The sequence below is a fragment of the Zingiber officinale genome, chromosome 1B (assembly GCF_018446385.1).
Source record: "Zingiber officinale cultivar Zhangliang chromosome 1B, Zo_v1.1, whole genome shotgun sequence".
NCBI classification, from domain to species: Eukaryota; Viridiplantae; Streptophyta; class Magnoliopsida; order Zingiberales; family Zingiberaceae; genus Zingiber; species Zingiber officinale.
Window position 1 is genome coordinate 59,978,832 of NC_055986.1, and position 144,179 is coordinate 60,123,010.

General features: G+C 37.1%; 2 protein-coding genes across 5 annotated transcripts; both read right to left on the reverse strand.

Moving 5' to 3' along the window:
• Positions 1 to 6,350: 6,350 nt before the first annotated feature.
• Positions 6,351 to 47,063, reverse strand: LOC121967442 (protein OSB3, chloroplastic/mitochondrial-like). Of its 3 annotated transcripts, XM_042517688.1 has the most exons (8): positions 46,611 to 47,063; positions 29,977 to 30,115; positions 11,508 to 11,571; positions 9,054 to 9,151; positions 8,834 to 8,975; positions 8,673 to 8,744; positions 6,811 to 6,872; positions 6,351 to 6,739 (listed from the first exon to the last, which is right to left on the reverse strand). In XM_042517688.1, the coding sequence occupies exons 1-8, from the start codon at positions 47,021 to 47,023 to the stop codon at positions 6,620 to 6,622; spliced, it is 1,110 nt and encodes a 369-aa protein (XP_042373622.1). In that variant the 5' UTR covers positions 47,024 to 47,063; the 3' UTR covers positions 6,351 to 6,619. The 3 variants fall into 3 exon arrangements, with proteins under 3 accessions (XP_042373622.1, XP_042373615.1, XP_042373633.1); XM_042517681.1 differs by having other exon boundaries at positions 8,834 to 9,151; XM_042517699.1 differs by having other exon boundaries at positions 6,811 to 6,886; positions 8,834 to 9,151.
• Positions 47,064 to 62,943: 15,880 nt separating this feature from the next.
• Positions 62,944 to 110,330, reverse strand: LOC121967455 (protein OSB2, chloroplastic-like). 2 transcript variants are annotated; one of them, XM_042517711.1, is made up of 11 exons: positions 109,848 to 110,330; positions 92,470 to 92,608; positions 79,427 to 79,490; positions 69,778 to 69,875; positions 69,558 to 69,699; positions 69,397 to 69,468; positions 66,398 to 66,495; positions 66,178 to 66,319; positions 66,017 to 66,088; positions 63,406 to 63,467; positions 62,944 to 63,303 (listed from the first exon to the last, which is right to left on the reverse strand). In XM_042517711.1, exons 1-11 carry the CDS (start codon positions 110,258 to 110,260, stop codon positions 63,274 to 63,276), a joined length of 1,332 nt encoding a protein of 443 aa, XP_042373645.1. In that variant the 5' UTR covers positions 110,261 to 110,330; the 3' UTR covers positions 62,944 to 63,273. The 2 variants fall into 2 exon arrangements, with proteins under 2 accessions (XP_042373645.1, XP_042373652.1); XM_042517718.1 differs by having other exon boundaries at positions 63,406 to 63,481.
• Positions 110,331 to 144,179: the final 33,849 nt, after the last annotated feature.

The window sequence follows — 144,179 nt, forward strand, 5'->3', positions numbered from 1 at the left end:
TACGAAATGAACGAATTAGCCATGAGTGCTATTCACACCCCCCCCTCTAGCACGTCATCAATCCTACATAACCCTCTAATCAAACTTAGTATATGATGGTTTTTTCTTCGCATGGATCTTCTGGAGAGGATCTAGTAAATTTTCTGCTGTGCTTTTCGCATGTTTAGCACGCTAGATCCCTACAAATATAGCTGCTAAAGAGTTCAGAAGTGGTTTTGGAATCTACTATTTTTTTTTATTAATTAAGGATCATGATGTACTACTAGGTATCACTTATTATCGATTCATAATTAATAGTTAATTATGCATGATCAATATAAACTGAAAACCTATGAGGTCACACGTACTATGAGTTTATCCAAAAGACTTCAAATGAGTTTGAAAATTGGATTCTCAAATCAAGAGAGATTGAGTCTAGTTGGACCAGATGACGAATAAATATGGAAGATATTTTATTAAAACTTAAGTGCGGATGGGCCACATCTGTTGAAGAGGAATTGAACCCTTTTTGGTTGAATTATAAACCAAATTGGTTTGGTTTTAATTAAAAGATGTATGGTTATTGAGCCAAGTGGTCTGGTTTTGAATCAATATGGTTTGGTTTAGAACCAAACTTATGGCTAATGGTTTGGACTTTGGGTTAATAGTAATGGGTTTGGATTCATTAATCAAACTCGATAGGAGATCTATATATTGATATAGATTGAAGAGAAAAATTAAGGAATTGAATCAAAACCTAAAGGTTAGATTTTTGTTCTCTCCCTCTTGTTGTCGACCACAAAGAATGGTTGTCGCCACCAAATGAGGTGGTGACACCACTATTCGATGTCGATACCGATCAGTGCCATCGTTATTTGGCGTTGATACTGATCATCACTATTATTCAACACCACCATCGATCGGCATCATCACCATTAGGCGCCGCCACCTCATTTGGTGCTGCCAGATTACCTTAAGCCGCCGGGCACCAAGTAGAGCCTTAGGTTCCCCTCTCGAATCACTTGTTTTCGTGCTTGGCTAGTACCGATCAGAAATGAAAAACTCATGACTTAGCGAAGTCGCTTTCAGGATAACTCGATATGGATACTAGTAGAGGTAAGTCTGATTAGGCTCGATAGTTGATTTTGATGAAGGCTAGCCTTGTGAGGCTAGAAACGCTCTATACTGTTAGTACCCAAGGTAGTTTTGGTGTGATCAACCAAGTGAGGTTAGGTCCTGTTGGTATTTAACCCCTGTGTCTAAGTATGCAGGAACTTAGGAGCATAGGAAGTCGAGCAAAATATGCAGCTAGCGAAAAGGATGGCACGGAAGAGAGTCGATAGGCTAGGTGCGTCCGAGGTACGAGGTGCTGCGAAAGAGTATGCAGGCAGATGAGAAGAAGTCGTGCGGCCTTCTCCAAGCGACAAGAAACCGAAGCGGAAGTTTGCTCGAGAAGGCCGGAATTTGGGTTCGGGTGTGCCCTATTCCGAATGGCCGAAATCACCCAAGCGAGTAGAATCAGAGCGGAAGATCCGGACAAATGAAAGTGGACTCGGAGCAAAAGACCCGGACCAAAAAGTCAACCAGGCTTTTAGTTCCGGGCACCTGGATCAATTGGACACCCCTAGGAGCCTCGCCCAGGGGAGCCTTATCTGCACGGTTCGGGCGCCTGGAACCCTTCCAAGTGCCTGAACTAGGAATTTCATCCAAACGTCAGGTGTCACGAGCCGTTGCGACAGGAATAAAAGTTTCCCCCTCCTGGCACCTAGAACCCTTCTAGGCGCACCGACTATGTCTATAAATACAGCCCTAGTCCCAAAAGGTAGAACAACACTTGTAATTGATTCCTTTTTAGTCTTGTTCTGTAATTGAGTGCTTCAACTACTGTAAGAGGCTTCTCTACCTGAAGGAGATTGTTTAGTGAGCTTTTTATCTTCCTTGGATTAACAACCTCCCCAGTTGTAACCAAGTAAAATCTCTAAGCCTCTTCCTTCTTTGATTAGTTTTTTATTTGTACAAGTGCTTATATTAATATAGCTATAAAGTCGAAAAAGGTTTATTTTTATTGTACAGGCTATTCACCCCCCCTAGTTTGTCACCAAGGGACCAACAGGTATCAGAGCCCAACAGCTTCAAGAGAACTAACTATCGAACAAAGCACAAGAGATGGCCGGACCGAGCATCAACCCATCGAAGTTTGAGGGGGAATTCGCGAGCTGAAAGAAAAAGATGGAAGTATTCTTTAAGATTGATTTCGATTTACTTTTAATAATAAAATTTGATTTTATAGCACTTGAGGGTAAAGAAGAATACCAATGGACGAAGGAGTAAGCCGACTTCGTGGCAAACGGCAAAGTAGAATTCCATCCGCTGAGCATCTTACTGCCACAAGAAGTTAACTAAATCGGAGCCTACGAGTCTGCCAAGGACCTCTGAGGCAAAACTCGCGAGACGGGATCTGCCACAAAAAGTTGTACACCTTCACTCAAGAATACAGGAACTCATCACCGGACTCTCTAATCTCGGAGAAAAGGTAAGCAACCAAGATTTGCTAAGGTACGCTCTTAACTCATTTCCTAGGAATACTGAATGGGCATCATTAGTAGATGCTTATTATATATCTAAGGATTTAGAATTAAGTAATTTAGAAGAATTATTTTCAACATTTGAAGTCCATGAAACAAGATGTGTAGATCTGAAGAAGGAGCCAAAGCACAACATTGCCTTAAAGGCAAAGACGGACGAACGAGATTCTGAATCTTCTCTCGATGATAACGAAATGACACTCATGGTAAGAATATTTAAAAAGTTATTTAAAACTAAAAATTTTAATCAAGTGCAGGGTACAAGAAGAAAATGAAAAATAAGATGCTACCACTGTAATGAAGAAGGGCGCATGAAAGACAACTGCCCTAAATTGAAGAGCAAGAACAAGAACAAGGATAAGGTCTAGTATCTCGCCATAGTCTAGAAGTGAATTACTGAAATAAATATTTAATTACTAACTATGAAACAATTAATTTTAAAAAAATGCTTTCAAAAAAATTGTTAGAAATTATTTAGAAGATAATTTTTTTAAAAATAAAATTTCATCACTTATTTTACTATTTTTTTTGTGAAAAATTATCATATTTTTGGAAAAGATTTTTTTTGTGAAAAATTTTATGTCTACTCAACCCTTAGTAAAAAAAATTTTAATTTGTTATAAGACTCGATTTTTTTAAGTTTTCATAGTTTTTTCCCTTAAACCTTGTTTTAGATTTTTTTTTAGAAACTCATTTTTAATGTGATCAAAAGGAGATAAGTGAAAATTAAGTTTAGGGGAGGGTATTTTTTGCTATTAATTTTCATAATTTTTTTGCACATTATTACTTTCAAAAATTTACTTTGTTACTATTGGTTTATGCTTTTTCCCTAACTTAACTTGGATTGTTCATATCAAAAAGGGGGATATTGTTAGTACCCCAATCTAATTTTGATGTGATCAACCAAGTGAGGTTAGATCTTGTTGGTATTTAACCCCTGTGTCTAAGTGTGCAGGAACTTAGGAACACAGGAAGTCGAGCGAAAGACGTAGTTAGTGAGAAGGATGGCATGGGAGAGAGCCAACGGGCTCGGTGCATTCGAGATACGAGGTGCTGCGAAAGAGTACGCAAGCGGACAAGAAGGAGGCGCACGGCGTTCTCCGAGGGGCGAAGAAGCCGAAGTAGAAGTTTGCTAGAGAAGGCCAGAAATTGGGTTCGAGTGAGCCCTATTCCGGATGGCCGAAATCACCCAAGCGAGTGGAATCGAAGTGGAAGATCAGGACCAATGTGAGCAGAACCGGAGCGAAAGACCCGGACCGTCTGAGCGCCCGATCTGTTGAGCGCCCTCTGGGCGCCTCACCCAGGAGGAGCCTTATTTGCACAGTCCGAACGCCAGGAACCCTTCCAGGTGCCCGAACCAAGAATTTCATCCAAGCACCAGGTGTCGCGAGCTGTTGCGACGGGGATAAAAGTTTATTCCCCTCCAAGCGCCCCTAGTAGGGCTATAAATACAACCCTGGTTCCAGAAGGTAGAACAATACTTGTAATTGATTCCTTTTCAGTCTTGTTCTGTAATTGAATATTTCAACTACTGTAAGAGGCTCTCCGCCTAAAGGAGATCGTTTAGTGAGTTTTTCATCTTCCTTGGATTAACAACCTCTCCAATTGTAATCAAGTAAAATCTCTGAGCCTCTTCCTTCTTTGATTAGTTTTTTATTTGTATAAGTGTTTATGTTAATATAGCTATAAATTCGAGAAGGGTTTGTTTTTATTGTGCAAGCTATTTACCCCCCTCTAGTCGGTCGCCAAGGGAACAACATCTACAAGGTTCGATAACGAACTCACAGGTATAATTTATTGTCGTAAAATTTTATATCGTGATTATGTCTGGCATATTGTATCATGTATGTTTGTGTTATAATAATTAGTTGAATTATTATTTGTCTTTCACTGCGCTTTTGGGAAATGTGTACAATGCACGCATCCATCAAGCTCTCCAACACGTGGGACATACTGTAACTAAGGCACGACCGAACTATGAGGCTAGCTGGGAGCAAGGCACGACTATGCCCCATGGGCATAGCTAAATCATGGCACAAGCTGTACTCCTCTTAAATACATGGTCATTCCTTTGAGACACAACCATAAGACATGGTCGTGTCATTGAGGCACGGCTATGTCTTGACTTCTTTCTTTTTAAACTCACCCAACATCCAATAAGCTTCATTTTTGCTTCAAAAAGTATCCTATCAATCAAAATACAAAAAGAGTATATCTCCGAACTAAAAGAGTACAAGTGCTAATATCATTATGAAATATGGTGCAATAATATGGATCATACTCATGAAATATAAATAAATATGCGATGAATAATGCTTAAAAATATGCATAATTTATGAACATCAATCTGTTGATGGGATGCAAAAGATAATTTGCTCACCCCAGTATATTCACTAGCCCGTTCAAGTAACATCAATCTGTTGATTGTGGCAAAAAAAAAGACGAATACGCTCGCCCCCAGCGCCCCCGTCAACTCGTCTCAGGACCAACACGGATGAGGTAAATCACGAGCGGCTACTAGCCTTTAGAATAGTGACTAACACATAAAGGAGGTATTTATCTTGACTTAACATCAATATATTGATGCTAATATGGGTGGTGATATGGATGGCAAAATGACTACTACTAGATTAGTCAAGGTTGTACTGCAACTAGTTGGTTTCAAAATTATAGAATATAGTTGTACTTTCAATTACCGAAATAGAGTGCGTTGCCTTAACAGAGGCTCATATAGAGAATGTTTGGTGTCTTTTCTAGAATACATATATTGACAAATATTGCAACAATTGAGACACTGACTCTATATGCAAATTCAGTTGGACTTCTCCACTGAATCTTAAGGTCATCTTCAACCGTGGATGGGTTATTTAGCTTTTTGTTGTGACCCCCACCAAAACTGAAAAGAGAGATTTAGAAGTGGGTTCTTAATTTTTGATGACATGTACGAAAGATATAAATGAACGAACAAGCTAGAAAAAGCCTCCATTGTGGATGTCGTTTATCCACTGAGTGCTAAGGAGTCATTGTCGATGAAAAGATTTAATCCAAATGGGAGATGTTAATATGCATGTGGACATCTCTCATTTGGGAGATGTTAATATGCATGTGGAGCTCTCGAGATTAGGATGCAATGATAAGATATCAAATTATCACTCAGATATCTATTGTTTAATTTTTAATTATGACATATTTATAAAAAAATTTCTCTAAATAAAAGGCACAACAAAAGGATGTTAGATTTTTAAATCGTCTACCGTGAACGCTTTCTAAATTACCTTCCTATGAAGTCGAATCAGTCGTCCCAAGTTTAATATTACCTGATTCAACATTTTGTCCCAATAATTTGATACAACGGAAGGACATCAAGTTATCATCAAAATATTCACAGTCCGATCCCTAACTATAATATATTTATAATAATTTTTAATCTCAATAAGATACGCAATCATATAAAATACTGAGCTTCTAAACAATCCACCATAAACTCTTTTTTATTTACCCTGATAATTAGACTAAATTGATGGTCCAAATTCGGTGCTGTCTGCATGAGTTGCCTAATTAATTTTTTATAAGAAAATGTATGTTGCGGCAGTAACTAAAAAAAAAAATCAGAGAAAAATTAATTTTGGATTTTGGATTCCAAGTATTTGACGTATTGTTTGTAACCATAATTCACTCAAAATTCTGTTTGCACGTGAAAGAAATAAATATGAACCATATACCTTCAAGGCTAATTGTAGAACTAAACTATTACGACCATACATATTTATCTAGGCACACAGAATATGATGATCCTCTCAACTAACATTTGCGTTTAATATATTATGTCAAAAGAAAGCTAATTTATTTGAGTTCATAGGCACAACTGACTACAACTCCAAAAACCATCTGACCTTGCAAACTTGGCACCTTTGAGTAGCTTCCAAAGATGATGTAACTTTCACTAAAGCTACTTTAAATAGTGGAACACAGAATTGGAAATAACAAATTATATGTGGGACGCTCTTTTAATAATTTAAAAAATAAAGAGACAAAACACTGAGAACCATTTCTGCCTACGATGTTGTCTCCACTGGGGGCAGCTTTGACAAAACCCAGTCAGGAGTGTTGAAAGAACTAAGCCACAAAGCTTCGCCAGTCTCCTTGTGCTTAAAATCAGGATATGTCTTCTTTGGCTACAAATATATATATATAATAAATAAAGGTTTAATGTGACAACAAATATCATATTAATTGATGGTTATACCTTCGTTGATCTGTTGTCCCACCAGTCCTTTGGATTATCGATTAGGTTCTTCCATGAAGTTTCTGTGGGTGAGAACTTAAAGTGAAAAGTTAAGAAAATAAACAAAAAACATAAGCTACAGACCCAACGGTTTATCAAAAGCTATGATTTGCTTCAACTATTTAGGGGATCTTCTCAATTTCAATATTTCATACTATTTAGGTTTGATTTGGTTTGGAATTTCTCTCCTTAAATAATAAATGAGCAATTTTCGAGAATAAGCACTATACAGAAAATATTACAATTATGAGACAGCCTTTATTTAGATTTAGATTTTGATTTTGATTTTTTTTTCAAACTGGAAGCTTATAACTACAAAGTTGACACAGCATGAAAGATGCTAAATAGCAAAAATGCTCAAGGGCTTATTTACATCCCAGAAATGGAAGGAAAGTAAATAGGGTAATGAAAAATAGTATCTTCTAATAAACTCTTCAAAATTTCTAGTTTGTATCCCAGTTTTTCCCCAGAAAACAAGCCCAATAGATCAATCAAAAGCATAGTAGTCGTAGATGCACAAGAAGTTCCTATAAGACAAAAATCTTAAACGTTGATAAAAAAAAAATGCAAATTTGATGAAATGATTCCTTATGAAGAATGCAAATATGATGAAATGATTCCTTATGTTGTAAAAAGGAAATACAAAATTTAGAGAGAGGTATCAGGATCATCGGTTGTTGCATATATTATGAGAACAAACTTGAGCTATTCCATTGAAGACAGAAGTGTTGAGGTATACATGTCATGTTACTAAGTAGAGAAGACATTAAATCACCTCTAAAAGTAAAAGAACATGAAAACAAAGTTACTATATTCTGTGTGAGAATCTTCAGGTGAATGTGCAGAGTCCAAGACACAATAGAAATAGATGGAAAGAATTCACAAAAAAAAAAAAAGGAAAAATAAGTCACGTATTATGGAAATGGGAAACCATGCAAAAAAGATTAGATATTGATTATTTACTATGAAAGAATAACAAGAGATTTCATCCCTCTTAATGTAACTAAGGATGCTTTGATACCACAAAGTAGAATAATGGATTGAGGGAGGGGATCCATGCACTTAAAGTTGTTTATTGTTACAATGTTGGTTCAAGAGCCAATAAGATAAAACAAATCAGATAATGGAATTAACCATTGTAGCATCAACCCCCGAGACAAGGTTGAGTTGGCTACTGCAGATAGAACTTCCTACAATGGGCATGGGTCAATTCTCGACAAAGCCGAACGAACAACCCTCCCCCGTAGTGGTCAACTATAATTTTTCGATTTACCTCCTCACATACAGTCGTCGTAAGGCAGACCGTGTGGGACCGCTCGGGTGGCAGATTCTACCTTTTTGCTAAAGGGTTGTGCTTGTAAGAGAGAATCTATATTGATCTAAATGCTAATTCAAAGAAAACCGTCAGAAATGTAAGGAAAAGAACTGCTTGTCTAATAAAGACCATGCTAGTATCAAGTTAATATGTAGCAAATCACGGAATGATATCATGGAAAATCATTAACATGTGGAAGAAGCAAAAAGAACATGTTTGCAATATCTCCATGATGTGGATGGTATCAAGGATATAAGGTTCAACTTTTTGGATAAGTGAATAGTCTATCAACTTTAATATGCAAAAAGTCCTATATTCAAAAGTTACTTTAAAAAGTGAAGTATGTGCACCCACACATCAGGTTGGAGTATCAAGGATATAAAAATATAGATTGTTCTCTTGCAACACTGACCATTATTTTTGAGGGTAAATCATTTATCCAATCAAATTTAACAAAAGGAAAAAAAAATGACTGACTAGCTGCGCAAAACTTAATTTCAATACCCACCATTATTTTTGATAGATGATGCAAAAGTGTATTCTTTTTGTTTAGATATACCAGCCTCTCCATGGTATTCACCTATGAACAGAAAAGAACAAATATAGAATTAGCACAAAGTAGTGAATTCACACTTTTAATAGCACAAAAATTCAACAGATCCACACTACTTTGCTGAGGGGGTAGTTTTTCTTTCTCTCTACTTGCAAACACTAATCCTTCCAGCCTCTCTGATACCCAACTTGGTGCACTGTTTACCCATAAACCTTGATAAGTCTTTCGGTTTTTAAAATCTGGATATTTTGGGTGTATCTGCACAGCAAGACAAGTGAATATGACAGACTTAGTAGGAAATGAAAAAGCATGAGGATGCGATATGAAAGTGAATACCAGTCCATTCAGCTTATCTTCTCGATTATCAAACCAGTCAAGTGGATTTAGAACAAGATCATCCCATAACTTCTGAGAGTACACCTTCGATGCATTGGCTAAAGAAAAAAAAATGTAGAATTAAGAAATTAATAAACAAAACATGGATGAAACCAGAGTAGGTTCAATCTTGCAAAATGGCTAATTATGGAAAACCAACTTACCTTCTCACAATCAAGATAAGCACGGGTTTTCAGTATATGCGAGACTGATGAACTATTCTTAAACATTGCAATTGCAAGAAAACATTTTCCTTGCCTTTCATTTCAAATGGAAAGTTCAAAGCTAATTCTGAACATCGTTGCAAATACCAGTAGGGTTATTACAAATAGAACCATTTAAAAAATACTTAGTACAAGTAAAACAATTAAACTAGAAACAAAAGGAAAGTGTTCCAGGGAAACAACCTCAGATGAAAAGTCACTTTGGTTTCCCCAACATAAAAAGTAATTAAATAACTTAAAGATAGTATAATGTAACAGTAAAACTCCAAGTACAGTATGTGACAATTTCAAACATGAAAACAGATGCTACATGCATTTTCATTATGATCTATGGCCACAATAGCACCAGCACAACTAGTGGGATCTGCTATACCAATCACACACAAGATGTTATACTCAGAAAATTTAGTTAAATCTGATTTGGCATAATTGGGTTTTAATAGGATTGAGGGTTTTACAGGTGAACAAAGTATTTTGAAAACTGATTTAGTGGTTCCGATTCCGTTGAGGATTAATTAATAGTTAAATTGGTTGTTTGAGATTGTGATTAAGCTGGAAACAATTTAATCTCTCTTTACGCTCAAACCGAATTTCAATTGGAGGTTTTATAGCTGAAACAGTCATAAACTAATTGAACCAATTCAGCAGACCAGGTTTAATAGAGTTAGGTTTTGGAGATTTTAAATGCCCCTTTATTTCTCTCTACTCCCTTTATTCTGATTGTATGAAGTCTCCTCTCCTTTCTCCTGTTCGGTGTGGCCCACTTGGAACTCACTAATCTCTCTTTAAGGCAACTCCACAGTCCCATCCTCGCAAATTAGTTGAAGCCCTTGCAACCACAAGCCCCTCTTAATTAATGTGATCTTCATCACTGTCCCATTCTTCACTATTGTTCAATCAAATACTACGTTGTTACTTTGGATCATCACCCATTGTCATTATTTGTCATGGGATGCCCTACAACACTTCAGTCATTACCATTGGATGTCATTAACATGAGCACGTGAAGCTTTGTTCCTCTTCGTTTGTAGATAGTTTAGCAAGGAAGTCTTAGCAGATCATGGAAGCCAGGCAGGAAAGTTCAGGTGGATCAAGGACTTGACACTTGGCAAATGGGCTCAATAGGTCTAGAGGACTTGATATCGAGGTGAAGTCCTAGTTATGTGTAAGACACAACATGCCCGAGCTACCTTCGATAGTCGTGCACTTGTTGGAGCATATGTGGGCACCACTCTCTATCATAGAAAGGGTGAGTGCAAGGCCTCACCCATTGGATACCAATTGCATGGCTCTGCAGGTAGTGATTGTGTGCTTTCTGGTTTTGCAAATTGTAGTTATTCATATTACAATTCTTTGCATGATATTACATGATATATTCTTTGTTGTTTATCTTATTTCAATTCATCACACTAATTCACCTGCTAAGTTTTCAAAGCTGATCTTGTTTCCTTAAGTTAGAGTTCTTTATATATCTTCCTGTGTTAACATTTATTTGTTGTAAGTAATGTACGACTTTAATGAGAGTTGGGACTTTTATGGCATTTTTTTAATTTCCTATTAGAACACCTATGTGTTCCTGGAATAGTTGATTGACTTAGCAAGTGTCTTGACAAACTGTACTTAGCAAGTGTCTTGACAAACTGTCTCGTCATTGCCATAGGGGAGGGGCATGCCATGCCTATCAGAGAGGAAACCCTCTAATAGCATGACACAAGATCTACAACACTAAATAAAAATTTTAAAAAAAAAAACAGATAATTGCAATCATGAATTTAATATAATTCTGCTTATCAAAATTGTTATATGAAGAACACCTACAACCATGCCATGTCAACCACGAAGAATAAATAAAAATATGGTTAAAGCTAAGTTTGAAGAGATAATCCATTAATCTGTGTTACAAAGTTACAAATCTATGAGAAAGTTAGGCATACTAATATTACAAGCCAAAAAAAAGACTGACTAGAAGCATAAATCAATGCATCATCTTATAATTACAATAAAAAGAAAAATTTTGCTTCATGCAAAATAGAACACAAAAAGGACACCAAAAATGGGAGCATAAAAATTTCAATTAAGAAAAAAAAAGGAAAAAAAAATGTTAATTAACCAACAGAAGCTAGTATGTATACAGAACAATAGGTAGGCATGAAGAAATCAGCATTTGGCCAATCTTTCTCAACCAGTTTACCTTTAAAACTGGGAGTCGATTGTGAATTCCCATCATGCACAAAACTTAACTTATCTGCTATAACCTACAAGATATATAACGTATATCAACCCTAACATTGTTGAAACCACAGCAAATAGAAAAAATGTGTTAGCAAATGAGAAATGATTGTTGAAACCTCAGCAAGTAGAAAAATATTTTAACAAATGAGAAATTGCTGGCAAATAAAAGCATATTACATATGACTACAGTACAAGTCAAATTTCAAACAAGGAATAGGGTGACCCAGATGAGGACATGAGAATGAACCAAGTAGAAGATAAATTTAAATAACCATTTAAATGTATAAAGAACCCATGACAACTAATCCCACTTGCTTTAATTTCAGTAAAAGGATCAGTCGGTGATAAAGAATCAGCAAAAGAATGTCTAAGAAATTTGGACCAAATGAATAACTAGTTGTAGATTAAAATTGTTGAAAAACATATTCAAAAATTAGAACCGAATTTAAAGACTACGCTCTAAGCCCTTCACTTAAATTTGAAGAATTTTGACCATTCACATAACTTATTTAACTGCATCTTGTGATAATTTAAAAAAAAAAGCATGCACAAAAATATTAGCACAAACAATGTTGTAAACTCACGTACCAATAACGTTGAACAATATTTTAATTGAATAATAGGCCTCCATTGAACAAAGTACAATTTGTCAATGATAAGCTCATTGGAACCACTAGAGAGTTTTGCAAATCGTCCAAAACCACACATCACATGATAGGCACAAAACCCATTACACTAGTATGAAATGAAACAAAAAATCAATGGGAAAATATGTTCTACCATATTTTAAGAGATGACTGTCAAATAAGGATATAAATAGAAAACAATTTTCCCAAGTGAATGAAACTGAGAGACATCCAAAACATTTACGTCACCTTCAATCAAAGAACTTTTGGTTAAAATTGATGAATTAGGCTCAAAAGCACTTCCTAATAACTCAACTTATGGAAAGTCCTTAGGATAAGTCCTAAGATGACAAATTGAAAAGCCCCGTAAGAACACCATAGATGAGCCCCTTAATGATATTTTAGAAGAATCTTCTATTGACCTCTTTAAACAAACAATCAACTTGACATTGCTTGGAACTTAGGCTCACAAATTATAATTTATTCATGTCGTTTAGAGAGAAGCCCGAGGAACCTAAACAACTAAACAACGAGGATCATGAACAAAGAGTGCAAGATAACACTTTAAGTTAATCAACTAAGATGTAATTGGTATCTGTTTTTTCATCTATCTACTGAGTTAGTTTCCTTTCACGTCATTTAGTTTAGAAATCTTCATGCTCAATTTATTTACTCACATTACAAGGAAAATTGAATTTGATGAATTCTTATTTAATTTGCTAGCTTAACTAAACACTAGTTATATTTTCAAGTTCGAAAATATGCTAATTTGCAGGGAGAAATTTTGAGCATTCATCTTTATATGTTTGACTTTGTTTGTGCTTCTACAGATTCATTCTTGACACTGCCACTTTTACGCCTTATTGCAATTGTGAATGTGTGGACATTACCATTGCCCTATTTCAAATTGAGATCATTCTTTATTTGTTGGAAATAGTGACTTACAAGGAAGAAAATAAAGTCAAAGTTCAGAAGAAAGAATAAGTATATTAATTTCTTATCCATTGGAAGGAATGTTCAAAGAATAAGATGATGGATAAGGATGTCTTAATTTCTTATCCATTGTTATTGTTACTTCCATGTTGAAAAGAATGCCTTAATTGAAGATGTCACGACTTGCCTTGAGTTAAGATAAGAATGATGCAAATTAGAAATTAATTTATCTTTTAAATTTTGAATTATAGATGATTTTGGTAATTGTCACATTTTAGGTGTGTGTGTGATATCTTTTTAACTTGCTTAGAGTCTACATGATGGGTGTCAAAAGTTTGATATCTATTCAATCTCTCTAGTTTCGTCAATTGAGGGAAAAGGTAAATTTTATTTCATTATGTTTTTGTTTTGGGTTGGCATATCTAGTGTAGGATGGAAAAAAAAAATTGTCATTTGATTGTAGTGTCTCATCTAGAAATTGAGATTATATCAACATCGTAGAATCAAAATTTGATCCACCGACTTAAAAATTTAGTTAATTTTTTGATTATTTTCATATTGTATTTGTAGATACAAATTCAAATGAAGCATGCTCATATGCACTCAGAGATTTTTGTTGTACATAGAGGTTGATAAATCTATCCTTTGATCTCTTTACATGTTGTTTTGTACATGAATAGAAATACAAAATGATTATTTATGAAGATTAACATAATAATTCAAATAGAAAAATGGGTTTTTTAAACAAAATAAGTTATTGGGTGTTAAATAATTAATATTTTATGTGCATATGAAGATTTTAAATGGGGATTATCATAGGAAGGGTTATTCTAAAAATTAAAATGGATATTATAAATTACTCTTTAATAAATACCTATTGTTAGATTTCTTTACCTTTTATAATTCCTATGAACTTAGATATTGTTACATGTACCCTTGTAATGTATACCTCATACTCATACTAATATATAATAAATTAACATAACCAATATTCGAAAATCACAAAATCAGAAAATGGAAAAAGAAGGCTATGCTAATTTATTTGGTATAATATTTGTTACCTTCACCCCATTAGTATCCATCACCTCCACCACAAAAGTAATACCTACCACCTCCAACCTATCAGTAACCATATCAACCTCTCCAAGAACAGAGTCTCAAAAGGTCCATCAAGACGTGTGTGCCCTGTGACTTGTGAGAAAGCACAACAAGTTGAAGGCTCAGTTATCCGAGGTATATTAATAGATATTAGTGGCTCACATTCCTTTATTTCTCAAGTTCATATATAATATTGGGAGATTTCCCAGATCTTGTGGATTAGCAATGTCGATACGATCACATGGAGTGTTGATGTGACAGGCGGTTAAGAGTTGTCCCTAGACTTCGATGGTCATGTCCTTGCATTGGATCTACAACAGGTGCTAGATAGCATACTACTGTTGATTGTCGAGTCGAAGTGGTGAATATTAGACCAGCAGCCACCATGGGAGCTCGTTGGAATTAAAGACTATGAGATATCTATTATCTCGACACTCTCAACAGTTATTAACTCGAGGAAATGGCGGGTATCTTCTATCCTTGGTGAGTCCCGATGTGGAAAGCTTAGTACATCTTTCAGATGTTCTCCAATATCAAAAGTCTCATATCGGATGGCACTTCGGAGAACTAAGGTCAAACTCCAAGAGTTGTTAGACAAGGGTTTAAAAGACCATCTTCCATACTCGATATAGATGTTATGAGTTTTTGGTAATTTCATTTAGGCTTACCAATGCTCCTTCAACCTTTATGAATTTAATAAGTTGGCATTTTTAGAGTACTTAGATTGTTTTTCTAATTGTTCTTATTAATAATATATTAACATATTCTTTGTCAAAGGGGGTATGAGGTTATATGGAAAGTCAATAAATGTGACTTTGGCTTACTTCTGTGGGATTTCTAGCACTGGAATTTCATTAGACCAATAGAAAATTAAAGTGGTTATGAAATGTGAATAGCCAACATCAATGTAGTAGATTCATAATTTCCTTGGTCAAACTAGCTATTATTAGAATTTTCTCACATCACTACACCCTTGACCTAGTTGATTAAGAAAGAGATCAAATTTACTCTTCCAAGAGCTCAAGGAGTGATTGCTCGTGTGTTATTCCTTCTAGAGAGGATGGATTCATTCTTTATATGGGGATACATCTATTCAAAGACTAGATACTTCATTAATGCAGCATGGTAGCTTATGCTTCTTGCCAAAAGAATTATCTTATTCATGATTTAAAGTTAGAAGCTATTATTTTTGCCTTAGGATATAGAAACCCTATCTCTATGGGATTAGCTTTAAAATATTAAGTGATCGTATGAGTTAAGTATCTATGCACATGAAAAGGATTGAATCTTAAGCAAAGGGGATGTAATTCCTAAAAGGCAACCACTTTATTATATTATCCGCTACCTAAAAAAGTTAATATAGTGGTAGATACATTGAGTAGGAAATCTAAAAGAGTATTGGCTTGTCACAGTTAGTGAGGTAATTTTTAGATTTAGATCTGGTTGGAGTGGAGCAGACTCAAAAAGTATGTTGGCATCCCTAACTAGTTGAGAATACTATGGAAAATAAAGACCAATATTGCAAATCAATGGCAAGTGAGCTCAATTTAGGCCCAAAACGAGAGTTTTTTTGTTATGTGGATGGATCTCTTCAATTTTGAGGTAAGTTATGCATTCCTGAGGCACATACAATATTAAAGATCTCCTTCGAGAAGCACATTGATTGAGATTTATAATTTATCCTAATGGTACCCAAATGTATTGAGATCTAAAGCGATCATATTTGTGGAAAGGTATGAAAAGAGATATTACAAACTTTATAGCTCAATATCTAGTTTTCCAACAAATTATGCAAGAATAGCAGGGATGATCAGTTGGGTTGCTTCAAAAGATAATGAAAGTGGGAGCATGTTAAGACTTTGTCACCAGGTTACAAAGACTTAGAAGGGACATGAATCGATTTGGGTGATCATTGATTGATTGATTGACAAAGTCGAGAGCTCATTTTGTTGCTTACTCATAGTTCATAGTAAAGCCTTACTCTGTAGCCTTCCCTTTAGTAACATGTCTAACCAAGATTCCTTTAGCACTGCTTTTCATACTAATGGGCAATTAGAGTGCATTATTAAGACCCTAGAGAATCTTTTGTGGATATGTGTATTGGATTTCAGTGGCAGCTAAAAGGACCAGTTACATTTGGTAGAGTTTGCCCAATTAGGATTCTACTATATGATAGCTCCTTTTGAGGCATTATATAATAGGGCATATAGATCTCCTACTTTATAGGATGAAGTTGGAAAGCATGAGCTCTTATGCCCACTACAAAGTATTCAGTAGGAAGTAGCTGATTTAATGCGGAGTGTCAAACAAAAACTACTACAACTCAAGTCAACAAAAAAGTTATATGGACTAGACAAAGGATCCTAGAGTTTGCAGTGGGTGATCAAAATTTTCTTATAGGAGGGTGAAGAGCTTTCATCTAAAAGAAAAGTTGGCTTCCAAATTTATAGAAGCTTTTCAAATTTTAGAAGAACGGATTGGTTGAATAGTTAATTGACTTGCTTTAACCCTGACCTTGACAGGAATGCATAACGTCTTCCATGTTTTTATGTTGTAGAAGTACGTCAAATTCGATACATCCTTGAGGATCTCACTAAACCACTCGTGTGTCTCACAAGGAATTCCTAATTCGTACTGTGGATTGTGAGGCGCATCAATTGTGAAATTAGTGTGTCCACATCAAAAAACTTGGGTAGCAACACCAGTTTAAATGTGTGCACAAGACACCCCCACTTATTCTTCTCAAATAATTAAATTTAACAACCAAATTTCTTTTACTGGAGAGGATGTTAAATACTAAACTTAAACTATAATTTTTCAAGTCTTAAAAAATTCAAAAAAATTTTAATGATAAAATAAATTAAACCGAACCGTCAAAATAAAATTTGAATGTCAAATTGAAGTTTAATTGGGATCAAATTTGATCAATTGGTGTGGTGATTAGGGTTACATGAGTCTAACCGAGGTCAATTAGGATTTATTTTGGTCAATTTATGACTGAACAAAAATTTTAAGTGGAGATGAACAAGTTTAGTCGATTGGAATTAGAGAATTTTTTGAAGAGTTATGAATAATTTTGTATCTCTTTTCTCTCTCTTGCATTTTATTTTTCTCTTCTCCTCACTATCACACGTGCAACTTCTTCCCCACATGACATTCAGATTCTTCCCTCACCGACACCATCTTCATCTTCTTGTTCTTCTAACCAACAATACCTCCTCCACCCGCCATCGCTCCCTTCTTCCCTATCAATGCCACATTTTACCCAACCAAAACTTCCCTTTCCCCCTTCCTGCTCTTTCTAGCCATCATACTAGCAACATGGTGCTGATCTTTGAAAATCAACACCACAGTAGTGTTGATCTTTGAAATCCAACACCGCAGTAGTGTTGCTCTTTGAATATAGCACCACAGTGTTGGGGATAAAATGGGAAACAAGTGCGTCCTTTGAAAAAGTTAGGTGTGTCTTTTGGGCATTCCGCAACTTAATTGTGCTCTTTGGTCAATTGCCATTTTAAAAATTAAAATATATACTTTGAATTATTCTTCAATTGATACTACCTATTATTACTCTGCCATTTATGACTATCATCAAATCTTCTTGACCTTTTATGATTTTGGTTAATTTAGATGTTGATACCTATACCTTTATGAGATATACAGCATACTTGAAGATAACATGCTAATGTACAATAAATTAGCAACTTATAGTAAAAGAAGGTTAATTTAAGTTAGTTGTTTATACTAATCAATATGTATTTATGCAAGGATGTTATATTGTTGTATATAATCGATGAGGGTTTTAGCCCATACGTCATATGATATTATTGCACTCAAAGACACTAGTTCTAGTGATTCTAGTTGATTCATTAGTATAGATTATTGGAGATGTATTATTGGCAATATTTTTTAGTTGGTGCTAAAATGATAAAAAATTAAAATTATATTAACTTGTGATTAAAAAATGACAATTTAAATCCATGCTAATCTTTCCCCGTCTATTCTAATCACCACTAAGTAAAATTTGTGTTTACTTTCTCATTTATTTTCTTTGGCCTCCATTTTGCAGGCAAAGGCACCCCTTTTAAGCTTATAATTGGTTCCATATAGAGTTGCTTGATATTCTTTTATTTTAACCATACTACATTGTACAGTTCCATTGTATTTTTAGAAAAATATATATATAAATATATTAAGTTTATTAAATTTATTAATTATCTTGAACTACTAATTTTCCTTTTACCATACCTCCTACTAAGTGGAAATTACACCCCAAGGGTGTGACAACCTAAAACTAAACCAGAGCAAAAATAAAGAAAACTTGATGACTAATTAAAGATAAAGGAGCTTTTACAGTATGACGAAAGGAACATTGACATTTGTGTAGATCTCCAGCTCAAAGCATAGTATTCTTACAGGGCTTTATTATACTATGGAAAGACCAGCGCATTTCCTGCATGCCACTGCCCACTCTTGCATTATTCTTTTCCCTCATCTCTTTGTCCAATTAGAAACAAATGGTTCAACAGTTCGAAGAAGTGATGTGACATCAAAAATCAAACAAAATTCTCACATAAAGAAAATATTAATCAAAAGATCTCTTAAAAGAGAGTTAGTTTTCTTAGCTAATTCGCCTAAAAACAACGTTAATTTACCAGAATAAATATAATCAACTATTTAGAAATTAAAATAACTTTTAAAAAAAAAATTAAAACTTGAATTAAATTTAACTCTAACTAAATTCTAATTCATCTATTACTCTCCCAACTAGGGAGAACTTGATTCCAATCTAGTTATCAATCAGTTGTTAAGCACACAGCAATTATTTCATCAAGTTTGTTAAGTATGTTTCTTCATTGTCTTTCCTTGGTTGATGTGGAAAATAGCAGTATTTCTTTCCCATTCTAATTTTTGAGGAATTGATCTTGACTTTGTTCTCCATATCGCTTGACCCTTTCAATGAGTAAGAAAACACATCTAAATGGGGAAATGCTCTCAATGGCTCTTATGTAAAAAGTTAATATGTAAAAGGCTCAAATGTCCTTAATAAATTAGTATATCCCATAGTTTGAAAGTTGAACTAATAGTTAAATAATTTAGTAAGTTAAATCAATAGGCATAAGAATTAATTTTTATTATAGTAAGAGATAGTGGATTGAAAGTAAATCTTTTCAAAAGAGACGCTTAGGCTAATGAATGTATGAAGTATGTTGAGATTAAATGATGAAAAATTTACCAATAAATGAGAAGAAAGACATAAGAAACAGAGAATAACATGCTTATTAAAGATAAAGATAGTTGGAAATGGTCTGAAATCATTGTAGGTCATTGGCTTTGAGTGAAAGGCAAGATGCAAAAGAGCAAAAGTTGCACGGGGAGGGAGATGGGTGAACAAAGAGTGTCAATGAGCTAAATAAGGGGAAATAGATTATTTTCTAATATTGAATGAACCAATAACTTGTAAAATATATTTTTTCTTGCAAGGCATTATTTGGGAATCTTTTAAAATCAAGTATGGAATCTTTTAAAATCAAGTAATTAGACAAAAATTTTAAATATGTAAGGGTTTAATTGATTGAATCCACTTTTTTTAGTTGGCACCAAGTATCCAGCTTACGCCGACTAATCCTCCCCATGCAAATTTTTCAATAGTCACCAAGGTAAATCAGGAAGGACTCGCAGCGGGCGGCCCATCAACCTAGTGTTCTTATGTCAACTGCCCATGAAGGAAAATTCATCCGTTAATTCACCAAAGGGACTTAATCCATAGATGTCTGAAAAACTAAGAAGGTGCCCCGGGGCCGATTGAATCTTCTTGGAGCAAAAGGTGATAACGCTCACCTCAGGCAGATACTGGCAGATACAGGCAAGTAAATCACACGGAGCATTTCTACCGTAACACAGCGACCCTTTGCATAGGGGAGGTCAGGCACCCAATGAAGCATTTTGCACATACAAAGAGTAATAATCATTAACATCATTCGAATCATTGGTCTAATTCCTATTGATTTCAAACTCATCTTCCATATAAAGGAAATTTAGGTTTTATGATTCTCACTTCTAAAATCTTTACGATCACATGTCATTTATGAAAGTTGGGGAATTTCCTCTTATCATGTCAATTGTAAAATATCATTAAGTGATGATTCTTATAAGAATCAATTTGAAAATTTAATGATAAAAACAACATCCAAGCATTTTTCCCATTAAGTAGCATAGGATATATAGATCCTCCTACGTCATTAGCTCTATCTCCTAATATATCTTCATCTACCTATACTTAAATGAATATAATCCTGTTTTATTATTGTTAACCAAGTCTTCTTTGTCTCCCTCTTTAGTGATTAATGTGTGTCATGGTCTCACATCACCTAACTAAGATATTTATTAGTTGTCTAACTACATGTCTATATCATTTTAATATTAACAATAAAAAATAATAACATAATGGTATTTTAGTGTTTTTTATAATGAATGATGATGTTCAAAATTTGTGCGAGAAACTAATTAAATGCACCAGAGCAACTAAATGAACAAAACACAATTTTCAAAGTGAATATGTTTTATGTTGGGATCATGTAAGTCAACTCCAATGTCAAAGTTGTCATCTAGTTTGTGTTATACTCAGTTGAGGAGATGAGTTACACTTCCAACTCGACACAAGAAACAAGGAATAACACACTTATTAAAGATAAAGATAGTTGGAAATGGTCCGAAATCATTGTAGGCTATTGGCTTTGAGTGAAAATCAAGATGTAAAAGAGCAAAAGTTGCACGGGAAGAGAGATGAGTGAACAAGGTGTGCCAATAGGTTAAATAAGGGGAAATTGATTATTTTCTAATATTGAATGATCCAATAACTTGTAAAATATATTTTTTCTTACAACTCATTATGGGAATCTAAGTAATTAGACAAAAAAAAAATTAAATATAATAGGGGTTAAATTAATTGAATCCTCTTTTTTTTAGTTAGCACCAGGTATTTAGCTTACACCAACTAATTCTGGGATGACCAGCCCGGCCAAGGTCATCAGGGTAAATCGGAAAGCACTCGCGGTGGACGACCCGTCAACCCAGCATTCTTAGGTCAACCGTCCCTTAAGAAAAATCCATCCGTCAAATCACTAAAGCGACTTGATCCTTAGATGTCTAGGAAACTAAAAAGGCGCTCTACCCCTGCACCATTGCCCCAGGGGCGATTGAATCCTCTTTTTAGAGCAAAAAGTGATAACGCACACCTCAGGTGACTAATATCGTTGGCTCCAGCTCGTTGGCCTCCAGCTAGATACATCCAAGTAAATCACGGGGGCATTTTTCCCCTAGCATAGCGGCCTTTGCATGGGGAGGTCAAGCATCCAACGAGACATTTCGCACCCACTGACCTTTAGGAATTGACCTCCCAGTAGCCCTGCCAACTTGTGGAGGCACAATTGAATTCTCTTTGTGGCAAAAGGCGATTTGCTCACCCCCAGCAGCCCTGCCAACCCATCCCTAGGCCAACACGGAGGAGGCAAATTACGAGTGGCTACTAGCCATTAGTACAAGTGGCCAAGGCATGGGGGAGGGCATGCTCGGACTCGCCGAGTTTTGACCCCAATACCTCATGTGGCAACACCCTATGCCTCAACTACCGCCCCGCCCTGAGGGGACACGATTGAATCATCTTTGAACATATGGTAAGGTGACTTGACAAGTTTGTGTTTATTTATAAATATGCACACACAAAGTAATAATCATTAACATCATTTAAATTGTAAGTTATGATTCTTATAAAGAAACAATGTGAAAAATTAACGATAAAAACAACATCCAAGCATTTATCTCATTAAGTAGTGTAGGATATATAAATCCTCCTACGTAATTGAGCTATATCTCCTAATATATCCTCATATATCTATACTTAAATAAATTTAATTATGTTTTATTATTGCTAACCAAGTGTTCTTTGTCTCCCTCTTTCGTGATTAATGTGTGTTGATCCTGTCCGAAAGCTGAATCAACGGACGCTGGGCATATGGCGCTCTCCAAGCGGCTGACGTAGATCTCCTGACTATTCGCACGGGCCTCCGGTGAACCTGCACAGAAGTCGGGCCGAGATGGAGTTCCCGGCGACGACCCTCCGACGCTCAAGTCAAGTAAGCGAACAAGAAAATGGCGTCGAATATGTGATCTCGCGTACCTCCGGTGAAGTGCGAGGCTCCTTATATAGAGCTGGGAAGGAGCTCATGCACACATACCGAGGCGAATACATGTCCCCAGCCCATACCTCAGTAAGGGCTTGTCAGAAGGCTTACCTGACACCATACTGCTACAGTCCAAGCATGTCTTCGATGGGACAGCAGAACTCCTTGTCGTAAGATTTGAAGTATGGCCGGATTATAGAGCATGCCCGCTGTCAGAAGATGTCTCTTGTCCTTTTCTCCTTACTCCCTGCCTGTCGTCCGGCCAGCCAGCACTCGCCTTACGTCCGGCCGGTCCTATATAGTGATCTACTTGGGAGATTCTCGGTAATGTGCTCTGTGGAGACTGTTAGCAGTATGCTACCTTATGTCTTCGGCCGAGCGTGCCATCCGCTCGGCCCTATGATCCTGTTCAACGAGCGTCGAAACCCCGACTCCTGCCGGGGCGCCTTTTGCCATCAGTTGGACACCGGTCGGCCGGCCGGGAGGTCGGCCAACCCTTCTCCGGTCGGCCTATTGATCCAACCTTTTCTCGGGTGTCCGGTCGGTTCATCCTTCTCCTATCGATCACCTGGCCCTTTGATTTCCATGTGGCGTTGACTCCCCAGAACAGGGGTCCCCTGTTCTTACGGCCGGATCACTTGCCTCCCCTTCAAGTCTAGTCGAAGGAGGCGATTAGTCCGACTGACTGGACTGCGAGTTTAGCCGGGCGGCTCCTTCGTGCCATTATCCTCCGCTCGGCCTCCCGCAGGGATGGCCGTAAGGTTAGTCAACAGCAACATTCCTCGAATCTCCTCGTAATTTGCGCCAATCTCCGACATTAAGGCTGAGCATACGCTCATTAAATGCATCGAATGGCTGACTGCCACGTGGCGCAATGTCGTCATCGTACGGCGGCGGCATGGTCGAGCGACTTGATCGAGGCGGTTTGAAATGAACGACTGGATGTGTGCTTTGGCTCCCGTGACCTGGATCCGACGGTGGAGGTCGCTCGGGCTCCGCCCTATAAGAGCTTCGCTTTCTCCTCCGCGGTCTCACTTATGCTCTCGCGTGCCCCCGGTTATTCCTCGCGGTCCAGAGTTCAGGTGATCGTGTTCTCCTGTTTCCGGCGATCTCCGGTGGTCCTCCTTCGATCCTCCTCTTCCCTATAAGGTTCTCTTTTCTCTCTGGTCTTTGTGCTTTCTCTGCATTTCTTTCCAAAGTTCCAATCCTTGGGGCCTCTCTTCGTTTGCTGTCTTCTTTCTTCTGCCTTTCTTGGCCTTTTTTATTCCTTCCGATCGGACCATAGCTAGTTCTTCTTATCCTGAAGACCAGTCACTCGGCCCATGGTACACTACCATGGAGTCACGATTCAATCATCGTGACTTTGATATTCTGACAGATAATTTTGAAATCCCCGGTGATTTTGAACTTCTTTTAGTCGGTCCCTCCGCTCGGCCACACAGGCCGCCGCGCGGAGCTTTCTGTGTCTTCCGCGACCAGTTTACTGCCGGTCTGCGTTTCCCTGTACATCCCTTCATTATAGATGTTTGTAACTTTTTTGGTGTTCCGCTCGACAGTCTAGTACCCAACACCTTTCGCCTTTTTTGTGGTGTTGTTGTTTTGTTCAAAATCCACAACATCCCCCTCCGACCGGAGGTCTTTTATTATTTTTATTACCCCAAGCAGTCCGAGCCGGGCACTTTCATGTTCCAAGCTCGGCCCGGCTTAGTCTTCTTTAATAAACTGCCTTCTTCCAATAAACATTGGAAGGAGTATTTTTTCTATATTCGTATGCCCGATCAGGTCAATTTTCGGACCAAGTGGCAGGTCGACCTACCCCCACTCCTGAGCTGAAGAAGTTCAAGACCCGACCGGACTACCTCCATGCTGTAAATATGCTAGCTGGTCTGCGGCTTGACATCAATAAGCTTCTGCACGAGGGAGTGATGTACATCTTCGGTCTGAGTCCAATACGGACTCCTCTTCCGAGCAGCTTCGGTAAGAATTTTACTTGGGCATATGCTTTGATTGCTAACTGATTTCTCTTCTTTCCTTTGCAGCGGACATCGTATGGAGTCGGTAATGGCCGGCATTTTGAAGAAAAAGGCGGCGGCGCTAGAAGCCGCGGCAGCCAAAGAAATGGAGACGCTCGGCATCCAGCCGGTCGGCTCGCATGAAGGGGAAAGCGAGACTCAGGAAGGGTCGGCCGCTCAGGCCTCTCATCAGAACGTGGCGAGCGGAGCCAACCCCAACGGAGGACCAACTGTCCAAGAGGAAGGTTCCGCTCGGAAGGAGGAGCAACCTCGACAAAAGAGGCGCCGAGTGGAGACTCCCCTGCGATCGGCTACCTCCGCAGTCCAACCATCCGAGCGGGTCCCTGCAACTGCTCGCGGCAAGGCTCCAGAGGTCGAAGCCATTTCGTCCGACCGGACGCCCTCTGAATGGGACGAGCCGGCAGCCCCAATTGAGGCTATTCCAGTCAGCACCCTTCCGCCCACTCGTCAACCAGTCCAGCGTTCAACCATTCACTCTCAGTTTTCGGCGCCGGCTTCTAATCCTCTTCCGACTGAAGAGCTGTTGCCAGAGGCCGACCGACCAACCGCGCCCGAGCATACCATCACTTTGAAGGGGCCCCTAGCTGAGATGTGGGCCGACGCTCGGGCGCGCGTCGCGCTGATCCCTCTCCGAAATTTGGCCAATAGCCATATGCAAGAGGCCACGGGGGTAAGTTTTTTTCTCCGAAGTTTTGTATGCCTTCCTTCCGATCGGCCACTAACAACTTTTAATTTTTGTCAGAGATGGGTGGAGGAGATTGCTGTCTCCAACCGCCTGGCCATGGTGGATGAAGAACTAAGGCAACTGAAGGCGGCAGTCGGTCCGTCCGGCTCTCGAGGCCCACCATACTCTGAGCTGCAAAAGGAGCTTAAGAAGGCTCAGGATTTGCTGGCGGCCGAGCATAAGAAGACAGCCGACCAGGCTCATCATTTAGCCGAGCTCGAGCGAGTGAAAAAATCTCTAGATCACAAGATAAACTTGGCGACCGAGCGGAAAAACACGGCTATCTCCGACTTGGAGAAAAAGAATGTGGAGGCTCGGGGTCTAGAGCAGAAAGTAAAGGAGATGATGGACCAGCTTGATGGCGAGAAGGCAGGCCGCTCGGCTGATGCAGTCAAGCATATAGACGAGCTGAAAACTCTGCAGGAGTCTCTCGCCGCATCCCAATTGGCCTTCAAAGAATACCAAGAGGCCGAGCCGGGCCGGGTCGCTGCTCTGAGACAAAATTACATCCGCTCGCCCGAATTTTCGGAAAAAGTTTGCGAGCGGATGTATACTGCCTTCGACCTTGCCATGGCCGCCGCCACCACCTACTTGAAGTCCAAGGGGCAACTCCCTGAGTCCCTCATCATCCCGGCTGCAGATCAAGTGGCGCTTCTTGACAATATCCCCAAGGATCTTTATGATTATTTAGAGTAGAAGATTAAATGTAATCTAGCCACTCGGCTACAAACTATCCCTTTTTTGTACTTTGGCTACTCGGCCTTATTTACTTTAATATAATCTCCTTTTACTTGCTGTTCCCTTGATATGATATCTTAAATAGAAATTTACCAGTGTGCTATCCGTTCGCCTTATCAAATACCGTTTTAGGGATTTTTACGAAGTATTTCGCATAACTTGTCCGCTCGGCTAAACATGTCCTGCTTTGACAGAATGTTCGCTTTGGATAGTTATTTGCAAATCTTTTTTATTGCCTTTTCCGCTCGTCTCTCGATTTTTAACGTCGGAGCTCGACGGTCTTCCGCTCGGAGGGTTTATAGACGCCGGCTCGTCTCTCGATTTTTAACGTCGGATCTCGACGGTCTTCCGCTCGGAGGGTTTATAGACGCCGGCTCGTCTCTCGATTTTTAACGTCGGAGCTCGACGGTCTTCCGCTCGGAGGGTTTATAGACGCCGGCTCGTCTCTCGATTTTTAACGTCGGAGCTCGACGGTCTTCCGCTCGGAGGGTTTATAGACGCAGGCTCGTCTCTCGATTTTTAACGTCGGAGCTCGACGGTCTTCCGGTCGGCTTACGATGCCCTATACTTGCGCTAATTTTCCGATTTTTTACTCCTGCATTTCAAATATACAGCCGAACGAAAAGTATACGGAATACATTATATTGGCGCACCTTTCACCCCGCCCGGTAAAGATGAAGGTGATTCCCCCTGAATGCCGACCGGATCTTTATCTCGGCCCCATGTTGAGATATTCTCCGGCCTGCTTGTTACTCCATCCGCTCGGCCTGCTGATGCTGACGTCGCTTGTTGCTCCATCCGCTCGGCTTGTGCCTTCTGTTTTTGTTCTACAAGCTTAGCTGCCCTCGACTCGATCAGAGCGTCGAGTTCCTCCGTGGAGAGCGTTACCGTACGCGGTCGTCCAGCTTCGTCCATTGCTTCCGATCGGATGCAGGAGCGTTCCCACAGACGGCGCCAAATTGATCCTGTCCGAAAGCTGAATCAACGGACGCTGGGCATGTGGCGCTCTCCAAACGGCTGACGTAGATCTCCTGACTATTCGCACGGGCCTCCGGTGAACCTGCACAAAAGTCGGGCCGGGATGGAGTTCCCAGCGACGACCCTCCGACGCTCAAGTCAGGTAAGCGAACAAGAAAATGGCGTAGAATATGTGATCTCGCGTACCTCCGGTGAAGTGCGAGGCTCCTTATATAGAGCTGGGAAGGAGCTCATGCACACATACCGAGGCGAATACGTGTCCCCAGCCCATACCTCAGTAAGGGCTTGTCAGAAGGCTTACCTGACACCATACTGCTACAGTCCAAGCATGTCTTCGATGGGACAGCGGAACTCCTTGTCGTAAGATTTGAAGTATGGTCGGATTATAGAGCATGCCCGCTGTCAGAAGATGTCTCTTGTCCTTTTCTCCTTACTCCCTGCCGGTCGTCCGGCCGGCCAGCACTCGCCTTACGTCCGGCCGGTCCAATATAGTGATCTACTTGGGAGATTCTCGGTAATGTGCTCTGTGGAGACTGTTAGCAGTATGCTACCTTATGTCTTCGGCCGAGCGTGTCATCCGCTCGGCCCTATGATCCTGTTCAACGAGCGCCGGAACCCCGTCTCCCGCCGGGGCGCCTTTTGCCATCAGTTGGACACCGGTCGGCCGGCCGGGCGGTCGGCCAACCCTTGTCCGGCCGGCCTATTGATCCCACCTTTTCTCGGGTGTCCGGTCGGTTCATCCTTCTCCTATCGACCACCTGGACCTTTGACTTCCACGTGGCGTTGACTCCCCAGAACGGGAGTCCCCTGTTCTTACCGCTGGATCATGTGTCATAGTCTCACATCAGCTAACTAAGATATTTATTAGTTGTCTAACTATATGTCTATACCATTTTAATATTAACAATAAAAAATAATCAGATAGCAATAAGAAATAGTAACATAATGGTATTTTAGTGTTTTTTAAAATGAATGATGTTCAAAATTTGTGTGAGAAACTAATTAAATGCACTTGAGAAACTAAATGAACAAAACACAATTTTCAAAGTGAATATGTTTTATGTTGGGATCATGTAAGTCAACTCCTATATCAAAGTTGCCATCTAGTTTGTGTTATACTTAGTTGATGAGATGAGTTGCACTTCCAACTCTCCCTCTAGCAATTTGTAAATGTCTTTTGCAATAAACATTGTAGTGAATCTTACCTTATATTAGTCCTCACATAAATGGTGGGGCCCTCAACTTGATTTCCTTTTTTATAAACAAAACTCAAGAATAAACTTTTTTAACTATCACTATTTTTCTTTTTTTTTAAAAAAGGTTGGATTTAACTGAATTGGATTTGGATTTCAAATTCAATTTCCACATACATACAAGAATACATTGCTTTGCCTAAACTCAACGGTTGAACAATGATGTTGCACATCGAGCAATAGATGTTGGTTCATGGCACTAAAGGGTGGGTGAGTCACTACTCAAGGAAGCAGCTCTCAGGACGATATAGGTGCCATATGGGAAGTCATGGCATCAGAGAGCAAAGTTGAGGAAAAAAACGCATTAGCATTATAAATTAAAGGTTAAACAATACAATTTAGCACAAAAAAATGAAACGTAGGCTAAAGATTAAGAGAAAGTGATGAACTTAGAAGCGACATTGAGAAAAGTGATGATGTTGAAATGCAACTATAGCATAGGAGGCATCACTGAGAGGGATGACAACACAAGAAGACACTGCTAGGAGCTTGTAAAACACAAGATGGCATTGTTGGAAGCAACAATGTGGTACGGTATCACCCAGTGCAATAACAAGGGACAACATGGCTAGGAGCATGACAACACAGGACAACATCACTAGGAGTGACAGGGACATGGGAAGGCAAAATTGGGAGTGGCAACAACGTCACCGAGATATGGTGCGGATGGTCAATTGATAAGGAGGCGACCTAGCATCAAGTAGAGACAAAGACAAAGATGTGAATAATGACAATAAATGATGAGTGGACATGGGCCACAAAGGGTGGGCATGTGAATAAGAGAAGAATGTGAGAGGAAGTAAAGAAGTGTGCCACCAAGCTTCATCTCTAATACCAATTGATACAACACCAATTTTTCATAATGAATTTCACCAAATAGAGAACTTTATTAAGTGAAAGAGAGAGAGAGAGAGATTGGATCTTTTTAACCATTGCACCACAACTAAGACCGAAAAATAAAATAAAGCAAAATGGATAACAAATACCAACATATGTAAAAGACTTGAACAAGTGCAATTTAAGAATACAAAATCTTACCAAAGGAGAAATTAACCCAATTACAAAAAACTCTCATTTGGAATGAGAGAATGCATAACTACTCACTAAACTCTAACCAAATTAAGAAACATTTCAAACCAAACTAAAAGATACCAAATTTTTAACACCTAACATGAGAATTACCAAAGTCAACTATCATTCAAAATTTAAAAGATAAATTAATTCCAAAGTTGCATAGGAAATATATATCTAATTAGATTGGTATTTAAGATAATTTAAATAAGCATATAATGAATTTTTTATTAATAACAAAATTTGTATAACACAACTGAAACTAAAGTAAAGAATGAGCAAACATATATTATAACGAATTGGGTCACCATGCTAATTAAGATGGCATGTTGTTATTTATGCTCTAAATCTGGAATACCAATTTCAGCATAAATTACTTCTAGGCATTTTCACTTGTCTGAAGATTGAGTTATTAATTATAGATGCACTGCAATCACAATTTATTTGGGCAAACTCTAGTAGAGGGAGATCCTACTTATTTGACTTCTTTATCCATATTAGACTTATTCATTACTACATAGTATGGAATCTCCATGGAAATTTCAAAAAAGACTAATCAAAGAGAAAAAGGAATAGACAGTAACAATTATGCCAAATAAGAAACAGATAAATCTAACTCTCTAATATTGTGCTTTTTCAGCTGTACTTTGTGGACATAGGCAATCATCAATTCAAAGGCTAGAGCAACTTCATTGTAACATCAATAGAAAATAATACATGATGGATAAGCATAAAGTTAAATCCATATAAGCAATATATATACATATATATAGGATGAGAATATCTTCTACCTGAATGTTAGTGCAAGAAACTTCTTGTGCAACAGATGGAGTATCTCCACTTAATTGACCGGTCACATAAATGAGATCATTTTCCTTCAAGTGACAGGCAGCAATTTGTGCCAAATCACCATGAAAAATTACTGAGATCCTGATAACACAAAGAAATATAAACAAGGATCAACAATGACATTGGTTCATTCTACATCAACATTAAAATTTTGATCATTTACGAAATTTTTTCCTTACTTTTGAAACAACCAAATCAAACATGTATATTTTTCAGTTCAGAATTTGTTGATAATCATCATTTTGTCTAAATTACCAAAGTGACACGGGGAATAGGAATCATATGTTCGTAAACAAGCTTGGTGGCTTGATAAAGCTTGTTTACGTTCATGCAAAAGAATATATTAAATAAACAAGCTTAAACACTGTAAACTTGATTCATTAAGTTTCATGAACAAAATTCATAAACAATTTATGAATACTTATTTGTTAAATTGTGTAATAATTTAATTGTAAATTTATTGTTTAAAGGTAAACTCGGCTCCTTTACACCCCAGTAGGGATTGATCTGTAATTGTGTAATATTTAATTGTAAATTTATTGTTTAAAGGTAAACTCGGCTCATTTACATCCCAATAGGGATTGATCAATCACAACTGTCACAAGAACTTGGTAGTTTGGTATTAGTCAAATTTGCATGATTTGACCTATCTAATTAAATTGGTCAAACAAAGAAATATAAAAATGACAAATATATTAAAAAAACTTAAATATAATTTTTAACCAAGTATAATTTGTATGATATGGTCCAGAATGAGATTTTAAACCTTGTTATGAAGCAATATTTTGCATATGGTCAAGAAATAAAGTGGTATTATCAAAGAGAGTGAGATGCAAGAGAACAAACTTGTGAAATATACTTTTATAGCCCCAATGGGTGATAAGATGTGAGAAAAAAGCCTCGAATGGTATGAACATGTTCAAAATTGACCAATAAGCTTGCAACAAATTGATCCATTGGTTTTTTTTCTCTCCAATTATATAGACTTTTTTGAAACTAGGAGTACTTTGATCTTACGAAACAATCTTGAAGCAGGGAAGAGGATTTCCATAGTTGCAAACTTTATTCTAGTTAAGTAAAAGCATCCAATTTCCAGGCATATCTCATGATGATCTTACCCAACAACATGAGGCATTATTAATCAAGCTAAGCTATATTTCACTGGAATCATGAACTTTCAACTTGCACTCATAGAGCTTGTAATAAGCTCTCTCCATCACTCCCTCACTGATTCAACTAGACCTTTCCTTTAATCCCATGAATTGATCAATATTCAAAGAAAGGAACAGGGAGAAGGGGAAAAATGAGTGATTATTTTAAGAGCGAAATGTGTACTCATAGTCAAATCAACAAGAAAGGTCACTCCCTGCCATACCCTATGCCTTTTATTGCAACCGCTTACTTCAAGAAGGAAAGGAGCCATAAGGACACCATTGCCTGTTACATTTAGCAATGACCTATAGTACGTCCAATTCAATTTGAACCTAATTCTCATTCTTGGGTTGACATTTATTCTTGATTATAAAAATCTGACTCTAGGAAGAATGAAGTAGAAATAGAGTAACAGTGGAATAGCGCACTTTAGTAGAATGAAAACGGATATGGAAATGTCAAGTGAAAGCAGCTTTCTCTTATCTAATATATAAGAGCTATTACTACTAAAACCCATGAGATCTCTTTCTTCTATAGTTAGATGAACATGTTGGAATTAAATGTACAAGGAACAGAGAGAGCCTAAACAATACTCTAATTAATTTAATAAAATATATGTTAATTGATCTAAATGTTATAATCCCCGACATAAAAACAAAAAAGATATAAAAAATGAATGAATTATAGAGTCATTAAACTAATGAATTGTAACATGAAATTTTAAAAAAGAGTGATAGAAAAAAGACTAAGGAGATCATAATGATCGAAAATTAATTTGGATTCACGTCTATAAGGTCAACAATAGAAGTTATCCATCTTCTTAGATAATTAATTGAAAAAGTATGGGAAAAGAGACAAGACTTACCTATGATATTCGTCGACCTTATTAAAAAGTTTTAAATATAAGAAAAATAAAAGAATTGAGAGCATAGAAGTAGAATGATTAAAATAGAGAACGTCAAGTATTCTTTATGATCATGGAGGAAATTGTACAAAACGCCAATTAGACAAGACTTGCTTAGGGAAGTATGAAGGATATTCGACTTTGAGAGCACACGGGGCATTGGACCCTGCCTCGTGGGGGAGTAGTTAGGAGACAAAGTGTGAGACTACTCAAAACCCCCATTTGTTTGAGTATCATATTCAGGTCATTAAAAATTAGTCCATGTATGCTCGTGTCTGGCCTCTATAATAGGTAAGTGGTCGGCGGTAATATCACCGGGTATCACGAATCCCCCCAGCCAAAGGAGCAAAGTCAAACGAAGTTAAACTTTCAGAGTCTCAATCGAGCTCAACAGGTGTTTGGACAGATTGGCATTTGATGCGATAAGGAGAAATAGATTGGGTCTAATTCTACTTCTTGGGCCTCGATCCGCCTTACTCGAATTTAAGACGCCTCAAATGATGATATTCCACGATTTCACATATATAGACCTAACCATGGTTCGGAACCGATTGTTCGATGGTTCAGAACCGTCGATTCGACGATTGTCGACCCTTAACCTTAATCACCCAAAATGGTTACGATTCACAGTTCGAAACCGCCGGTTCATGGTTCGGAACCGCTGGTTCACGATTCACCATGGTTCAAGATTATTATATTAAAAGAATTAAAAAATATTTTAAAAAAATGGTTGTACTTTTTTAAGTTGCCTACGTATCCCCTTAGGGTATGGGGAATCAAAGTCCACGTAGTTCTTTTACATTTTTACACTTTTACATTATCACTCACTTCCATTTCCCATTCCTGTTGTATTCATTCCTTCAGTATCAAAATTTTCAATTTCATCATCTGAAAGTTGCATTTCTTGGATTCTTTTCTTGGCTCTGGTTCAATCCTCCCGTAATGCTTAGGCTTCCAATGAGTCGGGAGACAAAATTGATCGTCGTCCATCTAATATGTTGCCGTCGACACTAAACGCCTGCTCCACAGCTAAAATTTTTTTGACGATCACGGAGAGGACGAAAAAACTTTGAGCTGTCTGTGACCACCACTTTAAGATATTGAAATTTTCACTATCTGCTTCATTAAAATCAAAAGAAGTCTAAAATAATTCTCAAGTTCCTGTGTGGAACTTGTGTATCCTCGTGGACGTTTCATCCGTTCTTTTAATAAAAGTTGTGCTTTTGTGAGTTTTAAATTACTACTAGTAGTTTGTTGCATTTCAAAAATATTAATTTGTTGTTCATATTTTGCATAATATTGATTATAAATATCATATAAATAAATTCTAACATTATATATAATATTAACTGGATCAGTAGAAGAAAAATCTTTAATTGAAATTAAAACATCATAATATAAAGTTAACATTTCTTTTAAAACTTCTAATTTAAATCTAAGATCTAGAGCAAATGCAATTAAATAAATTTCAAGAATAAAATAAAAATATTTTTCCCATTTAGTTTTCATAGCTAAGATGCAAGAAGATAAAGATTCATTATTAATATGTTCATTTAAAACTAATACTATATTAAAAAATTTCTAAAACTAATTGAGCAATCGGATAACAAACACTGGCAAGTTGTTCAATTGCATCATTAAATACTTTTAAAATTTCACAAATACTACTACAAATATTCCATTGTTGTGAAAATAAATATATATTAGTATAAGTATTTTGTGCAAAAAATAAACATAATAATTCTTAATATTAAAATGAATCTGGTAATAATTGGTATGTTGAATTCCAACGAATTGGTACATCACGTAGAAATTTTTTAGATCTCATTCCATTAGTTTTACAAAACATACTTAATTGTTTCATTATAAATAGATGAGACCATAAATAAAAAATTACAATTATAATTGGTTTAATATAATTTTTTAAAACTTTTAATCCATCTTGAACACAAATTTAAAACATGACATACATAACGAATAATCACCAATAATAGGTTGACAAACAAATTTTAGATCATCTATACAAGCGGTATTAAAACTAGCATTATCTAATGATATTAAAAATATTTTATGAGTTAATCCGTATTGTTCTAAAATTAAACATAATAATTGTGCAATATTATGAGTATTATGTGATTCATCAAAAACTCTATAAGTTAACAATCCTTTTTTGGAGATCCAAGAGTTATCGATCCAATGGCAAGTCACATCTATATACGAATGTATTTGCTAATGATCACTCCAAATATCGGAACATAAAAAAACTTTATTATCTAATTTACTAAATTCATCAATTAGATTTTTTTTCCTTATTTTACTAATTTTTTAATTGTATGAGTAAGTGTAGTCCTAGGAACACGTTTAGCACATGGATTAAAAGATTCTTTACAAAAATGTTCAAATGTGCATTTAGATCCAAAATTAAAAGAAAGATGTTTTACGGAAACAAATTTAGATAATGATTCTCTTAATTTATTATCCGAAAAAATAAACCGAAATCAGTACTACCGTTAGTTGAAGAAAATCTTAATAATTGTGTTTAAGAACGGTCGAGTGCTTCATTTCTACATGTCGTTTCAACGATCCATAGTCGCCACCGGCTTGGAATTTATAGAAAGCATTGCAGTGCTTACATTTTGCACACATTTCTCCCGACGAAAAAATGACCTCAAAATGTTTTGTGAAAATAAAACTTTAAAAGAGGAATTTCCCGAACCTAAGAAGTAATTGCATCGGTTCTTCCTTGTATTTCAGGTATCGGATTCAGAAGGTGCTCGATCTTGGATTGTATGTTGGGGTCCTCCCGTGAATTCACTATTTCCTTTCCCTTCCGAGCTCAAGATGATGCACCTCCAGGACCTTCTTCCATTGTAATTGAAAATTGAAAATAAAAGTGCATAGAAATAAAGACAAAAACGTATAGAGAATATAAAATTGAGATTAAGAGTAGAGAAGATGTGTGTGAAAATAATGAAATGAGTTTTTTATTTATAGAGTTTGGATAGTAACGAACACTAAATCATAGTCATTGATCAAAAAACGGTCCAATGATCCTAATCGTAACAAAAAATCCCCCACTCCTCTCTCAACGGCTAGGAACCGCCGGTTCGGTTCCAACGGCTAGGAACCGCCAATTCCAACAACTAGGAACCACCGATTCCAACGGCCAAGAACCACCGATTCCAACGGTAAAAAAAAACTGTTGAGCAAGCGAGCCAAACCGACGGCCCGCTGATTTTGCACTTAAGGAGTCGGAACCGGCCCGGCAAGTTACCGGGCTAGTTTCGGTTCAGCCCGACGAACCAGGTCAACGGCCAACCGGCCCGTTGACCAGGTTATGGGCCCGGGCCAGACCCAGCCCAGGGTCAGGTCTACACACATGTTGGGTTGTGACCTAGGCAATGGCGGATCGGCTTCTGCCACCAAAAACCCTTCGCACAATGCTAACTCCACGAGCACATCATCATGGTGGAATTAGGCATGTTTCCCAAATTAGATCCTACCCCCTTTTTAGTTAGCTATTATGTTGCTTCACTCGCACTAATTTTGTCTCTCTATTATAGCATGGCAACTTTATCTTCATCTGATTTTGCGAAGAATGCTCATATGCTCAGATTGGTAATGCTCAAGAGTAGGTATAAAGTCCAAGTTCTCGTTGCCTTTTTTTTATTATCCTTACACCCCCACCTACGTTTTCTCCTTTCTTCAACCGAACCGATAAGTCATCTCTCTCCTCTCTATCTCATGGCTTCTAAGAACTTGGTCTCTCTGACAAAGGTGGGGGTTTTCAATATGAGCACTTGTCGTCCTCCATACGACCAACTCATAACTTCATCTACCATAACGGAAACTATATCCTGAATGACACTCACTTAGCTTTCTTGAGCCCACGGATCGTCCCTATCTCACGCCCAACAATCCTCAATTTTCTTTGTGGGACATTTCAAGGGTGGTCTCCGGTTACATGCTCCCCCTTTTATAGTGACCTTTCCTCCTATCTTAACATCCCATCAAACTAATTTGCCCCCAACTCATTCTATATTCTATCTGAGACAACCATTGTGTACTGATACTTCAAGCTTCCTCTCTTCTACCGCCTTTTAAGCATGTGTATTATATTTCACCACTAGGCCAGATTATCAATTCCTAGACGGCATGTTATCTTTCTGGTAAAGGGTGGAAGAGCTTATTATTTTACCTTTGACCTTCTATTCCTTTTCAATTCCCCACAGCCTAGGTGGAAGAACTTCCACCCCTACCAAACTTAAAGATTGCCTAAGCCCTTTGTCCATTCCCTCTCATCATTGAGACCCTCCATGGAAGGGTGTTTGACGTAGCTCACCTTCTACACAATCACATGTTGCATCACTTCAAGTTAAGCCCCATGGAGATCGAAATGAACTGCCCCTACGTATCCTTTATCCATCCATTACTTAGGTTTTAATTTTCTCCCCCTAGAAGGGGTAACCTACTGTTATGTTCTCACCGATTTCACTTTACTCTCTTCCCTTTCTCTCCTCTCATGCAAATGATATGTTTGTCCGAGCACTCATAGTTAAGAACGTTTCCAAGCTGAAGAGGAGAGCATCAGGAGAGACGAGCGAGACACCCATTGTTTTTGCCTCACCGAGTCTTTGCAAGCTACCCCTTCATCCTAAGCAGGCCCCTTACCACTCTCCAAGAATCTCCCTACCCTCCTTTGCTTATAGCTTCGACCCAAGGTTGTCGGAACAACACCTAAGGTGGCCACCAACCCCCAAGTTGCTACGCCTTCCCCAGTCGAGCTCGAGCGCTCACCCAACTAGCCCTCATGAGGCAACTTTGCGCAACCCTTCCTCAAAGGAGATTGGTCATCCCTATATAGATAGTATTAACAATCCACTAGATATCCCTACAAGGAGCACCCCCAGCGAAGAGCCTTACGGAAGAGCACCAATCTGCCCAAGTGATTCCCGCAATATCCTTCATGTATCTCTCCATGACATATTTGACTTCAACCCAGGCATCGGAGTAGTGGTCAGGAGAAGGATCTCTTATAAACGATCCCATTAATGAGGGTGAAGCATTGAGCCCTCCCCTGAATGCGAGAAGCCCTTCTTGGGTCAATCAAGCAAGACTCCTCCTATAGATAAGATAACAACTTAGATCGCCAATTGATCCTTATGGGAAGTTCCACCTAGGAGATTAACTATTCATGGGTGGTGGTCCCTTTAGAAGACTAATTCCCCAAAACACTTGCCATCTTGGTCAAGTGTTTCGACCGAGCATTTTCCTCCCAAGGGATTTGTCATACCATAAGCTCCATAAGTCCTTTGCCCTCCTTGGCCTACTCATACACTTAGATGTACCTCTACATTCTCTCATCTCCGGCTAGAAAAAGTTTGTTGCCTTGGCTGATTACCAACTGAGAATCAATGTGGATTATGAAGCAGGTAACTCCTATGTTTTTGGCCGCTTACAACTCTATCAGGAGGGCTTCATACTCAGTCTTATTATTATAGATCGAGAAGGATAAGCAGACTATCAACTTTATCTCGTTCCTAAGTGGGGAGATTAGAATTACCCTACTCCACTACCTTCCATAATAGTGCAACCATCCAGAAATACCTTGCACTGTGCCTCTTCTTTTATAAAGAATGTCTCAACCAAGAAGGCAGCTTGGATCTTGGTCATTGTCGACAAATATTATATGTCATACTTGTTGAGCTTTATTATCCATTTCACTATTCGCCCAAAAGACTCTAGGTGGGTGAGGATCCTAGCCATGCAATTGTTGGTCAACACCATGATGGGATGCAATAAAAAATTAGGACATAACTGCCTTGTCATGATCACTAGTGCCAGAGTCAATTTTTTCAAATTGGTATATCTTATTTCGACACCCTTCAATAGGTGACTGATATAATATATAAGCTTTTGGGCCACCCCTTCTTGTCGGATGAGAACTAAGCTGAGTCTCCTTCAGTGGTTGTCACCCACAACCACTCCCCCGACAAAGGCTTTGGGAGGATCAAAAGGTTGGCTAAATTCTATTTCAGCTACTTGAAAGCTTCGCTTGCATCTCTCATCCCATTGGAATCTAGTAGCCTTCCGTAACGTTTTGAAGAAAGGTAGGTTGCAATTGACCAATTGAGAGATGAATTAGGATACAACGATTATCCGCACCATCAAGCGTTGGCTTTCCTTCGAAGTTCTAGGAGAGGACATGTCCTAAATGGTTCATATCTTCTCTGGGTTAGTCTCAATTCCCCTCTTTGTGGCCATATATCGCAAGAATCTGGCTCTCCAATTTATGAAAACACACTTGCAGAGATTCAACTTTAAGTCATGCTTTCGGAGGGTCAGAAAGGTCTCTTCCAAGTTCAACACTAGTCTATGTCATTTATGTATACCTCCATATTCCTCCTTATCACTCCGTTGAACACCTTGTTCATCGGTCTTTGATAAATATCCCCACATTCTTGAGACCAAAGGGTAGGAACTGTAGCAAAATATCTCATTCGATGCGATGAAAGTAACCTTATCTTGGTCCTCCTAAGCCAAGGGTATTTGGTGATATCCTTGATATGTATCCATTGTGCACCCCGCAATTAAATCTATCAGTTGATCATCCTTTAAGATAATAGATTTATTAGGGTATACATGGTTAAGGTCTCGAAAATCAATACACATCCTCCATTATCTCAAGGGTTTAGGGACCAATACGACACTAGATGGCAAGGAATTGTACCTCATGGATATGGCCGACCTTACATAACTTTTCCAATTTAATATGTATGATTTTATCAGGGTTGAAGTGTCGCTTCTATTTCACCAATCAAACTTCCAGTGAGTTGATGAGGTGGTGCTCCATTAGTTGTGGGGAGACTCCGATCAAGTCTCGGGTGTCCTAAGCGAAGATGTCTTGATTTCGAATAAGACATGAGGTCAACTCCTTCATGTTTGGGTCCAAGTCAGCGACTATATGGGTGGTTTTCCCTAAGTCATCTAGAGTTATTTTCACCAACTCAAGTCCGTCCTCTACAAATGTTCTCATAATAGGTACACTCGATCACCATCATATTGTATCGCCCGACTTCATCAACTTCTCTTGCACACTTTTGGCTGGCCCACACGATCTCCACATAATACTTCTAGGAGGTGGCTTCCCTAAACTTCTCCCACCTTCAACTCACAAGGAAAAATAATAAGTAGAGAACACCGCCACAAACGTGCCCAACATGGGGCATCCCAATATCACATTATAAGCTAAAAGAGCATCCACTATCACGAACAGAACTATGATCATTCTCCGTAGGGGCTGCTCCCCCATTAACAAGGACAAATAAATATTCCCGAATGATTGGACCATCCTAAAAGTTGAATAAGGCAATAGGTATGGGGAATAGTTATGCCTCCCCTAATTATATTTGATTGAAAGCTTGTTCGATTAGGACATTCACCGAGCTTTCGAAATCAACTAAGATCCTAACAATGTTGTAATTGGTTATGGTGGCCCAAATGACCATGACATTATTGCGAGGAGCCACCACACCCTTTAAATCGTTTGGACCGAACCTAAAAAACGAGCATGTCTACTCCCTTGGGCCTTGGAGAAGGCACTAATTAGTATTTCTGAAATGGTTGAAGGGAATTCCAACACTACCTTGGTAAAACACTAGATATATTCTCATAGGGTCTTCATATTAAATATATTTAGGATCATTTTTTGGTATCTATTGCAGTCGGTAAAATGTTACAAGGATACTGAGCATAAATCATCGATGTAACAGATGGTACCCACCTTTACGGTGTTAAACCAAGACTATGCCAACCCCACTAAACTTGCTAGAAAAACTTGGCACGTCACCACATTAGTGTACTGATGGAGTGTCACATTGTTAAATCAACATAAGTGGTCCATCGGGTCGGAGGATCCATTATATTCCCCTACCTAGGGGTGAAAGTGAGCCAAGAACCCGTCTGGGATATCGGACGAAAAAGGGGTAGGCTTTCAAGAAGTCCCCTTCCTAACCTTCTCCCTCCGCACACAACTTCATGAGCCACCCTAGGGTTCGAATGGGATGGCTTGTCAGGTAGTCAAGGCTTGCTTAGGGAAGTACAAAGGATATTCAGCTCTAGGAGTACTCAGGGCATTGAGCCCCTACCTCCCTGAGGGTGTAGCCAAGGAGGCTGATTATAGGACTACTTGATAATCCTACTTGTGAGTATCAAGTAGTTGGATTGCTAGATACTCATCCATATATGTTCGTGTCTAGACTATGTGGTTGCCATGTTGCTGGGGCAATACCCTTGGATATCAGAATGGCAACTAGAAAGTAGCAAATAGCAACGAGAATGCCCTTCTGCATTGAACATTGAAGGTTTTTCAAGAGTCAAAGATATCATCACTTGGATCTTGAGAATAATGTTACACCCCATATACTGGATCTTGAGAATGACATTATGCCCCGCATACAAGAAGGTGATGACTCCTAGCGCATTGAGAAAGTTAAAGAAAACTCCTAAATTAGTTGTAGCCTTATAGCTAAAGTCAACATCCGGAAATCGGTGTCTCCTATGTTTACTAACGTAATTCAAGCAATGGTTAACTGAGGGACATAACTACGACAACAAAGGAGATTAATGAGATGAAATTAAAGTTGGAAACTAAGCAAGCACAAATCAGAGGCAAAGTTCATGATAGAGTTTTTTTACCAAAAGAAATTTGCTTAATCTCAACTCTATGAACAATGTATACACGAACCAGGAACAAAATCCATTCTTTGCTAAAAGGATATGTTTCTAAAGAGGCGAACTACTAGTAATAATTCTTGCCATATGATGTGAACCCATATAAATGCCTTCAAATTTAATTTCCATCTGGTTTAACTCCATGCTATTGCAAATCATGTAAATTATCCATTTCAACAAGCTAAAGAAATAGAAAAGCTTCACCTTTGTCCCTCAATTATATTGTTCTTCCAATTATGTGCACTTAAAGTGCAAAGTGCACTTAAAGGGACTTGGAGCTTAAAGTGCAAAGTGCACTTAGCAAAGCGCGGGCTTTACGAAAAAAAATGTAATAAACAAAAGGACTATTATATATATTAAAAGTCTTTGAAAATGTCTTTGAAAATCCAAATAACCATAAACAAAATATTATTCAAAAAATTAAAAATAAATCAAAAGTCTTTAAAAATGTGATAGATGAAATATCAAATATCAAAATAATATTTTCTTCATCCTCATTGTCCAAATCTACGTCATCAGCTCCATCGCTTGATTTGAATCCATTAGTTTCTTTTTCTTCAGTTCTATCATCAAGGTTAATTTCTTCTTCATCTACAAGACTATGAGTTGAAAATTACTTTTTTTTTCGAAGTAGGTGATGATGCTTCTTTTGAAGAAGATGCATTTCGAGATCGAAAGTCATATACACTTTCACCAACCCTAGATGCTCGTGCTACATCACTCCAATGCAAATCTTCACCTTCATAGACAAAATCATTATCATCCAATTTTCCCAACAACCATTCATTACTATTATCTATCTCTGACAAAGTAATAGGATCAATCTTATTTCGTAAATCATATCTTCACATCAAAACTCTGTTGTACTTGATATATACTAAATCATTCAATCGTGTTGAGACAATCTATTTGTTTTCTTAGAATGCAACTACAAAAAAAATAAAAAGTAAAAAGTTAAGTCTATAATATAAATTTTAATATGTATTAAAAAAACTCCAACTTACATGTTCAGAAACACTCCAATTACATTCACAACCTAAAGAAGAGCATGTGAGGTTTAAAATCTTCATTGCAAATATTTTTAATTCAAGCATTGATGCACCACAAAAAGACCACCAATCAGCTTGAAATACAAAAACATATAAATTATAAGATTAACTTTATTATCATTCAATATTGATATTGCACAATATATTATTTACAAATTTATCTAGTGATTTTGAAGTTCTTTATCGAATAGTCATTGGCAAACCAAAAGGTCCTGATTTATTTTTTTTCCAATTGATTCTTGATCTTTTCTTATAAATTCTCATCTCTCACCAATCTAGATATGCACTTGTACAAACCCTGCATTACTTTTGTATCATTTTTTATGTCAGGTTTTGAGTAAAAACACTCTAGATTCAAGAAATATCCATAAAAGTCGATGGAGTTGAACATTCTATCTTTTGTCAATGAATTCAAAAATACTACGATATTTCTCTTCATTATTGTTAAATAACGTAGCAATAGCTTCTTTGACCCTATTGATTGACTCATAAATATAACTCATAGAAGACCTTTTTTTCACCATCTACGAACCGCAATACTTTCAGCAATGGGCTGTCAACTTTTAATGCAAAAATCATATGTTTCCAAAAAGAAAGCATCAATATTATTTCTGCTACACATTTTCCAGCTTCTTTAGAAAATCGACTATGTGCCCACTTTAAACATCTTTATCAAATTTGCTTGTTGTATATGAAACCGCTTTAAAGTAAAAAAAAATGATTGTGAAACGTGTCATTATCGTTCTTACAATGTCTCTCTGTCTAGTAAACTCTCCCATCATGTTGAATACTTGTGGTCTGTTGTAGATATAACCATTCACCATCAATGCTCGTTCATGCAATTTTCTGACATAAGGAATTTGAATATATCCTCGAACAATAAATCAAACAATGAGTCCAGTACAAGTGTGGAAATCGGTTTTCCAAAGGACAACTTGAAAAAACAAATAAATTTAATAAAAAAGAATTAAAAATATGATCCAATTATTAATTAAAGTAACAAAAATTTAAAATATTACCTGCTGTTCAACTATATTTTTGTCTCCAATGTGATACACAAATTTAGAAAATAACTCAAATATCTTGTCAGTTGTGTGAGAATAGCCTAAAGCATCAACTGATTCAACAAATATGCTTCCTCTAGGACTATTCACCAGAAAATTTAAGAGTCCTATCCTTTTTATCCGTCCATCCATCTGCCATGATCTTCTTCATAGGATGAGAAGAAAGTTCGTATTTGCCAACTCCTTCAAATACTTAACCCCCACTTCATGATATGACGGAGGTTTCATCCCCGATCCAAATTGTCCAATAACTTCAATAGAAGGCTCAAAAGAATCATATGTAATAGCATTGAAAGAAATTCCAACATCATACATTCATCTTGCAAATTTCTCTCAATTGAAATATCTCTTAACTTCTTTTCATTTTCATCAAATTGTCCTTTTTTTGTTTCACAACTTTATCGACATCTTTTATAAAACGAAGATTAATAGGTCCAATTTGTTTACCCTTTTTATATTGGACCGTAGGATGGATGCTTGGATTAGATATTGGACGTTTCCCTTTCACATTAGTTTAATGATCATCTTCATGTTCATCCAAATCATCAATATCATCAAAATGAGGAATTTGATCTATTTGATTCTTCAAAGTACTCTCTTTTTTTTGCATGAACTCTCTAATTTCCTCTTTAACATTCTCAGGACATTTCGGACAAGTTTTCACATTTCTATTGCCCCCAACTAAATATAGTTTATGTCGATAAATTCCACCATTTGTTATTTTACTATAAAAAAATACAACTGACAATATTTAAATTTTTAGGATCTGAACATGTTGTATAATTCCAAGCAATATCCTTTAGAATTGATGGAATTGTTGTATTTGACATAGTTAAGAATCAAAACCGCTAAAATCAATAATAATCAATCAATAAAAAAAATATAGAACAGGAAAAAAAATTAATTATAGAATATAAATTATATGAATTAATTGAATTTATTAGAATTTTTTATTTTAAATATTTTTGTATATATTTAAATCTGATTTACTAATTATATGAATTAATAAAATTTAATAGAATTTTTTATTTTAAATATATTTTTTATATATTTAAATTTGATTTACTGATTTATATGAATTAATAAAACTTATTAGATTTTTAAATTTTAAATATATTTTTATATATTGTCTGGGACAGTGTCCCTATGACAGTTTAAAATATCCGACGAGAAGAGCCTTACGGAAGAGCACCAATCTGCCCAAGTGATTCCCGCAATATCCTTCATGTATCTCTCCATGACATATTTGACTTCAACCCAGGCATCGGAGTAGTGGTCAGGAGAAGGATCTCTTATAAACGATCCCATTAATGAGGGTGAAGCATTGAGCCCTCACCCGAATACGAGAAGCCCTTCTTGGGTCAATCAAGCAAGACTCCTCCTATAGATAAGATAACAACTTAGATCGCCAATTGATCCTTATGGGAAGTTCCACCTAGGAGATTAACTATTCATGGGTGGTGGTCCCTTTAGAAGACTAATTCCCCAAAACACTTGCCATCTTGGTCAAGTGTTTCGACCGAGCATTTTCCTCCCAAGGGATTTGTCATACCATAAGCTCCATAAGTCCTTTGCCCTCCTTGGCCTACTCACACACTTAGATGTACCTCTACATTCTCTCATCTCCGGCTAGAAAAAGTTTGTTGCCTTGGCTGATTACCAACTGAGAATCAATGTGGATTATGAAGCAGGTAACTCCTATGTTTTTGGCCGCTTACAACTCTATCAGGAGGGCTTCATACTCAGTCTTATTATTATAGATCGAGAAGGATAAGCAGACTATCAACTTTATCTCGTTCCTAAGTGGGGAGATTAGAATTACCCTACTCCACTACCTTCCATAATAGTGCAACCATCCAGAAATACCTTGCACTGTGCCTCTTCTTTTATAAAGAATGTCTCAACCAAGAAGGCAGCTTAGATCTTGGTCATTGTCGGCAAATATTATATGTCATACTTGTTGAGCTTTATTATCCGTTTCACTATTCACCCAAAAGACTCTAGGTGGGTGAGGATCCTAGCCATGCAATTGTTGGTTAGCACCATGATGGGATGCAACAAAAAATTAGGACATAACTGCCTTGTCATGATCACTAGTGCCAGGGTCAATTTTTTCAAATTGGTATATCTTATTTCGACACCCTTCAATAGGTGGCTGATATAATATATAAGCTTTTGGGCCACCCCTTCTTGTCGGATGAGAACTAAGCTGAGTCTCCTTCAGTGGTTGTCACCCACAACCACTCCCCCGACAAAGGCTTTGGGAGGATCAAAAGGTTGGCTAATTTCTATTTCAGCTACTTGAAAGCTTCGCTTGCATTCGAAATAAAATTTATCAGATTTTTTTTGGTCCAAATCTAAGTAATAAAATTTATCAGATTTTTTTATTTTAAATATATTTTTTATGTATTTAAATTTTAAATCTGATTTACTAATTTATTTGAATTAATAAAAAAATAAATATATTTTTATATATTTAAATGTGATTTCATATAAATTAATCATATTTTTAATATTTAAAATATATTTTTTATAAATTTTAAATCTGATTTATATTAATTAATAAAATTTATTTGATTTTTTTATTTTAAATATATTTTTATATATTTTATTGGGATAATTTAATTTGGCTTTATAAAACCTATTCGAAATACCTCATTTAAGTTAGGAGTTGTTTGATTTAATTAAATCTTTTAAAAAAAATACGTGCATTGTCAGACAACTCCGACTGCGCAGGAAGCGTCCCGTGACGGCACGACGCATCCGGAGCCACCGAAAGCGTCACAGGATGCGGAGACATTGGAAAAATCCTAATAAACAAAAATTAAGAGATACGAAGCACTTACCTTGAAGAGGCGAACAAAGAAGCACGATTACTAGCCACGAGAGGCCGGCGAAGAGGCAACAGTTTGAAGCATATGAAAATTTAAAGAGGTTTAAGGCTTTAATCTTATAAAAAAACAAAAAATAAAAAAACTGAAGAAAAGAGGAAAGTTCTGTGCTTTGCGCAAAAGCGAAAGCTTCACTTTTGCGTGAAGCGCAACAAGGCGAATGCTTCCTGAACCTCTTGTGCTTTCGAGTTCTTAGAAGCATGAAGCTTGCATCTCGCGCTTAAGCAAGCAAAGCGAGCGCTTTTGACAACTATGAATACACCAAGAAAGTCCAAACCTCAAGCAACAATATTTGTACACAATTATAATGCTTTCTTTTCAAAATTACATCCTTACCCATGCAAATTGAAGGTCCTACTGTCAAATTTTTGCTCTTTCATCACTTGTAGTGAACAAGGAGACCATTTAAATTCATTTATAAGGGTATAATGGAAATCCACTACATCAAGTATCGAAAAGAAAACAATCTTCTGGGAGGTTTCTCCTTCAAATAAATTAGGATGAAGAGAAGTGGTTTGTGGCCTTGTAAAGTGGTTTTTAAAAATCATGCTGCTAGTATATGGTCATTTTTTTTCTAAAGCATACGTCATCACTAAGCGAATTTCTAGGATGAATTTCAATCACGATGAGTCTAACATAACTATTGATACAAATCTTTAGTTTCTAGTGTAGAAAACACTTGTTCATAGTATTTCAAAAATGGAATGGCTAGAGCCACACCAAAGTCAACAAGAGCAAAATTTTATCATCAAGTCAAGGCGTCAAGTTTAGAAGCAAGCGCACCGGAATGAAAGTAGCCCCTCGATCTTCTTAGAGGTAAGAACCGAGAAGGCGACACAGGATCCATTGTGTGACATCTGAAGCTGAACCGGCACACCGACGTAACCGACGAGGTGCACCTGGTTAAGAATCTGCGGTTGAAAGGGTATCTCCTTCGGGCGTGGCAGGTCCGACGACTTCTTGTAATTTTCCAGGGAGGGGGGAGCAGGCGCTTCGGTGCCAGGCGAAGACGACAACCCAGGAGAGGACGCCTCAGGCTTAGGCTCGGTGATTGTATTGGAAGTGCGCTTCAGCGTCGAGGAAGAGAGAGATGCAAGCTGCTGGGTTGTGAAGGAGGAACCGAGAGAGAAAAACCATTTGGTGGAATTGCGGGAGTGGCGAGATAGCACTCCGGTGATGGCCCGGGAGATATTCATGAGTAACAGTGCAGCAAGCGAAGACTAAAACCCTACAAGCCACTTTTGGCTGGTTTATACACGGCCCTTTGACCCATGGCGCCTTCTCATCTTCATGGGGCTGGCATAGATCCAGACGTCCATATTTCCTTTATCGGACGGTTCAAAATGCATATACTAAACCGTGAGAGAGAACTGATTAATAATATATTAAGCAATTGGTTGGACCATTAAAAATTCCAAGCCGTCCCAACAACAGGCCTGAGAGAATATTTGCTTTTATATTTTTCTTAAACCAAGTCTATCAAAGAATTTTTCATTAGTGTTATTTATCTTTGCTATGCCAGAATTTTTATCTAAACGATGAGGTAATAAATTTTTTCAATTTATTAATTTCATTCCAAATTTATGTCGATATAATCCGACTCAAAGCAAGGTTAATTAAACTTGAGTTAAATTTTGATATTTGATTAATATATTTAATGATTAAGTGAAATATTAAGTAAGTCGAGATGAATCAAATATATGATATTGAACAAGTTCAAATAATTTATAATTAACTAGACACTTGATAATTGAAAATTTAATAGAGAGTTGATAAGTAGGAATGATAATTTTCTATAAACATGACGGAAGATATAATATCTTATCCAAATGGAGAGAAGTATGGAGGGACTATCAATATCTGATATCCGTATATATATATACATATACATACACATTTACTCATGTCGCTGCGCTCGTACCTTTCTTTTTTGGTTGAAGTTTTGGTACGATCGGAATTCACTCTTATCATATTAGATTGAGATGTGTCTCCCAAGTCAGTTGAAGCTAATGAATTGGAGCAGAACAAAGAAGCATTATGATAATTATAACAGATCCCCTAACCTTCTGAGTTAAGATGAATAGATAAAGTGCTCAAGAAGCAGACGGAAAAGGCAACGCCTAAACGCCATTCATATATATTGTATTGATTATTCAATTTGTATTAATTATTCCATTACACCCGCCATATTCTAAATCATTCTTTATGCGTCCTACTCTGGGCATGAATAGAGTCAGAAGTCAACTTCCCTTCCTCTCGTTATATTCTAAATCATTCATTATGTCTGGGCATGAATAGAGTCAGAAGTCAACTTCCCTTCCTCTCGTTATATTCTAAATCATTCATTATGTCTGGGCATGAATAGAGTCAGAAGTCAACCCCCCTTCCTCCCATTATATGATAAGCCATTGATCGGAGAATTGGCTTGAAGACAAGACTGACGTAACTAAAATCAAACTTCTTAGAAGGGCAAGGGCGAATGAGAAGTCAAAGGGTATGACGCGCCAATGTATTCATAAGTGAGTGTAGTGGCCATCTTTCTTAGTCCAAGTCTCTGAGTGTGTGTGTGTGTATATATATATATATATAATTCTAATATATATTTTTTTAATAATGATAGTCGAATGGAAAAAAAATATTAGTATAGAAGATATCCAATCCTTTAATGAGTATAGGTATGAGAATGGATATTCGATCCTCGATGAATATGAGAATGGAGGATATGGAATCTAATTCAAATTTGACTCATTGTCATCCCTGCTAACAAGCGAGTGAAGTCTAAGTGGCTCATGGTAGACTAGACATTTTGAATGAGAGGGGAAGTCTTAATAGGTAATGGAGGACGGAATGTTGGATACATGGTTAAAGTCCTAACTGTAAGTATTCTGAGTTAGTTTTAATGTGATCAATAGAGTCAAGTTAGGTCCTATTGTGTTTAACCCTTATGTCAAAGTGTGTAGTAACTTAGAAACACAGGAAGTTAAGTGGAAAATACAGTGGACAAGAACGATGACACGGGAAGAGAGTCAACGAGCTAAGTGCATCCGAGGAACGAGAAACTATGGAATAGTACACTAGTGGACGAGAAGGGCATGTGCGACGTTCGAGGGATGAGAAATTGCGAGGAAACCTGCTCGAGAAGAAAATAGAGTTGGGTGCAGGTGAGCTCAATTCCAGATAGTCGAAATATCACCCAAGCAAGCATGGAGAAAAGACTGCGGATAAGCAGTGCTTGAGGCACCTCCAATGGCTTTGAAGGCGCCTCGAGCTTCAGCAACGAAGCTGCTATACACGGGACCCCGAGGCACCTCCAATGTACTTGAGGGCACCTCGGATGAATAGTACCAAAGGCACCTTCAAGCACATTAAAGGTTGTCCAAAGCGACAGAGCCATTAAGTGACTGTTGTTAAGTGGATAAAAGTTTATCCAATTGAGGGTACCTGAGATGTCCTTGAAGGAGCCTTGAACCACGTAAACCAATGCTAACATCATCTCAGGAGATTATAAAAAACCTCTTAGAACTAGGAATTAAAGAACAACTGAACAACAACTTTTGTAACTTATTTCTAGTTTTTTTTTCTGAGCTTTCAAAGAGTGTAAGAGGCTTCTCCACCTTCATCAAAGGAGATTTCTAGTGGGCCTATTTCAATGCATTGGATTAACAACTACCTAGGTGTTAGATTGTTACGCGCGTGAGAAGGGGTGAATCATGTGATTTTTTAAAAAACTTGTCTTTTTCGTTTTACAAAATAAGCATGCAGTGAAAAACTAAATACAAAAATAAAATAAGCCAGAACTCGATCTGTTACTTGGTTTGGAGCTTTTGGCAACTCCTACTTCAATATTCATGATCCTACGGACTGTATCGATGGACAATTCACTATAATCCTTTTCTAGAATCGCCAAAAGAGGAAAACAAGTACAATAGAAAAGATATGATATGATAAGTGTAACAAGCTATACTTTCCTTTTAAGCAATAATTAAGTACACAAAGAAAACTTTGTTACCCAACACTTATAGATGATCAGATCAGGTTCAAAGTGGGATCGCTCCTTAGCAATAGTCGGGCGTAGCAGCATCATAGCAAAGCAACAGTATGAAGTTGGTGTTAGAGTGTATACTAAAAGCCTAGCTTTTTGTGAACATTTATTTTGAAATAAAGAATCACAATGGTCAAATATCTACATTTATATGCTAAGTGTAGTTGTTCAATTAATTTATATTGTAGATAACATGATGTGTGGTGTCACACACAGAAGATCATGTTATCAGTTTCTTATAAATTATAAACAGTAGCTCACGACTAAGATGGATAGGAACAAAATTATACTAGTACACTCTGAGTGTATTGAGCAGGACCATTTAAGGTAAGTTCTTTTTATACTGACTGCATAAAAGAACAAGACCTTTGTTATTATGGAAGTGTGTGCTCTTAATCCTGATATAATAACAAGCGCATATATTTAGTATTTATTCCTTTAATTTATCAAAGGGTGTGATTTAGTTCGATAAATCAATAGGCCCGATAAGTTGGGAAATAATATTATTTATAGTGTGTGTTGTTGATTATAGAAGGAAATTGTGTCATAGGAATCTAGGTTGATGATGCCCCCAAGAGGAGCTCATAAGGATTATCATGTAAATCCTGCAGGTGGACTTAGTCCGACATGACGATAAGGTTGAGTGGTACTACTTTTAGAGCTAGATATTAATTAAGTGAGTTGTCAGTAACTCATTTAATTAGTGGGTATTCAATATCTTAAACACAGGGAGACTAACACACTCATGATAAGAAGGATCTCATATAATAATATGGGATTGATGCGGTAGTGCAATAATAACTCTTTAGTGGAATGAGATATTATTGATGAACTCGAGTTGGGTGTTCGGGGCGAACACGGGAAGCTCAAGTTCATCAGGAGACCAAAACCAATTCCTCCTCTCGGTCCCTGTCGTAGCCTCTTATTTATAAAGTTTTATACCCACCTAAACCCACCTTCTTACCCATCCATAGGTGGCTGGCCAAGCTAAGCTTGGAGCCTAAGCAAGGCTCGGCCAAGATAAGCCTTGGATGGATCAAGTGGTGGCCGGCCCTATCTTGGAGCCCAAGCTTAGGTGGCCGACCACAATAAAAATAAAAAGGATTTTATTTTAAAATCTTTCTAATGTGGAAGACATGATTTTAAAAGAGAGTTTTAAAATTAAATTTTACCTTTTATAGTTTCTACAAAAGATTAAGAGAAAGGTTTGATATCTTTTCTTATTTGTAGATTGAAATGAAGATTTTAATTTTGGAAAAAACTTTCCTTATTGTAATCATCCACATGTTTTAATAGAGAGATTTTAATTTATAAAAGTTTCCTTTTATAACCAACCATGAAGGAAATTTTTAAAAGAAAAATTTTTTATTTTAAAATTTTCCGAAAACAAATTAGGAAGTTTTAATTTTATGTTTAAAACTTTCCTAGTTTGGAGGACTTGTAGGGGCGGCCATTAAAAGAATAAAAGAAAATTTTAGTTAAATTTTCCTTTTGTTCATTGGCAAGGAAAAATAAGGAAGTTTTAATTATATTATTTACCAAGACCAAGGAATATAAAAGAGAGGGGTAGAGGTGCCTCACCTCACAACAACACATCTATTTCTCTCCTCTCCTTACCTTGGTGGTGGTCGGCCCTCTCCTCTCCTCTTTCTCTCTTCTCCTTTTTGTTGAGGCCGGCGGCACTTGGAGCTCTTATTTCATCTTGGTGGCCGGTTGCTTGTGGAGAAGAAGAAGAGAAAGAAAGCATCCCTTGGAGTTTGGTTAGTGGCCGAAGTTCTTCATCTCTAGAAGATTGTTGGTGGCCGAAACTTGCAAGGAAAAGAATGAGGCTTGGGTGGATTCTCATCTCGGTAGATCGTCACCCACACGACGTCCGAGATAAGAAGAGTAATACGATAGAAGATCGTGAGGTTTATTAGCTACAAAGAAAAGTATAACTAGGTGTCTTGTTCCGCATCATACTAATTTTCTTTGTATGGATTTTGAAATACCAAACACAAGAGGCTAACGATTCTAGGTTTCGAATATATGATTCGATTTTGTCTTTCTTATGTTTTTCGATCTTGTGATTCGATTATTCTTAATGGTTAAACCTAGGGTTACTATAAGGAGATTAAATATTGAATTTCGTTGAAAGACTTTGTCTAGGAAGTGATGGATGATTCCATACCCAAGAAGGCCTAGTGCCTCGCCATATTTAACCTGGAAGTCGATCTCTGAAATAAATATTTAATCGAATTTGTAACATGGGTGGATTTGGATTAATAATGTTAAGCATCGTTTGCGATCCAAGTCTAAACCTCTAAGAACAGATAAGTTGAATTTGGAATCAATAATGTTAAGTTCTGTTTGTGATTCCAAATTTAATTTCTAAATAACACAATAGGTTGTTAGGAATGGTTCAGGACTTGTACAAAATTTTTGTACAGGGGAACCAGTACAATATTCCGAGTAGCAACCAACAGTTGGAGCGATCGGAGCGTCGAATAGATGTGTAAAGGTTTATAGAAAAGTTGTATTGATTACACTGTTCGAAACTTTCATTTATAGAGTGTTGAAGGCTCCTTCCATAGCACTCAAGACATCTTCCACAGGTAAAATTTTATTCCAAGAAAATAGTGTCTTATCGTCACCAAGGTCTTCTGCGTTATCCGACTGAAGGCGCCTTCCATTGCCTAGCTCAAGATGGCTTCCTTCACATGGAAGGTGCCTTGGGTACTGCTCACCCGAGATATGTTGTGTTTCTTTTATCTTGTAAAATATGTTAGTCCAACAAAACAAAGTATACCCTATAAGACGAAGTTAGCACAATAAAAATAAGTAATTTAGTAATTAGATCCTGTCTCCCCGAGACTAGGATCTAGTCAGAGTCTTAATTTAGGTTTATGAAATAACCCTAAATTGGACCTACACCTAAAATCCTAAATTGGGACTCATCATCACTAGAACACTCTCCTCCAGTGACTTACCTTACTTACCCTGCAGAATTACTTGACTTTGTTAGTATTAGCCCTAGTACCAATGATGAGATGATTATAAAGGGTTCATTTTGTATTATATTTCATTATTAATAAAAGATAAAGTTGGTTATTATATTTATTTCAGTTCAGTGCCGATTGAATAAGTATAATAATGTCCTTGGGTAGTAGATTCTTATCTATAACATATCAATTGGTTGAATTAATAGTAAAATATTATAGATATACATGGAATACTACTCTTAACAATTTCTAGTCAAGCATTAATATACAAGGACAATATTAATGCATTGAGACTAGCATATAGGTCAACGGATGACTTGATCTCACAAGTCATGGATATGAGATATTAGGTTAACACATGAGTATATATTAGAGAATATATACTGAATGACCACCATGAGAATGTTTCATGGATCGTTATATGAGTGTCATAAATATTTTCATGTGACTATTGGTATGAATAGTCCTTACGGTTCCCTACATAAGGAGTTGTGTACTTTGGTATCGGTAAACGTCACCTGCAATAAGGTGGACAATAAAGTCGACCACTGGGTATGCAATGAATTATGCAGAGGGATATGAGTGATGTAGATGGGATCTATCCCTTCCATATGACGGAAGCGATATCTGTAGGCCTCTTGATTAGTAGGACACAAGAAAGCATGGTCATGCGCAAATGAGCCAATATGAGATATTGAGCTTATTTGATTGAGTGTGTCTACTTAGAGATCAAGAAACATAAAAAGGTTACTAAGAGGATGACATGGTTTATGCCTCATTGATCAATCTAGATATCAAGGATAGAGGGACCAAGTCATACAAGATAATAGCCACGGACATGTTAGGTCGGATCTCGACTTTCTAGTCACTTAGGTAGCAATGATGCCTTGTTAGATTCCACTCATTGCTTTTGTATCTAAATGTTGATTTGGATACATTGCCAATGTTACGAGAACCTATTGGGTCACACACAAAGAACAAGTAAATTTGGAGATGGGTTCATATGATGAATCATTGGATTAGGTCTAATCTGAATTAGACTTATTGAGTTAGACTCAATTGGATCTAATTATTGGATTGAGTCCGAATCAAACTAGACTCAAGAAGTCAATACGAATTAATAAAATAGTGATTCATTATATTTGAAATTGCATGAGATCAATTGAGTAAGACTCGATTGAATTGGACTTGAGTTAAACTCAAGTGGATTAGACTTGAGTTAGACTCAAGTGAATTCATTCACTAAGAGGATTAATGGAGATTAATTTATTGAATTTTGAAATTCAATGAATTATTCAATTTTTGAAATTGAATTCACAATGAAGAGATTCAAATGTGGTTCTTAATGGAGTATAAATATTCACTAATGTTCATTAATTGAATTAATGCTCATTAAGTATTTTCATTGGATGAAAAATACTTAAGCATTTTTCTCTCTCTCATTTTGGGTACTTCTTCATGCTCCTTCCTCTTCTCTTCTCCTCTAGTCTGAGACCTCCTATCAAGGTTGCTAGCACAACTTTAGGTGGTTGCCTTCTCCACTTTGTGAGTTTGTGAGACAAACGAACACTTGTTCGTGTGAATACCATAGAGGCGCGAACGTGTGATCGTGCTGAGATCCAAGCTGTCTGGAGTTCGTGTGCATGCATCAAAGGTATACTATCATGATATAAACTTAGTATAGATTGTAACATGTCTTTCCCTTCGCATAGATCTTCTGGAGGAACTAGAAGTTTTTTGCTGCGCTTAAGCGTGTTTAGCGCTCTAGTTCCTTACAGACTCTACCTCGGTCTGCCAAGTCTTCTCGCTAGTTGTCAGGTCTGCAACCTAATTGGACTTTGGCTAGCTGTCAGGTCCTGCGGACCTAGACAAACTTTCTGCTAGATATCAGGACACTCCTTGATCTATTTGGACTTCTACACCAACTATCAAGTCTTCCAGATCTAGCTGGATTTCAGCAAAGTGTTAAACCAGTCAAGTACTACACACTTAGTAAAAAGGTTAGATCATTACACATCTAACTTTAATTCACTTGTCATTTATCAAAACTAAGGTTTGACCATTGGTGCCAAATGCACCAATAATCTCCACATTTTTAATGTAATGACAATTTGTGTTAAATTTAGGAAACTATACAAAAAGAAATAACAATAAAAATGATTCAAGAGAAAAAAATTAAATAACTTCAATTTCTATTTTATTCTCTCGATCATTTTAGGATTAAGATTTTTAAAATTTTGAATTGTCTTTAGTTTTTCTTACTTAACCCTTACCCTCCCCCTTTATCATTCATAAAAAAACAACATGCAAATAAGTAAGTGGAAGCAAACAAGTAGGCATATTAAGCAACAAATTTTTCAAAGTTTTTTATATAATCTTGCAAGTCTATTTCAGGGAGGAGTTAATGATAAGAAAAATTTCTAAAGTATTTTGAAAGGAATTTTTAAAATTTATAAAAGGCTTTCAAAATTTTGAAAAGTAAATTTTGCAAAAATAACCATTTATAAAGCTAAATTTTATAAGAATTTTACAAACTATTTTTCAAGATAAATTTCAAAATATTTTTCAAAAATAATTTATGGTAAAGTAATTTTTAAAGTTTTAATTTTTCAAGGCAACTTTTGAAGAGAGTTTTTTTAATTATTTTTCTAAAATATTTTTAAATTAATTTTCAAACATTTTTAAGCTTATAAAGTAATTTTCAAAATATTTTTAAAAATGATTTCACAAAATATTTTCAAGGAAACTACTGAAGAATGTTTTTGCAAAATACTTTTCATTTTATTTTTCAAAACAGATATTTGAAAAAGTATAAGAGTATTTTCAAAGTAACTTTTAAAAGAAAGTTTTAAAAGTATTTTGCAAATTTAAAGTCAATTTTCAAGGCTATTAAGTTCAATATTTCAAAACAGAGTTTTTCACGACTTTTGAAAACATAAAATTTTGTAACATATTTTGAAAAGGCATTTGTCTCAAAAAAAATTCAAAGAAAAATAATAATTTTGAAATATCCTCCCCCTTAATATGATATTCATTTACAAATTATACTTAAATGTTTAATCTTCAGTTACTAACTAACTGTTAAAAGATTGTTATATTCACTTGGTTAGTCAAGTTAAGTATTAATGTCCAGTTAGAAATTTGCTGAAAAAGAATTACTTTACTTGATTAATGTACTATTATATTTTTCGCACAGACTTATGTTGATGCACTGATATAATCATCTGAAGTCCAAGCAAAATACCAATGCATCTCATACCATTCTAAGTTTTTGAATACACAATCAAGATAGACCTAGTGTTCTTGTGAGATGCACGTTGCCTACATCTATAGGATCATGCTTTCTAGGGATTCATCCTAGACTAAGGCTGAAACAAATTTTAAAATGAGTAATGATATGCAGAGGGAAAAAATCTCAAAGAAAAGTTTAGGGATAGACACATAAATTAATGGCCCACCATTTTCACTTTTGTGGGCCTCATCACTTTATGTGTCTATCCCTGAAATTTTTCCCTCTGCATATCATTTTTCTTTTGAAATATTAGCGATAGGAATAAATGTTTTCCCCCTCCAGGCACCTAGAACCCTTCCAGGTGCACCGACCAGGTCTATAAATACAACTCTTATCCCAAAAGGTAGAACAACACTTGTAATTGATTCCTTTTTAGTCTTGTTCTGTAATTGAGTGCTTCAACTACTGTAAGAGGCTTCTCTGCCTGAAGGAGATCATTTAGTAAGCTTTTCATCTTCCTTGGATTAACAACCTCCCCAGTTGTAACCAAGTAAAATCTCTAAGTCTTTTCCTTCTTTGATTAGTTTTTTATTTGTACAAGTGTTTATGTTAATATAGATATAAAGTCGAGAAGGGTTTGTTTTTATTGTACAGGCTATTCACCCCTTAGTCGATCACCAAGGGACCAACAAGTGGTATCAGAGCCTAACAGCTTTAAGAGAACTAACCGGCGAACGAAGCACAAAAGATGACCGGACCGAGCATCAACCCATCAAAGTTCGAGGGAGAATTCGCGAGCTGAAAGAAAAAGATGGAGGTATTCTTTAACACTGATTTCGATTTACTTTTAATAATAAAATTTGATTTTATAGCACTTGAGGGTAAAGAAGAATACTAATGGACGAAGGAGTAAGTCGACTTCATGTCAAACGACAAATCAGAACTCCATCTGCTGAGTGTCTTACTGCCACAAGAAGTTAACTGGATCGGAGCCTACGAGTCTGCCAAGGACCTCTGAGGCAAAACACACGAGACGGGATCTGTACAGGAACCATATCAGCAACATCAAATTAGAAGAAGGAGAAACTATTGTACACCTTCACTCAAGAATAAAGGAACTCATCACCGGTCTCTCGAATCTCGGAGAAAAGGTAAACAACCAAGATTTGCTAAAGTACGCGCTTAACACATTTCCTAGGACTACTGAATGGGCTTATTATATATCTAAGGATTTGGAATTAAGTAATTTAGAAGAATTATTTTCAACATTTGAAGTCCATGAAACAAGATGTGCAGATCTGAAGAAGGAGCCAAAGCACAACATTACTTTAAAGGCAAAGACGGGCGAACGAGATTCTGAATCTTCTCTCGATGATAACGAAACGACACTCATGGTAAGAATATTTAAAAATTTATTTAAAACTAAAAAATTTAATCAAGTGCAGGGTACAAGAAGAAAATGAAAAATAAGATGCTACCACCGCAATGAAGAAGGACACATGAAAGACAACTGCCCTAAATTGAAGAGCAAGAACAAGAACAAAGACAAAGAGAAGAACAAAGACAAGGCCTAGTGTCTCGCCATAGTCTAGAAGCGAATTACTGAAATAAATATTTAATTACTAACTGTGAAGCAATTAATTTTAAAAAAATGCTTTCAAAAAAATTGTTAGAAATTATTTAGAAGATAATTTTTTAAAAAATAAAATTTCATCACTTAGCTGTACAAAATTTTAAAATATTTTCTATTTTTTTGTGAAAAATTATCATATTTCTGGAAAAGATTTTTTTTTTGAAAAATTTTATGTCTACTCATGTTAGTTAGAGCCCTAGAGCCAATCATTTGATGATTGTATGGACTCATTGTATCATATTCTTGTATATTAATAAAGGCATTTGTTTGGTTATTATACTTATTTGTATTAGTGCCAAATAAACTAAGTATAATAGCGTCCTTGAGTAGAAGGTTCATACCTATATCAATCGATTAGTTGAATCGATAGTGAGATGATATAGGGAACACTACTCTAAATCATTCCTAGTCGATTATTAACATTCAGGGACAATGTTAATGCAATAAGACTAGCATGTAGGTCAGCTCGATGACTTGATCTCACAAGTCATGGATATAGAGATATCAAGCTGACACATGGGTATACGTATACATTGGAGAATGTATACTGAATGACCCGCCATGAGAAAGTATCATGGATCGTTATATGAGTGTCATATACTTTCTCATGTGACTATTAGTATGACTATTAGTCCTTAGACCTGAAGTCACCATGGATCCCTACATAAGGAGTTATGTACTTTGGTTTCGTCAAACGTCACCCGTAACTGGGTGGACTATAAAGGCGATTACTGGGTATATAACGAATTATGTAGAGGGATGTGAGTGATGTAGATGAGATCTATCCCTCCCATATGACGGGAGCGACATCAGTATTCTTGATAGAGTGAGACCACTAAGTGCATGGTCATGCCCAAATGAGTCAACATTAGATGTTGAGCTCATTTGATCGAGTGAGTCTACTTGGAGTTCAAGATTTAGATTGATTAGAGGATGACACGGTCTATGCCTCACATTGATCAATCTAGATGTCTAGGATAGAAGGAAAATGTCACATATTGTGAGGAGTCACAATTAGTAGTCACAAGGTGATGTTGGATCTCAACATTCTTGTAACTTGGATAGTAATGATGTGTTGCTAGATACCGCTCATTACTTATGCTCCTAAATGGGTTTAGGGCATTGTCAACGTTACAAGAACCTATAGGGTCACACACTAAGGACAATTCGATGGAGATTTGGTTCATACGATGAACCAAGAGGATTAGATTCATTTGATAAATCAAATTAGATTAAGAGTAATCCAAATTGGGCTACTTGAGTTAGACTCAAGTTGATTCATGTATTTAATGAGTCTAATTTAGATTATGACTCATTAGATCAATTTAATTTAATGAATTAGATTCATTATATTAAGTTGGCTTGAATCAAATGGTTAGATTAGATCAACCATGAGAGAGATTGAGTCAAGTTTGACTTGACTAGAGAGGAAGAGGAAGAGTCAAGTTTGACTTGACTCTTTGTCACATCATGAGTGAGGTGGCAAGATGTGGACCAATAGTGTTGCTCCACATCATCTTGCTTTGCCACCTCATGGAGGTTACAAGCCTCCATTGCTTTTAATGTGAGTTAGCCACATTAAATGAGTGGAGGTTACTCATTTGCCACATCATTGTGAAGTGGCAAGATGTGGACCAATGGTAATGGTCCACATCTTCATGATGTGCCACATCATAGGAGTTACAAAACACCTCTTAATGGCTTCACATTAATTGTGATTAATGTGGAATGGGAGTTACACTCCATGGAGTGGCCGGCCACACAAAAGTGGTGAATGAAATTTGATTTTATTCAAGGTATTATTCACTCCTTTCTTCTTCCTCAAGCTCTCCCTCTCCCTCTCCTCTTTGCTTGGCTGAATCTTACCAAGGTGCTAGCACACCTTTGTGTGAGGTATTCTCCACCTACGTGTCCGTGTGGATACTTCTAGAGGACCGACGCTTGACGGTCTAGAGATCCGGCAATTCCTTGGACGAGCGGGAACGCGAGCGGGAACGCGAACGGGCACGCTTCAAGGTATACTTCTTAACACATAGATCTAGGAGTAGATCTAGATATTTAAAAACTCGTACTCGTAATTTTCGTTCGGTTTTCCTTGCACGGATCTACGGCTTTGGGTGATTCGGGGTTTCCGCGACGCGAAAAGCGGTTTTCGCGGCCCGAAAAACCCAACAACTCAACCCTTAGTAAAAAAAAAATTTAATTCGTTATAAGACTCGATTGTTTTTAAGTTTTCATAGTTTTTCCCTTAGACCTTGTTTTATATTTTTTTTAGGAACTCATTTTTAATGTGATCAAAAAGGGGATAAGTGAAGATTAAATTTAGGGGGAGGGTATTTTTTGCTATTAATTTTCATAATTATTTTGCACATTATTACTTTCAAAAATTTACTTTGTTACTATTGGTTTATGTTTTTTCCCTAACTTAACTTGGATTGTTCATATCAAAAAGGGGATATTGTTAGTACCCCAATCTAGTTTTGATGTGATCAACCAAGTGAGGTTAGATCTTGTTGGTATTTAACCCCTATGTCTAAGTGTGCAGGAACTTAGGGACATAGGAAGTCGAGCGAAAGACGCAGTTAGCTAGAAGGATGGCACAAAAGAGAGCCAACGAGCTCGGTACATTCGAGATACGAGGTGCTGCGGAAGATTACGCAGGCGGACAAGAAGGAGGCGCGCGACGTTCTCCGAGGGACAAGAAGTCGAAGCGAAAGTTTGCTAGAGAAGGCTGGAAGTTGAGTTTGAGTGAGCCCTATTCCGGATGGCCGAAATCACCCAAGCGAGTGGAATCAAAGTGGAAGAACCAATGTGAGCGCAACCGGAGCGGAAGACCCGGACCGTCCGGGCACCCGATCTGTTGAGCGCCCTCTGGGCGCCTCACCTAGGGGGAGCCTTATCTGCACAGTCCAGGCACCAGGAACCCTTCCAGGTGCCCGAACCAAGAATTTCATCCAAACACTAGGTGTCGCGAGTCGTTGCGACGGGGATAAAAGTTTATCCCCCTCCAGGCAGCCCAATTAGGGCTATAAATACAACCCTGGTCCCAGAAGGTAGAACAATACTTATAATTGATTCCTTTTCAGTCTTGTTCTGTAATTGAATGTTTCAACTACTATAAAAGGCTTCTCCGCCTAAAGGAGATCGTTTAGTGAGTTTTTCATCTTCCTTGAATTAACAACCTCTCCAATTGTAACCAAGTAAAATCTCTGAGCCTCTTCCTTTGATTAATTTTTTATTTGTATAAGTGTTTATGTTAATATAGCTATAAAGTCGAGAAAAGTTTATTTTTATTGTACAGGCTATTCACCCCCCTCTAACCGGTCGCCAAGGGAACAATATCTACAAGGTTCGATAACGAACTCATAGGTATAATTTATTGTTGTAAAATGTTATATTATGATCATGTCTGACATATTGTATCATATATGTTTGTGTTATAATAATTAGTTGAATTATTATTTGTCTTTCACTGTGCTTTTGGGAAATGTGTACAATGCACGCATCCATCAGGCTCTCCAACACGTGGGGCGTACTGTAACTAAGGCACGACCGAACTATGAGGCTAGCTGGGAGCAAGGCACGACTATGCCCCATGGGCATAGTTAAATCGTGGCACAAGCTGTACTCCTCTGAAATACATGGTCATTCCTTTGAGACACGACCATGTCTCCTTTTGAGACACGACCATAAGACATGGTCGTGTCGTTGAGGCACGACTATATCTTGACTTCTTTCTTTTTAAACTCACCCAACATCCAATAAGCTTCATTTTTGTTCCAAAAAGTATCCTATCAATCAAAATATAAAAAGAACATATCTCCGAACTAAAAGAGTACAAGTGCTAATATCATTATGAAATATGGTGCAATAATATGGATCATACTCATGAAATACAAATAAATATGCGACGAATAATGCTTAAAAATATATATAATTTATGAACATCAATCTGTTGATGAGATGCAAAAGATAATTTGCTCGCCCCCAATATATTCGCCAGCCCGTTCAAGTAACATCAATCTGTTGATGCTAATATGGGTGGTGATGTGGATGGCAAAATGACTACTACTAGATTAGTCAAGGTTGTACTGCAACTAGTTGGGTTTCAAAATTATAGAATATAGTTGTACTTTCAATTACCGAAGTAGAGTGCGTTGCCTTAATAGAGGCTCATATAGAGAATGTTTGGTGTCTTTTCTAGAATACATATATTGACAAATATTGCAACAATTTAGACACTGACTCTATATGCAAATTCAGTTGGACTTCACTGAATCTTAAGGTCATCTTCAACGGTGGATGGGTTATTTAGCTTTTTGTTGTGACCCCCACCAAAAACTGAAAAGAGAGATCTAGAAGTGGGTTCTTAATTTTTGATGACATGTACGAAAGATATAAAATGAACAAGCTAGAAAAAGCCTCCATTGTGGATGTCGTTTCTCCACTGAGTGCTAAGAAGTCATTGTCGATGAAAAGATTTAATCCAAATGGGAGATGTTAATATGCATGTGGACATCTCTCATTTGGGAGATGTTAATATGCATGTGGAGCTCTCGAGATTAGGATGCAATGATAAGATATCAAATTATCACTCAGATATCTATTGTTTAATTTTTAATTATGACATATTTATAAAAAAATTTCTCTAAATAAAAGGCACAACAAAAGGATGTTAGATTTTTAAATCGTCTACCGTGAACGCTTTCTAAATTACCTTCCTATGAAGTCGAATCAGTCGTCCCAAGTTTAATATTACCTGATTCAACATTTTGTCCCAATAATTTGATACAACGGAAGGACATCAAGTTATCATCAAAATATCCACAGTCCGATCCCTAACTATAATATATTTATAATAATTTTTAATCTCAATAAGATACGCAATCATATAAAATACTGAGCTTCTAAACAATCCACCATAAACTCTTTTTTATTTACCCTGATAATTAGACTAAATTGATGGTCCAAATTCGGTGCTGTCTGCATGAGTTGCCTAATTAATTTTTTATAAGAAAATGTATGTTGCGGCAGTAACTAAAAAAAAAAATCAGAGAAAAATTAATTTTGGATTTTGGATTCCAAGTATTTGACGTATTGTTTGTAACCATAATTCACTCAAAATTCTGTTTGCACGTGAAAGAAATAAATATGAACCATATACCTTCAAGGCTAATTGTAGAACTAAACTATTACGACCATACATATTTATCTAGGCACACAGAATATGATGATCCTCTCAACTAACATTTGCGTTTAATATATTATGTCAAAAGAAAGCTAATTTATTTGAGTTCATAGGCACAACTGACTACAACTCCAAAAACCATCTGACCTTGCAAACTTGGCACCTTTGAGTAGCTTCCAAAGATGATGTAACTTTCACTAAAGCTACTTTAAATAGTGGAACACAGAATTGGAAATAACAAATTATATGTGGGACGCTCTTTTAATAATTTAAAAAATAAAGAGACAAAACACTGAGAACCATTTCTGCCTACGATGTTGTCTCCACTGGGGGCAGCTTTGACAAAACCCAGTCAGGAGTGTTGAAAGAACTAAGCCACAAAGCTATATGTCTTCTTTAGCTACAAATATATATATATATAATAAAGGTTTAATGTGACAATACCAGCCAATCCAGATTCAGGATGAACTAAAATAAATATCATATTAATTGATGGTTATACCTTCGTTGATCTGTTGTCCCACCGGTCCTTTGGATTATCGATTAGGTTCTTCCATGAAGTTTCTGTGGGTGAGAACCTAAAGTTAAAAGTTAAGAAAATAAACAAAAACATAAGCTACAGGCCCAACGGTTTATCAAAAGCTATGATTTGCTTCAACTATTTAGGGGATCTTCTCAATTTCAAGATTTCATACTATTTAGGTTTGATTTGGTTTGGAATTTCTCTCCTTAAATAATAAATGAGCAATTTTCGAGAATAAGCACTATACAGAAAATATTACAATTATGAGACAGCCTTTATTTAGATTTTGATTTTTTTTTCAAACTGGAAGCTTATAACTACAAAGTTGACACAGCATGAAAGATGCTAAATAGCAAAAATGCTCAAGGGCTTATTTACATCCCAGAAATGGAAGGAAAGTAAATAGGGTAATGAAAAATAGTATCTTCTAATAAACTCTTCAAAATTTCTAGTTTGTATCCCAGTTTTTCCCTAGAAAACAAACCCAATAGATCAATCAAAAGCATAGTAGTGGTAGATGCACAAGAAGTTCCTATAAGACAAAAATCTTAAACGTTGATAAAAAAAATGCAAATTTGATGAAATGATTCCTTATGAAGAATGCAAATATGATGAAATGATTCCTTATGTTGTAAAAAGGAAATACAAAATTTAGAGAGAGGTATCAGGATCATCGGTTGTTGCATATATTATGAGAACAAACTTGAGCTATTCCATTGAAGACAGAAGTGTTGAGGTATACATGTCATGTTACTAAGTAGAGAAGACATTAAATCACCTCTAAAAGTAAAAGAACATGAAAACAAAGTTACTATATTCCGTGTGAGAATCTTCAGACGAATGTGCAGAGTCCAAGACACAATAGAAATAGAAGGAAAGAATTCAAAAAAAAAAAAAAAAAGGAAAAATAAGTCACGTATTATGGAAATGGGAAACCATGCAAAAAAAAAGATTAGATATTGATTATTTACTGATCCGGCAGTAAGAATGGGGGACCCCTTTTTTCGGAGTCAACGCCACGTGGAGGTTGAAAGGTAAAAGGCCAACCAGAAGCTTGGCCGAGCGGACAAAGATGGTGGCGACCGGCAGAATGTTCCGAGCGGAAGCAAAGACACCCCGGCGGGAAGTCGGGGTCCCGACGCTCATGATGAACAAGGTTGGCAGGCCGAGCGGGTGGCCCGTTCGGCCAAGACATAAGGCAGCAATGCCATGCGCCGCCACAGCCGAGCACACGACCAGGAATACCCCGAGCGGACTTGTACCTTAGTCCGGTCGGACGTGATGGGACTGCCGAGCGGTCGGCCGCTCGGTGCGGAAACAGAAGAGCCAGAATGACAAGACAGAAGATTATACTATCCCATCAGAGAGGTGCTGTCCCATCAGAAGATTATGCTGTCCCATCAGAGAGGTGCTCGGACTGTAGCGGTATGGAGTCAGGCAAGCTCCTCTGGCAAGACCATACTGAGGTATAGTGGGAGGACACGTGTGTGCCTCAATATGTGTGCTTCAACCTCCTCATAGCCCTATATAAGGGCCCTCACCCTTCACCGGAGGTACGCGCTCTCTGATATTGAGAGCCGCATATTTGCTGTCTGCTTGCCTGACTTGAGCGTCGGAGGGTCGTCGCCGGGGACCCTTCCCCGGCCCGACTTCTGTGCAGGTTCGCCGGAGTTTGGGGCAGCTGGTTGGAGATAGAGGAGAGTGTCACGTGCCCAGCGTCCGTCGATTCAGCGACTCGGACAGGATCATTTACTATGAAAGAATAACAAGAGATTTCATCCCTCTTAATGTAACTAAGGATGCTTTGATACCACAAAGTAGAATAATGGATTGAGGGAGGGGATCCATGCACTTAAAGTTGTTTATTGTTACAATGCTGGTTCAAGAGCCAATAAGATAAAACAAATCAGATAATGAAATTAACCATTGTAGCATCAAACCCCGAGACAAGGTTGAGTTGGCTACTGCAGGTAGAACTTCCTACAATGGGCATGGGTCAATTCTCGGCAAAGCCGAACGAACAACCCTCCCCCGTAGTGGTCAACTACAGTTTTTCGGTTTACCTCCTCATATACAGTCGTAAGGCTGACCGTGTAGGACTGCTCGGGTGGCAAATTCTACCTTTTTGCTAAAGGGATGTGCGCTTGTAAGAGAGAATCTATATTGATCTAAATGCTAATTCAAAGAAAACAGTCAGAAATGTAAGGAAAAGAACTGCTTGTCTGATAAAGACCATGCTAGTATCAAGTTAATATGTAGCAAATCACGGAATGATATCATGGAAAATCATTAACATGTGGAAGAAGCAAAAAGAACATGTTTGCAATATCTCCATGATGTGGATGGTATCCAGGATATAAGTGAATAGTCTATCAACTTTAATATGCAAAAGGTCCTATATTCAAAAGTTACTTTAAAAAGTGAAGTATGTGCACCCACACATCAGGTTGGAGTATCAAGGATATAAAAATATAGATTGTTCTCTTGCAACACTGACAATTATTTTTGAGGGTAAATCATTATCCAATCAAATTCAACAAAAGGAAAAAAATGACTGACTAGCTGCGCAAAACTTGATTTAAATACCCACCATTATTTTTGATAGATGATGCAAAAGTGTATTCTTTTTGTTTAGATATACCAGCCTCTCCATGGTATTCACCTATGAACAGAAAAGAACAAATATAGAATTAGCACTAAGTAGTGAATTCACACTTTTAATAGCACAAAAATTCAACAGATCCACACTACTTTGCTGAGGGGGTAGTTTTTCTTTCTCTCTACTTGCAAACACTAATCCTTCCAGCCTCTCTGATACCCAACTTGGTGCCCTGTCTACCCATAAAACTTGACAAGTCTTTTGGTTTTTAAAATCTGGATAATTTGGGTGTCTCTGCAAAGCAAGACAAGTGAATAAGACAGACTTAGTAGGAAATGAAAAAGCATGAGGATGCAATATGAAAGTGAATACCAGTCCATTCAGCTTATCTTCTCGATTATCAAACCAGTCAAGTGGATTTAGAACAAGATCATCCCATAACTTCTGAGAGTACACCTTTGATGCATTGGCTAAAGAAAAAAAAAATGTAGATTTAAGAATTAATAAACAAAACATGGATGAAACCAGAGTAGGTTCAATCTTGCAAAATGGCTAATTATGGAAAACCAACTTACCTTCTCACAATCAAGATAAGCACGGGTTTTCAGTATATGCGAGACTGATGAACTATTCTTAAACATTGCAATTGCAAGAAAACATTTTCCTTGCCTTTCATTTCAAATGGAAAGTTCAAAGCTAATTCTGAACATCGTTGCAAATACCAGTAGGGTTATTACAAATAGAACCATTTAAAAAATACTTAGTCCAAGTAAGACAATTAAACTAGAAACAAAAGGATAGTGTTCCAGGGAAACAACCTCAGATGAAAAGTCACTTTGGTTTCCCCAACAAAAAAAGTAATTAAATAACTTAAAGATAGTATAATGTAACAGTAAAACTCCAAGTACAGTATGTGACAATTTCAAACATGAAAACAGATGCTACATGCATTTTCATTATGATCTATGGGGCCACAATAGCACCAGCACAACTAGTGGGATCTGCTATACCAATCACACACAAGATGTTATACTCAGAAAATTTAGTTAAATTTAAATTCTGATTTGGGATAATTGGGTTTTAATAGGATTGAGGGTTTTACATGTGAACAAAGTATTTTGAAAACTGATTTAGTGGTTCCGATTCCCTTGAGGATTAATTAATAGTTAAATTGGTTGTTTGAGATTGTGATTAAGCTGGAAACAATTTAATCTCTCTTTACGCTCAAACCAAATTTAAATTGGAGGTTTTATAGCTGAAACAGTCATAAACTAATTGAACCAATTCAGTAGACCAGGTTTAATAGAGTTAGGTTTTGGGGATTTTAAATGCCCCTTTATTCCTCTCTACTCCTTTTATTCTGATTGTATGAAGTCTCCTCTCCTTTCTCCTGTTCAGTGTGGCCCACTTGGAACTCACTAATCTCTCTTATTAAGGCAACTCCACAGTCCCATCCTCGCAAATTAGTTGAAGCCCTTGCAACCACAAGCCCCTCTTAATTAATGTGATCTTCATCACTGTCCCATTCTTCACTATTGTTCAATCAAATACTACCACCGCTGCTACTTTGGATCATCACCCATTGTCATTATTTGTCATGGGATGCCCTACAACACTTCAGTCATTACCATTGGATGTCATTAACATGAGCACGTGAAGCTTTGTTCCTCTTCGTTTGTAGATAGTTTAGAGTTGCATGACTTGTTCATGATGCAGGAAATGGTTTACATAGAACCAAATATATTCTTGATTTATAAAAGGGGTTAAGAACGATTGTCTTCAATTCAATAATATTATTTTTCAGCTTCATTCAGAGATAGTTGAGTTTAGGGTTGCACGACTTGTTCATGTTGCATAAAGTGGTAGCACGGCCAAAATTCTTGTTTCAGCTCATTTTGATCTTCCTATATGCTAGTTCTTGATTTAGTGCCTCTAATTTCCCCTATCTACGAACCACGACCATATAATTCATATTTTGGATTAATTGCCCGAGAACATCTTAGCTAATCATGCTCGTACCTCCGTAGTGTTATCGTAAGTCACCCACAACATTAACACAAACCATCAGCCTAGCTTCGTCTGCTGACACCCATGCCCAGTAGATTTGCTTCATTTATTTCCTTTAGTTGTTCACCTCAAGCGATCACCTCTCTACAATTAATCTTGCAAGCAACTACCAAAGACCCTAACATCAGCAGATTAGTCACGCACCCTTAGTTCAACAATACCAAAATGACACCCACAACCCAACTACTGCCATGCAAGTTCGAGACCTTTTCTTGGGATTAATTATTGGAGTAGCAATGGCTTGTGCATTAAATCACCTCTAAAAGTAAAAGAACATGAAAACAAAGTTACTATATTCCGTGTGAGAATCTTCAGGTGAATGTGCAGAGTCCAAGACGCAATAGAAATAGATGGAAAGAATTCAAAAAAAAAAGGAAAAATAAGTCACGTATTATGGAAATGGGAAACCATGCAAAAAAGATTAGATATTGATTATTTACTATGAAAGAATAACAAGAGATTTCATCCCTCTTAATGTAACTAAGGATGCTTTGATACCACAAAGTAGAATAATGGATTGAGGGAGGGGATCCATGCACTTAAAGTTGTTTATTGTTACAATGCTGGTTCAAGAGCCAATAAGATAAAACAAATCAGATAATGAAATTAACCATTGTAGCATCAACCCCCGAGACAAGGTTGAGTTGGCTACTGCAGGTAGAACTTCCTACAATGGGCATGGGTCAATTCTCGGCAAAGCCGAACGAACAACCCTCCCCCGTAGTGGTCAACTACAATTTTTCGATTTACCTCCTCACATACAGTCGTAAGGCCGACCGTGTAGGACTGCTCGGGTGGCAAATTCTACCTTTTTGCTAAAGGGATGTGCGCTTGTAAGAGAGAATCTATATTGATCTAAATGCTAATTCAAAGAAAACAGTCAGAAATGTAAGGAAAAGAACTGCTTGTCTGATAAAGACCATGCTAGTATCAAGTTAATATGTAGCAAATCACGGAATGATATCATGGAAAATCATTAACATGTGGAAGAAGCAAAAAGAACATGTTTGCAATATCTCCATGATGTGGATGGTATCAAGGATATAAGGTTCAACTTTTTGGATAAGTGAATAGTCTATCAACTTTAATATGCAAAAAGTCCTATATTCAAAAGTTACTTTAAAAAGTGAAGTATGTGCACCCACACATCAGGTTGGAGTATCAACTATCAAGGATATAAAAATATAGATTGTTCTCTTGCAACACTGACCATTATTTTTGAGGGTAAATCATTATCCAATCAAATTTAACAAAAGGAAAAAAAATGACTGACTAGCTGCGCAAAACTTAATTTCAATACCCACCCTTATTTTTGATAGATGATGCAAAAGTGTATTCTTTTTGTTTAGATATGCCAGCCTCTCCATGGTATTCACCTATGAACAGAAAAGAACAAATATAGAATTAGCACTAAGTAGTGAATTCACACTTTTAATAGCACAAAAATTCAACAGATCCACACTACTTTGCTGAGGGGGTAGTTTTTCTTTCTCTCTACTTGCAAACACTAATCCTTCCAGCCTCTCTGATACCCAACTTGGTGCCCTGTTTACCCATAAAACTTGATAAGTCTTTTGGTTTTTAAAATCTGGATAATTTGGGTGTATCTGCACAGCAAGACAAGTGAATAAGACAGACTTAGTAGGAAATGAAAAAGCATGAGGATGCGATATGAAAGTGAATACCAGTCCATTCAGCTTATCTTCTCGATTATCAAACCAGTCAAGTGGATTTAGAACAAGATCATCCCATAACTTCTGAGAGTACACCTTCGATGCATTGGCTAAAGAAAAAAAAATGTAGAATTAAGAATTAATAAACAAAACATGGATGAAACCAGAGTAGGTTCAATCTTGCAAAATGGCTAATTATGGAAAACCAACTTACCTTCTCACAATCAAGATAAGCACGGGTTTTCAGTATATGCGAGACTGATGAACTATTCTTAAACATTGCAATTGCAAGAAAACATTTTCCTTGCCTTTCATTTCAAATGGAAAGTTCAAAGCTAATTCTGAACATCATTGCAAATACCAGTAGGGTTATTACAAATAGAACCATTTAAAAAATACTTAGTCCAAGTAAGACAATTAAACTAGAAACAAAAGGAAAGTGTTCCAGGGAAACAACCTCAGATGAAAAGTCACTTTGGTTTCCCCAACATAAAAAGTAATTAAATAACTTAAAGATAGTATAATGTAACAGTAAAACTCCAAGTACAGTATGTGACAATTTCAAACATGAAAACAGATGCTATTATTATGATCTATGGCCACAATAGCACCAGCACAACTAGTGGGATCTGCTATACCAATCACACACAAGATGTTATACTCAGAAAATTTAGTTAAATTTAAATTCTGATTTGGGATAATTGGGTTTTAATAGGATTGAGGGTTTTACAGGTGAGCAAAGTATTTTGAAAACTGATTTAGTGGTTCCGATTCCGTTGAGGATTAATTAATAGTTAAATTGGTTGTTTGAGATTGTGATTAAGCTGGAAACAATTTAATCTCTCTTTACGCTCAAACCGAATTTCAATTGGAGGTTTTATAGCTGAAACAGTCATAAACTAATTGAACCAATTCAGTAGAACAGGTTTAATAGAGTTAGGTTTTGGAGATTTTAAATGCCCCTTTATTCCTCTCTACTCCCTTTATTCTGATTGTATGAAGTCTCCTCTCCTTTCTCCTGTTCGGTGTGGCCCACTTGGAACTCACTAATCTCTCTTATTAAGGCAACTCCACAGTCCCATCCTCGCAAATTAGTTGAAGCCCTTGCAACCACAAGCCCCTCTTAATTAATGTGATCTTCATCACTGTCCCATTCTTCACTATTGTTCAATCAAATACTACCGCTGCTACTTTGGATCATCACCCATTGTCATTATTTGTCATGGGATGGCCTACAACACTTCAGTCATTAACATGAGCACGTGAAGCTTTGTTCCTCTTCGTTTGTAGATAGTTTAGAGTTGCATGACTTGTTCATGCTGCAGGAAATGGTTTACATAGAACCAAATATATTCTTGATTTATAAAAGGGGTTAAGAACGATTGTCTTCAATTCAATAATATTATTTTTCGGCTTCATTCAGAGATAGTTGAGTTTAGGGTTGCACGACTTGTTCATGTTGCATAAAGTGGTAGCACGGCCAAAATTCTTGTTTCAGCTCATTTTGATCTTCCTATATGCTAGTTCTTGATTTAGTGCCTCTAATTTCTCCCATCTACGAACCACGATCCAAAGGGTAGTAGCCGCCCGTGATTTACCTCCTCCGTATTGGCCCTGGGACGGATTGGCGGGGGCGCTGGGGGCGAGCGTATTCGCCTTTTGCCACCATATTTTGGATTAATTGCCCGAGAACATCTTAGTTAATCATGCTCGTACCTCCGTAGTGTTATCGTAAGTCACCCACAACATCAACACAAACCATCAGCCTAGCTTCGTCTGCTGACACCCATGCCCAGTAGATTTGCTTCATTTATTTCCCTATCGAGACCTTTTCTTGGGATTAATTATTGGTGTAGCAATGGCTTGTGCATATTAGTCTTATTGACCTATAATATCTATATCTACCCTCTATTTTCTAGATGTACAACATTGGAATTTACTTGTTTTCAAGGACATTATCCCATATTGGAGCCATCTGCACTATAACTTCATGAATAGAACAAGGTCGCATCACCTTGATAAAACTATTCCTTATTTAAAAAATACTTTTATTAAATCTAGATGATAATCAAATTTTCTGCATTTACTATAGTTTAAGCTGTTTAACCTTCATTTACTTATCATACTTTTGTAGTATAATTTATTATAAGCTTTCATTTGCTTATCATACTTAGTTAAGTTTAATTAATCACTAAAAGAACTTACCGTAGTCCTTTATTTGTACCTAAAAAAAAGACAGCCCGGTGCATGAAGCTTCCGTCAAAACGGAATCCCGAGGAAGAGTCTATTGTACGCCATGTTAATACTTTGCAAGAAGCTGAGACTTGAACCCATGACCTCTAGGTCACATAGCAGCAATTTTATCATTGCACCGAAACTCCCATTCTGTACCTTTAGTTTAATAGTGATACAAATTTTATTACATATCAACTCTTATCAAGTATGCTAAACTCCTCAATGAAAAATGTAAAGAAAATGTGTGTGTGAGATTCTAAAAATTAGTTGTAGCAACTTAGAAGAAAAGCATAAAATCCTAAAACTTAAATAGTACAATAACAATAACAACCAAGCCTTAGGTGAGGCGGTTATATTGATCCTTTTACGTCATCCTTCCACATCATTAAGTTATATCCTCAGTTATATCATTATCTAAATTTAAATAAATTTTATCTTATTTTATTATTGTTAACCAAGTCTTTTTTGGTCTGCCTCTTCCTAGTTTGATGTGCATATTTGTCATAATTTCACAATGTCTAACTGACGCATTTATTGATCGTCTAAGTACGTGTTTGTATCATCAACGTGTCTCTCGTAGTTTTCCGTCAATAGATACAACCTGACTTGACTTTCTCTCTAATGCTCACATTTCTTATCCGAGTCATCCTCGTATGTCCACACATCCATCTCAGCATCCTTATCTCAACAACTCTCATCTTTTGCTCATGATTTCGATTCATAGCCCAACATTCAACTCCATATAACATAGCAAATCTAACCAGACTTCCCTAAAAACTCAAATAGTAGCGTAGAAAAATTTAGAGAACAAATTATTAAAAAAAAATAGGTAGGTAATATGGGTAAAGAAAGAAACTCTAACATATTATATCATTCAAATTTATATAAAAAAAATACATCCACACATTTCACCTAGACATAATTTGAACCATAACTCTCAACCCACCTCAACGAGGATGACTATTTCCTTGAACTTGGCCATAGGCATAGGGTTAAGGTTAAGTAAGAAGAAAGAGGAATGAATCAATAGATAATTTAAGGTGGATGACCCCAATTTTGACAATAGGTTAGAATGAGGATTATTTATTAATATGATATGAACTATATTGAACAAACCCACTTCTCCAAATTGGTACTAAAATAGCTTAAAATATTTTAGCAAAACATTCAAACTCCACGAGGTGGGATGATGTGTAAGATTCGAAATGTCGAGTCACATAGGTGTTTCGATCATGGAGTGAAATGTCATTCCGTGTGGGGTACAAACAATATTTACCGTTCCACCGCGCGGGCGAAACCGCTACCTCACACACCGAAGTTTTGCATGGCACGAGCGGCTGCGGGGGATCGCGAGGGGCGTCCGGCAACACCGAAAGCTTCCCGCGACGCTTATGACGCCGTTGGAAGCTTCCCGTGACACTTTCGGCGGTGCCGAAGGCCTTACGAGAAGCCCCCACAATCCCTCGCAACAATTCGGGATTGTTTGTAACCTAGTAAATTAAAATTTTAATTTAATTAATTTAAATAATTCCTAATGTATGTGTGATATTTGGAACAGATTTTTATAAATCCTAATTAAATTATCCAAATAAAATATATTTAAAATTAACATTTTTAAATTAATTTTATTAATTAATATTCTGAAAATTTATTTTTTAATGTTTTAAATTCCATTTAAAAATTCTAAAAAAATATAATAATTTAAATTTATATTCTATTAATTTTTATTATTTTAAATTTCATTTAAAAATTTTAAAAAACCTAATTTTTTTTAATAAATTAGATTTATATTATGTAATTTTTAATTTTTTTATATATTTTTACTATTTTACTATCTAATTAATATTTTTTTACTATGTAAAATATATATTATTTAAATTAATAATTAATTAAATGAATAAATAATTTTTTTTTTTAAAAACTATATTTAATTATTTTTCTAACCATATTAAGTTGTCCAATAATTGAGAATTTATATAAAATCAATATACAACTTATTTCTAAATTATATACCCAATAAACATATTTATCTAATAATTACTATATATAAATAAAAAATACCGAAACTGTATCGGCACAGCATAATACGATACTGAAACCATATCGTTCTGGTCTCGGACTGAAACCTCGACACAGGTCAAGATTTTAAATCATGGTTTCGATCTTTACTCTAATGATATTGTTCAGTATTATGCCAACATTCTAATATATAACACCAATGACAAATGGGAGGTGGTTTAAGAAAAGAGATAAAAATAAAAATAAAAAGATACACAATTATAGAGCTATGTTTAATGTTTGTTTAGCATCTAAAATGCTACGATTTTGGCATCGTATGGAGACAACTTGATGTCAAGTGTTGACAAGAAATCACACTCGTCAACACAACACTATAAGAGGACAAATTGATAGTAAATAAATAATTTTGAAATAATCATCCATAAGTGTGACAGAATACCTAAGTTCAACAAACTCTAAATGCACATTTATTCATGTAAAACATTGGGCTAGAAATTCATCTTCATTTTCCTCTCAATCACTAGAAGATGCCCCAACCAGAAGACCATGAAACTTGAAAATGTGATTAAGGTATCTACGTGTCGACAAACACTTTTTCACCAAAACCATCATAGCTTATAGAAAATCTTAAAAAACTTAACTCAGCCCATCTCAAAGTTGTCACAATTAAATCATACAATGTTTTAAATGTCATGGCATAGATCACATAGCATCAAAAATTTTGCAGTGTCTTGTCAAAAGTACCCAAGCATGATCTTAAACATGAAGTCAAACTTCCAACTTCGAGAAGGGACAAAGAGGCTGAAGCTCATATTGATTACCTAGAATCTAGAGGTAAAGAAACTATAGGAATTCATGTTTGTGCCTCTTCCTATCCATACCCACAATTGATAACCCATTATTAAAACGCTAACAATTTCTATTCTCGTGCAAAGTGTGAAAACAAATTGTGCAACATTATTATAGATAATAAAAGAAACATAAATAGAGTGTCCACACATACCCATTCTACAATTCAACTTATCCAAATAACTACAAGGTGCATGGGCAAACCAAACTTCCCTCTTCCACAAAGATAGTTGGACATTATTGAGATGAGCCCTTACATTATAAGATTTTGTGTGATGTTATCCTAATGAGCATTGCCTATATCATCCTTGTAGACCCTAATTACAACTTTATAATTTCACCACAAGAAAGAATCACTACATCTTTAAAAACAATAGGTAAAATACACTTGTTACTAACCAAACCTAACCTAGTGAAACCAAGACCTATGCCAATCTAGTCTTCAAGCTAGTTCCTTCATCTTCTTATAGAGTCCCAATTTGAATAAGAAAGCGATCAAAAATTATAATAGCCTCAACAACACAAGATAAAATTGGCCCAGCACCTTGCTAGAACATCGTACACTTAATGTCAAGATCTTAGATGAGTATCAGGACATAACTCCCAATATGAGTCCATATACATAGATGCATTAATAATTCTGAAAAAAAATAGCTCTTGGTGAATATACGTTGATAGACATTTTGTTAATAAAAAGACTACAATGCAAGTTTCTAATACCTAGATTTGGCAACAAACTTGAATTTAACAAAACTCTGCTGTGGTAATACTTTATTTCTCTAATTACCAAATGAATTCATACAACATTCTGGCCATGAAGCTTTTAGCGACATTCAGTAACAAATAAAGTTGAGCATTAATCACTTTAGGTGGATTGAATTCCTCCAAAGGTACTTTTGTACTAAAGCACACCGATAACAAGTCTATCAACGCATTGGATCAAGTAGCCACTCACACAGATGGAAACCACATAATTCAAACACCTGAAGGATGAGGACCCTATGTGCTACCTGCTTTGACTTTGAAATAATTTTTCAGCACATCTAAGATGCAAATCAGTATTAGTAGTCAACTTTTTGATTAAGGACTATTATCTATTTCTGGGGACACGCCTGTGTACTCCTGAATGTGACTTTGGGGCATTTTTTTTAAAAAAAAATTATGGCCCTTGTTTTAAAGGGACTTTATCCTCATCCTTCATACAGGACTTAAAACAAAGCAAAATTGTTCTTTACAGAGGATGTTATCTTGCATGGGTCACCCACATTGATAGTGTGGGGTAAGGATGCCAAATTAGTTATTTTTAGTAGACCCTTGGAAATTGTTTGGAACATAATTTAAACCTTATATGTATTTCACCCATAGAAAGATCATTAAACTTGATCATAGATTAGAAAATCTGTTTTGCTATCTATAGGGAAAAAAACAAGGATATGGAAATGTCTTACCCATTGTTAAGTTTACTTATAATAGTTTTCTAAATCATTCTACAGTAAAAGAAAAATCATTTGGGTCATATATAGGTCTAAAGCTCGACAACCAATCGATTTAGTTTCATTACCAACCATTTCCTCATTCACCACCTACCACCTACCACCTCCATGGGAAGAAAACTTATATTGAGAAAAATAGGTAAGCCAAATTTTCATCATGTGAAAGCTAATATCTTATCAAGAGGCATTTGAACGCCTTCTTTGTCTATTGATTTGCCAACTCAATTGTCTTTTATAAAAGGATCATATTCCTGATTTATAGAAGGGGTAGAATTTCTTGTTTTCAATTATCCACAATTTAATATTATTTTCTCTCTTCGTTCGTTGGGGTTGAGTTTTCAGCGGCACAATTTGTTTATGTCGCACCTAGCAATCATTGTTATTGGCCCTTTTGTCTCATGTACAACATGGGTTTGTACACTCTACTGCAAAGTCATATTATTTATAAATATATTGATATGCTTAAAATCATTGTTCTTCGTTGATAATCCTGTTAAGCAGTCCTTGGGTATTTGAATATTGATTGTAGCGGCTAAGAACATTTTCATCCAACTGCAAGGACTTATTCTTGCCTAATTCTGTAAATCATAGCATATTGGTAAGTTCTAGTTCATCTCTTATATGAAAGGATCATCATCCATTTATATATCTAACATTGTGAAAGTCCTAGAGTAACCTTATTTACTCACCTGCTTGTATTGCTTGTATAATTCCTGTTGAACTCAATTTATTTCTCTCTAATGTCAACATCATGTAAGATTCATAAGTTGTTAAAGTGAAATGCATGTCTTCATTTGTTGATTAAATGTTGATGTTTATGTTGTATCATTAATGCATTAACAATTCTTCTGTTAGTGGTTATAGATTTAGTGATGAGCCTAGACTATGAGATAGTAATCCTAAGGCACAACAAAAAAGGATCTCTTTTCGGAAATGTGGATTATTGTAGTGGTGTTCTATTGTAGATTGAACCTTTGGTTGATTTCATACCACATATCAATCTATATAGATTTCTCTTCACCTTTACGTTGGTGCAGGGAAGTCTTTACAGAGTGCACCAGAATCGAACTTGAGTTTTGATGTTGTCAAAGATTCAAATTAAGTCTTATTGTGATCCGATGAACTAACTAAGTGTGCAGGTTGTTTACTCTACTGGTAAAGACCTAGTCGTGACTAGGCAAGGAAGTCTTAGCAGATCATGGAAGCCAGGCAGGAAAGTTCAGGTGGATCAAGGACTTGACACTTGGCAAATGGGCTCAATAGGTCTAGAGGACTTGATATCGAGGTGAAGTCCTAGTTATGTGTAAGACACAACATGCCCGAGCTACCTTCGATAGTCGTGCACTTGTTGGAGCATATGTGGGCACCACTCTCTATCATAGAAAGGGTGAGTGCAAGACCTCACCCATTGGATGATTTTAAGCTTATTAGTTGATTGGTAACTAGTTATTTGCACCAATTGCATGGCTCTGCAGGTAGTGATTGTGTGCTTTCTGGTTTTGCAAATTGTAGTTATTCATATTACAATTCATTGCATGATATTACATGATATATTCTTTGTTGTTTATCTTATTTCAATTCATCACACTAATTCACCTGCTAAGTTTTCAAAGTTGATCTTGTTTCCTTAAGTTAGAGTTCTTTATATATCTTCCTGTGTTAACATTTATTTGTTGTAAGTAATGTACGACTTTAATGAGAGTTGGGACTTTTATGGCATTTTTTAATTTCCTATTAGAACACCTATGTGTTCCTGGAATAGTTGATTGACTTAGCAAGTGTCTTGGCAAACTGTACTTAGCAAGTGTCTTGACAAACTGTCTCGTCATTGCCATAGGGGAGGGGCATGCCATGCCTATCAGAGAGGACACCCTCTAATAGCATGACACAAGATCTACAACACTAAATAAAATTTAAAAAAAAAAAACAGATCATTGCAATCATGAATCTAATATAATTATGCTCATGGTTTAAAGTGTCGTACCGAGACAGTCGAAACGGGCGAAACATCTCGTTCCACTCGGCGACCGGCACCGGCACAACCCCGACACTAGACCAGCGACAGCTGCGATGTGTTGCGACCTCGTGGTCGCAACGAAGAGGTCACTCAACCCCACAATAGCAGTGGAGGGGTCGCATAATCCTTCCGCTGCCGCCCCGGAGACATCGTGTGACCCTGCGGTCGCTGTAGAGGGGTCGCACGGCCAACGTGATCGCCCCGAAAGAGTCACGCAATCCCCGTGGCCATGGCTGAGGGGTCGCGCAACCCCACGGCAGTGCCAAAGTCGTGCAGGCTCGCGAGTGATGTCGGATTAAAAAAAAATTTTAATTAAACTTAGGTTAATTATTTTAATCAACTCCTAGCTATGATGGAGATAATCTAAATAGGTTTTATTAAATCCTAATAAAATTATCTAATTAATTTTATAATTCATTTATTTTAATTTCAAAATTATAATAAATTTTTTATTTATTTATTTATCTATTTTCATATCTTTTCCTTTTTTAAAAGATTATTTTTTAAATATTTATGTTAAATAGTTTAGTTTTTAATTAATATATTTTATATTTAAAAAATATCGAAACTATATCGGCACGGCACGGCACGATACGATACTGAAACCGTATCGGCACAGGTTGAAATTTTAAACCTTGATTATGCTTATCAAAATTGTTATATGAAGAACACCTACAACCATGTCATGTCAACCACGAAGAATAAATAAAAATATGGTTAAAGCTAAGTTTGAAGAGATAATCCATTAATATGTGTTACAAAGTTACAAATCTATGAGAAAGTCAGGCTTACTAATATTACAAGCCAAAAAAAAGACTGACTAGAAGCATAAATCAATGCATTATCTTATAATTACAATAAAAAGAAAAATTTTGCTTCATGCAAAATAGAACACAAAAAGGACACCAAAAATAGGAGCATAAAAATTTCAATTAAGAAAAAAAAGGAAAAAAAAATGTTAATTAACCAACAGAAGCTAGTATGTATACAGAACAATAGGTAGGCATGAAGAAATCAGCATTTGGCCAATCTTTCTCAACCAATTTACCTTTAAAACTGGGAGTCGATTGTGAATTCCCATCATGCACAAAACTTAACTTATCTGCTATAACCTGCAAGATATATAACGTATATCAACCCTAACATTGTTGAAACCACAGCAAATAGAAAAAATGTGTTAGCAAATGAGAAATGATTGTTGAAACCTCAGCAAGTACAAGGAATAGGGTGACCCAGATGAAGACATGAGAATAAACCAAGTAGAAGATAAATTTAAATAACCATTTAAATGTATAAAGAACCCATGACAACTAATCCCACTTGCTTTAATTTCAGTAAAAGGATAACTCCCGACATTCCTAAATGTTAACACTGTAAAAATTGTCCACATCTTCTGTGATAAAGAATCAGCAAAAAAATGTCTAAGAAATTTGGACCAAATGAATAACTAGTTGTAGATTAAAATTGTTGAAAAACATATTCAAAAATTAGAACCGAATTTAAAGACTACGCTCTAAGCCCTTCACTTAAATTTGAAGAATTTTGACCATTCACATAACTTATATAACTGCATCTTGTGATAATTTAAAAAAAAAAAAACATGCACAAAAATATTAGCACAAACAATGTTGTAAACTCACGTACCAATAACGTTGAACAATATTTTAATTGAATAATAGGCCTCCATTGAACAAAGTACAATTTGTCAATGATAAGCTCATTGGAACCACTAGAGAGTTTTGCAAATCGTCCAAAACCACACATCACATGATAGGCACAAAACCCATTACACTAGTATGAAATGAAACAAAAAATCAACTACCATATTTTCAGAGATGACTGTCAAATAAGGATATAAATATAAAACAATTTTCCCAAGTGAATGAAACTGAGAGACATCCAAAACATTTACGTCACTTTCAATCAAAGAACTTTTGGTTAAAATTGAAGAATTAGGCTCAAAAACACTTCCTAATAACTCAACCTATGGAAAGTCCTTAGGATAAGTCCTAAGATGACAAATTGAAAAGCCCTGTAAGAACACCATAGATGAGCCCCTTAATGATATTTTAGAAGAATCTCCTATTGACCTCTTTAAACAAACAATCAACTTGACATTGCTTGGAACTTAGGCTCACAAATTATAATTTATTCATGTCGTTTAGAGAAGCCCGAGGAACCTAAACAACTAAACAACGAGGATCATGAACAAAGAGTGCAAGATAACACTTTAAGTTAATCAACTAAGATGTAATTGGTATCTGTTTTTTCATCTATCTACTGAGTTAGTTTCCTTTCACGTCATTTAGTTTAGAAATCTTCATGCTCAATTTATTTACTCACATTACAAGGAAAATTGATTTTGATGAATTCTTATTTAATTTGCTAGCTTAACTAAACATTAGTTATATTTTCAAGTTCGAAAATATGCTAATTTGCAGGGAGAAATTTTGAGCATTCATCTTTATATGTTTGACTTTGTTTGTGCTTCTACAGATTCATTCTTGACACTGCCACTTTTACGCTTTATTGCAATTGTGAATGTGTGGACATTACCATTGCCCTATTTCAAATTGAGATCATTCTTTATTTGTTGGAAATAGTGACTTACAAGGAAGAAAATAAAGTCAAAGTTCAGAAGGAAGAATAAGTATATTAATTTCTTATCCATTGGAAGGAATGTTCAAAGAATAAGATGATGAATAAGGATGTCTTAATTTCTTATCCATTGTTATTGTTCCTTCCATATTGAAAAGAATGCCTTAATTGAAGATGTCACGACTTGCCTTGAGTTAAGATAAGAATGATGCAAATTAGAAATCAATTTATCTTTTAAATTTTGAATTATAGATGATTTTGGTAATTGTCACACTTTAGGTGTGTGTGTGATATCTTTTTAACTTGCTTAGAGTCTACATGATGGGTGTCAAAAGTTTGATATCTATTCAATCTCTCTAGTTTCGTCAATTGAGGGAAAAGGTAAATTTTATTTCATTATGTTTTTGTTTTGGGTTGGCATATCTAGTGTAGGATGGAAAAAAAAAATTGTCATTTGATTGTAGTGCCTCATCTAGAAATTGAGATTATATCAACATCGTAGAATCAAAATTTGATCCACCGACTTAAAAATTTAGTTAATTTTTTGATTATTTTCATATTGTATTTGTAGATACAAATTCAAATGAAGCATGCTCATATGCACTCAGAGATTTTTGTTGTACATAGAGGTTGATAAATCTATCCTTTGATCTCTTTACATGTTCTGTACATGAATAGAAATACAAAATGATTGTTTATGAAGATTAACATAATAATTCAAATAGCAAAATGGGTTTTTTAAACAAAATAAGTTATTGGGTGTTAAATAATTAATATTTTTATGTGCATATGAAGATTTTAAATGGGGATTATCATAGGAAGGGTTATTCTAAAAATTAAAATGGATATTATAAATTACTCTTTAATAAATACCTATTGTTAGATTTCTTTACCTTTTATAATTCCTATGAACTTAGATATTGATACATATACCCTTGTAATGTATACCTCATACTCATACTAATATATAACAAATTAACATAACCAATATTCGAAAATCACAAAATCAGAAAATGGAAAAAGAAGGTTATGCTAATTTATTTGGTATAATATTTGTTACCTTCACCCCATTAGTATCCATCACCTCCACCACAAAAGTAATACCTACCACCTCCAACCTATCAGTAACCATATCAACCTCTCCAAGAACAGAGTCTCAAAAGGTCCATCAAGACGTGTGTGCGCTGTGACTTGTGAGAAAGCACAACAAGTTGAAGGCTCAGTTATCCGAGGTATATTAATAGATATTAGTGGCTCACATTCCTTTATTTCTCGAGTTCATATATAATATTGGGAGATGTCCCAGATCTTGTGGATTAGCAATGTCGATACGATCACATGGAGTGTTGATGTGACAGGTGGTTAAGAGTTGTCCCTAGACTTCGATGGTCATGTCCTTGCATTGGATCTACAACAGGTGCTAGATAGCATACTACTGTTGACTGTCGAGTCGAAGTGGTGAATGTTAGACCAGCAGCCACCATGGGAGCTCGTTGGAATTAAAGACTATGAGATATCTATTATCTCGACACTCTCAACAGTTATTAACTCGAGGAAATGGCGGGTATCTTCTATCCTTGGTGAGTCCCGATGTGGAAAGCTTAGTACATCTTTCAGATGTTCTCCAATATCAAAAGTCTCATATCGGATGGCACTTCGGAGAACTAAGGTCAAACTCCAAGAGTTGTTAGACAAGGGTTTAAAAGACCATCTTCCATACTCGATATAGATGTTATGAGTTTTTGGTAATTTCATTTAGGCTTACCAATGCTCCTTCAACCTTTATGAATTTAATAAGTTGGCATTTTTAGAGTACTTAGATTGTTTTTCTAATTGTTCTTATTAATAATATATTAACATATTCTTTGTCAAAGGGGGTATGAGGTTATATGGAAAGTCAATAAATGTGACTTTGGCTTACTTCTGTGGGATTTCTAGCACTGGAATTTCATTAGACCAATAGAAAATTAAAGTGGTTATGAAATGTGAATAGCCAACATCAATGTAGTAGATTCATAATTTCCTTGGTCAAACTAGCTATTATTAGAATTTTCTCACATCACTACACCCTTGACCTAGTTGATTAAGAAAGAGATCAAATTTACTCTTCCAAGAGCTCAAGGAGTGATTGCTCGTGTGTCATTCCTTCTAGAGAGGATGGATTCATTCTTTATATGGGGATACATCTATTCAAAGACTAGATACTTCATTAATGCAGCATGATAGCTTATGCTTCTTGCCAAAAGAATTATCTTATTCATGATTTAAAGTTAGAAGCTATTATTTTTGCCTTAGGATATAGAAACCCTATCTCTATGGGATTAGCTTTAAAATATTAAGTGATCGTATGAGTTGAAGTATCTATGCACATGAAAAGGATTGAATCTTAAGCAAAGGGGATGTAATTCCTAAAAGGCAACCACTTTATTATATTATCCGCTACCTAAAAAAGTTAATATAGTGGTAGATACATTGAGTAGGAAATCTAAAAGAGTATTGGCTTGTCACAGTTAGTGAGGTAATTTTTAGATTTAGATCTGGTTGGAGTGGAGCAGACTCAAAAAGTATGTTGGCATCCCTAACTAGTTGAGAATACTATGGAAAATAAAGACCAATATTGCAAATCAATGGCAAGTGAGCTCAATTTAGGCCCAAAACGAGAGTTTTTTTGTTATGTGGATGGATCTCTTTAATTTTGAGGTAAGTTATGCATTCCTGAGGCACATACAATATTAAAGATCTCCTTCGAGAAGCACATTGATTGAGATTTATAATTTATCCTAATGGTGCCCAAATGTATTGAGATCTAAAGCGATCATATTTGTGGAAAGGTATGAAAAGAGATATTACAAACTTTATAGCTCAATATCTAGTTTTCCAACAAATTATGCAAGAATAGCAGGGATGATCAGTTGGGTTGCTTCAAAAGATAATGAAAGTGGGAGCATGTTAAGACTTTGTCACCAGGTTACAAAGACTTAGAAGGGACATGAATCGATTTGGGTGATCATTGATTGATTGATTGACAAAGTCGAGAGCTCATTTTGTTGCTTACTCATAGTTAATAGTAAAGCCTTACTCTGTAGCATTCCCTTTAGTAACATGTCTAACCAAGATTCCTTTAGCACTGCTTTTCATACTAATGGGCAATTAGAGTGCATTATCAAGACCCTAGAGAATCTTTTGTGGATATGTGTATTGGATTTCAGTGGCAGCTAAAAGGACCAGTTACATTTGGTAGAGTTTGCCCAATTAGGATTCTACTATATGATAGCTCCTTTAGAGGCATTATATAATAGGACATATAGATCTCCTACTTTATAGGATGAAGTTGGAAAGCGTGAGCTCTTATGCCCACTACAAAGTATTCAGTAGGAAGTAGCTGATTTAATGCGGAGTGTCAAACAAAAACTACTACAACTCAAGTCAACAAAAAAGTTATATGGACTAGACAAAGGATCCTAGAGTTTGCAGTGGGTGATCAAAATTTTCTTATAGGAGGGTGAAGAGCTTTCATCTAAAAGAAAAGTTGGCTTCCAAATTTATAGAAGCTTTTCAAATTTTAGAAGAATGGATTGGTGCAATAGTTAATTGACTTGCTTTAACCCTGACCTTGACAGGAATGCATAACGTCTTCCATGTTTTTATGTTGTAGAAGTACGTCAAATTCGACACATCCTTGAGGATCTCACTAAACCACTCGTGTGTCTCACAAGGAATAATTCCTAATTCGTACTGTGGATTGTGAGGCGCATCAATTGTGAAACTAGTGTGTCCACGTCATAAAACTTGGGTAGCAACACCAGTTTAAATGTGCACAAGACACCCCCACCTATTCTTCTCAAATAATTAAATTTAACAACCAAATTTCTTTTACTGGAGAGGATGTTAAATACTAAATTTAAACTATAATTTTTCAAGTCTTAAAAAAATTCAAAAAAAAATTAATGCTAAAATAAATTAAACCGAACCGGCAAAATAAAATTTGAATGCCAAATTGAAGTTGAATTGGGATCATATTTGATCAATTGGTGTGGTGATTAGGGTTACATGAGTCTAACCGAGGTCAATTAGGATTTATTTTGGTCAATTTATGACTGAACAAAAATTTTAAGTGGAGATGAACAAGTTTAGTCGATTGGAATTAGAGAATTTTTTGAAGAGTTAAGAATAATTTTGTATCTCTTTTCTCTCTCTTGCATTTTATTTTTCTCTTCTCCTCACTATCACACGTGCAACTTCTTCCCCACATGACATTCAGATTCTTCCCTCACCAACACCATCTTCATCTTCTTGTTCTTCTAACCAACAATACCTCCTCCACCCGCCATCGCTCCCTTCTTCCCTATCAATGCCACATTTTACCCAACCAAAACTTCCCTTTCCCCCTTCCTGCTCTTTCTAGCCATCATACTAGCAACATGGTGCTGATCTTTGAAAATCAACACCACAGTAGTGTTGATCTTTGAAATCCAACACCACAGTAGTGTTGCTCTTTGAATGTAGCACCACAGTGTTGGGGATAAAATGGGAAACAAGTGCGTCCTTTGAAAAAGTTAGGTGTCTTTTGGGCATTCCGCAACTTAATTGTGCTCTTTGGTCAATTGCCATTTTAAAAATTAAAATATATACTTTGAATTATTCTTCAATTGATACTACCTATTATTACTCTGTCATTTATGCCTATCATCTAATCTTCTTGACCTTTTATGATTTTGGTTAATTTAGATGTTGATACCTATACCTTTATGAGATATACAGCATACTTGAAGATAACATGCTAATATACAATAAATTAGCAACTTATAGTAAAAGAAGGTTAATTTAAGTTAGTTGTTTATACTAATCAATATGTATTTATGCAAGGATGTTATATTGTTGTATATAATCGATGAGGGTTTTAGCCCATACGTCATATGATATTATTGCACTCAAAGACACTAGTTCTAGTGATTCTAGTTGATTCATTAGTATAGATTATTGGAGATGTATTATTGGTAATATTTTTTAGTTGGTGCTAAAATGATAAAAAAATTAAAATTATATTAACTAGTGATTAAAAAATGACAATTTAGAGTAATAATAGTAACTCCAAATGTTGATAAATGATTAAAAGAAAAGAAATAAAAATAGTTGATTAAATATAAAAACTAAAGAATTATGACTTGCTTGATTTTGTTAACCTACTTAACCAAGATTAAATTCATGTTAATCTTTCCCCGTCTATTCTAATTACCACTAAGTAAAATTTGTGTTTACTTTCTCATTTATTTTCTTTGGCCTCCATTTTGCAGGCAAAGGCACCCTTTTAAGCTTATAATTGGTTCCATATAGAGTTGCTTGATATTCTTTTATTTTAACCATACTACATTGTACAGTTCGATTGTATTTTTAGAAAAATATATATATAAATATATTAAGTTTATTAAATTTATTAATTATCTTGAACTACTAATTTTCCTTTTACCATACCTCCTACTAAGTGGAAATTACACCCCAAGGGTGTGACAACCTAAAACTAAACCAGAGCAAAAATAAAGAAAACTTGATGACTAATTAAAGATAAAGGAGCTTTTACAGTATGACGAAAGGAACATTGACATTTGTGTAGATCTCCAGCTCAAAGCATAGTATTCTTACAGGGCTTTATTATACTATGGAAAGACCAGCGCATTTCCTGCATGCCACTGCCCACTCTTGCATTATTCTTTTCCCTCATCTCTTTGTCCAATTAGAAACAAATGGTTCAACAGTTCGAAGAAGTGATGTGACATCAAAAATCAAACAAAATTCTCACATAAAGAAAATATTAATCAAAAGATCTCTTAAAAGAGAGTTAGTTTTCTTAGCTAATTCGCCTAAAAACAACGTTAATTTACCAGAATAAATATAATCAACTATTTAGAAATTAAAATAACTTTTAAAAAAAAATTAAAACTTGAATTAAATTTAACTCTTAACTAAATTCTAATTCATCTATTACTCTCCCAACTAGGGAGAACTTGATTCCAATCTAGTTATCAATCAGTTGTTAAGCACACAGCAATTATTTCATCAAGTTTGTTAAGTATGTTTCTTCATTGCCTTTCCTTGGTTGATGTGGAAAATAGCAGTATTTCTTTCCCATTCTAATTTTTTTGAGGAATTGATCTTGACTTTGTTCTCCATATCGCTTGACCCTTTCAATGAGTAAGAAAACACATCTAAATGGGGAAATGCTCTCAATGGCTCTTATGTAAAAAGTTAATATGTAAAAGGCTCAAATGTCCTTAATAAATTAGTATATCCCATAGTTTGAAAGTTGAACTAATAGTTAAATAATTTAGTAAGTTAAATCAATAGGCATAAGAATTAATTTTTATTATAGTAAGAGATAGTGGATTGAAAGTAAATCTTTTCAAAAGAGACGCTTAGGCTAATGAATGTATGAAGTATGTTGAGATTAAATGATGAAAAATTTACCAATAAATGAGAAGAAAGACATAAGAAACAGAGAATAACATGCTTATTAAAGATAAAGATAGTTGGAAATGGTCTGAAATCATTGTAGGTCATTGGCTTTGAGTGAAAGGCAAGATGCAAAAGAGCAAAAGTTGCACGGGGAGGGAGATGGGTGAACAAAGAGTGTCAATGAGCTAAATAAGGGGAAATAGATTATTTTCTAATATTGAATGAACCAATAACTTGTAAAATATATTTTTTCTTGCAAGGCATTATTTGGGAATCTTTTAAAATCAAGTAATTAGACAAAAATTTTAAATATGTTAGGGTTTAATTGATTGAATCCACTTTTTTTAGTTGGCACCAAGTATCCAGCTTACGCCGACTAATCCTCCCCATGAAAATTTTCCACTAGTAACCAAGGTAAATCAGGAAGGACGCGCAGCAGGCGACCCATCAACCTAGTGTTCTTATGTCAACTGCCCATGAAGGAAAATTCATCCGTTAATTCACCAAAGTGACTTAATCCATAAATGTCTGAAAAATTGAGAAGGTGCCGCGAGGCCGATTGAATCTTCTTTTGGAGCAAAAGGTGATAACACTCACCTCAGGCAGATACTGGCCCTCGGCTAGATACAAGCAAGTAAATCACGCGGAGCATTTCTACTGTAACACAACGACCCTTTGCATAGGGGAGGTCAGACACCCAACGAAGCATTTTGCACATACAAAGAGTAATAATCATTAACATCATTCGAATCATTGGTCTAATTCCTATTAATTTCAAACTCATCTTCCATATAAAGGAAATTTAGGTTTTATGATTCTCACTTCTAAAATCTTTACGATCACATGTCATTTATGAAAGTTGGGGAATTTCCTCTTATCATGTCAATTATAAAATATCATTAAGTGATGATTCTTATAAAGAATCAATGTGAAAATTTAATGATAAAAACAACATCCAAGCATTTTCCCCATTAAGTAGCATAGGATATATAGATCCTCCTACGTCATTAGCTCTATCTCCTAATATATCTTCATCTACCTATACTTAAATGAATTTAATCCTGTTTTATTATTGTTAACCAAGTCTTCTTTGTCTCCCTCTTTCGTGATTAATGTGTGTCATTGTCTCACATCACCTAACTAAGATATTTATTAATTGTCTAACTACATGTCTATATCATTTTAATATTAACAATAAAAAATAATAACATAATGGTATTTTAGTGTTTTTTATAATGAATGATGATGTTCAAAATTTGTGTGAGAAACTAATTAAATGCACCAGAGCAACTAAATGAACAAAACACAATTTTCAAAGTGAATATGTTTTATGTTGGGATCATGTAAGTCAACTCCTATGTCAAAGTTGTCATCTAGTTTGTGTTATACTCAGTTGAGGAGATGAGTTGCACTTCCAACTCGACACAAGAAACAAGGAATAACATACTTATTAAAGATAAAGATAGTTGGAAATGGTCTGAAATCATTGTAGGCTATTGGCTTTGAGTGAAAATAAATATGTAAAAGAGCAAAAGTTGCACGGGAAGAGAGATGAGTGAACAAGGTGTGTCAATGGGCTAAATAAGGGGAAATTGATTATTTTCTAATATTGAATGATCCAATAACTTGTAAAATATATTTTTTCTTACAAGTCATTATGGGAATCTAAGTAATTAGACAAAAAAAATTAAATATATTAGGGGTTAAATTAATTGAATCCTCTTTTTTTTAGTTAGCACCAAGTATTTAGCTTACACCAACTAATTCTGGGATGACCAACCCGGCCAAGGTCATCAGGGTAAATCGGAAAGTACTCGCGGTGGACGGCCCGTCAACCCAGCATTCTTAGGTCAACCTCCCATTAAGAATAATTCATCCGTCAAATCACTAAAGCGACTTGATCCTTAGATGTCTAGGAAACTAAAAAGGCGCTCTACCCCTGCACCATTGCCCAGGGGCGATTGAATCCTCTTTTTAGAGCAAAAAGTGATAACGCTCACCTCAGGTGGCTAATATCGTTGGCTCCAGCTCGTTGGCTCCAACTCGTTAGCCTCCAGCTAGATACATCCAAGTAAATCACGGGGGCATTTTTCCCCTAGCATAGCGGCCTTTGCATGGGGAGGTCAGGCACCCAACGAGACATTTCGCACCCACTGACCTTCAGGAATTGACCTCAAGACCTATTGGAGCAACCACCCAGTAGCCCTACCAACTTGTGGAGGTGCAATTGAATTCTCTTTGTGGCAAAAGGCGATTTGCTCGCCCCCAGCAACCCTGCCAACCCATCCCTAGGCCAACACGGAGGAGGCAAATTACGAATGGCTACTAACCATTAGTACAAGTGGCCAAGGCATGGGGGAGGGCATGCTCGGACTCACCGAGTTTTGAATCCAAGACCTCATGTGGCAACACTCTATGCCTCAACTACCGCCCCGCCCTGAGGGGACACGATTGAATCCTCTTTGAACATATGGTAAGGTGACTTGACAAGTTTGTGTTTATTTATAAATATGCACACACAAAGTAATAATCATTAACATCATTTAAATTGTAGGTTATGATTCTTATAAAGAAACATGTGAAAAATTAACGATAAAAACAACATCAGCTCTTATCTCAATTAAATAATATAAATCCTCTACGTAATTGAGCTCTATCTCCTCTAATATCGTATTTATACTTAAATAAATTTAATCATGTTTTATTATTGCTAACCAAGTCTTCTTTGTCTCCCTCTTTCGTGATTAATGTGTGTCATGGTCTCACATCAGCTAACTAAGATATTTATTAGTTGTCTAACTATATGTCTATACCATTTTAATATTAACAATAAAAAATAATCAGATAACAATAAGAAATAGTAACATAATGGTATTTTAGTGTTTTTTAAAATGAATGATGATGTTCAAAATTTGTGTGAGAAACTAATTAAATGCACTTGAGAAACTAAATGAACAAAACACAATTTTCAAAGTGAATATGTTTTATGTTGGGATCATGTAAGTCAACCCCTATATCAAAGTTGCCATCTAGTTTGTGTTATACTTAGTTGATGAGATGAGTTGCACTTCCAACTCTCCCTCTAGCAATTTGTAAATGTCTTTTGCAATAAACATTGTAGTGAATCTTACCTTATATTAGTCCTCACATAAATGGTGGGGCCCTCAACTTGATTTCCTTTTTTATAAACAAAACTCAAGAATAAACTTTTTTAACTATCACTATTTTTCTTTTAAAAAAAAAAGGTTGGATTTAACTGAATTGGATTTGGATTTCAAATTCAATTTCCACATACATACAAGAATACATTGCTTTGCCCAAACTCAACAGTTGAACAATGATGTTGCACATCGAGCAATAGATGTTGGTTCATGGCACTAAAGGGTGGGTGAGTCACTACTCAAGGAAGCAGCTCTCAGGACGATATAGGTGGCATATGGGAAGTCATGGCATCAGAGAGCAAAGTTGAGGAAGAAAACGCATTAGCATTATAAATTAAAGGTTAAACAATACAATTTAGCACAAAAAAATGAAACGTAGGCTAAAGATTAAGAGAAAGTGATGAACTTAGAAGCGACATTGAGAAAAGTGATGATGTTGAAATACAACTATAGCATAGGAGGCATCACTGAGAGGGATGACAACACAAGAAGACACTGCTAGGAGCTTGTAAAAACACAAGATGGCATTGTTGGAAGCAACAATGTGGTACGGTATCACCCAGTGCAATAACAAGGGACAACATGGCTAGGAGCATGACAACACAGGACAACATCACTAGGAGTGACAGGGACATGGGAAGGCAAAATTGGGAGTGGCAACAACGTCACCGAGATATGGTGTGGAGATGGTCAATTGATAAGGAGGCGACCTAGCATCAAGTAGAGACAAAGACAAAGATGTGAATAATGACAATAAATGATGAGTGGACATGGGCCACAAAGGGTGGGCATGTGAATAAGAGAAGAATGTGAGAGGAAGTAAAGAAGTGTGCCACCAAGCTTCATCTCTAATACCAATTGATACAACACCAATTTTTCATAATGAATTTCACCAAATAGAGAACTTTATTAAGTGAAAGAGAAAGAGAGAGAGAGATTGGATCTTTTTAACCATTGCACCACAACTAAGACCGAAAAATAAAATAAAGCAAAATGGGTAACAAATACCAACATATGTAAAAGACTTGAACAAGTGCAATTTAAGAATACAAAATCTTACCAAAGGAGAAATTAACCCAATTACAAAAAACTCTCATTTGGAATGAGAGAATGCATAACTACTCACTAAACTCTAACCAAATTAAGAAACATTTCAAACCAAACTAAAAGATACCAAAGTTTTAACACCTAACATGAGAATTACCAAAGTCAACTATCATTCAAAATTTAAAAGATAAATTAATTCCAAAGTTGCATAGGAAATATATATCTAATTAGATTGGTATTTAAGATAATTTAAATAAGCATATAATGAATTTTTTATTAATAACAAAATTTGTATAACACAACTGAAACTAAAGTAAAGAATGAGCAAACATATATTATAACGAATTGGGTCACCATGCTAATTAAGATGGCATGTTGTTATTTATGCTCTAAATCTGGAATACCAATTTCAGCATAAATTACTTCTAGGCATTTTCACTTGTCTGAAGATTGAGTTATTAATTATAGATGCACTGCAATCACAATTTATTTGGGCAAACTCTAGTAGAGGGAGATCCTACTTATTTGACTTCTTTATCCATATTAGACTTATTCATTACTACAGAGTATAGAATCTCCATGGAAATTTCAAAAAAGACTAATCAAAGAGAAAAAGGAATAGACAGTAACAATTATGCCAAATAAGAAATAGATAAATCTAACTCTCTAATATTGTGCTTTTTCAGCTGTACTTTGTGGACATAGGCAATCATCAATTCAAAGGCTAGAGCAACTTCATTGTAACATCAATAGAAAATAATCCATGATGGATAAGCATAAAATCAAATCCATATATGCAATATATATATATATATAGGATGAGAATATCTTCTACCTGAATGTTAGTGCAAGAAACTTCTTGTGCAACAGATGGAGATTCTCCACTTAATTGACCGGTCACATAAATGAGATCATTTTCCTTCAAGTGACAGGCAGCAATTTGTGCCAAATCACCGTGAAAAATTACTGAGATCCTGATAACACAAAGGAATACAAACAAGGATCAACAATGACATTGGTTCATTCTACATCAACATTAAAATTTTGATCATTTACCAAATTTTTTCCTTACTTTTGAAACAACCAAATCGAACATGTATATTTTTCAGTTCAGAATTTGTTGATAATCATCATCTTGTCTAAAATACCAAAGTGACACGGGGATTAGGAATCATGTGTTCGTGAACAAGCTTGGCGGCTTGATAAAGCTTGTTTAAGTTCATGCAAAAGAATATATTAAATAAACAAGCTTAAACACTGTAAACTTGATTCATTAACTTTCATTAACAAAATTCATAAACAATTTATGAATACTTATTTGTTAAATTGTGTAATAATTTAATTGTAAATTTATTGTTTAAAGGTAAACTCGGCTCCTTTACACCCAGTAGGGATTGATCTGTAATTGTGTAATATTTAATTGTAAATTTATTGTTTAAAGGTAAACTCGGCTCATTTACATCCCAATAGGGATTGATCAATCACAACTGTCACAAGAACTTGGTATTTTGGTATTAGTCAAATTTGCATGATTTGACCTATCTAATTAAAATTGGTCAAACAAAGAAATATAAAAATGACAAATATATTTAAAAAAACTTAAATATAATTTTTAACCAAATATAATTTGTATGATATGGCCCAGAATGAGATTTTAAACCTTGTTATGAAGCAATATTTTGCATATGGTCAAGAAATAAAGTGGTATTATCTAAGAGAGTGAGATGCAAGAGAACAAACTTGTGAAATATACTTTTATAGCCCCAATAGGTGATAAGATGTGAGAAAAAAGCCTCGAATGGTATGAACATGTTCAAAATTGACCAATAAGCTTGCAACAAATTGATCCATTGGTTTTTTTTCTCTCCAATTATGGAGACTTTCAAATATTTGAAACTAGGAGTACTTTGATCTTACGAAGCAATCTTGAAGCAGGGAAGAGGATTTCCATAGTTGCAAACTTTATTCTAGTTAAGTAAAAGCATCCAATTTCCAGGCATATCTCATGATGATCTTACCCAACAACACGAGGCATTATTAATCAAGCTAAGCTATATTTCACTGGAATCATGAACTTTCAACTTGCACTCATAGAGCTTGTAATAAGCTCTCTCCATCACTCCCTCACTGATTCAACTAGACCTTTTCCCTTTTCTTTAATCCCATGAATTGATCAATATTCAAAGAAAGGACAGGGAGAAGGGGAAAAATGAGTGATTATTTTAAGAGCGAAATGTGTACTCATAGTCAAATCAACAAGAAAGGTCACTCCCTGCCATACCCTATGCCTTTTATTGCAACCGCTTACTTCAAGAAGGAAAGGAGCCATAAGGACACCATTGCCTGTTACATTTAGCAATGATCTATAGTACGTCCAATTCAATTTGAACCTAATTCTCATTCTTGGGCTGACATTTATTCTTGATTATAAAAATCTGACTATAGGGAGAATGAAGTAGAAATAGAGTAACAGTGGAATAGCGCACTTTAGTAGAATGAAAACGGATATGGAAATGTCAAGTGAAAGCAGCTTTCTCTTATCTAATACATAAGAGCTATTACTACTAAAACCCATGAGATCTCTTTCTTCTATAGTTAGATGAATATTTTGGAATTAAATGTACAAGGAACAGAGAGAATCTAAACAATACTCTAATTAATTTAATAAAATATATGTTAATTGATCTAAATGTTATAATCCCCGACATAAAAACAAAAAAGATATAAAAAATGAATGAATTATAGAGTCATTAAACTAATGAATTGTAACATGAAATTTTAAAAAAGAGTGATAGAAAAAAGACTAAGGAGATCATAATGATCGAAAATCAATTTGGATTCACGTCTATAAGGTCAACAATAGAAGTTATCCATCTTCTTAGATAATTAATTGAAAAAGTATGGGAAAAGAGACAAGACTTACCTATGATATTCGTCGACCTTATTAAAAAGTTTTAAATATAAGAAAAATAAAAGAATTGAGAGCATAGAAGTAGAATGATTAAAATAGAGAACATCAAGTATTCTTTATGATCATGGAGGAAATTCTACAAAACGACAATTAGACAAGGCTTGCTTAGGGAAGTATGAAGGATATTCGACTTTGAGAGCACACGGGGCATTGGACCCTGCCTCGTGAGGGAGTAGTTAGGAGACAAAGCGTGGGACTACTCAAAACCCCCATTTGTTTGAGTATCATATTCAGGTCATTAAAAACTAGTCCATGTATGCTCGTGTCTGGCCTCTATAACAGGCAAGTGGTCGGGGGTAATATCACCGAGTATCATGAATCCCCCCAGCCAAAGGAGCAAAGTCAAACGAAGTTAAACTTTCAGAGTCTCAATCGAGCTCAACAGGTGTTTGGACAGATTGGCATTTGATGCGATAAGGAGAAATAGATTGGATCTAATTCTACTTCTTGGGCATCGATCCGCCTTACTTGAATTTAAGACACCTCAAATGATGATATTCCATGATTTCACATATGTAGACCTGGCCATGGTTCGGAACCGACTGTTCGATGGTTCAGAACCGTCGATTCGACGATTGTCGACCCTTAACCTTAACCGCCCAAAATGGTTACGATTCACAGTTCGAAACCGCCGATTCATGGTTCGGAACTGTTGGTTCACGATTCACCATGGTTCAAGATTATTATATTAAAAAAATTAAAAATTATTTTAAAAAAAGGATTGTACTTTTTTAAGTTGTCTACGTATCCCCTTAGGGTATAGGAGAATCAAAGCCCACGTAGTTCTTTTACATTTTTACACTTTTACATTGTCACTCACTTCCATTTCCCGTTCCTGTTGTATTCGTTCCTTCAGTATCAAAATCTTCAATTTCGTCATCTGAAAGTTGCATTCCTTGGATTCTTTTCTTGGCTCTGGTTCAATCGTCCCGTAATGCTTATGCTTCCAATGAGTCGGGAGATAAAATTGATCGTCGTCCATCTAATATGTTGCCATCGACACTAAACGTCTGCTCCATCGCAACTGTTGACACTGGACAAGCTAAAATTTTTTTGGCGATCACGGAGAGGACGAAAAAACTTTGAATTTCTGGGACCACCAGTTTAAGATATTGAAATTTTCACTATCTGTTTCATTAAAATCAAAAGAAATTGTAAAATAATTCTCAAGTTCCTGTCTGGAACTTGAGTATCCTCGTGGACGTTTCATCCGTTCTTTTAATAAAAGTTGTGTTTTTGTAAGTTTTAAATTACTACTAGCAATTTGTTGCATTTCAAAAATATTAATTTGTGTTTCATATTTTGCATAATATTGATTATAAATATCATATAAATAAATTCTAACATTATATATAATATTAATTGGAGAAGAAGAATCTTTAATTGGAATTAAAACATCATAATATAAAGTTAACATTTCTTGTAAAACTTCTAATTTAAATCTAGGATATAGAGCAAATGCAATTAAATAAATTTCAGGAATAAAATTAAAATATTTTTCTCATTTAGTTTTCATAGCTAAGATGCAAGAAGATAAAGATTCATTATTAATATGTTCATTTAAAACTAATACTATATTAAAAAATTTCTAAAACTAATTGAACAATCGGATAATAAACACTGGCAAGTTGTTCAGTTGCATCATTAAATACTTTTAAAATTTCACAAATACTACTACAAATATTCCATTGTTGTGAAAATAAATATATATTAGTATAAGTATTTTGTGCAAAAAATAAAAATAATAATTCTTAATATTAAAATGAATCTGGTAATAATTGGTATGTTGAATTCCAATGAATTGGTACATCACGTAGAAATTTTTTAGATCTCATTCCATTAGTTTTACAAAACATACTTAATTGTTTCATTATAAATAGATGAGACCATAAATAAAAAATTACAATTCTAATTGGTTTAATATAATTTTTTAAAATTTTTAATCCATCTTGAACACATAAATTTAAAACATGACATACATAACGAATAACTACCAATAATAGGTTGACAAACAAATTTTAGATCATCTATACAAGCGGTATTCAAACTAGCATTATCTAATGATATTAAAAATATTTTATGAGTTAATACATATTGTTCTAAAATTAAACATAATAATTGTGCGATGTTATGAGTATTATGTGATTCATCAAAAACTCTATAAGTTAACAATCTTTTTTTGGAGATCCAAGAGTTATCGATCCAATGGCAAGTCACATTTATATACGAATGTGTTTGCTAATGATCACTCTAAATATCGGAACATAAAGAAACTTTATTATCTAATTTACTAAATTCATCAATTAGATTCTTTTTTCCTTATTTTACTATTTTTTTAATTGTATGAGTAAGTGTAGTCCTAGGAACACGTTTAGCACATGGATTAAGAGATTCTTTACAAAAATCTTCAAATGTGCATTTAGATCCAAAATTAAAAGAAAGATGTTTTACGGAAACAAATTTAGATAATGATTCTCTTAATTTATTATCCGAAAAAATAAACCGAAATCAGTACTACCGTTAGTTGAAAAAATCTTAATAATTGTGTTTAAGAACGGTCAAGTGCTTCATTCCTACATGTCGTTTCAACGATCCATAGTCCCCGTCGGCTTGGAATTTATAGAAAGCATTGCAGTGCTTACATTTTGCACACATTTCTCCCGACGAAAAAGTGACCTCGAAATGTTTTGTGAAAATAGAACTTTAGAGGAGGAATTTCCCGAACCTAAAAAGTAATTGCATCAGTTCTTCCTTGTATTTCAGGTATCGGATTCAGAAGGTGCTCGATCTTGGATTGTATGTTGGGGTCCTCCCGTGAATTCACTATTTCATTTCCCTTCCGAGCTCGAGATGATGCACCTCCACGACCTCCTTCCATTGTAATTGAAAATTGGAAATAAAAATGCGTAGAAATAAAGACGAAAACGTATAGAGAATATAAAATTGAGATTAAGAGTAGAGAAGATGTGTGTGAAAATAATGAAATGAGTTTTCTATTTATAGAGTTTGGATAGTAACGAACACTAAATCATAGTCATTGATCAAAAAACGGTCAAATGATCCTAATCGTTGAAAAAAATCCCCCACTCCTCTCTCAACGGCTAGGAACCGCCGGTTCGGTTCCAACGGCTAGGAACCGCCAATTCCAACAGCTAGGAACCACCGATTCCAACGGCTAGGAACCGCCGATTCCAACGGTAAAAAAAAACTGTTGAACAAGCGAGCCAAACCGACAGTCCGCCGATTTTGCACTTAAGGAGCCGGAACCGGCCCGGCAAGCTACCGGGCTGGTTTCGGTTCAACCCGGCGAACCAGGTCAACAGGCAGCCGGCCCGTTGACCAAGTTATGGGCCCGGGCCAGACCCAGCCCAAGGTCAGGTCTACACACATGTTGGATTGTGACCTAGGCAATGGCGGTTCGGCTTCTGCCACTAAAAACCCTTCGCACAATGCTAACTCCACAAGCACATCATCATGGTGGAATTAGGCGTGTTTCCCAAATTAGATCCTACCCCCTTTTTAGTTAGCTATTATGTTGCTTCACTCGCACTAATTTTGTCCCTCTAATCTAGCATGGCAACTCTATCTTCATCTGATTTTGCGAAGAATGCTCATATGCTCAGATTGGTAATGCTCGAGAGTAGGTATAAAGCCCAAGTTCTCATTGCCTTTTTTTTATTATCCTTGCACCCCCACCTACGTTTTCTCCTTTCTTCAACCGAACCTATAAGTCATCTCTCTCCTCTCTGTCTCATGGCTTCTAAGAACTTGGTCTCTCTGACAAAGGTGGGGGTTTTCAATATGAGCACTTGTCATCCTCCATACGACCAACTCATAACTTCATCTACCATAACGGAAACTATATCCTGAATGACACTCACTTAGCTTTCTTGAGCCCACGGATCGTCCCTATCTCGCACCCAACAATCCTCAATTTTCTTTGTGAGCCATTTCAAGGGTGGTCTCCGGTTACTTGCTCCCCCTTTTATAGTGACCTTTCCTCCTATCTTAACATCCCCTCAAACTAATTTGCCCCCAACTCATTCTATATTCTAGCTGAGACAACCATTATGTTCTGATACTTCAAGCTTCCTCTCTTCTACCGCCTTTTACTCATTATATCGACCAACAATAGTCGAGCATGTGTATTATATTTCACCACTAGGCCAGATTATCAATTCCTAGACGGCATGTTATCTTTCTCGTAAAGGGTGGAAGAGCTTATTATTTTACCTTTGAGCTTCTATTCCTTTTCAATTCCCCACAGCCTAGGTGGAAGAACTTCCACCCCTACCAAACTTAAAGATTGCCTAAGCCCTTTGTCCATTCCCTCTCATCATTGAGACCCTCCATGGAAGGGTGTTTGACGTAGCTCACCTTCTACGCAATCACATGTTGCATCACTTCAAGTTGAGCCCCATGGAGATCGAAATGAACTGCCCCTACGTATCCTTTATCCATCCATTACTTAGGTTTAAATTTTCTCCCCCTAGAAGGGGTAACCGACTGTTATGTTCTCACCGATTTCACTTTACTCTCTTCCCTTTCTCTCCTCTCATGCGAATGATATGTTTGTTTGAGCACTCATAGTTAAGAACGTTTCCAAGCTGAAGAGGAGAGCATCAGGAGAGACAAGCGAGACACCCGCTGTTTTTGCCTCACCGAGTCTTTGCAAGCTACCCCTTCATCCTAAGCAGGCCCCTTACCACTCTCCAAGAATCTCCCTACCCTCCTCTGCTTATAGCTTCGACCCAAGGTTGTCGGAACAACACCTAAGGTGGTCACCAACCCCCAAGTTGCTACGCCTTCCCCCGTCGAGCTCGAGCGCTCACCCAACTAGCCCTCATGAGGCAACTTTGTGCAACCCTTCCTCAAAGGAGATTAGTCATCCCTATATAGATAGTATTAACAATCCACTAGATATCCCTACAAGGAGCACCCCCGGTGAAGACAGCAAGGCCTTTCTCCCAAATGCGGCCATCCCCATATTGTCTGGGACAGTGCCCCTACGACAGTTAAAAATATCCGACGAGAAGAGCCTTACGGAAGAGCACCAATCTGCCCAAGTGATTCCCGCAATATCCTTCATGTATCTCTCCATGACATATTTGACTTCAACCTAGGTATCGGAGTAGTGGTCAAGAGAAGGATCTCTTATAAAGGATCTCATTAATGAGGGTGAAGCATTGAGCCCTCCCCTGAATGCGAGAAGCCCTTCTTGGGTCAATCAAGCAAGACAACTCCTATAGATAAGATAACAACTTAGATCGCCAATTGATCCTTATGGGAAGTTCCACCTAGGAGATTAACTATTCATGGACGGTGGTCCCTTGAGAAGACTAATTCCCCAAAACACTTGCCATCTTGGTCAAGTGTTTCGACCGAGCATTTTCCTCCCAAGGGATTTGTCATACCATAAGCTCCATAAGTCCTTTGTCCTCCTTGGCCTACTCATACGCTTAGATGTATCTCTACATTCTCTCATCTCAGACTAGAAAAAGTTTGTTGCCTTGGCATATTACCAACTGAGAATCAATGTGGATTATGAAGCAGGTAACTCCTATGTTCTTGGCCACTTACAACTCTATCAGGAGGGCTTCATACTCAGTCTCATTATTATAGATCTAGAAGGATAAGCAGACTATCAACTTTATCTCGTTCCTAAGTGGGGAGATTAGAATTACCTGTCTCAACCAAGAAGACAGCTTGGATCTTGGTCATTGTCGACAAATATTATATGTCATACTTGTTGAGCTTTATTATTCGTTTCACTATTCGCCCAAAATACTCTAGGTGGGTGAGGATCCTAGTCATGCAATTGTTGGTCAGCACCATGATGGGATGCGACAAAAAATTAGGACATAGTTGCCTTGTCATGATCACTAGTGTCAGGGTCAATTTTTTCAAATTGGTATATCTTATTTCGACACCCTTCAATAGGTGTGACTGATATAATATATAAGCTTTTGGGCCACCCCTTCTTGTCGGATGAGAACTAAGCTGAGTCTCCTTCAGTGGTTGTCACCCACAACCACTCCCCCGACAAAGGCTTTGGGAGGATCAAAAGGTTGGCTAAATTCTATTTCAGCTACTTGAAAGCTTCGCTTGCATCTCTCATCCCATTGGAATCTAGTAGCCTTCCGTAACGTTTTGAAGAAAGGTAGGCTGCAATTGACCAATTGAGAGATGAATTAGGATACAGCGGTTATCCGCACCATCAAGCGTTGGCTTTCCTTCGAAGTTCTAGGAGAGGACATGTCCTAAATGGTTCATATCTTCTCTGGGTTAGTCTCAATTCCCCTCTTTGTGGCCATATATCGCAAGAAATTGGCTCTCCAGTTTATGAAAACACACTTGCAGAGATTCAACTTTAAGTCATGCTTTCGGAGGGTCAGAAAGGTCTCTTCCAAGTTCAACACTAGTCTATGTCATTTATGTATACCTCTATATTCCTCCTTATCACTCCGTTGAACACCTTGTTCATCAGTTTTTGATAAATATCCCCACATTCTTGAGACCAAAGGGTAGGAACTGTAGCAAAATATCTCATTCGATGCGATGAAAGCAACCTTATCTTGGTCCTCCTAAGCTAAGGGTATTTGGTGATATCCTTGATATGTATCCATTGTGCACCCCGCAATTAAATCTATCAGTTGATCATCCTTTAAGATAATAGATTCCTTAGGGTATACATGGTTAAGGTCTCGAAAGTCAATACACATCCTCCATTATCTCAAGGGTTTAGGGACCAATACGACACTAGATGGCAAGGAATTGTACCTCATGGATATGACCGACCTTACATAACTTTTCCAATTTAGTATGTATGATTTTATCAGGGCTGAAGTATCGCTTCTATTTCACCAATCAAACTTCTAGTGAGATGATGAGGCGGTGCTCCATTAGTTGTGGGGAGACTCCGATCAAGTCTCGGGTGTCCTAAGCGAAGATGTCATGATTTCGAATAAGACATGAGGTCAACTCCTTCATGTTTGGGTCCAAGTCAGCGACTATATAGGTGGTTTTCCCTAAGTCATCTAGAGTTATTTTCACCAACTCAGGTCCGTCCTCTACAAATGTTCTCATAATAGGTACACTCGATCACCATCATATTGTATCGCCCGACTTCATCAACTCCTCTTGCACACTTTTGGCTGGCCCACACGATCTCCACATAATACTTCTAGGAGGTGGCTTCCCTAAACTTCTCCTACCTTCAACTCACAAGGAAAAAAAATAAGTAGAGACCACCACCATAAACGTGCCCAACATGGGGCATCCCAATATCACATTATAAGCTAAAAGAGCATCCACTATCACGAACAGAACTATGATCATTCTCCGTAGGGGTTGCTCCCCCATTAACAGAGGCAAATAAATATTCCCGAATGATTGTACCATCCTAAAAGGTTGAATAAGGCAATAGCTATGGGGTATAGTTATGCCTCCCCTAATTACATTTGATTGAAAGCTTGTTCGATTAGGACATTCACCGAGCTTTCGAAATCAACTAAGATCCTAACAATGTTGTAATTGGTTATGGTGGCCCAAATGACCATGACATTATTGCGAGGAGCCACCACACCCTTTAAATCGTTTGGACCGAACCTAAAAAACGAGCATGTCTACTCCCTCGGGCCTTGGAGAAGGCACTAATTAGTATTTCTGAAATGGTTGAAGGGAATTCCGACACAACCTTGGTAAAACACTAGATATATTCCCATAGGGTCTTCATATTAAATATATTTAGGGTCATTTTTTTGGTATTTATTGCAGTCGGTAAAATGTTACAAGGATACTGAGCATAAATCATCGATGTATCAGATGGTACCCACCTTTACGGTGTTGAACCATGACTGTGCCAACCCCCCACTAAACTTGCTAGAAAAATTTGGCACGTCACCGCATTAGTGTACTGATGGAGTGTCGCATTGTTAAATCAACATAAGTGGTCCATCGGGTCGGAGGATCCATTATATTCCCCGACCTAGGGGTGAAAGTGAGCCAAGAACCCGTCTGGGATATCGGACGAAAAAGGGGTAGGCTTTCAAGAAGTCCCCTTCCTAACCTTCTCCCTCCTCACACAACTTCATGAGCCACCCTAGGGTTCGAATGGGATGGCTTGTCAGGTAGTCAAGGCTTGCTTAGGGAAGTACAAAGGATATTCGGCTCTAGGAGTACTCAGGGCATTGAGCCCCTACCTCCCTGAGGGAGTAGCCAAGGAGGCCGATTATAGGACTACTTGATAACCCTACTTGTGAGTATCAAGTAGTTGGATTGCTAGATACTCATCCATATATGTTCGTGTCTAGCCTATGTGGTTGGAATATTGCTGGGGCAATACCCTTAGATATCAGAATGGCAACTAGAAAGTAGCAAATAGCAACGAGAATGCCCTTCTACATTGAACATTGAAGGTTTTTCAAGAGTCAAAGATATCATCACTTGGATCTTGAGAATAATGTTACACCCCATATACTGGATCTTGAGAATGACATTATGCCCCGCATACAAGAAGGCGATGACTCCTAGCGCATTGAGAAAGTTAAAGAAAACTCCTAAATTAGTTGTAGCCTTATAGCTAAAGTCAACATCCGGAAATCAGTGCCTCCTATGTTTACTAACGTAATTCAAGCAATGGTTAACTGAGGGACATAACTACGACAGGAAAGGAGATTCATGAGATGAAATTAAAGTTGGAAAATAAGCAAGCACAAATCAGAGGCAAAGTTCATGATAGAGTAGGAAGCTTGATATTGTTGTAATTAGGGGAAACAACTTCATGGAATTTCTACAATGACTTGTTGCATACTGCAGATGGAGTTTTTTTACCAAAAGAAATTTGCTTAATCTCAACTCTATGAACAATGTATGCACGAACCTAGGAACAAAATCCATTCTTTGCTAAAAGGATATGTTTCTAAAGAGGCGAACTACTAGTAATAATTCTTGCCATATGATGTGAACCCATATAAATGCCTTCAAATTTAATTTCCTTCTGGTTTAACTCCATGCTATTGCAAATCATGTAAATTATCCATTTCAACAAGTTAAAGAAATAGAAAAGCTTCACCTTTGTCCCTCAATTATATTGTTCTTCCAATTATGTTAGACAATACGCTCATAGTTGTCAAAAGCGTAAGGCGCAAAAAAATACTCAAGGGACTTGGAGCTTAAAGTGCAAAGTGCACTTAGCAAAGCGCGGGCTTTACGAAAAAAAATGTAATAAACAAAAGGACTATTATATATATATATTAAAAGTCTTTGAAAATGTCTTTGAAAATCCAAATAACCATAAATAAAATATTATTCAAAAAATTAAAAATAAATCAAAAGTCTTTAAAAATGTGATAGATGAAATATCAAATATCAAAATAATATTTTCTTCATCCTCATTGTCCAAATCTACGTCATCAGCTCCATCGCTTGATTTGAATCCATTAGTTTCTTTTTCTTCAGTTCTATCATCAAGGTTAATTTCTTCTTCATCTACGAGACTATTTGAGTTGAAAATTACTTTTTTTTTCGAAGTAGGTGATGATGCTCCTTTGAAGAAGATGCATTTCGAGATCGAAAGTCATATGCACTTTCACCAACCCTAGATGCTCGTGCTACATCACTCCAATACAAATCTTCACCTTCATAGACAAAATCATTATCATCCAATTTTCCCAACAACCATTCATTACTATTATCTATCTCTGACAAAGTAATAGGATCAATCTTATTTCGTAAATCATATCTTCACATCAAAGCTCTGTTGTACTTAATATATACTAAATCATTCAATCGTGTTGAGACAATCTATTTGTTTTCTTAGAATGCATCTACAAAAAAAAATAAAAAGTAAAAGGTTAAGTCTATAATATAAATTTTAATATGTATTAAAAAACTCCAACTTACATGTTCAGAAACACTCCAATTACACTCACAACCTAAAGAAGAGCATGTGAGGTTTAAAATCTTCATTGCAAATATTTTTAATTCAGGCATTGATGCACCACAAAAAGACCACCAATCAGCTTGAAATACAAAAACATATAAATTATAAGATTACCTTTATTATCATTCAATATTGATATTGCACAATATATTATTTACAAATTTACCTAGTGATTTTGAAGTACTTTGTCGAATAGCCATTGGCAAACCAAAAGGTCCTGATTTATTTTTTTTCCAATTGATTCTTGATCTTTTCTTATAAATTCTCACCTCTCACCAATCAAGATATGCACTTGTACAAACCCTGCATTACTTTTGTATCATTTTCTATGTCAGGTTTTGAGTAAAAACACTCTAGATTCAAGAAATATTCATAAAGGTCAATGGAGTTGAACGTTCCATCTTTTGTCGATGAATTCAAAAATACTACAATATTTCTCTTCATTAATGTTAAATGGCGTAGCAATAGCTTCTTTGGCCCTGTCGATTGACTTATAAATATAACTCATAGAAGACCTTTTTTCACCATCTACGAACCGCAATACTTTCAGCAATGAGCTGCCAACTTTTAATGCAAAAACCATATGTTTCCAAAAAGAAAGCATCAATATTATTTCTGCTACACATTTTCCAGCTTCTTTAGAAAATCGACTATGTGCCCACCTTTTAGATTAAACATCTTTATCAAATTTGCTTGTTGTATATGAAACCGCTTTAAAGTTCTTACAATGTCTCTCTGTCAAGTAAACTCTCCCATCATGCTGAATACTTGTGGTTTGTTGTAGATATAACCATTCACCATCAATGCTCGTTCATGCAATTTTCTGGCATAAGGAATTTTGAATATATCCTCGAACAATAAATCAAACAATGAGTCCAGTACAAGTGTGGAAATCGGTTTTCCAAAGGACAACTTGAAAAAACAAATAAATTTAATAAAAAAAGAATTAAAAATGTGATCCAATTATTAACTAAAGTAACAAAAATTTAAAATATTACCAGCGCTGACATTGCTGAACTATATTTTTGTCTCCAATATGATACACAAATTTAGAAAGTAACTCAAATATCTTGTTAGTTGTGTGAGAATAGCCTAAAGCACCCACTGATTCAACAAATATGCTTCCTCTGGGACTATTCACCAGAAAATTTAAAAGAGTCCTACCCTTTTTATCCGTCCATCCATCTGCCATGATTGTGCACCCAAACTTAGCATGATCTTCTTCATAGGATGAGAAGCAAGTTCGTATTTGCCAACTCCTTCAAATACTTAACCCTCACTTCATGATATGATGGAGGTTTCATCCCCGATCCAAATTGTCCAATAACTTCAATACAAGGCTCAAAAGAATCATATGTAATAGCATTGAAAGAAATTCTAGAATTATACATTCATCTTGCAAATTTCTCAATTGCAATATCTCTTAACTTCTTTTCATTTTCATCAAATTGTCCTTTTTTTGTTTCACAATTTTATCAACATCTTTTATAAAACGAAGATTAATAGGTCCAATTTGTTTACACTTTTTATATTGGACCGTAGGATGGATGCTTGGATCAGATATTGGTCGTTTCCCTTTCACATTAGTTTGATGATCATCTTCATGTTCATCCAAATCATCAATCTCATCAGAATGAGGAATTTCATCAATTTGATTCATCAAAGTACTCTCTTTTTTTTGCATGAACTCTCTAATTTCTTCTTTAACATTCTCAGGACATTTCGGACAAGTTTTCACATTTCTATTACCTCCAACTAAATATAGTTTATGTCGATAAATTTCGTCATTTGTTATTTACTATAAAAAAATACAACTGACAATATTTGAATTTTTAGGATCTGAACATGTTGTATAATTCCAAGCAATATCCTTTAGAATTAATGGAATTGTTGTATTTGACATAGTTAAGAATCAAAACCGCTAAAATCAATAATAATCAATCAATAAAAAAATATAGAACAGGAAAAAAAATTAATTATAGAATATAAATTATATGAATTAATTGAATTTATTAGAATTTTTTTATTTTAAATATTTTTATATATATTTAAATCTGATTTACTAATTATATGAATTAATAAATTTTAATAGAATTTTTTATTTTAAATATATTTTTTATATATTTAAATTTGATTTACTGATTTATATGAATTAATAAAACTTATTAGATTTTTAATTTTTAAATTTTAAATATATTTTTATATATTTAAATCTAAGTAATAAAATTTATCTGATTTTTTTATTTTAAATATATTTTTTATGTATTTAAATTTTAAATCCGATTTACTAATTTATTTGAATTAATAAAAAAATATATATATATTTTTATATATTTAAATGTGATTTATATAAATTAATCAGATTTTTAATATTTAAAATATATTTTTTATAAATTTTAAATCTGATTTATATTAATTAATAAAATTTATTTGATTTTTTTATTTTAAATATATTTTTATATATTTTATTCGGATAATTTAATTTGGCTTTATAAAACCTATTCGAAATACCTCATTTAAGTTAGGAGTTGTTTGATTTAATTAAATCTTTAAAAAAAATACATGCATTGTCAGACAACTCCGGCTGCGCAGAAAGCGTCCCGTGACGGCACGACGCATCCGGAGCCGCCGAAAGCGTCACAGGATGCGGAGACATTGGAAAAATCCTAATAAACAAAAATTAAGAGATACGAAGCACTTACCTTGAAGAGGCAAACAAAGAAGCACGATCAATAGCGACGAGAGGCCGGCGAAGAGGCAACAGTTTGAAGCATATGAAAATTTAAAGAGGTTTAAGGCTTTAAACTTATACAAAAAACAAAAAATAAAAAAATTGAACAAAAGAGGAAAGTTCTGCGCTTTGCGCAAAAGCGAACGCTTCACTTTTGCGTGAAGCGCAACAAAGCGAATGCTTCCTGAACCTCTTGTGCTTTCGAGTTTTCAGAAGCATGAAGCTTGCATCTCGCGCTTAAGCAAGCAAAGCAAGCGCTTTTGACAACAAAGAATACACCAGGAAAGTCCAAACCTCAAGCAACAATATTTGTACACAATTATAATGCTTTCTTTTCAAAATTACATCCTTACCCATGCAAATTGAAGGTCCTACTGTCAAATTTTTGCTCTTTCATCACTTGTAGTGAACAAGGAGACCATTTAAATTCATTTATAAGGGTATAATGGAAATCCACTACATCAAGTATCGAAAAGAAAACAATATTCTGGGAGGTTTCTCCTTCAAATAAATTAGGATGAAGAGAAGAATCACAAATCTTGAACCACTAAGGAACATATTTTTGAACTACCTGAGCAGGTAGGTTATAATTTACTAATGTCAGACTTGAAAGTCCATTATAGATTTTCAAATCTCCATCAATGGCATTTGCTGAAGTGGCATTTCCAACTGAAAGTGTGTTTGCCATGTGAGGATTTTTCTTCTGATCCATGTCAATCATGATTGGATTCTTTAAGCTGATATTGACTAAATGGTTCAACTTTTCATTCAAGATTGCTGAAAGAAGCATGTTCTACCAGGAACATTTGACAGAGTTGGAATTTTTTCCTTTTAAAGGAATATGATTGTTTGACTTGAACCCAGAATATCGTCTAGAATTTCCTCTACTACTTTTCCAAATCCCAATTCAAGAATCCTATCTACTTCATAAAAGATTATCCAGCATAATTTTGTGTTCAAATGATGATGTATTCTTTAGGTAATCTAGCAGATGCCCACGGGTAGCCATTAGAATGGATATTCCTTTGCGCAATCAAGCCTTTTCTTTTGCCCTGTTCTTTAAGCCTATAATATAACCTGGAACTATCCAATGAAGATAATGCAGCAATTTCTGCAGAATTTCATAAACCTACATGCAAAGCTCTCTCATTGGTGCAAGTATCAAGGCATAGGTTCTGCCAGAGCACCGAATTTGAGGCTCATACATGAGAAGGAGATGGACAATTGGGGCAAGGTACACAATCATTTTGGCAGTTCTAGCATCCTCATTAAGAAGTGAATGCCAACCAAAGATTACAAGTGGAAATGCTTGTGAAAAAACTGCATGGGAACCTGAAACTCATTTTATCCTAGAGGTGTTGGCACAACGTAGCATGGAGGTGAAGATCATCGAAAGAATAGGCCTCCGATGGCTTGCAGCTTCTATTCTCCGCCTTCCATGTCACTGTTGCTCTTATTTTCCTTTGCTTTAGTTAGGATTTGCATATTTGGACCCAAAACCTCATCTTGTTCTTCCATAATAGGGGAGAAGGAGACTAGGGTTAGCGGTGCTTTAATTGTTGCGACATGAAAGATCGCTAGTGTTTGTTTTCATGTCATGTTAAAAATTGAAAATTGTATTATCTCTAAAACTTATCCAATATATAGGACCTTAATCCCTTTTATAAACTAATATCATGAAGTATCTTTCATAAAATAGTAGACTTTTTCAATAAAAACGCTACTCTATTATATCCCATAATTTATGGAATATTTTTAACCTAATTTTTTTTTGGATAAACATGATTACAAAATCATATTTTCTCACACCCCCTATGTTTCAAAGTTTTAATAAATACCACCTACCAACACAACTAGTGCATATTACTTCAAAAGGAAAACCATAAATTTGAATATCTCTTGTACTTCTTAGTACAAGTGTACCACTTAGCAAGGTCTCGAAAATCATTAATGTGGTCAACCCACCACTTAGTATATATGTGGTACATGGTGGCATATGCAACCAATATCAAAAAACCAAAAACAATACGTATACTGGTAAAAATAATTAACATATTTACAAGAAAATAAATAAATAAATTCATCTATCTCATAAATTCTTATCAACAGAAATGTCAAGTACACAATACAAAATACATTAGATATGGCAATTGATATTAACCAACAATATATGTAAATCAAATATATAAATAACATGAACATAAGAAATATCTTATATCCCTCACAAAATAAATGTTCATGTCAATTTAGTGCATCGCCATAAGCAAACACTTATGCATTGGACAAGCTATAGTCAATTTGTGGCCTTGTAAAGTGGTTTTTAAAAATCATGCTGCTAGTATATGGTCATTTTTTTTTTCTAAAGCATACGTCATCACTAAGCGAATTTCTAGGATGAATTTCAATCACGATGAGTCTAACATAACTATTGATACAAATCTTTAGTTTCTAGTGTAGAAAACACTTGTTCATAGTATTTCAAAAATGGAATGGCTAGAGCCACACCAAAGTCAACAAGAGCAAAATTTTATCATCAAGTCAAGGCGTCAAGTTTAGAAGCAAGCGCACCGGAATGAAAATAGCCCCTCGATCTTCTTAGAGGTAAGAACCGAGAAGGCGACACAGGATCCATTGTGTGACATCTGAAGCTGAACCGGCACACCGACGTAACCGACGAGGTGCACCTGGTTAAGAATCTGCGGTTGAAAGGGTATCTCCTTCGGGCGTGGCAGGTCCGACGACTTCTTGTAATTTTCCAGGGAGGGGGGAGCAGGCGCTTCGGTACCAGGCGAAGACGACAACCCAGGAGAGGACGCCTCAGGCTTAGGCTCGGTGATTGTATTGGAAGTGCGCTTCAGCGTCGAGGAAGAGAGAGATGCAAGCTGCTGGGTTGTGAAGGAGGAACCGAGAGAGAAAAACCATTTGGTGGAATTGCGGGAGTGGCGAGATAGCACTCCGGTGATGGCCCGGGAGATATTCATGAGTAACAGTGCAGCAAGCCAAGACTAAAACCCTACAAGCCACTTTTGGACAAGGGTATCCCGACGTGCGGCTGGTTTATACACGGCCCTTTGAGCCATGGCGCCTTCTCATCTTCATGGGGCTGGCATAGATCCAGACGTCCATATTTCCTTTATCGGACGGTTCAAAATGCATATACTAAACCGTGAGAGAGAACTGATTAATCATATATTAAGCAATTGGTTGGACCATTAAAAATTCCAAGCCGTCCCAACAACAGGCCTGAGAGAATATTTGCTTTTATATTTTTCTTAAACCAAGTCTATCAAAGAATTTTTCATTAGTGTTATTTATCTTTGCTATACCAGAATTTTTATTTTTTATCTAAACTAGTGTGACACACGCGTTGAACTCATACAATAATGACTACTGTAACAGATTTTTCTATACAAAAAATTATTTTAATTTAATATTATACTTGTCTTAGTAAAAAACTAAGAAAAGTATATTTTTTAACATCGTCAGCCTAAAATATTTATAGAAGTTTTTTTTATCATAGTGTTGTCAATTCTAAGATATTGGACTAAAGAGAACTATATTTTTTTTATATAAAACAACCAGAGAAAATTAATGATGAGAAAAATTCATAATAATACGCTGCAACTAAATCTCGAACTCTAGATCACTGATTGTTTCGCTTGTGGAATTACTAATAAACCTTGGAATTATTATTAATGTAAATAGAAAAAAGGACATTAACGTAAATACATTTTAGGCTTCACCAAAGTTAGTTAGTAAAGGGGGGAGATTTTTAATAAAATAGTAAGATGATGAGGTAATAATTTTTTTTCAATTTATTAATTTCATTCCAAATTTATGTCGATATAATCGACCTCAAAGCAAGGTTAATTAAATTTAAACTTGAGTTAAATTTTGATATTTGATTAATATATTTAATCATCAAGTGAAATATTAAGTAAGTCAAGATGGATCAAATATATGATATTGAAGAAGTTCAAATAGATTATAATTAACTAGACACTTGATAATTGAAAATTCAATAGGGAGTTGATAAGTAGGAATGATAATTTCCTGTAAACCTGATGGGGGATATAATATCTAATCCAAATGGAGAAGGGTATGGAGGGACTATCAATATCCGATATCCGTATATATATACATATACACACACATTTACTCATGTTACTGCGCTCGTACCTTTCTTTTTTGGTTGAAGTTTTGGTACGATCAGAATTCACTCTTATCGTATTAGATTGAGATGTGTGTCTCCCAAGTCAATTGAAGCTAATGCATTGGAGCGGAACAAAGAAGTATTATAATAATTATAACAGGTCCCCTAACCTTCCGAGTTAAGATGAATAAATAAAGTGCTCAAGAAGCAGACGGAAAAGGCAACGCCTAAACGCCATTCATATATATTGTATAGATTATTCAATTTGTATTGATTATTCCATTCCACCCACCATATTCTAAATCATTCCTTATGTGTCCTACTCTGGCCATGAATAGAGTCAGAAGTCAACTTCCCTTCCTCCCGTTATATTCTAAATCATTCATTATGCTTGGGCATGAATAGAGTCAGAAGTCAACCTCCCTTCCTCCCATTATATGATAAGCCATTGATCGGAGAACTGGGTTGAAGACAAGACTGACGTAACTAAAATCAAACTTCTTAGAAGGGCAAGGGCGAATGAGAAGTCAAAGGGTATGGCGCGCCAATGTATTCATAAGTGAGTGTAGTTGGTATGTGATCATCCACCACTTCCTAGACAAAGCCTTTCTAAGAAATCAGATATTTAACTTCTTATAATAAACTAGGTTTAACTACAGAGACCTCAATAGAAGCACAATATCGAAACATGAAATCGAAAAATAAAATCGATAAAAAAAATGATAACCTAAAATCGATAGCCTCTTGTGTTTGGTTTTTCAAGATTTATACAAAGAAGATGAATTAGTTATGATGAGGAAACAAATAACTAGTTATGCTTTTCTTAGTAGCTTATAGACATCTTGATCTTCTATTGTATTCCTCTCCTCCTCTTAGACGTCGTGTGGGCGACGATCTACCAAGATGAAATCCACCCAAGCTTCTTCCTTTGCTTCTAAGTTTCGGCCACCAACTAAACTCCAAGGGATGCTAGACAAGAGAGCTTCCTTCTCTTCTTCTTCTCCTTCAAGCAACCGACCACCAAGAGAAAACCAAGCTTGATGCTGCCGACCTCCAAGAAAGAAAACAAAAGGAGAAGAGAGAAGGAAGAGGGTCGGCCACCAAGGGAATAGAAGAGAGGAGTTTCAACCACAATAGAGAGGATGTAAGACTTAGGTTGTTCTCAATGAGACACCCTCTCCCTCTCTTTTATAATCCTTGGTGAATCTTAAAAAGGAAAGTTTTAAAACAAACAAATTAAAATTTCCTTTTATTCCTTTACATGGCTGGCCACCACTTGTGCATCAAACAAGGAAAGATTTTAAACAAAAAAATAAAATCTCTCTTTTAAAATCCCTTTTGTGGTTAGCTATAAAAGACATGTTTTATAAAATTAAAATCTTCTCTTTTAAATCCTTTTGTGGATGTCTATAAAAGAAAATATTTAAAATAAAACTCATTTTATATCATGGTTACAAAAAAGGAATGTTTAAAATTAAAATATTTCGTTTAAACATTATAGATAACTACAAATAAGGAAGGATTTCAAATCTCTTTTTTAATCCTTTGTAGAAAGTTATAAAAGGAAAGATTTTAAAATTTAAAACTCTACTTTAAAACCATGTGGAAAGCATCATAAAAGGAAAGTTTTTAACAAAATAAAAACTCCCTTTTATTTCCTTTTGTGATCGATCTAAAAAAGGAAAGTTTTATAATTAAAATCGTCCTTTTAAATCCTTTTAATGAATCTCTATAAAAGGAAAGATTTTACAAAAAAAAAAAAACTTCCTTTTCTATGTGTGGATGGTCGGCCGCTTGCTTGGGCACCAAGCAAGGTTTGGTCGGCCCTAACTTGGGCTCCAAGCTTGGCTTGGCCGGCCCCTTGCTTGGGCTCCAAGAAAGAATGTGGTCGGCCCTTAAGCTTGGTTAAGAAGCTGGGCTTTGGGTAGATATAAGGCTTTATAAATAAGAGGCTACAACAGGGATCGAGAGGAGGAATTGATTTTGGTCTCCCGATGAGCTTGAGCTTCCCATGTTCGTCCCGAACTGCTAGTCAGAGTCCTAGAGCCAATCATTTGATGATTGTATTATGGACTTGTTGTATCATATTCTTATATAAATAAAGGCATTTATTTTTTGTTATTATACTTACTTGTATTGGTGCCAAATAAACTAAGTATAATAGCGTCCTTGAGTAGAAGGTTCTTACCTATATCAATCGATTGGTTGAATCGATAGTGAGATGATATAGGGAACACTACTCTTAATCATTCCTAGTTGAGTATTATCATTCAGGGACAATGTTAATACAATAAGGCTAGCATGTAGGTCAACTCGATGACTTGATCTCACAAGTCATGGATATGGAGATATCAAGTTGACACATGGGTATGCATTGGAGAATGTATACTGAATGACCCGCCATGAGAAAGTATCATAGATCGTTATATGAGTGTCATATACTTTCTCATGTGACTATTAGTATGACTACTAGTCCTTAGACCTGAAGTCACCATGGTTCCCTACATAAGGGGTTATGTACTTTGGTTTCGTCAAACGTCACCCGTAACTGGGTGGACTATAAAGGCGATTACTGGGTATGTAACAAATTATGCGGAGGGATGTGAGTGATGTAGATGAGATCTATCCCTCCTATATGACGGGAGTGACATCGATATTCTTGATAGAGTGAGACCACGAAGTGCATGGCCATGCCCAAATGAGTCAATATGAGATATTGAGCTCATTTGATTCAGTGAGTCTACTTGAAGTTCAAGATTTAGATTGATTAGAGGATGACACGGTCTATGCCTCACATTGATCAATCTAGATGTCTAGGATAGAAGGACATTATCATATTTTGTGAGGAGTCACAATTAGTAATCACAAGGTGATGTTGGATCTCAACATTCTTATAACTTGGGTAGTAATGATGTGTTGCTAGATACCGCTCATTACTTATGCTTCTAAATGGGTTTAGGGGCATTACCAACGTTACAAGAACCTATAGGGGCACACACTAAGGACAATTAGATGGAGATTATGTTCATATGATGAACCAAGAGGATTAGATTCATTTGATGAATCAAATTGGATTAAGAGTAATCTTAATTGGGCTAATTGAGTTGGACTCAAGTTGATTCATGTGTTCAATGAGTCTAATTTAGATTATGACTCATTGAATCAATTTAATTAAATGAATTAGATTCATTATATTAAATTGGCTTGAATTAAATGGTTGAATTAGATTAACCATGAGAGAGATTAAGTCAAGTTTGACTTGACTTGAGAGGAAGAGGAAGAGTCAAGTTTGACTTGACTTTATGCCACATCATTTGTGAGTTGGCATTAGGAGAACCAATGATGATGTGTCACATTATCAAAGCTAGCACATGTATGTGCCATCTCATGGAGGTTACATGTCTCCTTCTATTTAATGTGGTCGGCCACATTAAATGAGAATAAGTTACAATTGTGGTCGGCCACACTAATGCTAGGTGAGGGGTTTTCATTTTGTGAGTAATTCTCATTCAATCTATCTTCTTCCTCAAGCTCTCCTTCTCCTCTCCCTCTTTTCCTTGGCCGAACCACCTAGGTGCTAGCACACCTAATGCCAGGTTGTTGATACAGTCTGACCTGGATGTTGTTTTGCTGTTAACACTAATTTAAGTTTGTATCAGATATTTAACTCAGATTGATTACTAATCTAGGTTGACTTGGTTGACCTGATTGAAAAAGTCCTAACTGGGATGTTAGGCAGTTGGAAAGTCCTGGTGAGTGAAGCCAGGCAGATTGGAAATCCTGGTGAGTGAAGCCAGGTGAAAACCCTAGTGAGTGAAGCTAGGTGCAAGTCCTGGTGAGTGAAGCCAGGCAAGGGAAAATCCAGATGGATCAAGGGTGATCGGACATCTGGTGTTGAAAAGTCCAAGAAGGAAACTTGGCATGCGAAGTCAGAGAGGGCTCGGTAGCTCGTTCTCTGGACCTGATGGACTCGGAGAGGGCACGGTAGCTCGTTCTCCGGATTAGGTCAAAAAGGGTCCTAAGTGGACATTCCATGGCACATTGGATCGGTCGGTAGACCGATCCAATGACACATGAATCAGTGGATCGGTCGGCAGACCGATCCACTGAAACTGAGTTCCATGGATCGGTCTGATGACCGATCAGATGACACTCAGTAGCACACCTGAAATCGATCGATCCGCAGATCGATCGAAAACACCGAGCACATCGAGGTAATCTGATCGGCCGTGAGACCGATCGAGAAGAGTCTGCGAGAGAGAAGGGTGGATCGGTGCGGGACCGATCCACACTCAACTCGATCGGTCGCCGCGATCGATCTCGAGCCGATCGTTGCTCGATCGGTCCAGCTGTATCGATCGGTCCGTGACCGATCCACACTCGATTTCTTCGACGCCGATTCCTTCACTGCTTTTGATATATCTCATTCATTTATGTGATGTAATCCTCTGTGTTGTTAGCTTTTGAGTTTGCAGGTTAACAGGTATCATTCCAAGCCTAATTTCAAATTAAGTTCATAAGAGGAATGCGACAAATGGTCTTTCTGCTGGTTTCAGCGGCGCATGGTGCATTTCAGGCATCAACGGATACTGCTATGATATGGCTGCGATCTGCTTGACTCCTGGGGATTGGTTCGAGCTCAGAAGACGTCAGTGTTGACTGTGATATCATTGGTATGAGTTCAGGGAACCAGGTAAGGAGGAAGAGGGATTGGCTGCAGCGCTGATTTGCGCAGTTTGGACCAGATCTGTGACAGCAGAGATCAGGTTTTGAGAAGCAGTAAAAACAGCGAGAGGTGAACAAGAACAACAACAAGAAAGCTTGAAAGAAAAGTCTGTGCTGTTGTGCGAAGTTCTTGAGCTCTCAGGTGAACTGCGATCTCTGTTTTCTGCTACTGATCCTCGCGTGGTTGTAAGCATTTCTATTCTCCTTTGCCACCGAGCTTCTGTAAGTCTCGTGCTTTAACTTAGATCTTTCTTGAGACGTTGTGGGGAGGTTACTCCACCGAGAAGGAGGATTTGTAGCCGGAAGTTATCCGGGGTGCGATCTACCGAAGATCAAGGAGTCGTCCACCTTACGGACACGCCGAGGAGTAGGGGCAAGTTATCCCCGAACCTCGTAAATCCTAGTGTTAGTGTGCTTGTGTTTTTCCTTTCTTTAGTTGTCTAATTCCGCTGTGCTAACAATTATCTGTGTAGAAGTTTTGGTTTAAGTTTTTCAAGGGGCTATTCACCCCCCCTCTAGCCATCTAAGATCCCAACAAAGGTAAGTGTTCTAGGGGTTTGGTTTCATTTAATGTTGATTAATGTGTTATGGATTGCTCTTCTCCTATGCTCTATCCTTATGTAGTGTAGGAAGTCTAACTAAATCTCAACACTCCTCGTAATAGTCGTGTTAAAGGATTACTCTTTGTCACCTAGGGTTCTCTGGTCATACGATCTTAGATTATACAATACACTTATTAATATAGAAAAAGGAACAACCCATTAAACCTAATTAGGGGCCCCCCGATCATACAATCTAGGGCATCCCCTCTATGGGGTGAGCAATCTATACATTCAATCAACTAAACATGAAAATTAAGTACAAATACATCACACATATATTTAATCAAATGAATACAAGGTATAAACATGTCACTAGAAGGGAAATTAACAAATCCATAGAGTTTACATCAATCTTACATTATAATTACTTTCTTAATCCTAGAACAAGTGGATCTACCCATGACAAGGATAATTGACTCCAAAGGCATTAATGTTATAAGCTTCCTAAGTAATTCAAGAGAGAAGAGAGAAGGAAAGCTTATTCAAGTGTGATGTTGGATATTCTGATCTAATTCTTATATCCGGAGAAGATGGAGACATCAGAAATGACCTCGGATTGTTGAGTGTGGCATAGATAAAGCATGGACCTTGACCTTGAGTCTCCCCAAGGGGAAACTCTCCTCTCTGCTTTCAAAGGGGGGAGAATTCCTCTATTTATAGGTGACACACGACCATGTGAGACATGAGTCGTGTAATAGCTATGCCAACTTAGGGCAGTCAGGTCTCGGGAGTTCAAATTTGAGGAAGTAAGACCATGTCTCCTAGAAATGGTCATGTCTAGAAATTCTGGGCTAGATAAGGCATGACTATGCCTCTGAGCATGGTTGTGCCTCTGAGCACGGTTGTATCCTAGTTCTTTAGGTTAGGGGAGGCACTACCATATAGATCCACACGACCACCTCCCTATTGGCTTCTGCTGGGTTCAGTTCTTTACCCGTTGAGAGATACAACTGTGTCATGGGGCATAACCATGTCATATCTTCTTCATAGTGTGGGAGGCACGACTGTGTAGATTCACATAATTGTGCCCTTTTGGGGCTCTAGATAGCACACAACTCCCATGTCACGCCCTAGAGGAGTCCTTACTGATAAAATTTCGACAGCATCTCCCTTGTAATGGTGACAATATGAAACATATATACAAGAATATTCACACAATATAACCATTAGCCCACACGACTGGAATATATACACAACCACACAACACTCAGCTGGAACAAAATAAACACAACCATGCAGTTATATATATATATATATATATATATATATATATATATATAGCCCACTCAGCTGTACTATAAACCAACACAGCGGAAAAATGATAAAGAAAGCCCATACAAAATAAAACAACACACTGCTAGCCGGCTAGGCTTTATACAACAACCACAACAACACAAAATTCAACTCCACATAATAAACTCCAAGGGAAAATCAAATATAAGACCAATAAAGTCATTAACCAAAATACCTGAAATCACCAGACTAGACTCCAAAATCCACATCAACTAGTTAGAAAGTAAATACGCAAAATCAATATATCATCCAAATAGAAATAAGAGAGAAAAGAAAACTGTCCTCAAATGTGACGCGAGATTGGCAGCTAGGACTCTCCAAGCATCCTTGATTCATCTACCTGCTACCTGACGAAAGAAAAATCAATTGGTAGGGTGGTGAGTACTGGGACTCAGCAGGTAAAGGAAAGATAGTGCATGAACATAATATCCAAATAGAGAGTGCCAACAGTATACAGTCTCATAAGAGATATAACATATACTAAAATAAAACTATAATATATGCTCATACATGAAACCATATCCTAGGCTAGGTAATAAAAGATCAACAGTAATACCGATCAACTACTGAACTGTTCATCACTACGATGGTATCATGTGAGGTAAAGACATTCTATCAATAAGTAAACTAGAGTCGAACAACATGTGATCAATACATATATAGCTCAACAAGTATAAATGTATCACATGACAGAACAAACAACTGTAAACATAAGAAAGCAACAGCATATGCATATATAACAATAATAAAAGCGTATGCACTGATGGTCACTCTCGCCCACCCATCTGCACCATGACCCCTGTATGGACGAGAGGTCGGGTTAGTGACAAACTGTACAACACTCCAGCTACCACTCTCTCGAGTGGCCGAGTGGACAGTTGCATAATAGCTAACTAGCTACATTTGCGACGGGGGTCCTTGCTACTCGTAACTCCAACTTCCTCTACTCATGAGTGAGCAAGTGGGGGCACGACAGGACAAGCGGCATCTGCTCCAGCTATCACTCTCTCGAGTGGTCGAGCGTGCGACCCTGGTCAACGACTCTTTTAATCACAAGGGAGAATTTGTCGTTGACATGCATATAATGATATGATGCGCATAATACAACAGTCATCGTATACATATAAACAAGAATCAGGTAAGCTACATGAAGCCAGCATGCTCAATATGGTACATAAACAAACAACAATCAAAGCATACAAGGTTGGTATTTAATATCTGCTAAATATCATAGATAACAACATGAAACTGTATGAATATAGAAATGAATAACTCAAAGGTTTGAGTGGAAGTATCAAGCACAAGAAAAATACGAGTGGAGTCAAGGTAAAGCAATCCTTATCCAAAAATAGCTCATGCACCAAGGTCAAAGTACTAAAAGAAACAAAGCAAGAAGTACTCGTCTCTAAACGTAGTTTGAATCAAATGCCGCCTTTGTCTCGACATCCGCTTCAATCAAAGCCCTACGTCAACATATCAATTTACTAACCTCATATGAATCAAAATAACTAAAACCATTTCTTAAAGCAATTAACTAACCCTAGCTCATTCATTACCCTTGGTTAATCCCCTTTACTGATCCACTCAGAATTAATCCAAACCCTAATTTAAACCCTTCAACATTAAGACTATGTTAAACCCTTAGTTCATACAATTCCAGCCATACCCTTTCACAATTAGGATTACTAACATGAATTTACTCCTACTTATTTGTAAATAGATATAGATTAAGCTACAATAAGTATCCAATTTCAAAACCTTACTCTAAGATGAGGTCACCCCTATTGACCCACGACCAAGAAGTGCATCTGCCGAAAATTGCTCATTGGTGGTGCCTGCTGCCAAAGATCTACGACCAGAGCTACTGTAAGTCTATAGTAAGGAACAATCACCCAAATCAACACATAATACATACTGAAACCAACACCTCAATCTATAGATCTATCATCCAAAGCTGTAAATGCCTTACCCCAATGTGTGGGCAGCTTCCTTCCCAACTAAAAACCACCATAAGTAGTTGTTGAGGTCGGCAGAGTAGGGCTCGACGGTGGTCACTCGATTTCAGGGCACTGGAGCAAGAACTCACCATCTGGAAGGCCAACTACCACCGAATCCAGTAAGCTCCAAGTCTAGTGAAGCTAGGGCTCATTTTTTTTTTTTTTTTCCTTTTTTGCTGAAGATTGACTTGTGCGGAGCCGTAATCCGGAGAGAAGAATACCCGGTGAAACCATTGGTGAGGGGTAAAGGGGTTAGGAGGCTCTAGCGAGCGGTGGCTTGAGCTCAAGAGAGAAAAAGACCGACGATGGCTTGAGGAGAAGAGGTTCGACGAAGGATTGGGGAGAAAGGGGTTCAGCGAAGGCAGAGAGGGCGGTGTCACGAGGTGAGGGCTCGGGGGAAGAGGAGTCAGTGGTAGGGCACAAGGACGACGACTGTGGTGCTCGTGCGAGGGAGCGAGGCCGGCAGCGTCTTGGTGCTCGCGTGAGGAGGAGAGCTGGTGAGGTGCGAGAACTCGCGAGAGGGAGGAGGGATCAGTGGTGTGGGAGGTAGGGCATGGGACAACATTATTTATAACTTTAGGGATTTTTCAATTAAACCCTAGATCAATTTCTTAATCAACTCCCACCTCCGGGTATCCTAAACAGGCTTTTCTCGAGCCTATAAATGTATCCCCTCAAAATACGTCATACGAGCTCCAATTAATTCCCAGAAAATTTCTATAAATTTCTAAAAATTTCAATAAGATTATTTGCCCATTAACCTTATTATTTAATTATTAATTAAGTGTCGTATTTTACATTTTCCTCCACTAATAAAAATTTAGTCCCCAAATTTACTTCTCACTTAGGGATCCTCATCCAAAGATAATCACCATGCAATATACTTATATATCACTCCATCCAAGTATCATGAACAAATATCCAACCGTAAGGGATGAATCTGTGGGTTATAAGCTTATCCTGTTTCTGCTATGCCACTTTGATCTAAAATATAGATTTCAAGACCTTTAGTAAATGATCGTGTGGTCAAGGTCTTGAGCTACTTATGGAGACAATGATAGTTGAGTTGACTAACCATTGTCTTATAACACATCATACTACGATTACTCTACCTGAGGTTCAGTAACCTCAAGTGACGAGCCATGCATACAAGGATAGAGGAACACTATCACTAAATAGCTGGTCAAAATAACTGTCAATCGACGCTTTGTCCCCGTATATCATCATCTAATATGTCCACTCAGTGATGGTGGAACTTCCTAGGTGTTAATCATCTAACACCACCTTTGTCTTATTGTGGGTCATAAATCCAAATATATCTTTTAAGTTACCCAACCATGTACATACAATCTATGGTCAAAGTCCCCATGGAATAGGATACATCGATCCTCTACAGACTAGTCAAAAAGGGTAATCAGTTCTCTACTAATCGAAGCAACATGATATTTAACAGATACTATCCATACTAGTGGTATGGTAAGAGAAGTTCCATGAGACTGTAATCCCTAATCTCTAGAAGTGTTTGATGGATCTAACCAATGACTAACACAACACAAGTCATACATGGTATAAACAACAAGTCAAGTAATAACAGAAGTGTATGATAACGGTATACCACATACCTTCTATAGCTTGGAGACTCTTGCCGCTACCTGGTCCCAAAACTCAAAAAGTCACATCGAGGAGACAAATCATAAAAATCCAAAAAAAATGAGAAAACAGGTCTCGTAATCCTATGGCCTCATAATCCCAGATGTAGGAGACACGACCATGCCAAGGCTATGACCATGTTTTGGCTTTTGACTTTAGGGAGGCACGACCAGTCTGTACTTCTTCTTGGTGTAGCTCCAAGGTGTGTTTTATGTATGTTTCTTCTCTAAATTGTAACTTGTCAATCAAAAAATGACAAATAGCAGATCTCCAACAAAGGGGATAATAATGCTGAAATAATGATAAAATAGGGTGCAACACATAGAATGTAATCAAGAAATACAAGTATATGTGCATTAAAACATGGATAAAAGTATATACAAACTACACATCACACCCCCAAACTTAAACCTTTGCTTGTTCTCAAGTAAAACTCTACAATCTAGACTCATGTGCTCGTATAGTACCTCATATTCCCTAGTGAAATTATCTAACTCTCTCAACTAGTTTCATTGGTGAGCATGATCATAGAGTAACTCAAGTATGTGGTCTAAGTTTAAGTTCTCGTGCATATTGCGATGAGTGGCTTAAAGTTTTTTTAAGTATCATTCCTTAAGCCTAGTGAAGTCATTATATAACTATATTCCTCATTTTTCGAGTATAGGCACTTACTGTTAGGGTTATGAGTTTGACGTGGATGCGTGCTTTAGATGTTTTCACAAAACATGCATAGAGGAACAATAAAAATATAAAAAATTCCTAATTTATTACAAAACACACACCCACGCATGCAAGATACAACATATGCAGACATAAGCCCAAAATAAAATAATAAAAATTATTCTAGGCGTACCTTTTTGATGATGTGAAGGGAAAGGGCACCAACTTTAGCAATGTTCACAAACCTCTCCTCTATTCGTATGCACATTGAGATCTTCAAGACAACTCTGGTGAGTAACAAGGTTCTCCTCCAATTGGAACTAAACATGCATGGAGATAATGCAATTCAAGAGGAGAAGAAGAAGTAGAGAAGCTTTAGCAGAAAAATCTCCCTTGGCTTCTTGGTGGCTGGTGGCAAGGAGAGGGAGAGGAGAAAGAGGGTGGCTAGGGTTTTCCAAAAACCTAAACCAATGAACCTATGCTAATATGTATCTCCTTATATAAAAGTATTTATAAACCTTTCATGACTTGGGGAGCAAGTCATCTCCTCAACCCAATAAGAAAAATCAAACAGATCCATTATCATTAAGAATAAGTTTAGTTGAAATCAAACCATCTTGGTTTATAATTAAATCAAACCTCTAAGGTTTATTATTAAACTAAGTTGTTTCATAACTAAACCAAAGCTCTTTTGGTTTATTATCAAATCATTATAAAATCATATCTTCTACAATAGTCATGGCTCATCTGTACTTCTATTTCGACAAATATGTTTCTATATTTATCTCTTGTTTAGTCCAACTAAACATCTTATTTCTTGATCTGTGAATCAAATTCTCAAACTTTTTTACATCTTTCAGATACTTGTAATATGTGTAACCCAATAAGTTTTTGATTTATCTTGACCATCCATAATTAATTATTTAATTATGGATCAATCATGAGTGACACCTAGTAGTACATCATGATCCACAATTAATTAAAAAATTATAGTTAATTTTAAAACAAGTTCTAAACCCTTTAGCAGCTATAATGAGTTGTGCCTCATTCTTTTCACTCGTCCTATATCCACTTGATTCAAGACATAGTTTATGTATCTGTTCCCACTAGGATAACTATGTCACACCTAGTCCAAGTAATATTTACTCATCTTATGGATTCAAATTACTCTAATCATGTGTCTAAAAGTCTCATACTCTAAACATATGATACTTTGTAAAGGCTTTGAGTAACAACCCTTACAAGTGCCCATAGGATATATGTCTTCCCGCAAGGATCGGTGAATCCTTTGTGGGTTATCCAAACACCTTCGGGTACTTCGACTTATACCCAATTATCTTGGGTCAACATCTCTAAGGAGATACTTTACTTAAGATGTCAAAGTATAAGTCTCCATGACCAAGGTGACTTGAATACCTCAAGTCAAAGGAAACTTGCACTCGAGTTGTAGTAATAACTTCACAAACATATCCATATATATAGAGAATCATATAAAGTCTTATATCATGCCACTCCAATAAACTAGTTATCATAACTAGCATCCACGTTTAACTCTCGACATCTCAATGTCTCCAGCTAGTGAGTAATAGCTACTTGGCTAGACAAAGGAGTATAACTTATGCTAGTCTCACAGAATTGATAATATTTGAATGCATCAATTCATTGACTAGGAAAGGTTTTAATTCTTTCATAATTACACATATAGAGACTCTCAATGTGAATCAATAAAGTTGTCCTAGTGATATAATGACATTGAGAAGATATGAAAAGGGAATACATTCAAACACATAGCAATAGGTGAAATGCTTACTGGTAACAACAATAAAGTGTAGGAACAACCAAGAGATAACAAGAAAGTTTGCCTCTATCATATTCATGCAAGCTTATGTTACCATAATTTTCAAAAGAATCAAACCAAGTTCTAGAGTGTCAAGTATCACAAGTATTATCACACATAAGAGGATTAAGGATAAGCGTGAGAATAACCTCACTAGGTGAATAACAAAATATCATGTGATCCTATCTGAGAGCTTGCGAGATGAAGCACTGGGTGACGAAGAGTGGTGATGAATAATGACTCTAATGTCAAACAACAGTGAAGGGTCCGAGAAAACCACAGCGGACCTCCCAAATACTTAAATGCAGAATAATAGACCCAAGAATACCAAAGCAGATCTATGAATAATACCTTGCAAAAAGGAGTTCTGGCGAGGTAACCCACATGAATCAGTCAAAACCCAACAATCCAGTAGATGACCTTGTCTTCTTGCACACAATGAGACTAACCGACAAAGCGTTAGTGACCTAAGACCATGGTGGGAATCCCTGGCTAGGCCCTCCGACGCTCAAGTTAGTCTTCGACGAGATGAAAAAGAAGCAATATGAAAAGTAAGGTTTGATTGGGATGCAATGCGTATGTTTGCGTACCTTGCCAGTGGAAGGGATTCACCTTTTTATTCCACCTCATCTAACCTCCACAGTCATGAGGTGGACCCTGGTTTTTTAGAGTTTGTTAAGAGATGACGTAAGCCAGAACTGCAATAATAGTTTAAGGAATCTTTTTCTTACCCCAGATGTACCTTCTTTGTCGTTTAGTGTACCTGTGGAGACTTCTAGAAGCTATTTGCCGCCAAATTGATTATGCTGTCATATGATTCCATATTGTTACGGTTCATCTGTTACATATACTTAGTTAGTTACATAAGCTCAGTTTGCATATATGAGGAATATCTACTTTCTGTACTAGTCTCAGTCGACCTTCTATACTCGATCGGTTATTTATACCCGACTAAGACCTCATTATAAATATGTCAAAAACCATGTAAAGTTGAAGACTTTTATGTTTGATCTACTTCTCATACTTGGCCTGTCAATTAAACCCGGACAGTCATACCTTGCCAACCGAGATTAATCGATCGGATGTATAAAGGCACCATTTCCCTTTTAACCCTTGCTTTGGTCGATCTTATGCTGTTAAATGCCTCTGCGCTCGACCGATCTATTAAGCTTGGCTAGTTTTACCTTATTGGTTGAGACTAATCGGTTGGGCGTATAGAGGCCATCAGGCCAGCTTAATGGTAAGTACTTCTATTTTCAATCGGTCTCTTACACTTGATCGATTTTTGCCTACCGAACTCATATGCTCGGCTGGTCTATTGAGCACGTCCGACCCTACATCATTGACAAAAATCATCTAGTCAGGCTTATAGAGACACCATTACTCGATAACCCTTCCTTCAGTCGGCTGTAGGCTAAGGGCTATATGAGACTAAATGCATCTGTGTTCGGTCGGTCTATGGAACCCGGTCAGCCTTTGCCCGTCAAACTTATAGGCTTGATCAGTATATTATGTTCGTCCGATCTCTATCTATTGTGTACAAGATTAAGAACCTTTATACTCGATCGACTCTCTATGTTTGGTCGGTCACGTATGCTCGGTCGAGTACCTGTGCTCGATCGGTCTTTTCTTACCCAACTCATATACTCGAGTGACCTTGCTATGTTCCAGACTGCCTAAGGTTAAACTTTCTTTACACCGAGTCAATCCTTTATATCCGACCAACCAAACATACTCAGTCGGTCTTTTTCGGCCGGTCTTACATGATCGGCTGGTCTATTACGTCCGATCTATCTCTGTCTACCATACGTGTATCGATCTCCCTTGTTGGGTCCAACTTTCTCCGGGCGGTCCCTTATCTCGCCCTTTTCAGCCTTCCTTGTCTTTATTATCCCCTTTCCTTCTTCTACAAAAGGGTCCACTTATTATAACACATATCACTAGCCTTCCCTTCAAGTCTAGTCGAAGGAGGTGTAGCCGGCTGACTAGACCTAAGTCTATTTCTGACCTCTTGCTACCGTTTGTGGAAATTCTACAGTGACTTTTATAATGATCTTGTGACATCTTTTATAGTGATCCTGTGACCTCTTTTACAGTGATCCCGTGACCTCTCCTACAGTGACCCTATGACTCCTTTTAGCATGTTAAATAGTGCTGTACTCTTGCTTCCTTCCTCACCCATCTTCATTCCCCTTTGCTCCATTTTACTCTATAAGTTTATAGAGACTCATGGCCTCAGATCCTTCCTTCTGGGATCAATTGCTGCGAGAGAGAGGGAAAACTTTGGCTGAGGCAACGCAAGCTCTGGACCGGTATCGTTCCCCTCATAGGGAACCGAAGGTGCTACCATCGGCAACCCCGTCCCAAGTTCGTTCCGAAACATTTTCGAGGGACAAAGTTTATCTGGATCTAGAACACAAGAATAAAGAGTTAAATGATTTGAAGGCCCATCATGCTTCAGAGATAGATGTGCTAACCAGGAAAATCCATACAGACAGTCTGCTAATATCACAGCAACGACAAGAGTTAGAACGGCTGCAAGCTAAGGTGGATATTCTGCAAGCCGAGTTGGATCAAATTAGATTGAGGGTGGACCCTTTAGTCACAAATTCGAGGGGGTAAGTTACACAGTCACCTGGAGGATGGGGTAAATTTCTCCTATGTATCCAAGCTGTCATTCTACTTCCCATCATCCTACAATCTGACGTCTATAAATGAAAAATGCCGGGCAAGATATTCCCCCTTTCCCCTACTTGATCAGGAACAGTTCGAGTGGGGTTGATATACTTATGGCAACCCCATAACTATGTTTGTAAAATTACTATTGATAATGTTAAAGTTTGATGTTTGAGATGGGCGTGCAATGTAATATGTTTGGTCATACCTAGAATGGGGAAATGGGCAATTCCTTGTATGCGACTAAATGAACCTTTGAGGTCCGTCCTGTCTACAAGATTGGGCGGGCTTAAGAATTATTAATATATCTTAAGTTTAATATTAACCCCTTCTATTTATTACACCTAGGAAATCAGACACCTTTTTGACATCTTCTTCTTGCTGATTGACCTTTAACAGTAAGAGAACATTAGTAGTGTGTGTTACGATGACGCTAATATGAGTATGATTTGGCCTGTTGTGTCTATTATAAATGCTTACTTGCGATTTCCTGACACGTGTTTGCTAATTTCTCTTTCCTGACGTAATAAGACGCACATTCCTGTGGTAACGTCCTGTCGCGTCTTTTCTTTGCGACATCCACGGTTCCTTTTATGGGTGCTCTTCACATCCAACGGTGGTTCTTATCACTTAATATTTTCAAAAAAAAACCCTAAACCCTTCACCTCTTCATCTTCTTCACTACGCTTTTTGCTGATATTGCTGTCTGGGTTTTTCGCATTCTCAATTGACTCCTCTCCCTTTCTTGTCTCTCCGTGTTGTTCCTTTTCTTCAAACCTCAGTAAGTTATTTTTCTTGCATTCTTGCATTGTTCTATAGCTAAAGAGTCCTTCTCAGCTCGGTATGCTCAAACCCGTTCTGTCTTTCACAAATCGGATAGGTCTGCTCTTCGTTCTTTATATGATATCCCCAAAACCTATCACATTACCATTCCTGATTTTGATGCTCCCCCCATCTTCCTCTTAAGAATTGTATTACCTTTTTCAAAGATCAACTAATAGCGGGCTTGCGTTTTCCTATTCCCCCCTTTTAGTAGAAATTAGCCAATATTTTGACATTCCCCTACAACAATTCACCCCTAATACTTTTCGCTATCTCTGTGGTTTGTACATGCTCTTCCGTATTCACGACATCTCTCCAATCCCCCAAATTTTTTCATGTTTTCATACCCTAAGAAATCAGATCTCGGTGTCTTCTTATTTCAATTAAAACCTAAAATGACCTTTGAGGAGATGCCCTCCTCCATTAAGGGATGGAAATTCTGTTTCTTTTTTGTGGAACTTCCAGAGCCTATCCCTTGGTCTTCTTCCTGAAAATCTTCTCTACCCGTTCTTCCTGACATAAAGGAATTACATAAACATCCTTCTTTTGTTACTTACTCCAAGAAGCTATCGGGTTTTCGCTTGTTCATTCATAAGTGGATTCGTGATGACCTCCTCTATCTCTTCGGGTTAAGTCCTGTCAAGATAGAGCTTCACGGTTCCCTTGGTAAATCCTTGTTCATCTATCCCAATCTTTTTTTTACTAACTAAGATATTTTTTTATTTTGTGTAGTGGACTCTCTGTATGCGGCTATAATCGATGATCAATTATGCCTATCGGAGGAATTAATCACTGCTAAAGAGCGAAAACTTCTTGTTGCATTGGGTCAACCCTCTTCGTCAGCAGCCCCGGCTGACATAGAGGGTGTTTCTGGCTCTCAAGATGTAGCTCTGGAAGGAGCCTCTGCTAATCTCCCTTCCGTTAATGAGCCTATCTCTTTGCCGGCTTCGGAGCAATCTCCCGAAGCAGTCCCTGCCAAGAAAAACTGTAAACTGACCCTTACTCCATCTCCAAAACAGAAATCCGATTCTCATTCTGGAGAGCTTTCCCCTTCAGGTGCTGCTCCTTCTTCTCCTGATCTTCCTCTCTCGGCTCTTTATCCTTCCCTTGTTCCTTCTGCGTCTACCACCCCACCTATTCCTAATGACAGCTCTTCACCTCCTTTTTTTATGAACTTTCCTGAACATATGACTTTGCCCCCTCACAACGTACCCTACGTTATCTACTGTCCCCCTTCGCTTCAAACTTCTTTATCTTCTACTTCTTCCATTACTGCTACCCAGCCTATACTCTTGGGAGGGTCTTTCACCACAGCTAGGGAGGAGGTACGTCGAATAATCGAAGGCATTGACTACTCTGAGATGGCTGATAAATTTTCTCCGGAGGAGATGAAGGTACCTTTATTTTCCTCCATAGTCCTATTTCATTACACATCCCCTTAATGCTCTTTATTTTACAGCACTGGATATATAATATGAGTATGTCCCATTTGTTGCATACCCTAATCCAAGAGAATGAAGCCCTGAAGAAATAGGTTTCTGAGTTATCTCCTAATCAGGTGGACAAAAAACTAAAGGGTTTGTCCACCCAATTCTCCAGTTGCTCAAGACGGAGACTGAGCAGTCACAACAATACAAAACTGACATAGAAAGTCTCCAATCCCAACTACAATCAGTCAATGTTCAGGGTACTAATTTATCCTCCAAATTAGAAGAATAGACATCTGAAGTTGCTCGACTATCCTCCCAGTTGCAGTCAGTAAAAGACGCACGTGCTACGAAATTAGCCAATCAATTATCTACTTTGAACCTAAAAGAGATTGCTCTTAAGGCTGCTCAGGAGGAATTAGCAAATTACAAGGCCAACGAAGACACCTGTTTTGAGGAGCGCAAAAAGGCCTATCTCAAATCCTCTGATTTCGTCATTCCAGTCTCTAACTTTTTCATAAACTCCATCAAGTTCGTGACAAAGGAAGGAGTAGAGCAGCTAAAAGAATTGAAGTTATTGGTGGCGGATCCTCCCTCTAACTTTCCTGACACAAGGAGGATAGTGAAGAATTGTCCTCCCAACTTTTTTCCACAACTGCTGTAACTATTGTTATGTTGTAATCCCAATGTTTTACAAACTCTCTCTCGATTGATGAATTTTTGCTGATGGTTATTTTGAACTTGGCATGACTTAATTGATCATAATTTCTGAATACCTTTTCATCTTATTTATGTATGCCTCTACGGGGACTAATCGAATGGTTGTATTCTCGTACATATGTAAATTAACATCCCGGTCAACCTATCTTGATGGCTTAACCTCATCATGTATGACTATATGACTTAGCCCATACGCATGTGTATGTGTTTTTCTCCTTTTTGGACATTTTATGAGGAATAAGGTATATTCCTAATATGCTTATCTAATCTCGAACAATCTCATGCGTTTTTCCATATTTTTCCTCTTAACAATAGTTATTTTTCTACGTACGAAGGACGAGCGAAGCTGTCTGGGTTATTTACTTCTTGCTTGGCGTACAATGACAGGGTGAGCTTGTTGGCTCGGGCAGCCCAGTCGAGTGAGTTAGACACCTACATTTTATGTTCATCCTAGAATGATTGGGTGAAAATATTCAATCGATCTATCTTTTATATCATATATCCTATGACTATAATCTTGCCGAAATTTTAAAAGATTAATCATAACTGGCATCGAGATCTCACAACTTTTTTCAGTTTGAACTTCATACTTGGGGAATGTATTTATCACGGTTATCCAGGTAAGTATATCCTTTCTTGAATACCCAATATTCTACTTAGTCGCTTATTGGGTTGCTGTCAGTTTACCCTTTTCTTGCTCTAATGTTTTCCCTCTTCGGTAATAGCGTCGAGGGTTTTAGAGACAAACCAAAGGGGTTCATCCCGTCGTCTTCTTCCTTCGCTGCATTTGTTCATTCTCTGTTCCATTAAGATTCTCCTTCCTCCCCTGATCCTTTGCTCACGATGGCCTCTTCTTCTTCTTCCTCCCCCCATGATTGGTTCGTTAATTGCTCTTTCAGTGCCAGTGAGTCGAAAGTTTATGCAATGGGCTTAAATTTTGGGTTCCCTTCTTATTTAATCCTTCCTACTCCGGAGGATCACCCTCCTCCGGGGAGCGTTGCTGTCTTTTGGGAACAAGCGATTTCCGATTTTCGGCTCCCTCTCCATCCTTTCTTTGTTGCTGTGAGTCAATATTTCAGCGTGCCCTTGAATCAGCTTATACCTCAATCTTTCTCCATATTGTCTGGCTTTATCGCTGTTTCTCAGTTGCTTGACTTTCCTCCTTCTCCTCGTTTGTTCCATCAATTTTTTGTTCTCCGTCAAGTAGAAGATAGTCTGTTTAAGTTTCAGAGTCGTTCCAAAGCTATCTTATTCAACAAAATCCCAACACAGGCAAAATGGAGATAGAAGTTCTTCTTTTTACATCTGCCTTCTCCTCCTCCATACCCTATCACTTAGCAAAGGACTCTTCCCGTACTTCCAAATCCCCAAGATGATACTGCTAACTTGACATTTTATGAGTCTATGTCAAAATTAAAAGGGGCTAAATTTTATTTGCCTGCACTGATCGTTGAAGGCTTACTTTTTATCTTTGGGATAAGCCCTACAGACACAGAATTGGAGGCTCCTTTTGGTGAATTACCTACTCCCTGCTGTACTCATTTGCTATTCTTAACTTGTTTTCACTAAAAGCTTATGTTTTTTTTTATCCTTTTCAGTTGATGTTATTTTCCCAGCTCTGATGTATAAGAACTCAGGGTTAACAAAGCTAATTTTGGCTAGGGTAGGGAAAAAGTTATTAGAGAATCGTCGTCTCAACCCGACACCTTCATCTCTCGGTTTGCTTCCCCCTCAAGAGGTCCTTGCCGAGGCGTCTGAATCTTCCGAGGAAGAGAGCCCCTTCACTACTCGATGACAGAGTACATTTGTTCCAAAGAATAGCATGACCCTGATCGTTATTTATGAATTGGAGCAAATTCTCATCGTTACTGCTGAGATGTCTCGTGAGAGGGGTAAGGAATTTATGCCTTATACTTGTATCTATCCTAACATTGCTCTTAACATGATGCGACGAGGTTTATTGATTCCACCCATTCTTCCAGTTGCTCATGCTCTCAAGATAACTGTGGGTGTGCCGCTATCTCCTTCGCCTTCCCAGACTTCCTCTCCTACTCCTCCTGCAGTGAGAGTTAGAAGGACCCTTGTAAAAGGTCCTTCAGTTTAGCCTCCCAAGATGTTGCTATTAGACCAACTGTTGATTTTGCGTCTTTTGTTTTACCTCCATCCATTCCCACTAGTGCACCAAGACCTTCTCTAACTTCTAGCATTGGTCCTTCTCCCCCTCACCCCAGTTCATTACCTTTTCCTCCTCTTCTAGGGCCACTGCCTTCTTCTTCTACGGGTCCTTTAGCTCTGGCCCCTCCTCTAGTGCTTTTCAAGCTGGCCCAAGGCCTTCCCTCGTTATTGAGGAACGATCCTATTCCTTCTTCTGTTGGCATCCTTCAACTAAAGGACTCCATGGCTGACTCTTGGGTACAAGGCTAGAATTCTCTAAGAGGCAAAAATGTTTTTGATCAGGCTGATGCTTACAACCAACAAGCTGTTAGAGTGTATACTAAAAGCCTAGCTTTTTGTAAATATTTATTTTGAAATAAAGAACATATTGGTCAAATATCTACATTTATATGCTAAGTGTAGTTGTTCAATTAATTTATATTGTAGATAACATGGTGTGTGGTGTCACACACAGAAGATCATGTTATCAGTTCCTTATAAATTATAAACAGTAGCTCACGACTAAGATGGATAGGAACAAACCATTGGAATAGTCGTAGTGTAATTTGGTATTAGTTTATCTTGACTACAAAATTACACTAGTATACTCTGAGTGTATTGAGCAGGATCATTTGAGGTAGTTTCTTTTTATACTAACTATATAAAAGAACAATACCTCTGTTATTATGGAAGTGTGTATTCTTAATTATGATATAATAATAAGCACATATACTTAATACTTATTTCTTTAATTTATCAAAGGGTGCGATTTAACTCGTTAAATCAATAGGTCTGATAAGTTGGGAAATGATATTATTTATATGGTGTGTTGTTGATTATAGAATGAAATTGTGTCCTAGTAATCTAGGTTGATGATGTCCACTTGAGGAGCTCATAAGGATTATTATGTAAACCCTACAGGTGGACTTAGTCTGACATGACAATAAGATTGAGTGGTACTACTCTTGGAGCTAGATATTAATTAAGTGAGTTGTCAGTAACTCATTTAATTAATGGGCATTCAATATCTTAAACACAGGGAGACTAACACACTCATGATAAGAAGGAGCCCAAAATGTAATTTGAGATTTGTGCGGTAGTTCAATAATAGCTCTTTAGTGGTATGAGTTATTATTGATGAACTTGAGTTGGGTGTTCGGGGCGAACACGGGAAGCTCAAGTTCATCGGGAGACCATAACCAATTTCTCCTCTCGGTCCCTATTGTAACCTCTTATATAAAGCCTTATTTCCACCCAAAGCATAGCCTCTTAGCCCATGCTTGGGGTCATCCCTTATCCTTGCTTGGAGCCCAAGCAAGGGGTCGACCAAGCCAAGCTTGGAGCTAAGGCTAGTGGCCGACCAAGCCTTGCTTGGTGCCCAAGCAAGGGGCCGACCAAGTATGAAAAGGGAAGAGGATTTTTATTAAAAATAAAATTTTAATAAAATCTTTCCTTTTATGTTTTTATCCACATGGTTTTAAAATAGAGTTTTAAATTTTAAAATCTTTCCTTTTATAGATTTTCTATAAAAGATTAAAAGAAAGATTAGAAATCTTTCCTTATTTGTAGTTATCTATAATGTGAAAGGAAGATTTTAATTGTTTGACAAAACTTTTCTTTTTTGTAACCATGATATAAAAGGAGTTTTTTTAAAAATATTATTTTTTATAGATATCCATAAAAGGATTTAAAAGAGAGAGATTTTGATTTATAAAACATTCCTTTTATAGCCAACCACAAAAGGGATTTATAAAAGAGAGATTTTAATTTTTGTTTAAAATCTTTCCTTGTTTTTTTAAACATGGTGTGACCTACCATAGAGAGGAATAAAAGGAAGTTTTATTTTTGTTATAAAACTTTCCTTTTTTGGATTCACCAAGGAATATAAAAGAGGGGGAGAGGGTGCCTTCATAAGACGCACAACCTATTCTGTTGTTCCTCTCCTCCATCCTTGGTGGCCAGTCCTACCTCTTCTCTTTCTCTTCTTCATTGTGGCCGACGACATCATCTCTTGTGGAGCTCTTGGTGGCCGGTAGCTTGGAGGTGAAGAAGTAGAGAAAGGAGGCATTGTTTTCTAGCATCCCTTGGAGCATTGTGGTGGTGGCCAAAACTTGGAAGCAAGGAAGGCTTTAGTGGTTTTCTTCTTGGTAGATAACTTGCCCACATGACGTCCAAGAAAAGAAGAGGAATACAATAGAAGATCAAGAGGTTGTTGCTTATAAAGAAAGGTATAACTAGTAATTTTATTCAGCATCATACTAGTTTTCTTTGTATGAATTTTGAAATACCAAACACAAGAGGCTTACGATTCTAAGTTTCGAATTTATGATTCGATTTTGTGTTTCTTTTATTTTTCGATCTTGTGATTCGATTATTCTTAATGGTTAAACCTAGGGTTACTATAAGGAGATTAAATATTGAATTTCGTTGAAAGGCTTTATCTAGGAAGTGGTGGATGATCCCATACCCAAAAAGGCCTACTGCCTAGCCATGTTTAACTTGGAAGCCAATCTCTGAAATAAATATTTAATCGAATTTGTAACATGGGCGGATTTGGATTAATAATGTTAAGCATCGTTTGCAATCCAAGTCTAAACCTCTAAGAACAGATAAGTTGAATTTGGAATCAATAATGTTAAGTTCTGTTTGCGATTCCAAATTTAATTTCTAAAGAACACAATAGGTTGTTAGGAAAGGTTCAGGACTTGTACAAATTTTTTGTACAAGGGAACCAGTACGATATTCCGGATAGCAACCAACACAAGCCTCTATTGTAAGTATTTCAGATATATCTTTCTAGTTTATTTCTACAGATTCTAATCATGTTATCATATTTATCTAGTTTTTCGCTTCATGCTTCTATATGGGTAACTTGGCTGCTGACCTAGAGAGGGAGAACAGAGAATTAAAGAATCAATTAAGGGCCCTAAAGGCAGCCCCCTCTACTCCGGGTAATGAGGTCACTCAACTTCAAGAGAATGTAAGTTCTCAAGCCAATATGATGACCCTTTTGGAGAAAGATTTGCAACATCATCGCCAAATATTAAGGGTTAAAGAGGAAGAGAAAAAGGCCTTGGAATTGCAAGTACAGAGCCTATCCTCTTAGTTTAGTGTTGAAGTGGCCCAGAAGAATAAGACTATTTCAGATGCTATTCTTAGATCCTCTATCCTAGAACAATTTCAAACTTTCGTCTCTAGATCTCCAGATTTAGCTCAAGAGTTAGCTTCCCAGAATTTTGAGTTATTACAGTTACAAGAGAGATCGAAAGCTCAAGATTTGGAAATAGACTTCCTTACTAAGGAGTCAGAGCATCTTAAAACTGAAAAGGCCAGTTTTCAAGAGAAAGCGGAATGCCTTGAGTTAGAATTACATACATATAAGGCAAGTGAAGAGGAAAGATGGGAAGACCGTCGTCGAGAGTACCTGACCTCTCCTGAGTTCACAAATGAGTTTACCAGTTGCATGGTGGGGGCCTTAACTCATTCAGTTGATGGGGTTTTGACACAATTGTGAGAAGGAGGGTTCTTACCTCAAGAACCTCCTCCCTGATTTATAAACCGTTGACGACTTAACAAGGAGCTACCTAAGGACCTTGTCAGTAGTTTTAAGCAGAACTTTGGTGGACAGGTAAAACTATTTGTGTTGAATTCCTTTGAGACCATATTTGTGAAGCTTACTTACTACTTCAATCATGCTTGTAAATGAATTTTTAGAATGAATATATGTCAATTAAATCACAAAAAGGAGAATTCGTGAAGTAGTTGGGTGCATATAGCATGTTTCTAAATTATGAATGACTAGTTAGAGTTATGACATATCAGCTTGTCTTCGAAACTACCCTCGTTTTACTCCAGAACTTAGGGTTGTTTTAATTGTAAATGCACTCTCGAGCGAATGTAAGAAAGTCATCACCGTGACATTTTTCAACCAGGAATATACTCCCAAATGAAGTTGCATTAATATATGAAGGCCAGAAAATCGATATGTTTCGATCAGGCATATACTTCCGAGTGAATATAGGATAATGCTTGGAATTCACCATATTAATATGTTCTGGTTGGGATTGTGCTTTTGATATAATTTGAATTAATATGAAAAAGTCAGAATACTATCATATTTTAGTTGGGCACATATTCTCGAGTGGATTTAAATTGGTATGGGCAAACTAGAATATTGATATATCTCGGTCAGGTATGCAATCCTGAGCGGATATAAATTAATATAAGAAGGCCGGGGTATTATCGTATTTCGGTCGAGAGTGTACTTCCGAGCGAATTTGAATCAGTGTGAAAAAAGGTCGGCATACCCCCCATTTCGGTCGGGAATATCCTCCCGAGCGAGTTTACTTAATATGAGAAGGTAATAACATTATTATATTCAAGTTGAGCGTATATTGTTGGTGCAACCTTAGGTCAAGGTTGACCTGGTTGACCCGACTCGAGGTGACTTGACTCGAGTTGTATTTTGATGTTTGACTTGGGAAGATTGTCGGTGCAACCTTAGGTCAAGGTTGACCTAGTTGAGTTGCATGTTGATGTTTGACACTCGTGAGAGAGTTCTATTCTTGATGGTTGGGAGTTTATTGGTCCAACCCTAGGTCAAGGATTGACCTGGTTGACCTGAAAAGTCCAAGTATAGAGACTCGACACTAGAAAAGTCCAAGCAGGGAGCTTGGCACGGGAAAAGTCCAAGCAGGGAGCTTGGCAAGTGGGAAAGTCCTAACTGGGATGTTAGGCAGTGTGGAAAGTCCTGGTGAGTGAAGCCAGGCAGTGGGAAAGTCCTAACTGGGATGTTAGGCAGTGTGGAAAGTCCTGGTGAGTGAAGCCAGGTGAAAATCCTAGTGAGTGAAGTTAGGTGAAAGTGGAAGTCCTGGTGAGTGAAGCCAGGCAGTGGGAAAGTCCTGGTGAGTGAAGCCAGGCAGTTGGAAAGTCCTAATGAGTGAAGCCAGGCAGTTGGAAAGTCCTGGTGAGTGAAGCCGGGCAGATTGGAAATCCTGGTGAGTGAAGCCAGGTAAAAACCCTAGTGAGTGAAGCTAGGTGAAAGTCCTGGTGAGTGAAGCCGGGCAAGGAAAAATCCAGATGGATCAAGGGTGATCGGACATCTGGTGTTGAGAAGGTCAAGTAGGTCAAGGGAGTGACCGGATACTTGACACGAAGAGAAAAGTCCAAGTGGGTCAAAGGGATTGACCGGACACTTGGTAGGAAGTCTTAGCAGGTCAAGAGAGTGACCAGATGCTAAGCATGAGATACCAATAGGTCAAGGTTGACCGGATATTGGTTTGGAAGACTTGGAACTTGGTTTGGGCAAAACCTAAGCTCTGGATCGATCAGTGGATCGATCCAGCGATACGCTGGGTATCTGATCGGTCTGGTGACCGATCAGATAACGATCAGTGGCTTACTGAGGTTCTTCTGATCGGTCTGCAGACCGATCAGAAAGCGAACAGAAGGCAAAGAGAAAAGGAGGGGATCGGTCTGTGGACCGATCCACATGTACCCTGATCGGTCCACAGACCGATCAGGAGACGATCAGAGAACTTGGGCGAGTTCTCTGTTAAGAGTGCTGATCGGTCTGGGGACCGATCAGCACAGGTCCTGATCGGTCTGGGGACCGATCAGCACAGGTCCTGATCGGTCCCCAAGACCGATCAGGCTTCAGCCTGATCGGTCCACGCACTAGCCGTTGCGTAGCAACGGCTAGTTCTCTGCTCTTCTTCTTCGCAGGTATAAAAGAGGGCTACAGGACTTCGGTGAGTCTCTCTCTGAAGCTACTTCTTCTTCCTTCTGGAAGTTCTCTCCTGCCTGAAGCTTCTGCTTCTTCTTCCTGCTGAGCTTTGTTGAGCTCGTTGGGTGCTCAAGCTTCGCGTGAGCTTCTTCCTGTTGCTGGTTTTCTAGCTAGGCTTGGATCCGAGAAGCTGCTGCTTCACCAGGGTTCCTGCTGACTTCAAGAAGGCAAGCAAGTGTTGTTTACATTTCTGTTCTTGTTTTCTTGTTCCTATTTGTACTCCTATTGCTGTTGCAAAGATTGTGGTGAGGTTTCTCCACCCACAAGGAGTATCTATTAGCCGGGTTTCCGGGGACTCATCCACCGACGGATTGGTAGGCTTCGTCCACCTTACGGACACGCTGAGGAGTAGGAGTTCATCTCCGAACCTCGTTATATGGTTTGTCTTTCTTCTCCTGTTTTCTTTCTACGTTGTATTTCCGCTGCACTGACCTAATCGTAGGAAGAAACGAGAAAGATTGGGGTCGACTATTCACACCCCCCTCTCTAGCCGTACGAAGGATCCTAACAAGTGGTATCAGAGCGAGGTCGCTCTTCATCGGATCAACACCCGTGGGAGCAAAGCTAGAGAATGGATCTCTATGGAGAAGACATCACCATTCCACCCTTCTACGAATGCGGTGACTTCGCGTATTGGAAGGTAAGGATGAAGTACTTTCTTATGACTAACATAATGAATTGGTTTTGTGTACAAGAAGGTTTTATTCCTCCGGTGGATAAGGAAGGAAAACCACTTGAGAAGAAGGAGTGGACAAGAGAACAAATTCACAAATCCGAAATCAATGAAAAGGTAACGAGAATAATTGAATTTTCATTGCCTTCTAACATCTTGTGTAAGATAGGTTACAACAATGCCAAGGAATTATGGGATAACTTGGCCAAGTTCCATGAGGGAAGCTCAAATTCAAGCCATGAAGAGGAGCTAAGTGAGCCAAGTAGCTCACATCATGGAGGAGAGGAATTAGAAGTTGAGGGTTACTCAACATCTAAGGACGAAGAGGAGGAGAGTTCTTCTTCAAGTTCGGAGCAAGAAGAAGAAGCTTCTACCTCCGAAAGGGATGAAGAAGAGAGCTCGCATCCACCCTCAACCCTAGGTAACTCAAGCAATTTAAGTTCAATTAAATTACACATTATGTGCTTTGAGTGTAGGGAACATGGACATTATAAGAGTAAATGTCCAAAGAGGGTTAGAAAGACTCCACCGGCACCAAAGGTCAAGGAAGCCGGAGTCCCAACACGCAAGGGCAAGGAGCACGTGGTGTGCTTCCAATGCAAGCGAAGGGGACATTATCGGAGCCAATGTCCGAGAGGGAGGCAATCTCACAAGGACAAGAGATCGAGCACATGTATAGGGGGAGCTAGGGCAAACCCTAAGGTAATCTCTAAGGCACATTCTTGCAATTCTAGTAGGATGCATGCTAGTAGCCTTATTGCTATTGTCAAGAATGATAAGCATGTTAATTATAGAAATCGATACACATGCTTAGGTGCCAAACATGTGAGCATAGATAAGGATAACACTAGGAAAGCCAACCCTAGAATTAACTCATCTAAGGCTAAGGAAAATCTAGGTAGAAATCCCAAATCATCTAGACATATGCCTAGGAATACCTCAAAGAAAAATGACAAATTAACACTTGAGGTATTAGAGAGGGAAAATCAAGTCTTGAGGTCAAGACTTGATAATTTAGAAAAGGCTCTTAAAAACATGGAGAAGTCATCTCTAGGGTTTAAGAGTCAAAAACCCAAGTCCAAGGACAAGAAAGGTTTGGGTCACAAACCTAAGTCCCAAGTGGTCAAGCCCACTTATCATAGTGTTCCATTCGATTATGGAACAAAACCTAGGGCTAGGAAGACTACCACCAAGGTCACAAGGGGAGTCACCCCTAGAGTTGATCTTGATGAGTCCCAAATGACCAAGGCTTCAAAGCCTAGGAGGGTCATTAGGAGGGTTGCTAGGGAAGTCATCCCTAGTGAATATTTAGTGAACCCAATGAGCTCACATAGATATTGGGTTCCTAGGAGTATCTTCTCTATCCCATAGATGGGTTAGAGAGTGTCAACTCCAATTAGAAGGGTAGTTAACCCAACTTTGAGGAAATTGACACTCAAGGAGCATTTTCAAGGTTTTGATAACCTTTGAAAATGAAAAAGAATTATTATTTACTCCTTGAAGAGTAAATTGTGCCATATTTGAAAAATATCGATTTTAATCTTATTTGGCACAATTTAAGAAAACCTAGAGAAATACCATAATTGGGATTTTGGTTTTCTCTTAGGGATATATGGGCAATCTAGGGTTAGATTTTAAGTTAGCTAAGGCTAAGGATACTTAGATAGGGAATTTAAGTATTTTATTTGTGCTAACTTGCCATGATTGGTTGCCATATGCCATGCCATGACATCATATTCATTTTATTATCATTTGAAATGTCATGATAATGCTTAGGCTAGTTTATATGTCATGCTTTATTTAAGTTTTCAAACTTTATACCATGACATCATGACATTGGCACATGTTTTTACTTATGATATCATTATATGCCATGTCATCATCTCTTGCATTATAATCAATGAAATTGATTTGAGGACAAACATACAATTTGATATTGAGATCAAATTGGTGTTTAGAAAATACATGAGAACTTAGCCAAAGTTGACCTTAACCCATATCTCACATCAAATTGACTTGAATGTGGTTTGATACACCTTAGATGTGTGTGAGATATTAGGATCATGAGTTAGGATCAAGGTGCATTGTCCTTGTACCTAGATGACCCTAATTCAAGAAATTAAGGATCATAGGGAAAGCTTGTGTACAAGTCATGTACATCTAGCCCTAAGATTATGGTCCTAAATTCAAATGGTTTTAAAAGCATTTTAAAATTGATTTGAAAAACCTTGATGAAGCTTTCCTAGTGATAGCATTCATCATTGAACATTGTGATACAAAGTTGAGTTAAACTTGAACTATTTTAAAGTTTTTGAACTTTGTATCAAGATTGAAAAATGGAAACTATATTCATAGAAAACTATTTTTCCTTGATAGTGTATGATATGAGGAATGTATCCTCAAAATTTCGTAATTTTTGGAATTTTCTGTAATTTTCTGTGAGTTTCTGAACCTCTCCCGGAGAGAAAATCAGAAATCTCTGATTTCAGTGGTTGGATCGGTCCGGGGACCGATCCAGGGAAGATCTGATCGGTCTGCGGACCGATCCAGAGTATTGTGGATCGGTCTGCAGACCGATCCAGTGAGTTCCAGTAGCACGAGTGCGATCTGGTGAAGGGCTGATCGGTCTGGGGACCGATCAGGGTGTGCCGAATTTCTGATTTTTTCAGCTGTTGTATGAAATTTCAGTTATGGAAGTGGTGTTTTTGGATTTCTAAAGGTTTGGAACTCTCAAAGACATTGTTGGTGCAATGGTCAAAGGGGGAGTTGACCTTTAGGGGGAGTTTTACCTAATTGTCAAGGGGGAGTTGACTTTTAGGGGGAGTTTTTACTCCTTAAGACTTTTGAGGATTAGTGATATGGGATTATCACTAAGTTGATTGTTGAGTTTAGTATCAAGGGGGAAATTAAGAGTTTCAATGAAAGGTATGAGACTTTCATTAGGAAGAAACTTTTGACCTTGATACCCTCCTTTTTCTTTTTGATGTGTGTCAAAAAGGGGAGAGTGTTCATTGGAGAGTTATTGGAGAACCCAAGTTAGGTTATCGGGTTAACCTAAGCTAGGGGAAGAATGTCAAGGAATGTTCGAGGAAGAACATTGGAATTCTTTTTGATGTGTGTCAAAAAGGGGGAGAATTATTGGAGAACCCAAGTTAGGTTATCGGGTTAACCTAAGGGGAGAATGTCCAGAGAATGTTCAAGGAAAGAACATTGGACATTGGAAGATGAGTGAAAAACCTAAGTTAGGTTATCGGGTTAACCTAACTTGATTATGGGTTTTGTCAAACATCAAAAAGGGGGAGATTGTTGGTGCAACCTTAGGTCAAGGTTGACCTGGTTGACCCGACTCGAGGTGACTTGACTCGAGTTGTATTTTGATGTTTGACTTAGGAAGATTGTCGGTGCAACCTTAGGTCAAGGTTGACCTAGTTGAGTTGCATGTTGATGTTTGACACTCGTGAGAGAGTTCTATTCTTGATGGTTGGGAGTTTATTGGTCCAACCCTAGGTCAAGGATTGACCTGGTTGACCTGAAAAGTCCAAGTATAGAGACTTGGCACTGGAAAAGTCCAAGCAGGGAGCTTGGCACGGGAAAAGTCCAAGCAGGGAGCTTGGCAAGTGGGAAAGTCCTAACTGGGATGTTAGGCAGTGTGGAAAGTCCTGGTGAGTGAAGCCAGGTAGTGGGAAAGTCCTAACTGGGATGTTAGGCAGTGTGGAAAGTCCTGGTGAGTGAAGCCAGGTGAAAATCCTAGTGAGTGAAGTTAGGTGAAAGTGGAAGTCCTGGTGAGTGAAGCCAGGCAGTGGGAAAGTCCGGGGGAGTGAAGCCAGGCAGTTGGAAAGTCCTGATGAGTGAAGCCGGGGAAGCCAGGCAGTGAGAAATCACTGGGAGTGAAGCAGGTAAAACCCTAGTGAGTGAAGCTAGGTGAAAGTCCCGGTGAGTGAAGCCGGCAGGAAAATCCAGATGGATCAAGGGTGATCGGACATCTGGTGTTGAGAAGGTCAAGTAGGTCAAGGGAGTGACCGGATACTTGACACGAAGAGAAAAGTCCAAGTGGGTCAAAGGGATTGACCGGACACTTGGTAGGGAGTCTTAGCAGGTCAAGAGAGTGACCAGATGCTAAGCATGAGATACCAATAGGTCAAGGTTGACCGAATATTGGTTTGGAAGACTTGGAACTTGGTTTGGGCAAAACCCAAGCTCTGGATCGATGGATGGATCGATCGATCTGTCTCCCTTAGAAGTTCAGGCCGCGGATGGAGACATGTGCTACGATTTTTTTCGCAGAAAAAGCGGTTCAGTGATAGTAACCAAGCATAGAATGAGTAGGCAGGCAAGGCCCCATGATCATTTTCTTTGTTCTTAGGCACGGTCTGGGGACCGATCGACAGTCCCGATCGGTCCCAAGACCGATCAAAGCCACCGATCGGTCACGCACTGGCCGTTGCGTAGCAACGCTAGTTCTCTCTTCTTCTTCGCGGTATAAAGAGGGCTACAGGACTTCGGTGAGTCTCTCTCTAAGCTACTTCTTCTTCCTTCTGGAAGTTCTCTCCTGCCTGAAGCTTCTGCTTCTTCTTCCTGCTGAGCTTTGTTGAGCTCGTTGGGTGCTCAAGCTTCGCGTGAGCTTCTTCCTGTTGCTGGTTTTCTAGCTAGGCTTGGATCCGAGAAGCTGCTGCTTCACCAGGGTTCCTGCTGACTTCAAGAAGGCAAGCAAGTATTGTTTACATTTCTGTTCTTGTTTTCTTGTTCCTATTTGTACTCCTATTGCTGTTGCAAAGATTGTGGTGAGGTTTCTCCACCCACAAGGAGTATCTATTAGCCGGGTTTCCGGGGACTCATCCACCGACGGATTGGTAGGCTTCGTCCACCTTACGGACACGCTGAGGAGTAGGAGTTCATCTCCGAACCTCGTTATATGGTTTGTCTTTCTTCTCCTGTTTTCTTTCTACGTTGTATTTCCGCTGCACTGACCTAATCGTAGGAAGAAACGAGAAAGATTGGGGTCGGCTATTCACACCCCCCTCTCTAGCCGTACGAAGGATCCTAACATATATTTCCCAACCGAATATAGGACCACGCTTGAAATCCGGCAGATTGATATATTCTGGTTGGGACTGTGCTCCCGAGCGAATTTGGCATGATGTGAGGAGGCGCGGGTATTGATATCTCTCGGTCGGGCATGCAATCCTGAGCGAATTTGCATTGATGTAAGAAGGCCAGAATATTGGTATATCTCGGTCGGGCATGCAATCCTGAGCGAATTTGCATTAATATAAGAAGGCCAGAATATTGGTATATCTCGGTCGGGCATGCAATCCCGAGCGAGTTATCCTGTGATAATGATATATTGAGGAAGTTGCAATCTGATATGTACCGGTTCCAGGATTAGGGTTTTCGCCCATCCCCCAAGAAATGCAGCTAGATTTTCCTTAAAATTTCCTGATTAACCGGTGTCGAGCGGAGGAAGCATGCTCGAACTTTAAGAGTTTAAAGTCCCCAGTTCTCCTTAAGGAAGTTAGGTCGATCATTCCTTAAGATCCCCGATCGACTATAGGCGAGTAGAGGAAGCACGCTCGAATAGCAATAGCGGAGGAAGCACGCTCAACTATCAAGAGTTTAAAGTCTCTGGTTCCCCTCAAGGAAGCCAGACCGGTCACTCCTTAAGGTCTCTGATTGATTGTCGACGAGCGGAGGAAGCATGCTCAGATAACAATGAGCGGAGGAGGCAC

Excerpts from the sequence above, each read along its gene's own strand:
- LOC121967442 (XM_042517681.1), bottom strand. The coding sequence starts at position 47,023 with ATGAATATCTCCCGGGCCATCACCGGAGTGCTATCTCGCCACTCCCGC. Across the intron at positions 30,116-46,610 it reads GAGGGGCTACTTTCATTCCG|GATCTCAGTAATTTTTCATG; the intron begins GTGCGCTTGCTT and ends TTGTGTTATCAG. Across the intron at positions 6,873-8,672 it reads ATCATCTATCAAAAATAATG|AAACTTCATGGAAGAACCTA; the intron begins GTGGGTATTGAA and ends TCTCACCCACAG.
- LOC121967455 (XM_042517711.1), bottom strand. The coding sequence starts at position 110,260 with ATGAATATCTCCCGGGCCATCACCGGAGTGCTATCTCGCCACTCCCGC. Across the intron at positions 79,491-92,469 it reads TTTCTTGCACTAACATTCAG|GTTATAGCAGATAAGTTAAG; the intron begins GTAGAAGATATT and ends TATATCTTGCAG. Across the intron at positions 63,468-66,016 it reads ATCATCTATCAAAAATAATG|AAACTTCATGGAAGAACCTA; the intron begins GTGGGTATTTAA and ends TCTCACCCACAG.